Genomic DNA, 123,597 nt, shown 5'->3' on the forward strand with positions numbered 1-123,597 from the left:
AATCAAGCTATCCATTCAGGGCATGACTGTTTTCTTTTTATGATTTCTTTGTCCTTTTTTATGCTGTCGAAGTTCTCACTAAATTCCTTGAGCATCCTTGTACCCATTGCTTTGAACTCTGTATCTGGTTACTTGCTTCCATTTCATTTAATTCTTTTTTGGGGGAAATTTCTCCTGTCCTTTCATTTAGGATCTGTGTATTTGTCTCTGCATTTCGGCTGCTTCCCTGTGTTTGTTTCTATGTATCAGGTAGAGCTGCAATGTTTCCTGGACTTGGTAAAGTGACCTTGTGTAGTAGGTATCTTGTAGGGCCCAGTGGTGCAGCTTCCCCAGTCATTGGAGCTGAGTACTCCATGTGTGCCCCTTTGTGGGCTATGTGCACTGTCCTGTTATAGTTGAGCCTTAATCGCTGTTGACCTCACTGGGAGGGGTTGTCCCCCAGGCCAGTCACCTGCAAGGACCAGCTGTGACTATCATGGAGGATCTGCTGTGCAGCGGTTGACCTTACAGAGCAGAACTTGTTTCAGTGGGGCTTTGATGCTCACCAAGACCACACCTTGAGTGAGTTGCTTGTGGAGGTGGTAGGGCTATAACCTTGCATAGTCTAAAGCTATCTAGCAGGTGCACTGGTTCTGGGGTTCCCATGAGGTGCAAAGTCAGCTGCTGCCTCTGTCCTGCATGGGGCCACCTGGCACCAGCTACAGAGTGACCTGCAGATGGCTGCTACTTGTGCTGGGCTTGGAGGTACCCAGGAGAGGCTAAGCTGTGAACCAAAGTGGACTGCTGCCAGTACCGGGCCTGTGGCCACTTAGCAGGAGATACTGGGTATGCAGAGGCCAGCTGCTGCTGATTTGAGAGACTGTAGGAAGGTCCAAAGCAAGGTCCAATTTTAGGAAGGTCCAAATTAGGCGAGAGGCCAAGTTGTATGGAAAAGCCACTGGAAATAGCTTGGCTGGGGCAGGGTTTCAGGGAATCACCAGGGTGGGGCGGACAGTGTTAGGTAGGTTGATGGAGATTCAGATAAGGTGCCCACCTTTTGTCTCTGTGGGGGAATTGCTCAGCAAAGAGTGCCCTTTCCCACTGCTGCCCCAGCACTGGAGCTCAGAGGGAAGGAGTCTGTTCTGCTTGGGACTCCAGCAGCCCTCTGTCTCCCTCAGCTGCAATCCCCACTGGTTTTCACAGCCAGAAGTTACAGGGACTTCTCTTTCTGGTATTGGAACTACATCTTTACACTACCAGCCTCAATGTGTCTTCTTCTTTAAATCTCTATTTTTAGGACTTCCATTCAGCTAGATTTCAGGGAGTTCTGAATGATGGTTTTCTGTAATTTAGTTGTAATTTTGAAGTGGTTGTGAAAGTATTCCAGTACTGCATTTACCTATGCTGCCATCGTGACTGGAAGTGTGTGTGTATACATTAAGGATTTTTATTCAAGGATATAGCATTTCTTTTTCATTTCATAAGGGTTTTTTTTTTTTGTGTGTGTGTGTGCCTTTCAGTAGTGTTAAACATTTATTTGTTTATTACTTTTTTAATGAGAGAGAGAGAGGGGAGAGACAGAAACAGGAAGGGAGAAAGATGAGGAGTGTCAACTCATAGTTGAGTCACATTAGTTGTTTATTTATTTATTTACTTAACAGAGACAGAAAGAGAGTCAGAGAGAGGGATACATAAGGACAGACAGACAGGAACGGAGAGAGATGAGAAGCATCAATCATTAGTTTTTCGTGGCCACACCTTAGTTGTTCATTGATTGCTTTCTCATATGTACCTTGACGCGGGCCTTCAGCAGACCGAGTAACCCCTTGGTTGAGCTAGCGACCTTGGGTCTAAGCTGGTGAGCTTCTGCTCAAACCAGATGAGCCCACACTCAAGCTGGCAACCTCGGGGTCTCGAACCTGGGTCCTTCTGCATCCCAGTCTGACGCTCTATCCACTGCGCCACCGCCTGGTCAGGCATTAGTTGTTCATTAATTGCTTCTCACATGTGCCCTGACTGGGGGCTTCAGCTGAGCTAGTGACCCCTGGCTCAAGCCAGCAACCATGGGGTCATGTCTATGAGCCCACACTCAAGCCCACAATCCCATACTCAAGCCAGCGACCTCGGGGTTTTGAACCTGAGTCCTCAGCGTCCCAGGTCAACACGCTATCCACTGTGCCACCGCCTGGTCAGGCTTGCTAAGATTATTCTTTTTTTTTCTTTTTTTGTATTTTTCTGAAGTGAGAAGCGGGGGAGGCAGACAGACAGACTCCCGCATGTGCCCAACCGAGATCTACACGGCATGCCCACCAGGGGGCGATGCTGGGCCCCTCTGGGGCGTTGCTCTGCTGCAATCAGAGCCATTCTAGTGCCTGAGGCGGAGGCAATGGAGTCATCCTCAGCACCTGGGTCAGCTTTTCTCCAGTGGAGCCTTGGCTGCAGGAGGGGAAGAGAGAGACAGAGAGAAAGAGAGGGAGAAAGGTGGAGAAGCAGACGGGCACTTCTCCTGTGTGCCCTGGCGGGGAATCAAACCCAGGATTTCCACATGCCAGGCCCACGCTCTATTGCTGAGCCAACTGGCCAGGGCCCTAAGATTATTCTTAAGCATTTAATCCTGTTGCAAGGTTTTGTTTGTATATATTTATATTAAGTTTATTTGCACGAATTTTATACCTACTACAGGGGATCCTCAGGTTACGACACATTTCCTTACCTATGACAGTGATGTAACCCAAATTTTGGTGTAAGTTGAGATGTGTTTTGCTTACACATTAGTATTGTATCTAGGACTATGTGGGAGAACTAGTTTAGTTGTGCATAGCAGACATCCTAGCCTAAGTCACTTACCTGTCCCTAACACAGTTGTAAAATCATAATTAGAACATAAAAACACAACTAAGCCCCAGAAAAAGGAAAAGGGCATAAATATACTGCACTGTACTGTAGTAACAGAAAAACACTTGCACTTTTAACCATCCAAATGGCACAGGTAAGCATATTGTGGGGATGCCAACTCCCTCACTCATATGCCACATTACTGCATATCCTTCCGCTGTGCGCAACCAAACTAGTTCTCCCACAAAGTCCTAGGTACAATGCTAACGTGTAAGCCAAAACACTCACATCTCAATTTTTTAAAGTTTTTATGGGAGTGTCATAAACTTGAAGCGTCATATGTTGAGACAGTCATAACCTGAGGACCTCCTGTACTTTACTTTCTCTATTTATTTAAAATTATGTTAAAAGTAACTGCAATAAAATATTTGGAGAAAACATCTTTGCAGTTAGAAAAAAAAATTTATTTTTATACCTAACAAAATCCATCTGGCCTGGAGTAACCAGAGGGAATTAGTAAACCAGTTGATCTGAAGTCTCCTTGAGGAGCTTCAAACTTACATTCCTTGATCTCTGTAAGCCATGTGGTTTTTTTTCTTTCTTAAAATATGGGCTAATACTGCCTAACGGGCTTCTCTACTATTTGAAGTAGTTGACACTACTCTTCAAACTTCCAAGTTATTTCTTAGTTTAGGACTTTACAAATCAGCTCCCTTAGACCTTAGACTTAATATCCCCTGCCTACACATACACCCTCCCCCGCAGGACTGGAAAAGAACGTAAGATTGAAAAGCTATGTATGTCTTCAGGGTCTGAGCTCTAAGAGCAAGCATCCCATTATTAAAAGTTCCTTTGAAATTAGCTTTATTTTTTTAAAAAATATTTTATTTATTGATTCTAGAGAGATAAGGAGAGAGAGAAAAAGCAGAGCAGGAGGCGTCAACTCATAGTAACTGCTTTTTGTATGTGCCTTGACCTAGCAAGCTCAGGGTTTCTTTTTTTTTTTTTTTTTTTTTTTTTTTTTTTTTAGCGAGATTCAGAGAGAGGGATAGATAGGGACAGACAGACAGGAAGGGAGAGATGAGAAGCATCAATCATCAGGTTTTTATCGCGATACCTTAGTTGTTCATTGATTGCTTTGTCATACGTGCCTTGACCGTGGGGCTACAGCAGACCGAGTAACCCATTGCTCAAGCCAGCGACCTTGGGTCCAAGCTGGTGAGCTTTGCTCAAACCAGATGAGCCTGCGCTCAAGCTGGTGACCTCAGGGTCTCGAACCCGGGTCCTCCACATCCCAGTCCGACGCTCCATCCACTGCGCCACCGCCTGGTCAGGCAGAAGCTCAGGGTTTCAAACCAGCTACCTCGCATTCCAAGTGGATACTCTATCCACTACATCACCACAGGTCAGGCCAAATTGGCTTTCTTTCTATTTTCTTTTTTTATTAATTATTTTTATTTATTTATTCATTTTAGAGAAGAGAGAGAGAGAGAGAGAAGGGGGAAGGAGCAGGAAGCATCAACTCCCATTTGTGCCTTGACCACTGGGCAAGCCCACAGTTTTGAACCGGCGACCTCAGTGTTCCAGGTCAACGCTTGATCCACTGCGCCACCACAGGTCAGGCATGGCTTTCTTTTTAAAGAAAATAAAACTTTATAGTTCTATTCCATAATAGATGCTTCTGGTTTTACATAAAAGTCAAGCTTTAAGTCATTAGCTCAATTATGTAACCTTTTCTCCCATCAAATCTTCAACAACAAAATGATTCTTCAGGAAGAGCTGAGATTCCTCTCCAAAATACAATCCCAGGGATATCTACAGTGATATCAAACTTTCAATTACACACATACAAAATCCTGAATCCAGTTTCTCTCTCTACGGCCCCCCAACACCCTGTCACATACACCCCGACTTTCAATTACTTTTTTCCTATAACTGGCTGCCTCCCTTACAATCACAGACCCGGACAATCACACAAAAGTCCATAGCTCAGAACACCAGCCTCTGTCGCAAATTCGGAAACTCCTCTCCTTTTGCCTCCCCTACCTGGTTGCCTTTCCACCAACCTACCCAATCCTTTCGCAGATTCCAAGTCTCCTCCCTTTCAGCCTCCCTGACCGGCTCCGGGGCTCAGAAGCTCAAGTCCCACAACTCCTTCGCACTGAAGAACTCCAAGCCAAAGTCACACTGGAACAATGGTCAAAACGGCGACTCCACCGCTGCAGTCCCTCGGCGCAGTGACTCTCCCAGACATTTCCGAGCGAGGCCAGGCGCAGGCTGTCTAGACTCAGAGAAACTTTCAAACGGTGCGTCCACCGCGTTCCCGCCCGGAGCTACATTTCCTAGCAGGGTTGGCGATGCGTATTATCTTCCCTTGCAGACTAGTTCTTTCTGAGCCTGCCCAACTGCTGGGGATAGTACGGCGGATGAGGGAAACAAGCCATCTTAAGCGCGTCGGAGTGGCCTTTTTCTGGAGCCACGGCCGGAGGCTGAGCCGGGCTTTACGAAGCCCCTGGTGCGTGGTTCGATGAGGGAACGCAACCTTTTCGGCTGGGTGGCAGCTGAACTCTGACAGGAATCCTGACGCTCCAGAGCCATCTTGCTCGCCCCAGGTACGTCTCTGACTGCATTTCCCAGAAGACTCCTGGGCATAAAGCGATTCTCGCGTTAATTCAGTCTCAAAGTCACGCGCTGGCGGGACCCTCAGATCTACGGCGGTAACAGTTCACTGTGTTGTGCAGGAAGGTTCTGGTCCTTTGAAAGAAGCTCGGTGAGGCTGAGGTGAGGAACCGGAGGAGGGCTCGGTGCCGGAGCCAGGGTCTCGGCCTTGTACCGAGAAGGTCATATTCAAATTGTGTGATTATGTCTATCCGATGGTATGTAGTAGCTGACTGTGTGGTTGTGACCTGCTGTTCCAATGATTACCGTGTGCAGCACAGTCTGGGAGCTTATGACTATGTGTGTGGTTGGTTGGGGCCACGTTCGGCTTTGTATGTTGCGGGTGTGGGAAGCTTTTGATTCCGTGGATGTGATAGCGTTTGTCCCCGTAGGGGTCTGTGATTGTGTGACGGTCACCGTGTACTGTGGAGTGCAGGTGTGAATTCTATGTGGTTTTATCTGTGGTTAGTGTGATTGTGAGTTTGCGACTACGTACAGGGGTGCGATGTGTGTGACTGTGAGGTCCAGAGTTTGCGGCCCTGTTTCTTTGGTTGTGAGTTACCTCCTCTAGCTTTACATTCCCATAGTGGTTGTGTGATTTGTGTGATTGGATAAATGTATGAGGTGTTTTGGGTTTTTTTTTTTTTTTCCATTTTGTATACTTCTCTAGGAATTATATCCATACTTTAGTTTTCCCTGGTTTCAAAACTTTTATAAATGCTGTCCTTTATCTTTCATGTTTGCTTATTTGTACTACTTTTTCTTGAGTTTTTCCATGTTAGATATAGTAGTGGTTCATTTTCCTTTGCTATATTGTATTTCTCCTTTGGTTCACTATTACTCATCCTTTCTAGTAATGATGGACATTTGAGTTCGTTAGTTCGTTTGTTTTACTTTAATAACAGTGCTGCCACAAGTATTCTTTTACATAAAGTACATGTTCATGAGTTTATCTACCAGTGTAATTGCTAGGTCGTACATCTTCCAGTCTACTAAATAATGCTGAAATGTTTACTAAAGTGGATGTACAAATTTATACTTGTGCAGCATTGTTTGAAACATTTCATTGTTCTATATCCATACTAAGACATGGTTCTGATAGTTTTTAAAACATTATGATATATACCATATATACATACCATATATATGTATATGGTAAAGTGCACAAAAGTTAGGTATATAGCTGTATAACAATTTCCTAGATTATTATAAAGAACTTTACCAGCACATCCAGAAGTTTCCCTCATACCCCTTCCCAGTTATTTCTCTCCTGGAATCACTAATCAGAAACCTATCCCGATTAGTTTTACCCATTCTTGAACTTCATGTATAAGTGGAATTATATATATAGTGTGTGTTTTTTTATGCCTGGCTTCTTTTTTCCACACTATATCTGAGATCCATCCATGTTATTAAGCGTAATTGTACTTAGTTAAGCTCATTGCTTTTGGGGATATATTGCAATTTAGTAATTGATTGTGTTTTTGATGGACATTTGATAGTTTCCAATTTGAAGCTATTACAGATTAATTGGTGGCGGGTACCAGGTTTCTCCTATGTAAAATTACTATTTTTTCATTTTTAATTAGTATCTTGTGGGGAGATGCTTTTGAGACTATGCACAAATAATATTATCATACTTTCACCCACTAAATTTAATATTTATTTGTAATTCTTGTCTGTAATAATTATTACTGTGATATTTGCCTAGTGGTGATTTTCTCTTTCCGTCATTCCTTCTGCATTTATTAATTTAAATTCTATTGTAAGGAAGAACTGTTTCTTATTTCTCATGTATTTATCCCATTATTTTTTATGAACTCGTTGACATTCTATGAGTTTTAATTTATTATTATTATTGTTATATGTTTTATTGGTAAATTGTCCCAGACTTAGCCATTTAGGAACTCCTTCAGGTTGGTTCCTGTGTCCTTTTGACATACCATCATTTTTCTGAGTAGTTTCTTACTTTCTAGCACCAAGATGTTCCAGGCTTATCTTGTATTTTTACCTACTCCAGCCCTGGCATTAGCAATTTGCCAAGGAGCCCTGGTTTTTTTTTATTTGAGAGTGGATTTATAAAACAAAGTTTGAGTACCTCGTATGCTCCTTGCTACCTGGGTATACTTGCTCTAGTTTTTGTCAGTGGACAGAGCTAGAAAATATACCTAAATAGATATACACATCTATATCTATTTATCAATCGACCTATGTATTTGTATACATTAAAAAAAATCACTGGTTCGTACTCATATTTTCAGTTCCTATCTAGTACCACAGGATTCTGTCAAGAACTGTGAAGTGTCTGAGAATTTTACCCTACTTGTAAGTTAACAAATTAGCTTGCCACAGTTTCAGAGATGTTTGCAGAAGACATGAGACTTCCAGGTCAGATGAAGAGTTTATTGCTCATAGCAATAGCTAAAGCAACATTTTCTTGCACTGGCTTACCTTCACCCATAGGGTGATGCAAATACACAGGTATTTATGTGCTCTCATGAATTTAGGGAGTCTGAATCTCATATACTGGGTTATAAACATGCCTGCTCTTTGCTCTGGACAGAGAATATCTGTCTCTGCCTTTCAAGGCTGCTCACTAAATAAATATCTTGGAGAAATAGTACAAAATAATAGCACTTAGTGCTTCCAATGAAAAGATGTGCAAGACCCAAGAATTGTTTTTAATCTGGTTTGACCATTTCCTTATTTGTAATTCCTTTCTCCAACAATGAGAAACCTGTTTCTAGTGTCAAAATTTTTTTGTTTTTTACTTAAATGCTAAAGTACATGTGAAGTAGTTTCAGAATTGCTAACACATATAAAAACACACAACTAACTACAGTACAGTATTGATGTTTAACTTTTTTCTTTACCCTTACAGTATATAGTCAAAAACTGTTTTCCAGTTTAGTTCTTTTCTTTGCCAACCTCCTCTTCAATGTAGTTCTTTATTTTTAGTTTTTTTTTAAACAAGCACGCTTAAAAAAAATTATTGATTGATTTTAGAGAGAAAGGGAGAGAGAGAGAAAGAGAATCATTCATTTGTTGTTCCATTTAGTTGTACATTCATTGGTTACTTCCAGTATGTGCCCTGTCCGAGATCAAACCCACAACCCACAAAACGACAGTTATGTCGTTTTGGGACATAACTGACTGAACTAACGGGCCAGGGCTTCAGTGTAGTTTTGTTACTCGTTTTTCATGCATTTATTTAGCTTTGTGCGTTGCACTTCCTGGTTGATTGTCACTTATCACAGTATTCTGGGTATGGGCTCTGGCCAGTTGCTCAGTGGTTGAGTGTTGGCCCCGCGTGTGGATGTCCTGGGTTTGATTCCTGGTCAGGACACACAGGAGAGGCGCCCATCTGCTTTTCCATTCCTCCCTCTTTCTTCTCTCTCTCTCTCTCTCTCTCTCTCTCCCTCTCTCTCTCTCTTCCCCTCCTTCAGCCATGGCTTGATTAGAGTGAGTTGGCCCTGGGCGCTGAGGATGGCTCCATGGCCTCCCCCTCAAAGAAGAGGGGTCGCTGAGCAGTGAAGCAATGCCCCTGATGGGCAGAGCAGTGCCTCCTGGTTGATTGCCGAGTGGATCCCAGTCGGAGTGCATGCTGGAGTCTGTCTGTCTTCCTCCCCTCCCCTCACTGAATGGAAAAAAAAATTTTGGATATGAAAACATTAATGTGGTTCCTGCCTACTCCTTGTAGATAATCAACCTCATTAGTTTCTGCTTTATCCTTCTATTTATTTTGCACAAATGGGCAGATGCTTGTATTCTTTTGAATGACTTCTATTTTGCATTAAATATAATGTACTGTTTTGAACATTGCTTTTTTGACTTAATGATACATCCTGGACATTACTCCATCACAATTCAAAGAGATATTCATAGCTTTTGTTTTTATAGTTGCATAATAAATATTCCAGTACAGTGGGTGGATTTGACTTAGTTTATTCAGTTACTCTCCTATTATGGCTATTTAGGTCATTTACAATATTTTGCTACTAGAAACAGTGCTGCAATAAATAACTTTTTAAAAAATTTTTTTTATTATTTATTCATTTTAGAGAGGAGAGAGAGAGAGTCAGAGAGAGAGAGAGGAGAGAGAGACAGGGGGGAGGAGCTGGAAGCATCAACTCCCATATGTGCCTTGACCAGGTAAGCCCAGGGTTTCGAACTGGCGACCTCAGCATTTCTAGGTCAACGCTTTATCCACTGCGCCACCACAGGTCAGGCAATAAATAACTGTATATATGTATTTTTGTATTGCTTGGAGGCATATTTTCAGGGTAGATTTCTAGAAGTGGGATTGCTGGATTGAAGGTAAGTAGAATACATATGCAGTTTTGTTGGGTATTACTGAATTCCCCTCTGGAACTTTTGTTTCATTTTTCATTCCCACTTGTAATGTGTCAGAGTGCCCATTGCCCCACTCCCCATAGCCTAGCCAACAGAATGTGTTGTCATGCTTTTTAGTTGTAACCATTAGAAATGGTATGTCAGTGTTGTTCTTTTATTTCTTTAAATATGAATGTGCTTGAGCCTGACCAGGTGGTGGCGCAGTAGATAGAGCTTCGGACTGGGATGCCAAGGACCCAAGTTCGAGACCCCGAGGTCGCCAGTTTGAGTGCGGGCTCATCTGGTTTGAACAGAGCTCACCAGCTTGGACCCAAGGTCGCTGGCACGAGCAAGGGGTCACTTGGTCTGCTGAATACCTGCGGTCAGGGCACATTTGAGAAAGCAATCAATGAACAACTAAGGTGTCGCAATGCGCTATGAAAAACTAATAATTGATGCTTCTCATCTCTCCGTTCCTGTCTGTCCCTATCTATCCCTCTCTCTGACTCACTCTCTGTCTCTGTAAAAAAAAAAAAAAAAAAACTATTAAAAATATGAATGTGCTTGAACATTTTTAGTCATTTTTTTTTTTTTTTTTTTTTACTTTTCTGAAGCCGGAAACGGGGAGAGACAGTCAGACAGACTCCCGCATGCGCCCAACCGGGATCCACCCGGCACGCCCACCAGGGGCGACGCTCTGCCCACCAGGGGGCGATGCTCTGCCCCTCTGGGGGGTCGCTCCGCCGCGACCAGAGCCACTCCAGCGCCTGGGGCAGAGGCCAAGGAGCCATCCCCAGCGCCCGGGCCATCCCCGCTCCAATGGAGGGGAAGAGAGAGACAGAGAGGAAGGAGGGGGTAGGGGTGGAGAAGCAAATGGGCGCTTCTCCTATGTGCCCTGGCCGGGAATCAAACCCGGGTCCCCCGCACGCCAGGCCGATGCTCTACCGCTGAGCCAACCGGCCAGGGCCCCCTCTTTTTTTCATCATTGCTCTTGGTAATGTTTTTTCTTCCTCTGGGTACTTTCGAGATTTTTTTTCTCTTTGGTATTCAACAATTTGACTATGCTTGGTTGTGGATTTGCTTTTTGTTCTGTGTGTTTTACCTTCTATTTTTTTAAATAGTCTTCAGGTTTGCTGAGCTTCTTAAACTCTAGTTGAAGCTTTTGATTAGTTAATTTATTCAATATTAATTTCTCTCGAATCTATTCTCCTTCTAATATGCCACTTACATGTACTGTAGCTCTTTTGACTGTGTATCATGTGTCTTTTATAGCGAATTCTGTTCTTTTGGGGTTTCTTTTGTCCCCTTCATGTGGATAATTTTTTTTTTACTTGTCTTTGAGTTCACTCATCCTCTCTTCTTGTCTGGTCTCATGTTAAATCTGTGCCATGACTTTTTACTTTCTTAATTTGCTAATCTAGATTGTCTATTTGTATTTTGTCTTTTTTTTTTATAGTTTTCAATTCTACTTAATTTCTTCATCTTATCCATTTGCCTCTTTTTTCCTTGATTGTCTTTAACATTTAATTATAGCTATTTTAAGTTATTATTATATCTTTGAGCTGTTCATATTTAATTCCATTAAATTGTATCATGAAGCCTGTCCATCATGAAGTACTGAAAATCTGATGGAAAGAATCACGAATGGAGAAGCCTCTCACTGGGAAATGCTGTTAACGAGAGAGGTTGTGAGAATGTGGTCCTTTGAGTCCTCAGACTTGGGTGTGAATTTGTTTGCCAACTCCAATATGAATTGTTTGTGGTTCTGCACCTATATTCTGTTTTTAATAAATCTTCTTGCATATCTGGTAATGACAGATATTGTATCTAAAACAACTGTGGGGCCAAGGCCAGCTACTATCTGCTACTAGCCTTCTCATTGTAAATGAAAAATTAAACTGTTTTTCAGATCTCTAATAGACAGGAAATTCCTAGTAGACAGGAAATTTCCAGAATGTGTTGTCACGCTTTTTAGTTTTAACCAAGTAATTTAAAACATTCTGTAAGTGAGGTAATAATCTTCTATTATGATAGCTTTTTTATTTAGAAGAGTGTAAAATACTAAGACAATGTAAGTTACTTGGTTTTAAAGAATTTTCTTCTCTAGTAATATCCTTTTGCAGCGTTCCATCCATCAGGTGTGGTCATTTTGTAAGCATACCATATAGTCTTGGCTACAGAGATGTTTGGCTTTAAAAAGAAGGAGCAGATCCCCCAGATGCAAGAATTCATCCTGTGAAGCTACCTCATAGGGCAGATGGAGAGGTTTGGGAATGTGACAAAGGTAGAAGGAGGTATTGAAGTTAGAATGTTCCCTGCTCAGTCTACTTGGAAGGTGCAACTCTTGAGATGTCCCATTAATTAGGGAAAGGCCAGGAGGAGAGACTAAAAAGGGAGATACGAAGTGATGAAAAATATGGGAGAAGCAATTTTGTTTTCAAGTCCTTCTGGATTACTATTGATTTTTTAGTATTTAGTACAATGCCTGGTACATAGGTTATGTCATTGGTAAAAGAATGCTAGAGCTTAATAAATAGTAATAATAATATTAAAAAGAATGCTTTCAGGTTTTAAGGAAGAGATACATAGATTATTTTGGTTTTAATTTCCTGGAATCTCTATACACCTGGGGAAATGCAATGAGTCACCATTAAATAATTAGTAACATGGTGCTGCTTCTTGAGTATTTAGTTTTACATGAAATTATTAATAAATTGTTTAATGATCAAGGAACTTTGTGCATACAGAGGACTGCTCACTGCCTTTTGTACTTTTATAATGCTGTTTATTATATTCTTATATCTAATAAAAAAATTTTTCTTAAAAGTTTAAACAAATCACAAATCAGTTACTCTCCTTAAGCAATTTAGACTTCTGTTAGTATTTTAGTATAATTTATTCTTTTGGACATTTTAAATGTTTTGGGAAACACATAAAATATACATAATTATTAAAATTTTGGTTACTTTACTTACATGAAGTCAAAAGCTATTCTAAAACATCAGTGATGTGGGTATAGTTAATTTCTATAATCTTAATTGCTTCCTATTATGCTCATTTTAATCTTACTAAAGTTTCAGAAATAGTACTTTGTTTGCTTTTCTGGATTTATTTTCTTAACGCAAGACTCTTAAGGCAGGTTTAGATCAGTTGTTTCTTGTTTAGGACTTGGTTTATCAATCAGTTGTTTCTTGCTCAGGACTTGGGACCAGATTATAAAATCCAAGATCACTGAAAACTGGTTTGACCATTGTATGTCTAGATCAAAATGATTATGATCAATTTTTAGGAATTACTCAAAATTCATGTGCTGGTAAAATGATATGTTCAAAGATCTTTACTACAACATTGTTACAGTGAAAGACTGCAAACAACCCAAATGATCATTGCAACAGATTGGTTCAATAAAGTATATCTGTTTAATGATACACAGTTTAGCTAAGAGAATTTTGTAATTCTGTATGTACTAGTAGGGATCCAGTCCACGATACATTAAGTTAGAATAGCAAATATGTATAACAGTATGTATAATATGCTACAATTTATGTTAAAAATTATATATTTGGATGTATGTGTGCAAACTATATTCTCCAAGCCATATCAGATTATTCAAATCTATCCTGCTCTAGTCAAAGCCTGAGGTTTCTGGAGTTGGGGATAATAAGATATTTGCCCATTCTTCTCACTAATAACTCAGGTGTTTGTGGGGAGTGAACATAGGGGAAGCGATCATTTGTAGAGCTATAATGCAAGTGGAATCTAATGTAGCTTCTGTTGTCTCCCCCAGTTCTGTCATTTTCCAAAAGAGGAGCCCAGACGAGGACTAGTCTTTTTCTGCAGATATGAAAGCCATGGCTCAGGTGAGGTGCTGTTTTCTTCTGTTCAAATGGAGTCATTTATATTCCTAGTTCATGTAAACATTTGCTTTCCTCATCATGATGCCTTTTGGTGTTTAAAAAACAAAAAAACATTCAGACAGTTTAGTTAGAAACAATGCCAAACTTCTCTTACCTTTGCTCTTTTGAAAAAGGTCTCTAATAAGCCAATTTAAGTAGTTCTCTGTTTATGGAGATAGTTATAGAAAAAAGAAGTGGTTCAATAATGATTCTTGGGAAAAAGAAAAGACTATCTGGTTAAAAATCTTTATATACACTTTTAACTTGCAATAACTGTTAGAGGGTCAGGTGGTTGGATGGCAAGTTTCTCTGAAGAGGTATTGATCAGATTAAAGAAAATTCTTTATGCATTTTATTAAGAGGCCTTATGTGTTTCCACAAAGAGATTATGAATTACATGATGTAAATAAAAATGGTCTGGCTGAGACCAGGTTTGGGAAAAATTTTTTTTACACTGGTTACCATGGTGCCCCTTCAGGAACTGACCCCGTTTTCTCCAAAACAACCCAGTGCCCTCCCACCCAGTTCTCCCCTCTTCTTTTAAACAATGTTTACAAACTCATTTTGTAGTACTTCAGCATCTTCTGTCTTAGACTTCTGCTAGCAATCTTAATTCATTTGTTAATGAATATAATTTGCTTGGACAGTGATTTGATAGGATGAAAATGAGTACTTAAGTTACCTCATATAGAAAAGCCCTGATCATCTCTACAGACCTCGGTTTTCCAGTGAGAAAAATGTGTTGTTTGAGTTCAGTCTTAATAATGGAATGATCTCCATCAATTTCCTATAGCTCAGGAACAAAGGGAATTTATAGTTGAACAATGGTTAGGATTATAAGTAAAACTGGGCTATTGGGGAGGTCTTTAAAGATCACTTATAGCCTCAATGTCTGAAAGCAAAAGAAAAGTTTCCATTTATATCCACATAATAAAATATTATTTGGTGAAAAATATGCTTATGGAAAGAATTTGTTGTAATAAGGATTAACGTATTACATAATAATGTGACATTAGAATTGTTCAGTCTTCAATCGTACACAAACTTGATTTTCTAAGATAAAATATTTTTAAAAGTCATTTTACACATGTGTACAAGTGAAGTAGTACTATTCCAGTTTTATCACCAGTCCCATTCCCAAAAGGTGGCTATCCTCAACTCTTTCTTTTAATTTACATTTTTAATTACAGTTGATTTTCAGTATTATTTTATATTAGTTTCAGGTATAAACCATAGTGGTTAGACAATCGTATAATTCACAAAGCGATTCCCCCCTGATATTTCAAGTACCAGCCTGGCACCATGCATACTTATTATGATATTATAATATTAATATTATTGACTATAATTCCTATACTGTAATTTACATCCGTGACTATTTTGTAACTGTACTTCTTAATCCCTTCACCTTTTCACCCAGACCCCAAACTCTTTTCTCCTTCAACTCTTGAATGTGGTGTAATTGCTCTTTTTTTCCAAGAGAGAGACAGAGAGAGGGGGGCAGACAGGAAGGGAGAGAGATGAGAAGCATAAACTCATAGATTGCCTTCTCCTATGTGCCTTGACTGGGGGGTCTTCAGCTGAGCCAGTGACCCTTTGCTCATGCCAGCGACCATGGGATCTTGTCTATGATCCCAGGGGCAAGCTGATGACCCAGCGCTCAAGCCAGATGAGCCCGTGGTCAAGCTGGCAACCTCAAGGTTTCAAACTTGGGTTCTCAGTGGCCCAGGTCGATGCTCTATTCACTGTGCCACCGCCTGGTCAGGCTAATTGCTATCTTTTGATTAATCAATTTTACTCATTATCTCTTGACTTACTACAGAGTGGAAGGGACATTGTACTCCTGTGTTATATCCTTCATTTCCTCTGATTCTGTTATTAATTATATTATATTTTTTGGTTAAATCATTAGCGTACGGAATATTAGGATTGTAGATACCACTCACTGCTGAGCTATCTTGGCTTTAATCTATTACAACTTTTCATTTTTCCTGAGCTTAATTTATTCCCCCACATTTGCTTAGTTGTCTGTGTATTTTTATCTAAAATCTCCAGAATCACAGTCACATGCCAGTTAATATGTTTTCCATCTGGTCAAACACGTCCTTTCTTTTGAACATGGAGATTTCCATCTCCCTTCCCTGCTTACCATCTCCATTCCCTGCTTACCCCTGCTCCCTTCTAGTCTCGTTGATCTGTAGCTTATTGTAGTTGTCATGAGACTTCTCTTTTTTATTTCCTGGGATATTCCTTCACTGTTTTCCTGTGTTGATTTACCTATTTCTTGACTCACATGTCTTCCTCTTTTCTGGCTTACTCCCCCATTTTGGTGGAGCACATCCCTGGTAGTTTCCTAAGAAATTGTGCTTGTGTCCTTTTATGTCTAGGAATGTTTTTTTCCAATCATTACAAAAGAATGATAGAATTCTGTTATAGCATTCTTGGTAAGAATATCTTTTTTTTTTCCATAAGAAGATTGAATTGTTCTTCTTTTTTAATTTTAGCAGTGTTGTTAAGAATCCTGTTGCCTCTCTAATTTCCAATGTCTTTGATACGATCTACTCTTGTCTGGATGTTTTTAATGTCTTCTCTTTATCCCTTCTCAAATTTTACTTTTAGTACTTGGGAAAAAAGATGAGAGAAAGAAGCACATATGTATTATATGACAAGTATTGTGTTAGGCATTTGTATATACTATTTCATTTAATTAGGAATCTCCTCTTAGTAGACTTTGGACCTTCCCAGACTTATGCAGATAGTGGAAGTGTCCAACTATACACAGGTAGTTTTGTGTGGAGGAAATGCAATGTCATGGAAGCACATTGATTCCATTTTGCTTATTTGTTTACGGTCCTCTGCTTGCATCCCAAGCATTCAGCCTCTCTCTATAAGCTTGCTATTTTTCAGTTCTTCTACCTTTATTTTTTTCCCTTCTCTCTTTGCTTCACAAAACCATTTTTAAGAAAATTAATCGTCATATACATGATTGTTGTTCCAGGAGTCAGTGATGTTCAGTGATGTGTCCATAGATTTCTCTCAGGAGGAGTGGGAATGCCTGAATGATGATCAGAGAGCTTTATACAGAGATGTGATGTTGGAGAATTACAACCACCTGGTTTCAATGGGTAAGGACATCTGTCCATATTAATCAGATTCTGCCCTCAAAAGGTCTACTTCCTCCAGGGTGAAATACTCACCTACCTTTCAAATAACCAGTTAGGTTTCTAATCCAGTTCCCAGAGAAATGTTTTAATATTATAGAGTGAGAAGGAAGAAGCTGCATTGAGTTATGGGGGAAGTTTCAAGTCCTCATTATGTCTCATAAATCTGTTAAACCTTTTTTTGACTTTTATTTTTTTAATGAAGGGACTGGATTTGAATTCTGGGACATTCTTATCATAAACATATCTCATTACTTTTTTATAAGCAGGACATTCTATTTCTAAACCAGATGTGATCTCCTTCTTGGAGCAGGGGAAGGAGCCCTGGTTGGTTGGCAGAGAAGGAGCAGGAGGCCAGTGTCCAGGTAAGTGAGGTATGGCAGTAACGACCCAGTTGTTCAGTGGAGAGACTGCACCTTTGAGATGCTATCTGGGAAGCTCCCCCTAGCTTTCGATCTTTCATGCAAAAGTAACTCTTCTCAGCATAAGCTTTCAAATGACCTCTGGCAGTGTTCTTTTCCTCTTACACTTTTCTCCTAATTCTAATTAGTTGGTGCTCTCTTCAATCCTCTTCAATGATACTCCCTTCTATTCCTATTTGGATGTACAGTTTCTTACCAGCTTCTCATCCTCTTATTAGCCTTAAAAAAAGCATCATTGTCTCCTGAAATACATCCTTTTCTACACTGTCAAAGATTTAGTTCCTTTAGAGTTTTTTTAGATAGAGTAGTTCACATATTTATTGGTTCAGTCATATATATTTTTTTTTTAATTTTTTTTTTTTTAATGAGAGAGACACACAGAAATAGAGAGAGACAGACAGGAAGGGAGAGAGATAAGAAGCATCAACTCATAGTTGTGGCATTTTAGTTGTTTATTGATTGCTTTCTTATATGTGCCTTGATGAGGGGGGGCTCCAGCTGAACCAGCGACCCCTTGCTCAAGCCAGTGACCATGGGGTCATGTCTATGATCCCACACTCAAGCTGGCAACCCCATGCTCAAGTAGAATGAGCCTGCGCTCAAGCCGACAACTTCTGGTTTTCTGATCTGGGTCCTCAGCATCCCAAATCGATGCTCTATCCACTGCGCCACCACCTGGTCAGGCCAGTCATACTTTTAATGAACATTTACCATTTCCTAATGTTTGTAAGATACCTTCTAGGTGCTGAGGATATTGAAAAAGAAATAAGTAGTTATAGAATGTGTAGCTTTGTAGGGTTACTAGGACATGTCTATATATAACTTCTACAAAGTGGAACTACCGTAAAAGAAGTTAAAATAGGGAGCTCAGCAGAAAATGAGGACTAAAGATGTAGAAAAGGCGCTGATCCACAAAGAGGCCAGAGGAGAATAGTTGAGCATGCATGTCATTGACTTGACATAGAATATGGGAATTAAAGGCTCTGTGCTTCCATTGAGAACTTAGAGCTGGTAAAGATAAAGAGATTTGGTATAAAGGAGGAAAAACAGAACACATTCAGTATAGGTTTATTGAGTACCCATTGTACACCCAGCACTAGTGTTAACACTGAAGTTACAGTAGTGAACAGATCGTGAAAAAACTATTCTTAAACTTGCCCTCCAGTGCAGGGATAGATACACAACTAAATGAATATATAACAATCGGGTAGTAGTAAATGCTAAAAAGAAAAGCAAAGTAGAAAGAGGGGATAGACAGTGCTATTTTATGTGACATGGTAAAAGAAAGTTTTTCCATTATGATGACATCTGTGCAGGTACCTGAAGAAGTATAGCAGTACTTCTGGTATATTTTTCAACCTGAGGACTTATATTTTTTTGATGATAGAAAGTCCTTGGCAGTCATATCGTTAAATACTACCTTGCTACCATTTCCTCTTTTCTCTCTTAAGCTCTTATTAAACGGACATTAGAACATCTGGATTATTTCCAATGTCTTTTAATCTTCATCTGTTTTCCTATTATATGCTGCTTTTACATAGAATTCCTTAGTTTGATTTCTGTTGAGTCACTTATATATTCAGCTATGAGCTTTTGGCTCTTCAACTTATCCATTAAGTTTGTTATTTAAAAAGATAGTATAGTTATAAAATATAATTATAAACACAGTAGGGTATATATAACATAATAACATAAAAATATAACATGTAAATCTCTAGATTTGCATGTATAGGAGATTTGCTAGGAAATGTACCTGGGAATATAGTTTCTGGGTCTTGGCCTGCATACTTACTCAGCTTTACTAAGTAAAACTAAACTATTTTTCAAGTGTTTATGTCATTTTCTCTCCCCATAATTGATATTGTAAGATTTTTTTCAATATCTTAACAATCTGATTAATGAGTATAAAGTCTTATTTCACTGTTTTAAATTAAATTTTTCTAGTCATCACTGAAGATGATTACCTTTCCATAAGTTCTTTGGCCATTAGACATTAGTGTTTCTTCTGTGTGATACCACTTTGATCACTTTTGTATTAGGCTATTTGTCTTTTTCTAAGATTTGTAGGAATTTCTTATATATTTTCTGGATACTAATTTTTAGTAACATGTATTATAGACATCTTTTCCAGTTGAAGCTTCTTTATTTGCTTTTTTATGATATGTTTTGATGAACAGTAATTCTCTGTGTTAGTATGGTTAAATTATATGTTTAGTAGTTACATAATATATAGCTTATAAAAAATTCTACCTTTTTCCTGTATGCTTCAAACCTTTGGGGTTCTTAAGAAACCTTTCCCTAGTGCAGTTTTCTTATATTTTTTATGTTCAGACTTTCTTATTCAAGTCCTATTAATGTAACTGGAATTGATTTTTATGAAAGGCGTGAAATAGAGATCAGTTGTAATTGTTTCTCATATAAAAAACAAATTATCTTTGCCCCACTGAATAAAAAGTATATCTGTTTTCTACTGATCCACAATGCTTTTTCTTTCATATATTAAAATTTCATTTATACATAGTTCTCTCTTGTTCCATGAACTTTTAAAATCTATCCCTGGCTTAATTCTCTTGCTTTCATAAAACATTCTGATCTCTGATACAACAGATCCCTCCACTTTTCTCTTCAAAATGTTGTAGTTTTATTTGTCTTTATGGTCTTCCATATGAACTTTAAATTATATTAAGTAAAGTTTCATTTAAAATGTTGAATTTTAAAAACATCCATTTATGATTAAAAACTCAACAGAGTGAGTATAGAGGGAACATAACTTGAACATAATAAAGGCCATATATGGCAAGTACACAGCTAACATTATACTCAGTGACAAAAGCTGGAAGCTTTTTCTCAGGAACAAGACAAGATTCTTGCCAATTTTATTTAACATAGTACTGGAAATCTTAGCCAGAGCAATTAGGCAATAAAAAGAAATGAAAGCAGATGACATGGTATTGTATACCGAAAACCCTAAAGACCTGCACCAAAAAAAAAAACAAAACAAAAATCACTGTTAGAAGTAATAAATGAGTTTAGTAAAATTGCAAGACTCGAAATCAATATACAAAAACTAGTTGCATTTTTGTACACTCATAACAAGCACTCAGGAAGAGAAATTTAAAACAAATTCATTTACAATTGCATCAAAAGGAATAAAATACCTAGGAATAAATATAACCACTGAAAAGTATAAGACACTGATGAAAGAAATTGAAGAAGACACAAAGAAATGAAAAGCTATTCTGTGCCTATGGATTGAAAGGGTTAGTATTGTTAGTTCTTTGGGTATACTACTACACTAAGGAATTACACATTCAGTGCAATCCCTGGCAAGATTCCAGTGGCAACTTTCAGAGAAATAGAAACAGTCCTAAAATTTGTATGGTACTACAAAAGACTCCAAATTGCCAAAGCAGTTTTGAGAAAGAAGAAGGAGGCATCTGGAGGTATCATGCTTTCTGATTTCAAGCTATAGTGGACTTTTGAACAATGCAAGTTTGAACTGGGTGGGTTCATTTAAACATTTAAGGCAGGGGGCAGGAACTTAGGGCTTGCGAGCCAGATGTGGCTCTTTTGATGGCTGCATCTGGCTCGCAGACAAATCTTTAATTAAAAAATAATGTTATAAATATAAAACATTCTCATGTATTACAATCTATTCATTTCCTACCGATCATGTTCATGGTTGCGGGTGGCTGGAGCCAATCACAGCTGTCCTCTGGGACAACATCAAATTTTTATTGGATAATGCCTAACGTACATGGGTTGTTGTGAGGTCAGAAAGTAAAGTTCCCTCCTTTTAATCAAGTCAGTTAGCTAATTGCAGAAACCCTTTTGATGAAGAAGATGGCTAAAAGAAAAAAAGATAAGGAGTATCGTACTTTTCAGCAGGAATGGACAGAGGAATTCACCTTTGTGGAGAAAGCAGGTTCTGCAGTGTGTCTAATATGCAACAATAAAATTGCATCAATGAAAGGGTCAAATATAAAGCGGCAGTCCGACACACGCCATACTACATTTGCATTGAAATATCCAGCAGGGAACAGCAGGAAGAAAGCACGTCAAGAGCTACTGTGCAGAGTGCAAGCCAGTCAGCAGCAACTCCATATTTGGACCCAACAAGGTGACTGGAATTCGGCTAGTTTTGCTAGTGCTTTAGCAATTGTGAGAAATGGAAAGCCATTAACAGATGGGGAGTATGCCAAAACATTCATGCTTGATGTTGCCAATGAACTTTTTGACGACTTTTTGGATAAAGACAAGATAATCAAATGAATAAAAGACACGCCTCTATCTGTAAGGACTGTTCACGATCGCACCATCATGATGGCAAATCAAATTGAGGCAGCACAAGTGAAGGACATAAATGCAGCACCATTCTTTTCTCTCGCTTTGGATGAGTCAACAGACGTAGCCATTTATCCCAGTTCAGCGTGATTGCAAGGTATGCTGTCGGTGACACAGTACATGAGGAAAGTCTTGCTGTTTTGCCTATGAAAGAGACAACAAGAGGGGAGGCTCAGATGTGTGGCGAGCAGCTTGGTGAGGTGATGTCGCTGGTCATTCGGGTGGTCAACTTTATTGTTGCCTGAGCTTTAAATGATTGCCAGTTTAAAACACTGCTGGAAGAAGTTGGAAATAATTATCCTGATCTGCTTCTGCACAGCAGTGTGCATTGATTGTCAAGAGGGAAGGTGCTCAGCTGTTTCACAGCTTGTCTGAGTGAAATCTGTACTTTTCTTGAAATGGAAAACGTCAAGCATCCTGAGTTAGCTAACACTGAGTGGCTCCTGAAGTTCTACTATCTCATGTACATTTGAGCTCTTCATCGCCGACATTGAAACAGGTCGTTTACTACACTTTGAAAAACTGGGAGAGTTTAAAGATGCATGCACAGCAAGTGACCCTGCTCAACTTCTTGATCTCCAGCAGCTAGCGGGCTTCACATCTAACCTGCAGTCATTCAAAGCATGCTTTGGAGAATTTCGTGAGCTCACTCGTCTTTTTAAGTTCATCACCCATCCACATGAGTGTGCAGTGGACAGCGCCAACCTGAGTTACATCCCCAGTGTCTCCATCAGAGATTTTGAGCTACAAGCTGCTGACCTGAAGGCCTCAGACATGTGGGTGGATAAGTTCAAGTCACTGAATGAAGATTTGGAAAGACTTGCACGACAGCAAGCAGAGTTGGTGAGCAAACACAAGTAGGGAGAAATGAAAACTTCAACCCACAGAACAGCTGATTGTCAAAACTTAGAATGCGCTTCCTGTCACATACCACACACTGCAGCGTGTGAGTATTGCTGTACTGACAATGTTTGGCTCTACGTATGCTTGTGAGCAGTCTTTCTCACATCTAAAGAACTTTAAGACCAACCTATGATTATGTTTAATGGATGGAAGTCTCAACGCCTGCATGAAGCTTAACCTCACCATGTATCAACCAGACTACAAAGCCATCAGCAAAACCATGCAGCACCAGAAGTCGCATTAATGGTAAGAAGTACTTTATTCATCATTGGTTAGCAACAGCATAACAGTGTTATTAAAAAGAATTCCGAGATTTATTATACTTTAAAAGTGTTGGTCTTACATAAAATGCACACATTTACTTGTATTTAGTGTTCAACATATTGTATGGCTCTCATGGAATTACATTTTAAAATATGTGGTATTCATGGCTCTCTCAGCCAAAAAGGTTCCCGACCCCTGATTTAAGGGCACCTGTGGAGTTCAGATCCGTGTTGTTCAAGTATCAGCTTTATTTTCATACCATGGTTGGAAATTTGTGTAAGTGGAGGGCTGACTTAAATTATTTGCAGATTTGTAACTTTTCGGGTGGTCAGCGCCCCTTACCCGTGTTGTTCAGGGGTCACCTGTATATTCCAAACTGTGTAATCAAAACTCTATGGTATTGGTATAAAAACACACATAGATGGTTAATAAATTTATTAAAAAGGAGCTAAGAATATACAATGGGGAAAGGACAGTTTCCCTAATAAAGATGTTGGGAAAACTTGACTAACATGCAGAAGAATGAAACTGGACCACAATCTTATACACAGAAAATCAACTCAAAATGGATTAAATACTTGAACAAAAGACCTGAAACCATAAAATTCCTAGAAGGAAACAGGTAGTAAGCTCCATGACACCAACCTTAGGGTTTTTGGATTGGACACAAAAGCAAAGGCAGCAAAAGCCAAAGTAAACAAGTATTACTAAAATGCACACTAAAAAGCGTCTGCACAGCAAAGGAAATCATCAAGAAAATGAAAGGCATCCTATGGAATAGGAGACAGTATTTGGTTTAATGCCTAAAAAATAGATATAGAATTTATATAATCTAACCAAACTACACTTAAAAGATAGAAGACAGTTTGATCGGTGGTGGTACAGTAGATGGAACATAGACCTGGAATGCTGAGGTTGCTGGTTTGAAACCCTGAGCTTGCCTGGTCAAGGCACATATAAGAAGAAACTAATACAAGCTGATGCTTCCTGTTCCTCTCCCCACCCCCATCCACTCTTAAAATTCAATAAATAAAATCTTAGGGAAAAAAAAGTTTGGCATGTGGTGGTGCAGTGGATAGATTGTTGACCTGGAATGCTGAGGTCACTGGTTCAAGACCCTAGGCTTGCCTGGATCAAGGCACGTACAACAAGCAACCAATGAACAACTAAAGTGAAACAACTTTGAGTTGATACTTCTTGCTCCCCCTGCCCTCTGTAAAATCCTTAAATTTAAAAAAAAAAGAAGATATTCAAAAGCAAATGGAAGCTTCAGAACTGAAAAATACAATGGCCAATTTTTTGAAAACCCACTGGATAGTCTCAATATGAGAATGCAGGTAATGGAGGAAAATTAGTGAACTTGAAGGTGGGTCAAAATTAATTAGACAATATGAATAACAGAAAAAAATACCCAAAACAAAAAGAATTCAACTTCAGGGACATGTTGGATAACAACTAAGGTCTAATATTTTTGTCATTAAAGTCCCAGGACAAGAGAAAGTCAGGACTGAAAAAACTGTTTAAAGAAATAATGGCTTACCAAAATTGGTGTATGATACCCCAATTCAAGAAGCTAAGCCACCTCCCAGAAAGGATAAACTTAAAGGAATCCATACCTGGACATATAATCAAATGGCTGAAAATCGATGATAAATGTATTGAAAGAACCATAAAAGAATAATGCATTACTTGTAGGGAAACTGATTTTTAATGAATGGATTTCACTTCATAAACTGCATAGGCCAGAAGAAAGTGGAACAGGGTTATATTTTACAGAAGAACTGTCAACCCAGAATTCTATATCCAGCAAAAACTCTTTAGGAATGAAAGTGAAAACAAGAAAGCAATGTCACTGATGTACAAGGCAACTGACTGACCTAAGTTACCATGTGGGATTAGGAAGTAGTAGGGGCAGTGGCTAATGAGAAAGGCTATACTGTCTTCTCAAAGGGATAAGAACTTGTTAAGGCCAGGAGGCAGCTGTCATGTGATAATGTAAGTCCAGGGATGCCAGTCTTTTAGGAAAGCCAGAAGTCCATATTTCTTTATTAAATCCGATATCTCAAGGCTGGTAACTTCAGACCTTTAGAGAATTGTTGAGGGGATCACCAGACACAAACCTGTGAGTAGGATACAACCTGCTGCTTCTAGGTTTTTAGTTCTAAGTTTCCTTTCACTTTTTCTTTTTGAACCTCAGAAATTCTACCAAGATATATCTAGTAGCTAAAATCTTTCTTCATAAATCCTACTCAGCACAGAAGGGAACCACTGGTTACTAAAAATTTTCTTCAGCTCTGGAAATCTGTTTTATTTTTGGTTCTGTATCATTGCCATACTTTCCTTCTGGGACTCATATTTTATGTTTATTTTCCAGATACTTTTCCCATTACTTTGTCTTTTTTTTTTTTTTTGGTCACCATTTCTATCCTTTCTCATCTGAGAATTTTTAAAAATTCTAGTTTTAGTGATTGACTTTTCACTGTGGAATTTGAAGATAATAGTTTACTTTTACATCCTGTTTCATCTTCCAAATATAATTATATCACAGTTTTAAAATTAAATCATTATTCACTTCTCTTTATTAAGTAAATCATTTTTATTGCTGAGCTCTGTTTATTTTCATGCTATTAATCTTTGTTTTCATTGAGACAGCCTTATTTTTCTGTTTATCTGTTACTAATACAGTTCTTCAGATGTATCAGGTAACTAACTGGTTTATTTTTTAACAGATATCTCTCCAACCCTCTGTTCTTCTGCCCCAGTTGAGACAGGGCATAGTATGAGATTTGGTTAAAGAGGCAGGCAGGAACCAGATCATCCAGATCTTTGTAGACCATGTTTAGGAGTTTGGCTTTTATTGTAAGAAAAATATCATGGGAATCCATTGAAGAATTTTAAGCACACCAGTGGCAGGCAGTGCCATTTTAGTGATGTGGGTTCAAAATTGTAAACCTTAAGTGAGAACACTAGGTAGAAGGCTATTCCATAGTCAGTGGGAGAGAGATTTGATATTGGGTAGTAAAGACAGAAGGAAGAGTTTCAAACTATATTTTGGAGCAAGATTAGAGAGTATTTGCTGAATCATTATATGAGGGAAAGAGGAAGATGATGGTGCTAAAATGATTTCCACTTCACTGGCTTGAGGTTTCCCTCTGGGTCCATAGTATGCTTTTCAAAGTACTCCACTTGCCTAACATTCTCATGTTTGTGTAGAAATTCTTTCATAATACTATATCAAATCCAAAACAATTATTTTATACCAAATACTTTTCATATATTATTCCCAATCCTCACAGTGATTGTGCTAGTTATCATTCTTATTGTATAGGCAGAGAATTGGGGACTCAGAAAGATGAACTAATTTGCACAAAGAAAAATGCTTGTAATTAACTGAGTTTGAATTAAAAGCCCATATAACTGACTCTTGTACCCCTGATTTTTCAGTATCAATACATACCTTCCATTATATTCTCTTTTCTTGTCTTTGAGCCTTTCAATGCCTTTCCTTTCAGTCAGTCAGCACCACCATAGTACTTACGTGTATGTTAAGTCCTTTTCTGGTAAGGTCAGCACCACAGAATTCCAAGGCCCCAGACATATATCTAGCCTCAAAAGAACCCTCCCTATCTACGGCTCATGGTAGATTCATTCAACATTTGACTTTTCTTAAGCTATTCCTCCATTTGGATTGCTACCCTTTATTTCTTTTATCATTTGTTAAAGAGACTGTGGATCTACAATTACTGAATCTAGACAGATGCTGTTGAATAGTCTTTCAGCAGTGATGGAAATATTCTATATCTGTGACTCCAGTATGGTAGCCACTAGCCACTTTTGGTTATTGAACACCAGGAATATGAATAGTGCCAATTAAATTTGAATTTTTAGTTAATTTTAATTGTTCAGTTTAAATAGATAATATGGTAGTGACTACTGTAATGGACAACACAGATCTAACCAGGGGCTAGCAAACTTTTTTTTTTTTTTTTCTGAAGCTGGAAACGGGGAGAGACAGACTGACTCCCGCATGCGCCCAACCGGGATCCACCCGGCACGCCCACCAGGGGGCGGCGCTCTGCCCACCAGGGGGCGATGCTCTGCCCCTCCCGGCCGTCGCTCTGTCGCGACCAGAGCCACTCTAGTGCCTGGGGCAGAGGCCAAGGAGCCATCCCCAGCGCACGGGCCATCTTTGCTCCAATGGAGCCTTGGCTGCGGGAGAGGAAGAGAGAGACAGAGAGGAAGGAGAGGGGGAGGGGTGGAGAAGCAGATGGGCGCTTCTCCTGTGTGCCCTGGCCGGGAATCGAACCCGGGACTTCTGCACGCCAGGCCGACGCTCTACCACTGAGCCAACCGGCCAGGGCTGCAAACATTTTTTATTAAGGGTCACATTGTAGTCAATGTGGTCTCTCTTGCAACTATTTACATCTGCCATTGTAGCTTAGAAGCAGTCATAGACAATGCATAAATGAATAAGTGTGGCTGTGTTTCAATAAAACTTCACTTATAAAAATACTTGTAGTTCTGCAGGCATAGTCAACCCCTTAGAATTTTTCCTTTGACATAATCATTTCATCCTGTCAACTCTGTTAAGTAGGTATTATCATTTCCTTTACATTTTATGCTGTGGCATGCTGTTATATGTATATGTATGTGTATGTGTGTTTATGATTAGAATTATCCTATAACAAAGGAGATAAGACTACGTTATCTGTTTATTTAGCACGCTCTCCTAAGTAGCTCTGGTCTTTAGGAATGTTTGTAAACTAATGGCTTAATTTCTACCCTCCTCTTACTATATGATCTCTCCTCACTCTTCTAGTTCATTTTTTAAAAATATGGTTCAATTCTTCCATTTTAATTGAAGTTTTATGTCTGTCAAATAAGAAAAATGTGAGTGATTACTTTCATATTTTCTTTCAGTCCTGAGATCAAGATATGAGACCAAGAAATTATTTCTGAAGAAGGAAATTTATGAAATAGAGTCAGCCCAGTGGGAGATAATGGGAAGACTTACAAGACATGACCTTCAGTGCTGTAGTTTCAGAGATGATTGGGAATGTAATGACCAGTTTGAGAAACCACATGGCTCTCAGAAGGGACATTTCAGTCAATCAGTATACGCCAATGAAGACACGCCCACTTTTAGTCAACATCCATCCTTTACATTACAGCAAATCATACATAATGAAAAGAAATTTGGTGCCACTAAGGAATATAGGAAAACCTTTAGACATGACTCACAGCTTGCTACACATCAGATAATTCATACCATTGAGAAACCCTATGAATGTAAAGAATGTGGAAAGGCCTTTAGACATCCCTCAAGACTCAGTCATCATCAGAAAATTCACACTGGCAAGAAACCCTTTGAATGTAAAGAATGTGGAAAAACCTTTATTTGTGGCTCAGACCTTACTCGACATCAGAGAATTCACACTGGTGAGAAGCCCTATGAATGTAAGGAATGTGGGAAGGCCTTTAGTAGCGGCTCAAACTTTACTCGACATCAGAGAATTCACACTGGTGAGAAGCCCTATGAATGCAAGGAATGTGGGAAGGCCTTTAGTAGTGGCTCAAACTTTACTCAACATCAGAGAATTCATACAGGAGAGAAACCCTATGAATGTAAGGAATGTGGCAATGCCTTTAGTCAGAGCTCACAACTTATTAAACATCAGAGAATCCATACAGGTGAGAAACCCTATGAATGTAAAGAATGTGAAAAGGCTTTTCGTTCTGGTTCAGACCTTACTCGACACCAGAGAATTCATACTGGTGAGAGACCCTATGAATGTAAAATATGTGGGAAAGCCTATTCCCAGAGTTCACAACTTATTAGTCATCACAGAATTCATACTGGTGAGAAACCCTACGAATATAGGGAATGTGGGAAGACCTTTAATTATGGCTCACAACTTATTCAACATCAAAATTTGTACTGGTAATAAACCATAGAATATATAAAATGTATGAGAAGGCTTTTAATTATAGCTCAAAACTATTCAACATCAGAGAATTATCTTGATAATAATCCTTCTAAATAGAGTAATGAAGAAACATGTCATTTGTTGACTACAGCTTATTCAGCCCAAGAAAAATGTAGGAAAAACACTCCATAAGTAAAATACATTAATAAAATTTGTATTTCGGCCCTGGCCGGTTGGCTCAGCGGTAGAGCGTCGGCCTAGTGTGCGGAGGACCCGGGTTCGATTCCCGGCCAGGGCACACAGGAGAAGCACCCATTTGCTTCTCCACCCCTCCGCCGCACTTTCCTCTCTGTCTCTCTCTTCCCCTCCCGCAGCCAAGGCTCCATTGGAGCAAAGATGGCCCGGGCGCTGGGGATGGCTCTGTGGCCTCTGCCTCAGGCGCTAGATAGAGTGGCTCTGGTCGCAATATGGCGACGCCCAGGATGGGCAGAGCATCGCCCCCTGGTGGGCAGAGCGTAGCCCCATGGTGGGCGTGCCGGGTGGATCCCGGTCGGGCGCATGCGGGAGTCTGTCTGACTGTCTCTCCCTGTTTCCAGCTTCAGAAAAAAATGAAAAAAAATAAAAAATAAAAAAATAAAATTTGTATTTCTCTTGACATCAGATAACTCAGCGTAGCAAATATTGAAAATGACAACTTTTAATACCTTTATAACCTTAAACATTAGAGAATTCATGCTGAAATGTAGTCCTGTGTTTTTTATTTTCCTCCTAATTTGTCTATATTCTTTTTTAAATTAAATTTATTGGGGTGACACTGATTAACATAATTATACAGGTTTCAGGTGCCCAGTTCTACAACACATCTCTACACTATGTTGCGTGTTTATCCCCCAAATCAAGTATTGTTATATTCTTAATTGTTTAATTCATCTTAAATTTATATGACTGTAAAGTCCATCTGTTTACATCATGGTTTGTAAAATACTTTATTTTTAAAATATCTTTAATAACAGAGAAGTGATCCCTCTATTTTTGAAGATGACTTACATTTGCTCTTTATAAAATTTAGGCTTTCTTATTGTAAAAACTGTCATGAAAAGCTTTGCACTCAGTAAACAGCCCTTGATGGCTTCATGGTGTTTCCTGTGTTGCTGTAATACCATTTTCTCAAATCCCTATTGATAGACATTGTAGTTTCTTCCAGAGTGTTTGCTGTTATACACAGTACTCTGATGGACTTTCTCCCTTGGCATATTTTTTTTTATCATGTCTTTATTTTTAATTGTAGAAATAATGCATGAATATATTTTCCTTATAAAAGATTTAAACATTATAAATAAGACAGACATAGCCCTTGACTACTATCCTTGTACCCATTTTCCTTCCTGAAGGGTAGTTGTTATCTGTTAATATTTATCCTTTCTGAGAATTTTTTTTATACATGTGTGCCTCAATAGAAATTATAAAATGGGGTTAATTATAATATCTACCTCATAATTTTGTGTGAGGATCAGGTAATACAAAGTGTTTAGAATTGTGTATGTCATAATAAATAGATACTCACCGAATGCTAGTCATTGTTATATTCATTGTTGTCATTAGTATTTGTTTAAAGAGAATTGTTTCTGCAGACCTTACTCAACATCAGGCAAGATATGTAATTGAAGAATGACCCGTTGAGGGTAATGTATTAAGAAAATTTTCTTTCATAACTTCTTTTTTTATGAAACATGAAATAATCTTGGGATTTGGTGGGGAAAGTAATGTGTGTAATGTGTGGGAAGAAACTTATTCACATTGATACCTTTTGACTACTTATAATACCTAATATAAAAACAAACAGTACAGACAAAACACTTGACACTTCTGAAGAAAAAGTATGAAAATACGAACAACATTAGGCTTGAAAAATGGATAAATATAAATATATTTTCATATAGATAGAGAAACCTTAGAGTTACTGATTTAAAATGCTGTACTGATTATTATGCTTCTTTCTGATACATTCAGAAACATAAAATTATTTTTTAGGAAGATGAAAATTACCAGTATTGACTCAAAGAAATTCAGAGCTCTTAGAAGACTCTCTTACACAGGAAAAGGGTAAATTTTACGTGCGTATACTAGCTATTGACAAAGCATCAGACACCTTTTTTTGGAGGGGGCAAAACATTACCAGATGTTCAAGGAATTTTTTTTTTTTTTTAACAGAGACAGAGAGTGAGTCAGAGAGAGGGATAGAGACAGACAGACAGGAATGGAGAGAGATGAGAAGCATCAATCATTACTTTTTCGTTGCACATTGCGACACCTTAGTTGTTCATTGATTGCTTTCTCATATGTGCCTTGACCGCGGGCCTTCAGTAGACCGAGTAACCCCTTGCTGGAGCCAGCGACCTTGGGTTCAAGCTGGTGGGCTTTTTGCTCTAACCAGATGAGCCCCGGGCTCAAGCTGGCGACCTCGGGGTCTCGAACCTGGGTCCCCTGCATCACAGTCCGATGCTCTATTCACTGTGCCACCACCTGGTCAGGCCAAGGAATTCTTATATAGAAATAGACATGTCATAACAAACTTGAACAATCTTTTTTTGTTTGTTTGTTTTTTGTATTTTTCCGAAGTTGGAAACGGGGAGGCAGTCAGACAGACTCCCGCATGCACCCAACCAGGATCCACCCGGCATGCCCTCCAGGGGGCGATGCTCTGCTGCAACCAGAGCCACTCTAGCGCCTGAGGCAGAGGCCACAGAGCCATCCTCAGCGCCCGGGCAAACTTTGCTCCAATGGAGCCTTGGCTGCGAGAGGGGAAGAGAGAGACAGAGAGGAAGGAGAGGGGGAGAGGTAGAGAAGCAGATGGGCACTTCTTCTGTGTGCCCTGGCCGGGAAAAGAATCCGGGACTCCTGCACGCCAGGCCGACGCTCTACCACTGAGCCAACCGGCCAGGGCAACTTTAACAATCCTGATGTTAGTAGTGTATTGGGAGGACACACAAAAATTGCTATTTTTCAGTATGATTCATGAAATTGTTGCAAGCATACTAAAGAAATGAACAAACTAGGTATCAAAAAAAAGAAAAAAGCAAATGAATCTGGTTGGGACAGCTAAAATGGATGCCCAGTGGCCAGCTAATTGATGCTGTGAGGAAATTCAAGCTCCATTTGCTACCTCTTCTGACTTTCGGAGAATCAGAAATGTACATTTTTTAAGTATGTGATAGCTCTTGATTTTTAAATGGCAGCCCAGATTTAAAATAAACTATGAGAACCAACAAAGATATATTGACTGCAAGTAGCAAATGGCCCAGGGCTTACTTTTGTGCTGGACATTAGAGCACTGAGTGTGCAAAAGGCTTTCAGGAGGAGTTTTTAATAGTGCAAATCCCTTGGTACCAAGGAAGTTTAAGGGGGGAGTACAACAAAAGATAATTAAGAATTTCTTAGATTTGAAGTTTTAGATTAAAAATACTTGGAGATGAAGTAGTTAATCCAAGTTATTTTTTAAAACATTTGATTCAGCCCCAATATTTTCTACATGTTTTTAAAATTTATCCTAAGCATCATGTCAGTTAAATAGGATACAGAGTCATGCACCACTTAACGATGATGTGTTCTGAGAAATGCCTCGTTAGACGATTTTATTGCTGAGTAAACATAGGGTCTACTTACACAAACCTAGATGATGTTGCCTACCACACATCTAGGCTACATATGGTATAACCATATTGTATATGCAGTCGGTCATTGACTGAAACATTATGCAGGGCATGGCTGTATTTTATGTTTTATATCCCTTTATTAAGCTATATATGTAACACACATGCAACTGATAAAAATAGATAAACTCTGAAGAGAAAAAACAGCCAGACCTTTACAATTTTGCACTCGCAGCAAGTGTATCACTAGAATTATGTTTTGTCAGCAAACTTTCCATTTGTGGACCATACTACTTCCGTTGCAACTACTCAATTCTGCCATCACAGTGTACAAGCCTATTAAATTAAAGGTCCTGTTTTAAGAACTTTTGAAATTAGCCTGACCTGTGGTGGTGCAGGGGAGAAAGCATTGACCTGGAATGCTGAGGTCACCAGTTCGAAACCCCAGGCTTGCCCAGTGGAGGCACATATGAAAAGCAACTACTATGAGTTGATACTTTCTGCTCCTCCCTGCTTTCTTTCTCATTCTTCCCTCTCTTTAAAATCAATAAAATCTTAAGAAAAAACATTTGAAATTTGAAAAAAATCCCACAGGTTAGCCTTGTTTTAGGTTAGTGCTTTGAGATGGATCTTTCTTTCCTGTGCCTGTATTTTCAGGCATACCATTCTGTGGAAGAAATTGCATTCAAAGTTACTATAGATCTGTCCTTTCATCTCCTGCTCCCTTTTTTCTTAGATACTATGTTAAAAAGTTTTATTTGCTAGTTTGTTTTAACATTGAGTTACTTTATTTACAGGCATATTTCAAAGTTACTATAGATCTGTCCTCTCATTCCCTGCTCCCTTTTTTCTTAGATACTATGTTAAAAAGTTTTGTTTGCTAGTTTGTTTTAACATTGAGTTAATTTATTTACAGGCATATTTCATAATCAATTCGAGAAAAGAGGGAGCAAAATATCTGCAAATGGGAGAATTATTAAAGACAGGCTGTTTCATTCTAAAGTTTTGCATTACTATCAAAGTGAGAATTTCTAAAGGAAATTATATATTTGTTAGTGTATTTTAAGTCATTTATTAAGTTCCTTATCTAAAATTACAGTTGCACCCAAACCAATAAAACAATTCCAATAAATTTTAAAAATATCTCCATTCCTGCCACTCTCCACTGTCTTCCTCTCTTGTCCTTTTCCTTTGAGTAATGTGTAAACCTTGTGTATATCCCCCATATATATTTTTGTCCTTAAACATGAACAATTACTTAATTTTTTGCAAAAATAAAGTGATACATTATACATTTTTCTGTAATTTTCTTTCTTTTTTCTTTTTTTGTATTTTTCTGAAGCTGGAAACAGGGAGGCAGTCAGACTCCCGCACACGCCGTACCGGGATCCACCCGGCACGCCCACCAGGGGGCAATGCTCTGCCCATCCGGGGCCTCGCTCTGTCGAGACCAGAGCCACTCTAGCGCCTGGGGCAGAGGCCAAGGAGCCATCCCGAGCGCCCGGGCCATCTTTTGCTCCAGTGGAGCCTGGGCTGCGGGAGGGGAAGGGAGAGAGAGAGGAAGAAGAGGGGGAGGGGTGAAGAAGCAGATGGGTGCCTCTCATGTGTGCCCTGGCCGGGAATCGAACCCGGGACTTCCACACGCCAGGCCGATGCTCTACCACTGAGCCAACCGGCCAGGGCCTTGTAATTTACTTTTTAATATTCACCTGTACATTTTGGATTTTCCTTCCAGGCAATCCATGAGTTCGATGGTTATAGTCTATTTCCAGTGTGCTGGTACCAGTACCTGTTCTATTCCCCAGTGGTGATATTTCAGTTTGTTTCCTCTTTGAGATTTAAAAGTAGTGCTACAATAAACATTCTGTAATTTTGTCGATTAATTTTACTTCTATGAAATAGGTTTCCTAAACCATTTCCAGTTTTCTATTTCTTAGGAAGGTCTTGCTCAAAGTTTAGAGGACAAGAGGATAAAGGAAATGAATGTGCAGTTTTTCATGTATGCACATGTGTGTGTGTATACGTACACATACAGATTTAACAATTTTACTCCATTTGGAATTACTGTATATGGTGTTATACAGGATGTCAGCTTTGTTTATATCCAGAAACAAAGCAATGATGTTACTTGGAAATAAAATCATGCATATTATTAATATACAATGTTTATTTCTAAATAAAGACATGTTTCTTCATTAGAGTTTTATAATGATTCTGTCCAGTTTTAATAAAAAGCTAGTTGGGATTATATTTTGAATGTTATTCATTTTAAATATAGGATATCCCAAAATAAATTCACAGTTGACATTGAGTTAGATATTCATTGATACATGTATGTTCTGAAATTTCTTTGACAACTCTTCCTCTTCCCTACTTTCTAATATCTTTATAATGTAATGTTTCATAATACTAAAAATATGCTAGTAAATTCTGAAAATTTAGTATCTTATTAGAGTACTGATTATAATGTGGTAGATTCCTTTGATCTGTTATAATCTGCAGATGAAGTCATATGGCTCTATGACAATATTTAAACCTATTTAACTTTCTTGACCTCATGTTGCAGACCTAATGACGGTGGGTGTTGGGCAGGACTTTTTAGCATTTTCCCCATTTTTACAGACTGACGGGTTGGATTTTGAGTATAATTTTAATTTTTATTCTCTTGTTTGTATGTCATAAGAGAAATGATATAATGCCTTGGTGAAATGCGTTCAGATACATAAATTATCTCCTTTTATTTGACCCTGAATTCCTCGTGTTCCCTGGGGCAGGTTGTGATTCTCCACGCCTACCCTGCAGGCTCAGTCCTGTCCTCCGCTTATATGTATTTCAGTTTGTGAAGTTTAAGTGAAATATTAGGGTGTGCATTTTTAGATTCAAGCTGCCTCTTTTTTTTTTTTTTTTGTATTTTTCTGAAGCTGGAAACGGGGAGAGACAGTCAGACAGACTCCCGCATGCGCCCGACCGGGATCCACCCAGCACGCCCACCAGGGGCGACGCTCTGCCGCGACCAGAGCCACTCTAGCGCCTGGGGCAGAGGCCAAGGAGCCATCCCCAGCGCCCGGGCCATCCTTGCTCCAATGGAGCCTAGCTGCGGGAGGGGAAGAGAGAGACAGAGAGGAAGGAGGGGGTGGGGGTGGAGAAGCAAATGGGTGCTTCTCCTATGTGCCCTGGCCGGGAATCGAACCCGGGTCCCCCGCATGCCAGGCTGACTCTGCCGCTGAGCCAACCGGCCAGGGCCCTCAAGCTGCCTCTTTCACCTGAAGTGTTACTAAAGAAATGCTCTGATTTCTGCTCTGTTGTGCAGAAATCAGGAAGAGTTGTGATTAATTATTACTATAGAAATTTCTACTACGGCCACCTTTGTTTTATTTCTATTTTTAATGGAAACACATTGGTTACGGTTGTTATGGACTACTTTTGCTTATTTGTGTAGATAAAGAATTCAAAGAATATTGAGTTGCGCAAACAAAATCTTAAGAGTGCTAAAAAATAAAGATACAGTTCTCCGTGTGATGACACAGAACTGGTGTGGTGAAGTCACCACTGCAACTGCTGAACATGGAGTCCTCAGCTTAAACTACTGAGATCATTGGTGCTGGACTCTTGTGTTCCTGCTACTGCTACCCAGGGTTACACAGATTCCATCACCCAGATCGGATCCCCACAGTCTTTGTTATCTTTGTGTCGTTACTTTGCTGTTCTGAGATGGGTGTTTTTGAGCGTCAGTCAAAATGTAGGTTCCATCCTTGTGCATTAGTTTTTGGGAAGACTAGTATATACACACACAATTATTTTTTTGAGAGTATGTTTATTAAAGCTGGGGACAGTGAAACGAGGAAGGGCTTAGGATAGAAAAAGCAACAGGAGAGACCCTAGGTGGGGCTGCTTTAGCTCTGTCGAGATGTTAGACTAAAGAGGCGAGTCAAAGCAGGGCTGCTGTTGGCTCACCTGAGAAGTCCCAGGAAAGGAGGCCTTGGACACAGGTTCAGGGAATAAGCCCAGAATGAGCTACCGCTACCTGTTCCTCCCCTGAGAGAAAAGTCATATGCCTGAGAAAGAAACGAGGAAGAAAATTGTGGGGATGCTCCCGAAGAAGCCCTCGTGGAATGCAGTTTTAGTTTAATAAGAATCAACTTCTTAAAGATGGGTGTTTCTAAACGTAGCATTTTGGTGAAAATTCCAGTAGCCATAGTCAAAATTTATTATCTCATTAATCATCACTATTCTATCTTGGCTTCAAACTACCTCAGAAAATTAAGGGAGAGAAATTAACATTGAAATTCAAATGGCAGTTTTTACAAATTTTATGACTTATAACATTGTGCTTAGGTAAGTGGGCATTATAAAGAATCCATAATAAGGAATACAAGAAACTTAATTTTATTGTTTCACACTGGCATGCAGTTAAAGTTTCCTTTGGGAAAAAAGGTGTCATGTATTTCAGTTTATCAGTTGTATATGGAATCTACATTTATAAATTATAAGTTTAAATTCTTAAAATTGTTATTTTAAAAGAATTTAAATTTGGAAACTAAAGAACTCTGAGATAAGATTACTTTTTATCTTAGTCATATTTAACTTTATGAAATGGGTTTCGTGCTACATAAAATCTTAAACTCAGGTTTTTCAACATTAAACCACCAAAATTCATCCATATTGTTCAATATAATCCATTAAATTTTACCTCTTCTATAGTGTGAGCATATCAAAGTTCACCCACCCACTTCTTTTGAGACTTCAAAACACAATCCTTAATTGGGATTGTTTTCCCCCTACCTTCCAACACTAGGCAACCACTAATCTACGTCCTGTCTTTATGTATTTAATATAAACACAGTCATATACTATGTTATCTTTGTATCTGGCATATTTCACATTACATGTCTTCAAGGTTCATATATGCTGTGGTATATGTCACTACTGTATTATTTTATTGACTGAATAAGTATCCTGTTGTATGGATATACCACATTTAATTCATCCCTTAGTTGCTGGTCATCTCAGTTGTTTCCAGCTTTTGGTCATGATTATGAACATTTATGAAATTTTTCTGTGGCCTTATATATTTTTATTTCTCTTGGTTACATATGAGTGGAATTGTTGGGTTATATGGTTATATACAGCTTGTGAATCTCCCAGACTGTTTTCTAAACCAGCTGAACCATTTTATATTTCCACCAACAGTGTATGAGAATTCAGATTTCCTCAAATCTTTGCCAACACTACACCTATTTTGTCTTTTTTTTATTACAACCATCCTAATGGGTATGAAATAGTATATCATTATGGTTTTGATTTGTATTTCCCTAGTGACTAGTGATATTTAGCATATGCTTAGTGGCTATATATATATATATATCTCCTCTTTATGGAAATATTTATTCAGATACTTTATTCATTTTTAAACTGGAGTTTAAACTATTGAGTTGTGTTCTTTACACAAGTCTGTCACTGGAGAAATTCTCTTTATCAGATTTGTGATTTGTCAAAGTTTTCTCTTGTTCTGTGGGATGTCTTTTCACTTCCTTCATATTGTTTGAAATACAAGATTTGTTTTTATAAATTATGGTGAAGTCCAATTCATCTATTTTTTTATTTTATTTTTTGTGCTTTTGGTGTCATATCTAAGGAACCATTGCCTAATTCAATGTTTCAAATATTCATAGCCATATTTTCTTTTAGGTGTTTTATACTTTTTAGTTCTTATTAAATTTAAGTATTTGATAAATTTTGAGTTACTTAATGGTTTGAGGTAGGGTGTGAGTTCCAACTTTATTCATTTGCATGTGAATATGGTCTACCAACATTATTTGTTGAAAAACTATTACTTTTCTCATTGAATTGTTTTGATCCTACTGGAAAGTCAGTTGATTGTAAGTCTAGGAGTTTATTTCTGAATTTTCAATTTTATCCACTCATCTTTATGTCTATACCACTACAACACTATCTTAACTATTGCAGAATAATAAATTTTGGATTTTTTTTTCAGAGACAAAGCAAGATTCAGAGAGAGGGATAGATAGGGACAGACAGGAACGCAGAGCGATGAGAAGCATCAATCATCTTTTTCGTTGCAACACTTTAGTTCATTGATTGTTTTCTCATATGTGCCTTGACCATGGGGCTACAGCAAACCGAGTAATCCCTTGCTCAAGCCAGCGACCTTGGGTCCAAGCTGGTGAACCTTGCTCAAACCAGATGAGCCCACACTCAAGCTGGCAACCTCAGGGTCTTGAACCTGGGTCCTCTGCATCCCAGTCTGACGCTCTATCCACTGTGCCACCGCCTGGTCAGGCTGAATTTTGGATTTAAGAAATGGGAGTCCTCCATCTTTGTTCTTTTTAAAGATTATTTTAGCTATTATAGGTCTCTTGTATTCCCATATGAATGTTCAGGTCATCTTGTCAATTTGCCAAGAAAGTCAGGTGGGATTTTTTTTTCTTTTAACAGATTGTACTGAATTTGTAGATCAATTGGGGAAGTAGTGTCATGTTTACAATATTAAGTATTCTGACCAATGCAGCTGGCATGTCTTTTATTTGGATTTACTTTAATTTCTTTCAACAATGCTTTATAGTTTAAAGAGTATAGTTTTGCACTTATTTTGTTGGTTTTATTCATAAATACTTTTTGATGTTATTGTAAATGTATTTTTATTTCTTATTTTCTATTTTAATTGTTCATTGCAACTGTGAAAATACAATTGATTTTTGTATATTTAGCATGTATCCTGCAACATTAAAGAACTCATTTATTCTAGTAGTTTTTTAATAGATATCTTACAATTATATATCTACAAGAGCATGTGATTTCAAACAGTTTTACTTCCTTCTTTTTAATCTTGAAGTTTTTAATTTCATATTTATTTTTTTTTTAATTTTTTTTTTCATTTTTCTGAAGCTGGAAACAGGGAGAGACAGTCAGACAGACTCCCGCATGCGCCCGACCGGGATCCACCCGGCACGCCCACCAGGGGGCGACGCTCTGCCCACCAGGGGGCGATGCTCTGCCCATCCTGGGCGTCGCCATGTTGCGACCAGAGCCACTCTAGCACCTGGGGCAGCGGCCAAGGAGCCATCCCCAGCGCCCGGGCCATCTTTGCTCCAATGGAGCCTTGGCTGCGGGAGGGGAAGAGAGAGACAGAGAGGAAAGCGCGGCGGAGGGGTGGAGAAGCAAATGGGCGCTTCTCCTGTGTGCCCTGGCCGGGAATCGAACCCGGGTCCTCCGCACGCTAGGCCGACGCTCTACCGCTGAGCCAACCGGCCAGGGCCAATTTCATATTTTTTTACATGATTTCTGTGCCTTCCAGTACAATGTCAAATAAAATTGGTGAGTAGACATTCTCATATTGTTCTTGATTTTAGGAGAAAAGCATCCAGTCTTACGGAATTAACTATTATGTTATCTGTATATCTGTAGATTTTTATAGATTACTGTAATTAGGTTGAGAAAGTTTCTTTCTATTCTGTTTTTTGTAAGTGGTTATTTTTGATGAGCCTGAACTCAAGCCGGCGACCTCAGAATTTTGAACCTGGATCCTCAGCATCCCAGGCCCATACTTATCCACTGCACCATTGAATCTGGAGAGCTGAGGGTACAATGGACTTTTGGAATGTGCAAACAAGCCTATGAATGCTCTAGCCTTCCAGAAAATTAAGCTAAATGGAACACTAAAGCTTCTCACTGAAGCAGGCTTTCCAGTTTTATATAATGTCCAACTCCCTTTGTTCTTTTTCGCGATTACTATCTAGCTAGCTACATACATTAACAGTATGAAGGAAAAATCGGTGAACTTTAAAGACACCTCATTTGAAGTTATCCAGTCATAGGAAAAATAAAAGAGAGGAAAGAAAGCCTGTGTACTTATGGAACACCATCAAAAATCCATAGACATTGAAAATACATCAGTGGTTGCCAGCAGCGGAAAGGAAGCAAGGATGGGAAATGTACATGTGATAATGAGTACATGGGATTTTGTTTGTTGGGATGGGGTCGGTGATGAAATGCTCTGAAACTAAATATTGGTGATAGAACCACAACTTTGTGAATGTACTCAATGTCACTAAATGGTGCACTTTAAAATAGTTAAGACGGTTAATCTTATGTTACATACACTGCTCACAAATATTAGGGGATATTTTAAAATGAATATGAAGCGATAAAAAATTTTGATTTTTTAAAATTAAACAAGAACATCAGAAAAGCAAACAAGTCAAAGAAAGTTCAATTATGCAAACTCAATTATCATAATTGAATATAGCAAGTGACATATTGGTGGGGGTGAACAGAAGCATGTCAAACAGGACGAGAGTGCCACACATTGACTGTTCAGTAGGATGTATGGGTCACCCAAGATTGCCAAAACGCACTGACCGCGATATGGCATGGACAGGATCAGACTGTCCAGCAGTTCTTGTGGGATCCTCTGCTATTCTTGCTCCAGGGCAACTTGTAGCAGCACAAGAAGTGTTGTGGGAGGCATAGGACAGTTTGCCAGATGTCTTCTCAGTGCATCCCAAGCATGTTCAATGGGATTCAGGTCTGGAGAACGTGAAGGCAAGTCCATGCATTCAATTCCTGCTTCCTTGTTGATGAAATGTGCATGATGGGGCTTTGCATTATCATTCATGAAAGTTATTTCCAACTGCTCCAGCATAAGGTACCACTATAGGGTGCAGGACCTCATCTTGATATCTGACAGCACTCAGCAATCCATTTCTGTTGACATGAAGGTTGGTACAACTACCAATGCTGATGCCAGCCCACACTATGATTCCACCACCACCAAAGGAGTCCCTTGCTTGCATGAAACGTGGATTCTCCTGTGTTCCTCATTCATGCCAGATCAGAACAGGATGATTGTTAGGCTGCAGACTGAACTCATCAGCAAAGAGGACAGTTGACCACTCATCACAGGTTCAATGAAGATGCTCATCAGCCCACCTTCTATGGGTTCTGTGATGTTCAGCAGATAACAGCATGCATACCATTGGTCACTGGGCACGCAGTCCAACATGATGGAGTTGATTTTGTATGGTCTGGGTGCATATCTGTCGACTAGTGGCAGTAAGAAACTGTCCCCTCAGCTCTGTTGCATTGCTGTGCCTGTTTCTTTTTGCTAATAAGATCAAGTAGCAGTCATCTCTTGCTGTGTGGCAGATGGGCAAGCCTGCCCTCGTCTTCTTTATACTGTGCCAGTCTTTTGAAAGTGATTCCACAGTCTGCTAATCACACTTTGGGATGTTCCAAGTGCTGTTGCCACTGTTGCCTGTGTTTGACCAGCTTCAAGGCGTCCTATGGCTCTCCAGGCTTTACATTTGGGCAAATCGTGTTGCAGGGGCATTGCAAGGGCTGGGAGATTGTAGGGTGTGCACTTTTAGGATCAGGGAATATGCAGATAACTCCAGGACTTTCAGCCTTTTGTATAGTGCATTTTCACTAATGAAATAAAAGTTGATTAGCTTGATCTGTGGTGGCACAGTGGATAGGGCGTCAACATGGAAATGCTGAGGTCACCGGTTCGAAACCCTGGGCTTGCCTGGTCAAGGCGCATATGGGAGTTGATGCTTCTAGCTCCTCCCCCGCTTCTCTCTCTCTGTCTCTCCTCTCTCTCTCTCTCTCTCTCTCTCTCCCCCTCTCCTCTCTAAAGTGAGTAAATTTAAAAAAAATTTTTAAAAAAAGAAATAAAAGTTGATTATTTTGTGTATCATTACATAATCAAACAACTTTCTTTGACTTGTCATTTGCTTTTCTGGTGTTCTTTTTAATAATTTTTTTTTTTTGTATTCCTCTGAAGCTGGAAACAGGGAGAGACAGTCAGACAGACTCCCGCATGCGCCCGACAGGGATCCACCCGGCACACCCACCAGGGGGTGACGCTCTGCCCACCAGGGGGCGATGCTCTGCCCCTCTGGGGCTTCGCTCTGCTGCGACCAGAGCCACTCTAGCGCCTGGGGCAGAGGCCAAGGAGCCATCCCCAGCGCCCGGGCCATCTTTGCTCCAATGGAGTCTTGGCTGCGGGAGGGGAAGAGAGAGACAGAGAGGAAGGGGGGGTGGAGAAGCAAGTGGGCGCTTCTCCCATGTGCCCTGGCCGGGAATCAAACCCGGGTCCCCCGCACGCCAGGCCGATGCTCCACCGCTGAGCCAACCGGCCAGGGCCTAAAATCTTTTTTTTTTATCACTTCATATTTCTTTTGAAAAATTCCCTAATTTTAGTGAGCAGTATATATTGCTACAATTAAAAAAAACTGTCTTCCTGGTTCTTTTCTTTCTTTCTTTTTAAAAACATTCTCATGCTTATAATGGTTTTTATTCCCTTCCATCACCCCCTCACTTTTGGCAACCATCAGCTTGTTCTCTATATCTACAGTTCTGTTTCTATTTTGTTTGTTTATTCATTTGTCTTATTTTATTTTTTAGAGTCCACATATAAGTGAAATCACGCAGCATTTGTCTTTATCTGTCCAACTTATTTCATGCAGCATAATATTCTCTAGGTTCATACTTCTCTCAAATGGCAAGATTTCATTCTTTTTATTGCTGTATAATTTTTCATTATTAAACTATCAACAGACAACAAGGTTGCTTTTGTATCTTGGATATTGTAAATAATTCTGCAACGAACATAAGGGTGCATATACATTTTCAAATTGGAGTTTTCATTTTCTTCCGATAAATACCCAGAAGTGAAATTGTTCGTTTGTATGGTAGATACTGTTTCACATAGTGGTGTTACTAATTTACAATCCCACAACAGTGTACAAGGGTTCCCTTTTTCCACATCTTTGTTAACATTTTCTGTTTGTTGATATTTATTGATGCTAGTTATTCTGACAGGTGTGAGGTGGTATCTCATTGTGGTTTTGATTTGCATTTCTCTAATGATTAGTGATGCTATCTTTTCATATGTCTATTGAATATCTATATGTCCTTATTGAAAAAGTATCTATTCAAGTACTCTGCCCATTTTTAAATCATATTGCTTGGGGTTTTTTTTTGTTTTGTGGCAGAGACAGAGTCAGAGAGAGGGACAGATAGGGACAGACAGGAAGGGAGAGAGATAAGAAACATCAATTCTTGGTTGCGGCTCCTTAGTTGTTCATTGATTGATTTCTCTTATGTGCCTTGACCATGGGGCTACAGCAGACCAAGTGACCCCTTGCTCGAGCCAGCGACCTTGGGCTCAAGCTGGTAAGCCTTGCTCAAACCAGATGAGCCCACGCTCAAGCTGGCAACCTCGGGGTCTCAAACCTTGGTCCTCGGCATCCCAGTTTGACACTATCCACTGCACCACCGCCTGGTCAGGCACTTGGTTTTTTGTTGTATGAGTTTCTTATATATTTTGAATATTAATTATTGAATCTATCATTGGCAAACATCTTCTCCCACTCAATAGGTTGTCTTTTCATTTTGTTGTTGGTTTCTTTTGTTGTGCAAAAATTTTTTAGTGTGATGTAGTTGCATATGTTTATTTTATTTTTTTATCTTTCTTGCCTGAATTGACATATCAAAAAATATATACAACTTAGAGTGAAGTCAGAGAATTTACTGCCTGTTTTATTCGATTCTCTTCAGTTATTATGGCTTTGATTTGGTCATCATCAACTTCAGTAGGTCAACCTACTGATTTTTCATCTTTGAGTGAAAAATCTCCAGAACGGAATTTTTTAAATCAATTCCGACACATGTGCTCTGTTATGCAATCAACACCATACACTTCACATATCTTTCTGTGAGCCTCAGTAGCTTTCTTTCCTTTACTGAAATAAAAAAGTAAAACATGCCAAAAATATTCATTTCTGCACTCCCTGTTAAAATTGATCGTAAACTAACAGCTACAAACAAAATTACACACAACTTCTAAAGTTACCTAAATGTGATATCAAATGTCAAAAGGAAAAAAACCATAACACTGACAGAAGTCCTTTAAAATAATTACAACGCTGTGTGACAACCAAAAATACTTTGTCAACATTTTTGCTGCTTCCCTGTGTTTCTATGTATTAGGGAGAGCTGCTATGTCTCACAGACTTGATGGAGTGGCCTCGTGTAGTATGTGTCCTGTAGCACCCTGTTGCACAGCCTCCCCAGTCAGAGTTGGACATTCCAGGTGCTTCCCTGTGTGGGCTGTGTGCACTGTACTGATGTAGTTCAGACTTTACTGCTGTTGGTGGCACTGGGAGGGATCGACCGCCCGGCCAGTCATCTGCAAGGACCATCTGTGACAACAGCAGGGGAGTTGCTGTGCAGGAGTCAACACTGCAGAGCAGGATTTGCTTCAGTGGGCCTTTGGTGCTCAGGGAGTCCACCCCTTGAGTGTGTCACTTGTGGAGATGGTAGGGTTCAAATCTGTAGATTTATTATTATTTTTAGAAGGTTTTTATAAGAGTTTCAGGACAGGTCCAGAGGCAACACTTCAGTAGAGGAAGAAAAAATGCCTCCCAAAATGACAGTTTGTAGTTTCTTTTATTCATTTGGAATTAACAAGGGAACATAAGGAAGATTACCTGAATGTGGGAGAAAGCAAGGCAGGGAAATCTCTATGATTGGATACAGGATAGTTAACAAAGTATGTTCTTTCTTGAGGGTGGTTACACTTCTGAAAAAGGCATTTCAAACCTAGATACATAGAAATAATGGACAGGGCTTGTTTAAGGCAAAAATAAACCTTTTGTTGAAAAAGTTAATGCCTGAGGCATAACTACCCACCATGACCTGCCCAGTGAGGAGTTTATGATTGAATCACCCTGTGAGATTGCTCTTGGTCACTGGACTGGTCAGATTTATTATAGTGCCCCATTTTTATCTACAGTATCTTTATTTATTTATTTTTTGAGTGAGAGGATAGATAATGAGATAGGCTCCTGGAGGTACCCCGACTGTGATCCACCCAGCAACCCCCATCTGGGACTGATGCTCGAATCAGTAGAGCTACTGGTTGCAAGACGGGAAGAGAGAGAGATGAGGGAGGGAGAGGGGAAGAGAAGCAGATGGTCACTTCTCATGTGTGTCCCGACCGTGATCAATCTGGGATGTCTGCATGCCAGGCTGATGCTCTATCCACTGAGTCAACTGGCCAGGACCTACTCTTGCTATTTTAATGAGGTGACTTTTGGAATACCTCAAGATGGGTGTTGGTTGCCAGGAAAATTAACCACATGATTAGAAAGTTGGCACTTTTGATCACACCTGCCTGACCTTCAGGGAGGGAAGAGGAGCTGGAAGTTAGTTCAATCACTTATGGCCAATGATTTGATCAATCATGCCTACATACTGAAATCTCCATAATAACCCAAAAGGACAAGGGTCTAAGCTTCTGGGTTAGTGAACATGTGGAGATTCGGAGAGAGAGTGAACACTTGCAGAGGGCGTGGAAGCCCCATGCCCTTCTCCCATGCCTTTCCCTATGCATCTTCCATGTGGCTGCTCCTGAGTGACAGCCTTTTATAATAAACCAGTAATCCAGGAAGTAAAATGTGCTAAATAACAACGATTTGATAGTAAATGTGGAGATCTAATTGGCTTTACTCAATAATTCGTGAATTAGGCAGCATTCAATCTAGCAAATAGAAAGGAGGTCAAAGGAGCTATATAAATTGGAAGATTTTCTTTTTTTTTTTTTAATTTTACTTATTGATTTTAGAAAGAGAGGAAGGGGGAAAGAGAAACATCAGTTTGTTGTTCCACTTATTTATGCATTCATTGGTTGATTCTTGTATGTGGCCTGATCAGGGATCAAACCCACAACCTTGGTTTACTGGGACAATGCTCTAACCAACTGAGTTACCCAGCCAGTGCCAAAATGGGAGATTTTTAAAGTGGGGTGGGGGCAGGATGGAACAGGTAAGTCATAAATGAAAAAAGAAATGATTTCAGGCAACAGTTCACCTCCCTCTGGGGGACAAAAGGGTCTATTTAGGCAGATTATCTTACTGGTGCTGAGCAGAAAATTCTAGACTGAGTGGTAAAGATTACATTCCTGGGGAAGCTTGAAACTGCTATTAAACAAAAAATGTAACTTCCACCGCTGAAAAGTTTTTTAAAAGAATGGGTTTGTTAGGTTGTTGCTAGTGGGAAGAAAAAAACACTGGTTTAGGGCTGTGGTTTTCAACCGCCAGTCTGCGGACCAACCAGTCCACCAGAAATTTTGTGCCAGTGCACAAAAATGTTAGTCACCCTGATGTTATATGACGATTACAGACCCAATGATCTTAGTCAAATTTGCTTATGCACAGGGTGATTTCTGCCTTAGCAGCCCTGGAAAATTTCTCCTATTTTCACTGGGCCCCAAGTATAAAAAAATGTTGAAAACCACTGGTTCAGGGCACAGAGTATAACCAACAGCAGCATGGGTAGGTAGAAAAGACAAATATGTCCATTGTCCCAGAGTTTTGCAAGTGTTTTTGTACATCAAGTACGTGGGGAGAAAAGTGTAAGCCATTCTGAAAAATTTACATTAGACAAAGGGGGTGGGAGAAGGCTTAAGCAGGGTTGGTTCTAGGAGAGGTCCAGCAGAGCCCACAAGGCTCAAGTGTAAAGAAGCAGCAAGGGGTTCTGGGGTTCCACAGCACCTGGCTATTCTCTTCTTAGATAATCTCAGAAATGGCCACCTGGAAGTTAATTTTAAAATTCCAACATACAGTTAGGAGCGTGGGCAGTCTTTTGTCAGAGCTGGTCCATAGCAATTAACAGACCATCTGTTCTCTTTCACTCTCCAGTCACTGTAGTTTTACGCAGAACATCTCAGAAGTTTTTTCTTTTTTTTTGTATTTTTCTGAAGTTGGAAATGGGGAGGCAGTCAGACAGACTCCCGCATGCGTCCCACCGGGATCCACCCGGCATGCCCACCAGGGGGCGATGCCCTGCCCATCTGGGGCTTCGCTCTGTCGCAACCAGAGCCATTCTAGCGCCTGAGGCAGAGGCCATAGAGCCATCCTTAGCGCCCGGGCCATCTTTGCTCCAATGGAGCCTTGGCTGTGGGAGGGGAAGAGAGAGACAGAGAGGAAGGAGAGGGGGAAGGGTGCAGAAGCAGATGGGCGCTTCTCCTGTGTGCCCTGGCCGGGAATTGAACCTGGGACTCCCACACTCCAGGCCAACGCTCTACCGAGTCAACTGGCCAGGGCCAGAAGTTTTTTTCTTGTCACTGCAATTAGATTAGGTATTAAATCTTGGTTTGGTAACATGGGCTTAGTACAAGTGACTTCATTTGAGGCCTGTTATTTCTTTTTTTTTTTTTTTTTCATTTTTCTGAAGCTGGAAACAGGGAGAGACAGTCAGACAGACTCCCGCATGCGCCCGACCGGGATCCACCCAGCACGCCCACCAGGGGCGACGCTCTGCCCACCAGGGGGGTGATGCTCTGCCCATCCTGGGCGTCACCATGTTGCGACCAGAGCCACTCTAGCGCCTGGGGCAGAGGCCACAGAGCCATCCCCAGCGCCCAGGCCATCTTTGCTCCAATGGAGCCTTGGCTGCGGGAGGGGAAGAGAGAGACAGAGAGGAAAGCGTGGCGGAGGGGTGGAGAAGCAAATGGGCGCTTCTCCTGTGTGCCCTGGCCGGGAATTGAACCCGGGTCCCCCGCACGCTAGGCCGACGCTCTACCGCTGAGCCAACCGGCCAGGGCCGAGGCCTGTTATTTCTTTTTGACAAATGTTTCTATGAGTTCTGTGAGCTGCTCCAGCAAATTAATCAAACTCTAGAAGGGGGTTGTTGGAACCTCCAAGCTATAGCTGGACGGTCAGAAGCAGAGCAACTGGCATGTGAAATGTGTGTGTTGGGTACTCTCAGAGAACTGAGCCCTTAACCTGTGGGGTTTGGCGCTATCTCCAGGTAGATAGTATGAGAGTTGAGTTGAATTGTAAAGTACCCAGCTAGTGTCAGAGAATTGCTTGTTGGTGTGGGGAACCCCCACCCAACAAACATGAGAAGTGAGTGCAGTACCCTTTAAGCAAATATGAAGTTTGGTCCAGGCAATCTACATCTAAGAAATAACCATTATCCTCTCTCCCTGAACAGGGACCCAGCAACCATATAGACTTAAGCTGGCACCCCCGTAGTAATGCACTTGAGGATGCACACAAGCTGCCAGCACTGCTTCCATAATTAGAATTCATCTGCCCAACTATTGCCCAGGTACCTTGTTTTCACCAATGAGAGTGGCACTGTGAGTGTCAAGAGTGTGGAAAGAAGCAGAAGAGCTGATTATTAGCAGGCATGTCAAACATGAAGCACTGGCAGAAATCAGAGACTGACTTCAAAGAAAACTCAGTATTACCTGATAAATTGTGTGATATTACACCAATGGCTAACCTTCATGCCATGAAGATATATCCATTCCAACAATGTCACTCTTACTGAACTGTAGGTGATAGCGGGCATGAGAGGAGTCAACCGAAATGACCTTGAACTTAAAACACCACACTGTACAAAATCCTCATCAAAACTAAATATAATAAGTGTATTTGAAGCAGAGTTCACAAACTATGTAAAATCAAAATCAAACTTATTAGCTAGCATTCCATAGGAAGAGCTTTCCTTTTTCTTCTTCCTTTTCTCATGTTTATGTATTTTTACTTATTTAATGGGTTATAATCAATTATAGAAATTATTGATGGCACAGGAAAAGCAATTACTTCAAATAGTTTTTAAACACTCTGCATTTAAAAGGGTTCTATTCTAAATCAGGCTGGCACACTTTTTCTGTAACGGACCAGACAGTAAAGAATCTCAACCCTCATCATTTGTGGATTTCCACACTTACAATCTTACCACTTGTTAAAATGTATTTGTAATCACAGAGCCAATACTCATAGCACTTTGTTTCAGTGGAGATGAAAAATGAGTCCCCTGACACACGTTCTCAGCTGAACTCTGACAAGGCAACCCTCTGCCTTCTTTAGGCTCTTATACTATAAACAAGAATCTTTTCATTTTCAGTCTATTTAGCACCACGTTTTCTCATTTTCATGCCTTTTTTTGGTTTTGTTATTTAAAATGCCCCCCAAACATAGTACTAAAGTGATGTCTAGTGTTCCTAAGCACAAGAAGGCTGTGATGTGCCTTATAGAGAAGATGTATGACAGATAAGCTTCATTCAGGCATGAGTTATAGTGCTATTTAATGTTAAAAAAAATCAGTTACCTATAAAAAGCACCTTTAAATAGAAACACATACAACTAGGTTATATATTGATTGGTTGATGAAAATGTTGTGACTAGGTGCTGGCAGGAAACTAACACTATATTTCCCCTAGGAGCAATGGTTTGCTAATTGAGTGTTTGCAACAACTTTATAAAATCCAACTACTGTGAATAATGAGAAACAAATGTATTTAAGGCTCCGCAGGCCATTCAGTCTACTAACTACTTAATTCTGCCCTTGTAGCTCAAATGCAGCCACAGACAATACATAAATGAGCATAGCTATGTTCCAATAAAACTTTAGACACAGAAATTTGAAATACATGATTTTTATACCTCACGAATTATTATCCTCCTTTTTATTTTATTTTTTTATTTTTTTTTATTTTTTATTTTTTGTATTTTTCTGAAGCTGGAAACAGGGAGAGACAGTCAGACTCCCGCATGCGCCCAACCGGGATCCACCCGGCATGCCCACCAGGGGGCGATGCTCTGCCCCTCCCGGGCGTGGCTCTACAGCGACCAGAGCCACTCTAGCGCCTGGGGCAGAGGCCAAGGAGCCATCCCCAGCGCCTGGGCCATCTTTGCTCCAATGGAGCCTTGGCTGCGGGAGGGGAAGAGAGAGACAGAGAGGAAGGAGAGGAGAGGGTGGAGAAGCAAATGGGCGCTTCTCCTATGTGCCCTGGCCGGGAATCGAACCTGGGTCCCCCCACACACCAGGCCGACGCTCTACCGCTAAGCCAACCGGCCAGGGCCTTTATTATTTTTTTTTAACAACGTAGATATCATTCTTTACTCACTAGCTGTACAACAGGTGGCAGGCCAAATTTGGCCTATAGGCTGTACTTTGCCAACCCTGGTTTAGAACTATAATCTAAATTGTTATTCACTAGCATTATTGTTAGTAATAATATTGGTATTGCAATTTAAAAATACCTTATGGCTACTCTACTTTAGGTTTATCCAGAGGAATTGCACAAGGCCAACGGAGGTAAAACAATGGACTGACTTAGTGCATCTGGGCTGAGGCCGAAAAAGGCATCACCCCTTTAGGAGAAAATCTTGGGGGTTTTATAGGGTTTGAAAGTTCTTGCCTGCTCCTTGGAATTCAGGTGGGTCAGTGTGCGGTTAGTCAGTTCCAGGAACACCTAAAAGGTGTTTACAGCCTTTGAGTCTCTCGACCATGTCTGTTCCTCTTGGGTTAGACTGTGGTCACTGAGATCTGCAAAGTCCTAGTGAAAATGGCAGTGAGGAGGGGCAAAATAGATCTATCTTTTGTTCTACCTAACACTATTGAATAGTGCAAATAAATGTTTATATTACTAAGAACCTGGATTTATAAGAAAAATTGTTAAAGAGGCAGAAACAGAAAAGGTTATAATAAAACCCAATAATGTTAGCATGAACCCATGCTTTGAATCTTCAACAAGTTTCTTGCCCTCCTTTAACAAAGAAAAAAGTGTGCTGGCTCTACAGCCCAAAATACTTGACTCCCTTAATCCTGTGTTGTCTACTCTCACCATACTGCTTCTTTTTATGTAAAGATTTTTTTCTCTCTCTTTGTCTAGGGCTTCTTAAATCTTCCCAACAAAATCCCTTAATTCTAAGAAAGGTAGTTCATTCATGGGAATCTAGGACAGAAGCAAATCAACTATTCCATAGCAGGAATTCCCTTTGAAAACTTATTTTTAAAGTTATGCATATTTACATTCTTCTCCACAATAAACCTGTGATTAAATGGAAAACAAATACACAATTATCCAGAAAAATCAGTTTTTTCACCAAATCCTTCAGTCAAGTTTATGCTTCTAGATGCAACATTTTATTTCAGAGTTGAGGGCAGTGAGGCTCTAGGTAACATCACTCATCCAGTAGCTACCTTGTCAGGGTCCCGCAAGAACACATCAGAAGTACACATACTTGCCACACAATCAAGTGGGCTGTTTGTTTGTTTGTTTCTTTTTTTTTTTTTAACATTTCTATTTATTTATTTTAGGGGGTGGTAGATAGAGAAAGAGAGAAGGGGGGAGAAACAAGAAGCATCAACTCCCACATGTGCCTTGACCAGGCAAGCCCAGGGGTCTGAGCCAGTGACCTCTGGGGTCTAGGCCCACGCTTTAATCCACTGCACCACCACAGGTCAGGGGACTGTTTCTCAAACACACACTATGACTAAGGGCTTCACATACATGTTTTCCAGGGTAAAACAAATCTCTCAAATCAGGCCACATAAATGTGCTGAGTCAACCACACCTTCACAGAAACAATCCCAGGCACTCACAGTCAATCCCATGATCTCACAGGCCCCCAGAACATTTTGCCCTACATCGCCGGACACACAATTTCAGTAATTAAAATCTCCTTCATAAACCTCATTCCGTTCCCCGCAGCCGCAACCTCTCAAATACAAACCAGCTGCATATGTGAGGGGAAAAAAATCAACACTTAGAACCACCGCAAAGACACAGACACAGCGCTGTCCCCGGTCACTCACAGAACTCCCCAGGGGCCCTACTTAAAGTCAAGCCTTCGACGGACCGACCCTACTTAATGCGCCTGGGATGCTTGAGACAAAGAGCGCGCTGGGGCGCAGGGGCGCTGGGGCGCTAGAGAATTCCGGCTCACTCAACCAGCGGCAGGGCGGACGCTCCACCCCTGAGGCTGGCCACTCCTGCGCACTCAGTGCGCACAGCCGGAGCTCCCAGCAACCCCTGCGTGCAGTCCCTTAGGTCCGTGGGTCGGTCGCCCCCTCGCTTCTCCTGGGCGTCACTGTGAAATGGGTTGGAAGCCGCAGGTGAGCAGTCCTGGCACTTGTGTAGGTTCCGGCCATCCGTAAGAAAGGCGCTGTGGCCCGAGGATGAGGAAAGGAAAAGCTCTGCCCCACCGCCGAGGGTTGGGGAGCTCCGCACGTCGGGACGGGGTGCGCGTGGGAACAGCGGTGTTATAAACGGGTGAATGGGAGGGCGGGGGCGGGACCAGGTGTGGCTTCTGGACTGTCCCGTGCTGAGGCCGGGACTAGTAGGTGATTGTGTTTGTGTGACTGGATTGCGTTTAGAGCCTCTCCTGTGCCAGAAAGTGACCCTGGCCTGTGTGATTACGACCCCTAGCGTCAGAGCTGAATCTCAGCCCTCTAGCGGTAGGAGCGCAGCCGCGGAGGAATTGCCCCGCCAATCAGATACCTGAGCGCCAGTGAAAAGGTTTCCAGCACAAAGACCCGATCTGGGGCCCTGGGTGTACGTAATCCTGCCGCACTTCATCCATGGCGTGTGTGCGTGCGTGCGTGCGGACCCACACGTTCACTTGCAGCTCTGGGGGGTCCGACAGCAGGTGCCAGAAACGGAGTTCTCTCCCGGAAACTGCCAAAGTTTCCAGTTCCGCACGTCCGTGACCTCGCCCTTTTCTAAGGGTCAGGAATGCTCACCCTCTTCCTTCACTCTGAATTTGTGTGGGTGGTGATTAGTGGATATAGGTGTTGTGCCCTGATTTAGCTAGGGTGGGCCGGGCTCCAAGAAAAGCCTATTACATCTTAAGATTCCCTACTTCTCCAGTCCTATCAGATTCTGCTGAAAGGGCTCTGAGAAGGAGAAATGAATTTCTATTGTCCATTTAAAAGTCAAGGTCAAAGCTAGTGGGTATTGCCTCGTGTTCTGTGAAATGCGTTTTTGTTTTTTAGGCCACGGGAACATTTGCTTCCTTCTCCTTAAATCACCTGTCCATTGAATTGATACCTAGGCCACTCCCTAGTGCCTGTATGCACATATTCATTTGACAAATAATTCCCATTACTTTCTTTTTATAACTCTTTGTAAAGTTCTTAGGACAGTGCCTGGTACTTCATAAGTACTTAATAAACACTAGCTATTTGTTATGTGGTAATTTTGGGCAATAACCTATCTGCTCCAGTAGATCAGGGAAAATGAAAAGATCAAGCTAATTGTGTTGAATATTTCCTAGTTTTTTTTTTGTTTTTTTTTTTTAATTTTTTTTAATTTTTTTATTTTTTTTTATTTCCTAGTTTTAAAGAAAGAGATGCTCTTGGCTCTGGGGGCGGGGGGCACATGTAGGAGTCTGTCTCACTGTCTCCCCTTCTCTCATTTGAGAAAAAAAAAGATGCTCAAATGCTCTAGACTGGAACAAATTCTTAACCAGACATAAATTAAATCTATTTCAGACTTTCAGGGAACTAGAAACACCTTGTAATTATATGTAAAATTGTTGTATATATTTGTTAATGTGCATTTTTCTGGAAGTCCATAATTTAATGAGGTCATCAAACATGACCCAGAAGGTTCCAGATCCACTGGCCTAGAATTAAAGACTAATAACATCTGAGGATGTTCTTTGAGATAAACTTATGTAAATTAGTCCTAACAGTGGGCAATTATTAAATAAATCACACTCCGTTCATGTCACAGGCCTACAGACTCACATTTCTCTTAATAACTAGAAGGTACCCCCTCTCCCCAGCTCATTTTCTTATTTTATTTGTGTGGAATTAGTTTAATTTTTGTTTCTGATAAAATTTATGCAGGTTTATTCTAGAAAGAAAAAATACAGAGACCTAAGAACTTATAGAGAACATTAAATTGCCCATAGTCCAATCATGCAGAGTTAATGAATATTACTATTTCATTTATTTAGTTAGTTATTTTTAGAAAGGGGGAGAGAGAGATTTGTCCTGTTTGTTTATGCATTTATTGGTTGGTTCTTGTCTGTGCACTAACCGGATTGAACCTGCAACTTGAGCATATTGGGATGATGCTCTAACCACTTGAGCTATCACACCAGGACTTTATTACTATTTGATTTTCCAAATATTTTTCTGTGCACTTGTGTACATGTGTACTTTCCAAAATAGAATCACAAAAATTGATTATTTAAAGATACTTTCCAACACTTTGAAAAAGGAATACAGTGCAGTCATAAAATTTAACATATTTCTATGCCTGTACAGAGTAAAAGGGAGTGCAGTGGTTCCCCTCTAATTTGAAAAGTCTTTCAAGAATTACACCTTTTAGGGTTATGGAGACATTGATTAAAATAATTACTAGGACAACAAATTATCAAGTAAGATGTCCCTTTGTTGCAGGGGAGGGAGGAGAGAAAGAATTCAATCAAGAGACAAAATGCATCATGTAAAGAAAGAATTGATTGGATATATAGGAAGAAAGTTAAAGGAAAGGGGACTTTGGGGACAGGTTCAGGGGATGAGCCCCAGATGAGCTGCTGCTGCTCACTGCTCCCCTGCTTGCAAGTCTCACGGGGTCCCTTAGAGCTTAGGGGCGTGGGGTACTAAGGAGTACATGCTTGGGGGAAGAAGAGGGGAAGTGGGAAGGAAAGGCACTGGGACCTCTGTCCTAAGGGATTTTTAAGGGTGGGGATTTTAGCAGAGGTCCCAGGGGAGGATCTTAATGGAATATTCATCAGGTTTCCAGGTGTGTTCTGCACTGATTGGTGGGTGCCAGAGCAGGGGGTCATTAGTCAGTGCATCTGGTCCTAAGGTCCGCCATAGCTTTTCTTTGTTTTGCTGCTTTTCTGAGCCTGGAGCTGAAATACAACTGAGGCCTAGTTGTTATTTCTAGGGGTTAATGCTTAAGTTCTGTTTTCAGGGTTTCTTGTTTGTTTCTCCTCTAAGGGTCCTGAAACTACATGACCAGCAATATGCCCGGGGAAGAAAGGTTAGAGGAGGTCTGAATGCCAGGACCAGTGGTATGAAATCAGGGGGTCTAAACCGCATGACCAGTTAAGAGAGGAAAGGTCACCCTGGGTGGTGAGGTCTTTATTTTCCCAGTTTTGCAGCTTGGTAGGCAGTCAGGACTTTCTGCCCAGGTGGCCTTCTGTGCCTGGCCTATAGTCGCTCCTCTGCTTGTCTAACTGCCTACCACACCTTCAGAATTAGAGACTTCTTTTTAGTGGTTCAAGTTTACTTCTAAGTACAGGTTTATAATAATGGGGGGAGGGGTAGTAGTTGTTGCAGGGACAAAGGAAGTGATCCCAGAGGACAAAGATGCCCAGACAACATGCTAGAGGAAGAGGATTTATTAGCCAGCGGAGCAGTGTGGCCAAATAGGCACCAAGACACAACCTCCCCAAAGTTAGCTTCTTTGAGTCACATATACCTTTGCAGCTTCAGCTCTCACGTGAAAGGCGCCTGATCTCTCAGACCTCGGTGTCCTTCATGTCTCCCGGAGAGGGGGTGTGTGAAGGGGAGGTTCGCACCGTTTGTCCTTGACTATTCACATATTCCCGTTTTCCTTGCTTCTGTTGCAAGTTGCTTCAGGAAGCCGGGAGGCCCTGGCTGGATAGCTCGGCTTCATCCCGAAGCACAGAGGTTGCCGATTTGATCCCAGATCAGGGCTCATACAGGAACAGATCGATGTTCCTGACTCTCTTCTCTCTCTCCCTGCCTCTCTCACACACACACACAAAAAAAGTACACAAATTTGTAGTCATGAGGATGTAAAGTGCAACATAGGGAATATATGTATTGTATGTCGTAATAAGTATGCATGGTGTCAGGTAGGTACTAGGCTAACTGGAGGGATAACTTTTTGTAAGTTATATAAATGTCTAACAACTATTTTGTACATCTGAAACTAATGTAAAATATTGAATGGCAACTGTAGTTGAAAATAAAATACAATAATTTCCATACCTGTCCTCCAGAAAACAAACAAAGAAACACCCCATGGGATTTCTGTGGAGGTAAATGGATTTTATACAATAAGCTTTATGCCTCACAGTTTTTCTTTTTATGATGTTGATGCAAAGTGAAAACAACAGAACAGGATGATGCAGTAGCTCTTTGGAAGGTATTATGGCTAAAATTAATAGTTTAGAAGCAAGGTCAAGAAGTTATGAGAGGCAAAAGCAGTGAAAAAAGGCATTAGTTGGGGATGTTCAAACATTTCTAGGCAAAATCCAACATACATGAACCAACTCACAGATAGAAAGTTGGTTCACATATTGAGTGGTGAAATAAAAACACTGCAGCTTTTTTCCCTCCAAGTTCAAGGGATTTTTAAAACGTGAGTTTCTCACCTATTTGAAGAAAAGTTTCCTATTGGCAAAATTTAAAAAACTATACTACTCACAAAAATTAGGGGATATTTTATCACTTCATATTCATTTTGAAAATATCCCCTAATTTTTGTGATTGTATATATTTCAAGAGTATATATGGCCATGTAAAATGGAATAAAGAGAGCAAAAAGAAAATTAAGATTATGATGTAGAAATAAGCAATTTTTGCAGATTTTTTCTTATCTGTTGATGCCTGTTAGTGTTTCTTTAGACTAATACATATGGACACTTTACAAATATAGTCATCATGTCTATTTTATCTTTATAAAGACTACATATCTTAAGTAGTTTCTAAAGTTTAGCATTTAGTGATAATTATGTACATACACGTGTGTGTCTGTCCTGCCATACAGGATCACACCACCCACACTGTTGTTACCAACGTTCTTCTCTCAACAACAAATAAACGTATGTAAATATTCCCAATTAAAGATCTACGTAATTTTTAAGTGGCAAGTGTTTTCATCCTAGGGATGCTTTATAATTTATTTCCTACTAAAGGACATTTAGGTTCTTTCCAGCTTTTTCCCATTGTGAATAATGTCTATCAGCAGTCTTACATCTTTGTGCACATTTAGTTATTTTCTTTAATCCCCAAAGTAGAATTTTTGAATCAGCGAGTTTACATGGTTTAAATATTTCTTGTCCATACTTTTTGATTTACAGCCTCTGCAGCTTAGAATGTTCATTTTCTCATAAACTTGCTAATATGAACATCAATATTCTTTTTTTCTTTTTTAAGAGAGAGAGAGAGAGGGACAGTCAGGGATAGACAGACAGGAAGGGAGAAAGATGAGAAGCATCAATTCTTTGTTGCATCACCTTAGTTGTTCATTGATTACTTTCTCATATGTGCCTTGACCGGGAGGTTCCAGCCAAGCTAGTGACCCCCTTGCTTCAGCCAGTGACCTTGGGCTTCAGGCCAGCAACCATGGGGTCATATCTATGATCCCCCATGCTCAAGCCAGTGACCCCACCTTCAAGCTGGTGAGCCCAGGCTCAATCAAGCTGGTGACCTCAGCATTTCAAACCTGGGTCCTCAGGATCCCAGGCCAACGCTCTATCCACTTCAACGCTGTCTGCTCAGGATGAACATCAATAGTCTTAAAGTGAGATTTAATATCTTTTGGTGATTTGATGTATATTTGTTTTTTACTGAGTCATGCATACTCATGTTACTCTCATTGGACCTAGAGATTCTAGGTTTCAGAGGCAAGTGCTACCATTAAGTGAGAGCTGACTTAGAAAAATAAGGATTTCAAATGCAGCTTTAAAATTTTGTAACTCAATTTCTATAAGTGATTTCACTTCTTTTAGTGTGAATTTTCTGATCGCTGCGTACTTAGGACAGTTATTATACTGCATAGTAATCCTGCGGATAGCTAATGTATACAAAAACGCAGTTACATGAAAGTTCTTGATATAGATATACTATTATCTATCTGCGGAGAGTATGAATCCATACCTCTTTAACCTAGGTTGTAAGAAAGAGAATGGCAAATGAAGTCATGCAGGAAAGCAATGTGGATGATTCTGATTGAAAATAGTGAGGAATCCAGACAATTCTGGAAGTTAATGTTCTAGCAGCAGGCAGGCAGGCAGGCTGCCAGCACAGCTGTGTGACAGCAGTAATGGCTGCTGGGGTTGGCCCTATGCATTTCTCTCTTTGTGTGGAATGAATCCAAGCAGTCCTGCTAGGCTTTGGAAGAGATTCTGCTTTAGATGATGTTATTAGCCTTATTAATAATAATAATTAGATTAATAATCTAATCCCTTATAAACCTAGAATTTATAAGGGATTAGATTTGTTCAGACTCCCTCAAATCCCCCTGTGTGTATGTGTTTGTGGTAGGAAGGTTAAAAGAGGGGAAAGGACATACTAACTTGAATCATTAAGGGAGTTCTGAGGTTTATCTGATATCATGCCCCCCTTTTCATCCACCTAGCTCTGATTTCTGTGAACTGTGGTTCTCCAGGCAAGTAAACCCCAAGGAGTACTGACCAGTGCTGGAATTTCTGAGCCATGGCCCATGTAAGTTACTTTTATCTTTCTGAAAATACTGTTATGTTAAGGTTTTATGACATTTCTTTATCCAGAAACTTCCTACTTATCTATGAACATTCTCCCAGTTCCTCTAAATCCAGTGAGGGATGAGACTAAATAGTGAAATGCCTGGGTCCTCTTTTTTTTCAGTCATTGTTCATATATTCATTGACCAGATCATTCAGCCTCACCTATCCTACTAGAGATGCAGTGGAGTAGAAGAGAAATCCCTTGAGGGAGATGTTTGACCATCTCTGTTAAGTTGATGAGAGAAGATGGGCCAATTTGACTACTCGTGAGAAAACTGAACTTTTCTCTACTTGAGTATTCCAAGTATATAAGATAAGATTTGCTATTGGTTGGCCTCAGCTTCAGTATATGGTGAGCTCTTATACTTTGTGAGGCTATTAGAACTGGGTAGGAATGTGGTTGGGTCTTGTGTGCAGAGATCAGGCATCTTCTCTGGGAGTTTCTAAGAGTTCTACACTAGCAACAGGATTCCATTTGTAGTTGAACAGGATGTGCTCATCTAGAATGACATCTTTGTGATTCTGGATTACCAGTACCCAGAATCGACTTCAGTTTCCTCTAACTCAGGGACAAAGAATGCATACAATAAGGGATGGAAAATGATAGCAACTAAAAAGATCATGTAGGCCCTGGCTGTTGGCTCAGTGGTAGAGTGTCTTCTAGCCCAGCATGTGGGTATCCCAGGTTTGATTCCTGGTCAGAGTACACAGGAGAAGTGCCCATCTGCTTTTCCACCCTTCCCAATCTTGCCCCCCCCCCTCTCTCTCGCTCTTTCTCTCTTTCTCTCTCTCTCTCTCCCTCTCCTGCTGCCATGGCTCAATTGGAGTGAGTTGGCCCCAGGTGCTGAGGATGGCTCCATGGCCTCCACCTCAGGTGCTAAGAAGAGCTCAGTTGCCGAGCAACAGAGTGATGCCCCAGATGGGCAGAACATTGTCCCCTAGTGGGCTTGCCAGGTGGATCCCAGTTGGGTCACATGCAGGAATCTGTCTCTGCATCCCCTCCTCTCACTGAATAAAAACAAACTAATAAATAAAAAGATCATATAAATAGTTGTTGACCCTCAAAGTTGAGGAAGACCTTCAATATTTCTGTAGACCAGAATATTTGAGTAGGGAAAAATGATTAAGCCTCATATATCCATTGCATAGACAGTTACACAGCCAATTTTTTAAAGTATATTAAAGAATCTATCATTAATAGGAAATGCTTATGATATGATCAGATTCAACCAAGAACTTTGAAGGAATTCTTTAATTGTGTTTAGATTCTTTTCTAACAGATATTATAGGTACACTTTCTTTTTAAAGTCTGTTCTTAGGGAGAAAGGGTAGAAGAACTCAGATTTCTTGAGAATTTGTGAGTGAGACACATAACTGGCAAAAGGCTTATATACAATATTTCATTTAATTGGAAAACTGTTTTTTTTTTCTTTGCCAGATATGTTTGAATAAGATATTCCAGAGCATATAAGAAGTTATATCTGTAGCAATAGGATCCTTTGCAAACACACAGTCGTGCTGCTTCAGACAGAATCATTTTCTAACTCACTGTGTTACAGGCTTCCAGCCCAAGCCTGTTTGCTTGCTTGGTCCATTTCCTGCGGTATCTCTTCCATCTTTTCTCCTTCCATCTTAAAAAACAAATTTTCTTTCATTGTATTATGTGGTTTGTCATTTCAGGGATCAGTGATATTCAGTGACGTGTCCATAGTCTTCTCTCAGGAGGAGTGGGAATGCCTGGACTGGCAACAGAGGGACCTGTACAGAGAGGTGATGTTGGAGAACTATAGCAACTTGGTCTCACTGGGTAAGGTTGTCTGTCGCTAGTAATACAGACTCTGCTCTCTGTAATGTCAGCTTTCTTCTCTGCAAATTTCAGCAATATCTTTTAAGACATTACCTAAATTTCTGCTCCCTGTTCTCAAAGGAATAGTTTGAACTTCACTTGTCTGGAAGTGGGCACCTTCATTAAGCACACTCTTCTTTCCCATCCGTAAGTGACCTTCAGGCCTTCCTTAATGATGGAAGGCCTGGATTTGACATCTGGGTGATTTTATAGCCTTACTGTTGTCGAAGTAATCAGGTTTCACTTTGTGTTTGAACTTAGATTGCTATAGATATTTTGTTATTTGTTGGTATATGTGTCAGGAAAATAGCTATGCCTTGATTCTTAGTTTTTTTTTTTGTTTTGTTTTTTTTCTATCAAAATAACATAATTTTTGCAGTGGTAAGTTGGATTAATTTTCCGTTTTAACAGTTTGAGAGATTGCATTTCATTTTTTATTAAACAAACATAATTTACTGTTATCTACTTTTATGACTGAAAGTTAAAACTCCAAGAACTTTACATTTACTATTATGTGACTATCCTAAGAAAGGACTAGAAATGCTTTAGGAAGCTTCTTGTTCTTCTCTTAGCAAAATAGCAATAACAATAAATAATAGCTAATAAAATATATATAGTGATTTGTGCATACATATATATTGTAGGCAATGTTTAGATATAGATGTAAATTAATATAACCTTCACAACATTGTGTAAGATAGATATTATTTCTATTATATAGATGAGGAAAATGAAGTATAGAAGTAAGTTGTCTAAGTTTACAAAACTTGGATGTGGCAAAAGCAGGCTTGAACGCAACACACTGTACTCTCAAATACTGTAGACTCTCAAGAAGTACTTATATGAAATAGGAATTAAAATAAGACCTTTCTTTCTGTTTATTATGTAACCTTAATATGAAAGTTTTAAAACCATCTTGCCCTTTGTTCTAGTCTTTATCAATTACCATTTAACTTACAAATTATTTTAGATGAGATATTTCTTTTCTTTTTAATTTGAGAGAGAGAAAGAGAGAGAGAGAGAGAGAGAGAGAGAGAAGGAGTGGGGGAGAAGCAGGAACTATCAACTCATAGTTGATGTGCCTTGACCAGGCAAGGCTGGGGTTTTAAACTGGCAACCTCAGTATTCCAGATTGATGTTTTATCCACTATACCACCACAGGCAACTTGTCAAATTTAACCAACACTAAATTAAAGTAATTTTGAATTTTTTATTTTCATTTTACCTTACATTTTTTTTCTTTCTAACCAGGACGCTTCATTTCTAAACCAGATGTGATTTCCTTATTGGAGCAAGGAAAAGAGCCCTGGAAATTTGTGAGGAAAGGAAGAACACTATATTCAGGTGAGTAAGAACCAATAGAGACTTACTTGTGGTGGCACAGTGGATAAGGCATCAACCTGGAATACTGAGGTTGCCGGTTCGAAACCGTGGGCTTGTCTTGTCAAGGCACATACGAGAAGCAAATACTATGAGTTGATGCTTCCCATTCCCCCCCCCACTTCCCCCTCCCCCTAAAATCAATAAATCTTTAAAAAAAAAAAAGAAAAGGAAAGAAAGGAAAAAGAAAACTAATTAGGCGGGGGAAGTCATCACCAGAGGAAACTACTCAACTAGGGAAGAGGCACCCCCTTCTTATGTTGTTTAGAAAATCCTTTTTAAAGGTCCATGGTCTGGACATTTAGCTCTGTTGGGAGCATCATCCCGAAGCATATAGGTTGGCAGTTTGATCCATGGTCAGGATACATACAGGAACAGACTGATGTTTTTTTTTTTCTCTCTCTCTCTCTCTCTCTCCCTCTTTCACTCTTTTCCTCCCTCTCCCCACTCTGCTCTCTCTCTTTCTCTCTCCCCCTTTCTTCTTCTTGCTAAAAATTAATAAATAAATGTTTTAAAAAGGGTACATGGCATGAAGAGAAAAGGGTCTGAGACCTGGGGAACAAATTAAGGTCTTAGTTGGGGATACAGATAGAATTATTTCTTTATCTGATTTAGCACCTTTTGGGGGGGGGTTGAGTTTTTTGTTGTCCCCAATTTTTCTTCCTTTTGAAAAGGGGTAAAAGAGAGGTGCTCTCTGTGTTTTCTTTGACAACCATTCTATCTATATTTTGATTTAGTTGCTTTCTTCTTTTGCATTGATAGATATGTGGAATGTTAAAGCTGGGCAAAATAACCTTTGGATTGGGCCTAAAGCAGCATTGTATTCCAAATAACTGTTTGCAAAGCTAACAAAGAAACACATTATGACTATGGGACTGAAAATTAAAGACATTCTAGATATTTAGCATCTCTATGTTAGCATATGTGTACCTATACATTCCTTCCTTCCATTTTTTTTTTTTTTTTTTTTTTTTTACAGGGACAGAGAGAGAGAGTCAGACAGAGGGATAGATAGAGACAAACAGACGGGAATGGAGAGAGATGAGAAGTATCAATCAGTTTTTCGTTGTGACACCTTAGTTGTTCATTGATTGCTTTCTCATATGTGCCTTGACCATGGGCCTTCAGCAGACTGAGTAACCCCTTGCTCGAGCCAATGACCTTGGGTCCAAGCTAGTGAGCTTTTTGTTCAAGCCAGATGAGCCCACGCTCAAGCTGGCGAGCTCAGGGTCTCAAACCTGGGTCCTCCGCATCCCAGTCCAGTGCTCCATCCACTGCGCCACTGCCCAGTCAGGCTTCCTTCCTTCTATTAATGTAATTGTTCCCTTCCCTTTTTTATAAATACCCCTTGCCTTCAAACTATTAGGATTTCTGCCTGAATCAGTACATCTCAAATAGCTGTTCTTTTGGATCTTAAATGCTTGTTGCTTTTTACTTTGACCTTTTATTTTTAGGTTAACACTCTAGAGCAGTGGTTCTCAACCTGTGGGTCGCGACATATGTATTTTCCGATGGCTTTAGGCGACCCCTGTGTTTTGGTCGTTTGACCCCCGCCGGGGTCGCGACCCACAGGTTGAGAACCGCTGCAGTAGGGACACATGTGGGAGTCTGTCTCTCTGCCTCCCCTGCTCTCACTTAATTAAAAAAAAATTTTATCTTTGTGTGTGTGTATGTATTTTTCTGAAGTGAGAAGTGGGGAGGCAGAGAGACAGACTCCCAAATGCATCCAACCAGGATCCACCCGGCATGCCCACTAGGGGGCTGTGCTCTGCCCATCTGGGGCATTGCTCCATTGCAACCAGAGCCATTCTAGCACCTGAGGCATAGGCCATGGAGCCATCCTCAGTGCCCAGGCCAACTTTGCTCCAGTGGAGCCTTGGCTGTGGGAGGGAAAGAGAGTGATAAAGGAGTGGGGGAAGAGTGGAGAAGCAGATGGGCGCTTCTCTTGTGTGCCGTGGCCGGGAATCATGCCTGGGACTTCCATACACCAGGCCAATGCTCTACCACTGAGCCAAATGGCCAGGGCAAAAAAATTATCTTAATAAAGTTCTCCATATTGGACCAGTTCTTTAAATAAACAACAGTGGGTCTTTCAGTGTGCTGTTTTATTAGATATTTAGAATTTTTGCAGTAGTTTTCAGAAAAATCACATGTAGTTTTCTTTTCATGAATGGCCTTTTTTTAGTACGATATCACTTCACGAAAATAGTTCAGAAGTCCTTCTTTTTCTTGGTTCTAAGTATAAATAGAATTTGGATGACCTATTTTTTAAAGTGTTAGTAACCTTTTTTAAAGCTTTTTTCCTAGGAGAAGGAAATGGTAAGTCTGACCATATTCTCTATTTGCTCTATAAAAATTAATCTATGGTCAGTTTTGGTAGATTATATTTTTCTAGAAATATTATTCATTTTAGGTATAGTTTAAAATTTATTGACGAAATAACCCTTGTTTCAGATACCCTCTGTGTTTGTGATTATTTTCACTTTGCCATTTCTGATTTCAATGTCTGTGCTCTCTTGCTGTTTTCATTTTATTTACTAGTGGTTTAGCTATTTTGCTGATTTGGTTTTGCTTTAAGTATTGTTTTTTTTTTCTGTTTTCTAACTAATTCTGCTTTTATCTACTTAATGCCTTTTTAGCTTTGCTGCTATTCTTTTTCTAATTTTTTTTGAGGATTTTTAATAATTTTTAAATTTTTATTGCTATAAGTATTTAAGTGTTTGAATTTCCTTATAAGCACTATGGTTATATTTTATAGAGACAAAGCTAATGTAGGATTTTTTTCTTATTATTACCATTGTTCTTTAAAGACAAAAATACTATTTTGGATCTTTCCTTATAGATCTAAGAGTCATTTAATATAGATTTCTAAAATTTCAAGTGGATTTACTTTTTGAAATTTTGTTACTAATTTTTTGTTTTAGTAGAGAATGTCTATATGATTTCAACTTTTTTATATAGACTATATTATAATGGAAAATGGCATCCTTTTTCTTTTATTCACAACTCATTCAGTTTTTCTTGGCTTTTTCTCCTGTTGGCTGAGTAGATAGATACTGCTTTATAGCTAACATGACCTTTGTTAGCAAGTTCTTTACACTGCTGTCACTGCAATACCCTTTGTCCCTATTAGTGAGTTCCTGACATATCATATCTTCTTTTTTTCTTTTGATAAAGAATTTATAAGAACTTTGATAGGGCATTGATATTTTTCTCTATCTGAAAAATCATTGGTACACATTTCTAGGGAATGTAGGAAGGGCCTGACTTCTGAGGGAATGTAAGGGAGAAGACCTGAGCAGGGGGATGAAGGAACAAAACCGTCTGAACATTTGTAAATTGATAAGTAATAGAATAGGCTTAAAGGAGGATTAAGTAAGTGGAACTCCTCAGGACCTCTTTTGTGCATGGAGACAAAGAAAAAGTAACTCATAGCTATGTGACGGAGGGCATAGGCATTGCAGAGAATACTGCGTAGTTCAGGGGATAAGCAGTGGGAGGATGTATGGGAGTATACAACCACCACTTTCATTTATATATTTAGCTGAACTAGTTTGGGTGAGTGAAGGGAAAACTTGGGTAAGGTATATACTAAGGAGAGACTAGAGGCAGAGAAATGTATGGGAATTAATTGACTGAAACTTACTATGTGTTATAAATTTATTATTTAATGGAGAGTAGAGATTTTTTTTGCCCTTAAGGAAGTTTAGGGGTAAGAAAATAAGCAGAATAACAATTTTAAAACTTAATACATATATAATTTCAACATAGATATATAATATAGATATATACATAACAGTACAGATATATAACAACAACATAGATTTAGATACTCTCAGTAGAGCTAGTCCTGAAGGAAGTAACTTCATCTAATAGCTCAAGATGAGAAGGAGCCAGCCATACAAAGAGCCCAGTCAAAAGATTTGTGGGAGATAGACCAAACTGAAAAGTTCTAAGAGATGAAAATAAGTTAAGATCGTTCTATGATCTGAATAGGTTTCTTCAAATAGCAGTAAAGAGGACAGTGTTGAGATAATGTGTTATGAACAGACGCATTTTAACTACAGTGAATTTGATTTTATTCTAAGAATAAAGGGAAATTGTTGGAAAAGTTAAGTATGAATTTTTCTTTCATCTTCATCAGAATCATGTGGAGAATATTAAAGTGGGACTGCCCAGGGCTATAGAATCCAATCCAAGAGGTTTAGGTGGTATTTAAAACTCAATATTTACAATAAGTTCCCCGGTGATTCTTATCCACATCTCAGTTTTAGAACCACTGATTTAAAATGGTTATAGGCATATCTCAGAGATCCGGGGGGTTTGGTTTCAGACCACTGTAAGAAAGTGAGTATTGCAATAAATAAACTTACACATTTTTTTTGTTTTCCAGAGCATATTAAGTTATGTGTACACTGCAGTGTAATCTATTAAGTGTACAATAGCATGTCTAAAAAAATCAATGTACATATCTTAATTTAAAGTTACTTTATTGCTAAAAATATGCAAACCATCATCCGGATGTTTAGTGTATTGTGAGCTCTTTGCTGGTAAGGGTAACATCAAATATCACTGATCACAGATCACCATAACAAATATAATAATAATGAAAAAGTTTGAAATATTGCAAGAACTACCAGAATTAGACACAGGAACATGCAGTGAACAAATGCTGTTGGAAAAATGGCGATGGTAGACTTTCTCAGTGCAAGGTTGCCACCAACCTTCGATCTGTGGCCTGACCTGTGGTGGCACAGTGGATAGAGTGGCAACCTGGAATGCTGAGGTTGCCAGTTCAAATTCCTGGGCTTGCCAGGTCAAGGCACATACAGGAAGCATCTCTCTCTCTCCCCCCTTTTCATTCTGTCTCTCTCCTATCTCTAAAAATTAATAAAATCTAAAAAAAATAATCAAAAACCAATTTGTTTTAATATTTGTTAGCAATATTAAGCTTTATTGCTAATAAAACCGTAATATCCCTGAATGCACAATGAAATGAGGTATACTTGTACTTAGTCCCCGGTCTTACTTTTTTACATGAACTCTCATTCTTCATGGTGTTCCTTTATGCCTCCCCCCCCCAATTCTATAATAGTTTTAGAATTTCATTGGCATGACTTTGGTTATCTTTTATTCCCACTGTAGAAATTTTACTACTTTAAAAAAAAGGTAACTACATGTTTGCTGTTTTGTTTTGTTTCAGATTTGGAGACCAGGTATGAAACTAAAAGATTATCATCAAAAAATGACATTTATGAAATAAATTTATCCCAGAGGAAGGTAATGGAAAGAATTAACAACCGTAGCCTTGAGAACCTTATTTTAAAAAGTAATTGGGAGTCCAAAAGAAAATTTGAAGGACAAGACGGATATTTTGAGCAAGGGATAATTACATTTCAAAAAGTATCCTCTTACCAGAAACCTGCGTCTCTTACTCCACATCAGAGAATTCATTTTGTTAAGAAACCTTACGAATGTAAAGAATGTGGGAAGGCCTTTAAAGTACACCGGCAACTTATTTTTCATCACAGAATTCATACTGGTGAGAAACCCTATGAATGTAAGGAATGTGGGGTGGCCTTTAGACAGACTGTCCACCTTACTCGACATCAGAGACTTCATTCAGCTGAAAAACTCTATGAATGTAAGCAATGTGGAGAATCTTTCCTGTGTGGCCCAGACCTTAGAGTACATCAGAAAAGTCATGTTGGTAAGAAGCGCTATGAGTGTAAGGAATGTGGGAAGGCTTTTAGAGTGCGTGGACAACTTACTCTCCATCAGAGAATTCATACTGGTGAGAAACCCTATGTATGTACAGAATGTGGAAAGGCCTTTAGACAGTATGCACACCTTAGTCGACATCAGAAGCTTAATATTGCTAGCAATATTTATGATTGTAAAGAATGTGGGAAGGTCTTTTTGTGTGGCTCTGGTCTTAGAGTACATCACAAACTTCATACAGGTGAGAAACCTTATGAATGTAAGGAATGTGGAAAGGCCTTTAGAGTGCGACAACAACTAACACTCCACCAGAGAATTCACACTGGTGAGAAACCTTATGAATGTAAAGAATGTGGAAAGACCTTCAGTCGTGGTTATCATCTTATTCTTCATCACAGAATTCATACTGGTGAGAAACCTTATGAATGTAAAGAATGTTGGAAGGCGTTTAGTCGTTACTCTCAACTCATGTCACATCAGAGCATTCATATTGGTGTTAAACCTTATGACTGTAAGGAATGTGGAAAGGCCTTTAGACTACACTCACAGCTTACACAACATCAGAGTATTCATATTGGTGAGAAACCATATAAGTGTAAGGAATGTGGGAAGTCCTTTAGATTGCGCCAAAAACTCACTTTACACCAGAGCATTCATACTGGGGAAAAACCCTTTGAATGTAAGGAATGTAGGAAAACCTTTAGACTTAATTCATCCCTTATTCAACATCTTAGAATTCATTCTGGTGAGAAACCCTATGAGTGCAAGGAATGTAAGAAGGCCTTTAGACAACATTCACACCTTACCCATCATCTGAAAATTCATAATGTAAAACTATAAAGTCTTTTCAGTCCTGTTTTGTAGAACACTATGAATGTAGTAATTAATTCTTTTGGCTTCATACGTACAACTGACTTGGCATAAGCAGTTTTATATAATTAAAAGAATGTATTCTGCCATCACTCAAATCTGACAAACTTCACATTCATTCTAAAAACTAATCTTATTAATATAACAAATGTGGGAAAGACACTTATCTCTAGCCCATCACTTTCCTACTTGTGTTATATTGACAAAGTGTTTAACTGTTTTGTGTTATAATTTATGCATTTGTAAAACAGTGATAATACTGTGTCAAAGTGAAATTGCTGAAAATTCACTGATACTCTTCTCGTCAAAAGGTGGAATTTACAACCTTTCCCCTTGAAACCTGAAAGACTTGACTTTGACCAGTAGAATCTGTATTAGTAGTACACAGTAGCACTGCTGTGCCAGTTTCTAGACCCAGACTTAGCTGGTATTTACTTCATCTCTCGAAATATTCTCTCAAGTTCAGACCCTGAACTGTTATGTTAAAAAGTCTGGCTACTTTTCTGAAGAGACCACATGGAGGAGTCCTGTGAATACATAGAAAGGAAGAGGTCGGCTCTGGCCGGTTGGCTCAGCGGTAGAGCGTCGGCCTGATGTGTGGGGGACCCAGGTTCGATTCCCTGCCAGGGCACACAGGAGAAGTGCCCATTTGCTTCTCCACCCCCCACCCCCTCCTTCCTCTCTGTCTCTCTCTTCCCCTCCCGCAGCCAAGGCTCCATTGGAGCAAAGATGGCCCGGGCGCTGGGGTGGCTCCTTGGCCTCTGCCCCAGGCGCTAGAGTGGCTCTGGTCGCCGCAGAGCAACGCCCCGGAGGGGCAGAGCATCGCCCCCTGGTGGGCAGAGCTTCGCCCCTGGTGGGCATGCCGGGTGGATCCCGGTCGGGCGCATGCGGGAGTCTGTCTGTCTCTCCCCGTTTCCAGCTTCAGAAGGAAAAAAAAAAAAAAAAAAAAAGGAAGGAAGAGGTCCCCAGTTTTCCAGAAATGCCCGCCAAGACACCAGACAGTTGAGTGAAATAGTTTTGGGTCCTCTAGATCAGTCACCAGCAGAATGCCATTGAGTGACCTAAGTTAATGATATATAGAACAGAAGATTTGACCAACTGAGTCTCTACCCATATTCCTTGACCCACAAAATCATGAGATAAAGCCTGACCTGTGGTGGCGCAGTGGATAAAGCGTTAACCTGGAAACACTGAGGTTGCCGGTTCAAAACCCTGGGCTTGCCTGGTCAAGGCGCATATGGGAGTTGATGCTTCCTGCTCCTCCCGCCTTCTCTCTCTCTCTCTCTCTCTCCTCTCTATAATGAATAAATAAAATCTAAAAAAAAATCAAAAAAAAAAATCATGAGATAAAGTAAAATGGTTATTGTTTTAAGCCTAAATAATCAAAGTTGACTCAGGAGACTATAAAAGAATCTAAACATCTATAAATAAATGATAAATTTTAATGTAGTTATGATCTTGTGTTTTTGAAAATAAGAATCAGTTTTGCAGGCAATAGGAAGTTTTAAAGAAGAGATAACCCCTGACAAAACTTTGCCTGATTATTCCATAATGTGATATCTTAAATATAGATGAAGATATCCCCTAAAAAGCAAAATGTGGACTAGCATCAAGATACATGTGAACATTCCAAATAGAGTTCAGTAAATTGAACTCAGTAGTCTATTAAAATGATTATAAAATATAAAATGATTTACCAGGAATATCCAGAGGCCTGAAGTGTGTGATTTAACTAGTTACTTAGATTTTAGTTTTTCTAACTAGAGCAATGTAACAATGTTGGGAAAAGTGACCTGATTTAGCCCCAATATCTTATAGATTGTTACTCTTCTTATTTTTGTTTGTCTTCATCAGCTTTAAAAAAAGCAAAGAAGGATATGAAAACAGGTATTCAACACTTAAAAACCTATAATTAAAAGAGTATTGCCACACTATTTTGAACCAAACCTCTAATGTTCTTGTGCTGAGACTTGTTCCTACAAGTCCATTTTGCTCAGAATGGGCAGATTGAGCAGATGTCATTGAATAATCACCATCTACTAATATATATTTCCTATTCATGATTTCAAGTTGTTTTTTATTTGTAAACAGTACACACAATGTTTACATAAATTAAATGCCAAAAAGAGTGTTGTAAGTACTATAATAAAATTAATTTTTGCTAATAGGTCAGTGTGTTTCTTCATGGTTACATTTTTATGTCAGAGTTCTTCTGGAGACTATATATTAACTCAGAATTTCTGAAAGTTATGTTCCACAAAACAATAGTGTTTAATGGTACATGAAAATGATGTTGTGGTCAAACGAGTGTGGGAGCTCTATATGCTATATTTTCTGGGGAAAATTCACATTGTCTACCACAAGACTATCAAAAATGTTTCATTTTATTTAACGCACTGTATCTCAGACTTCACTATGGAACTCCCATCCCAACACCTTTGCGGATGTGATCTCACTTTGGTAGATGTTAACGAACCAAAGAGGGTGGCCTCAAGGATGGAGATGTCAGCATTATGACAGGTGTATGGTTTTTTGTATGATGAGGAAAGCAACTTGTAATGCTATCCAACTGTCTAATTATTTTTAAAATTTTTTTCTTTTTATTAATTTTTTTTTTAGAGAGGAGAGAGAGTGAGAGAGAGAGGAGGGGGGAGGGAGGAGCAGGAAGCATCAACTCCCATATGTGCCTTGACCAGGCAAGCCCAGGGTTTTGAACCGGCGACCTCAGCGTTCCAGGTCGAGGCTTTATCCACTGCGCCACCACAGGTCAGGCTGTCTAATTATTTTTAAAAAGTTTTTTTTTTTAAAATAGTGCTTTTCAATAGAATAGAAAACCCCTAGCCCTATTATTTATATAAGTACACTATATATATATAGGCCTTTTATTGATAATTTTTAGGTTATAAACAATTTATCACTGAAAAATATCTTATTGAATATTTATATGGTTTTTGCTACACATAAGCAAGAGTTTCTCTGAGGTATTTATCAAAAAATAGAATTGCTCAGTCATAGGTTATATTTGCTTTCAACCTCACTAAATATTCCTGGAGAAGTGGAGAACATTGTGGTGCCAATTTACAGCTCTCTCAACATGATGAAATATTATTTCTTTATATCCCCATTCCTGGCATGTACTTTTAATATGTTCCTGGTTAATAGTGAGTTGGGTATCTTTTCACATCTCTTTTTTGGTAAACACTGTAATTTGTTAATTCATGTTTTTTGCCCATATTTCTTTTTTAAGGAACATTCTCATATAAGAATTGTGGGATTCTTAAAAATAACATTCTAGATAGTAATCCTTTACCTAGTGTTATAAATGATAAACTTACTTTTCCCAGATTCTGGCTTTGATATTATCATTAAAATTTTTAATATGGATATAGTTGTAGCTTTCATTATTACCCAATAATCTTTCTAATTTACTTTTTATTGGACTGTTGATTTCCTAGGCAATTGGTGTGTCAAGTTCAAATAGATACAATTTTGTTCTTTTCTGAATATTTACAGTTATTGTTAATCTTATTTGTTATAGAATTTCCAGAATAAGATTTAGAATTAGTGGTGATAGCAGACATCTAATTGCTTTTCCCAATTTAATGGAAATTATTTAGTGTAACGTTTGCTCTAGATTTGAGGTAAATAGACTTTGTGTGACTCAGTTGTTTCCTTCAGTCCCTAATTAACTTTTTTATTAGAAATGCCTGCTGAATCAATATTTCTATTTTAGCACATTGATAATGTTTTTATTGAATGTGTTAATGTGATAAGTTGTACTTGGGTCATTAAGGCAGTATGGTATTTGTACTAGGATGAACAGATAGAACAATGAAATAAAGAGCCCCACAACAGACCTATACATATGTGGTCACTTGACTCATGGCAAAGGTTCCTTTGCAATGTGGTTGGGAAATGGTGGTCTTTTCAGTAAGTAGAACTGGGTCAGTTGCATATCCGTATTGGTAAATAAATCTTGGCTTTTGCCCTACATTACACTCAAATTAATTCCAGATACATTAGCGATATAATTATAAAAAACATAGGCCTTAGAAGAAAACATAAAATATCTTTCTAGCCTTAGGGTAGCAACGATTTATTAGAACACAAAAAGCACTAGCCATTTGGAGAAAAAACGGTAAATTTTACTGTATTTTTAAAAATGTGTATAAAGTGTTTGTGCACAATGCATCCCTACACTAGAGTGCACTAGCCTTCAAAAATATGTTGGTGAATATCAGATATCCCCAGTCTCAAGAAAAATCTGGAGAATAGACAACCAGTATGTACCTAAGAAAACTTCAAATACTGATCAAGGCCATGAAGAGAAAAGGTGTTGGGAAGGAGAATTACTGGAGGGGAATGATTCAGTCATTTTATCCATAATAGTAACAGTACAGATTTTACACAAGAATAGCCAGGCTAACACTGATAAAGAAAAACCACAAAGGGATACTAAACGTACCAGATATTTAAAATACTAAAAGGTCCCTATAATCAAAATTATTTTCTCATGCATGAAGAGACCAGTGGAATAGAACAGGAAGTCCAAAAATAGACCCAAATATACAGGGAATTTTAGTACAAGGACAAGGGAAAGTGACACCAAAGTATATCTTTTTGTGTACTTTTATACTTTGGAGATTATGTTAATGTTTTACATAGTTACGTATTTTACAAAGAAAGGAGAGACCTTAAATTAGAGTGTAAGCATAAATATTTCCCCTGCACAAAAGGAGAAAAATTGAACTAATTCTTATAACTTTTGAAGACAATGTGACTATATTCCCTAGGCTAGACAGAGAAAAATCACTGTAAATAAATAACTCCAATGAGTAGAATTGATTTACACAGTGATATATTGTAGATTAGCAGATCTGAAACTACTTCTTCATGTATTCTAGAACCAAAAATATATATATATATCTGTGGGAGTAAGTGCATATAATGGGAGCCAAGTTTATTGCTGAAGTAGCAAGTTGCAATATGGAAAGGCAGAGGCTAGAATGAACCCTGTGATCTTGGATTGCAAAAAGTCATGGTTTTTAAAAAACAATTTGGGCCTGACCAGGCAGTGGTGCAGTGAATACAGCGTGGGACTGGGATGCAGAGGACCAAGGTTTGAAACCCCATGGTCGCTGGCTTGAGCGCTGGGTCGCTGGCTTGAGCAAGGGGTCACTCGCTCTGCTACAGCCCCCGCCCCCCATCAAGGCACATATGAGAAAGCAATCAATGAACAACTAAGGAGACTAAGTAGCCGCAACAAAGAATTGATGCTTCTTATCTCCCTTCCTGTCTGTCCCCCCACCTCTTTCTCTCTCCCTCTCTCTCTCTCTCTGTCACATACAAAAAAAGAAAAAAGATTTGGGAACAGAATATTACTTCTATTTATTTTTGTATAGTTCTTAAAATCATGTTTCTTCCTATTCTTGATATAGCCATTAATTTACTTATGTAGGTTCTCATTGGTTTTGTTTTTATATTTTTAGCTTAACACAAAGAAAGCTATATTATTATTAATAAAAAAAAAAGCTGGAAGTGATTAAAAATATATAGATAAACAGAAATACAGAGTTGTGAGCTATATACATAGATAGAAATCCACAGGTATATATGTTGCCTAGTTGAGAGGGCATAGAAGCCATGACATCCCAGTAGCAATGAGACTACCCAGTACTCATATCCAAAGAAACAGGGTTACATATACCAGTGTTGAGCAGGGAAAACACAAATGGGGTTGGAACATGATGTGGGAGCAGAAAGTGAGGAAATGGTCAAAAAATTATTGAAACATGTCAAAAGGTCACAGTGTTACTATGAAGGAAGTCCCACTGGCCAAATATGGAACAATATGAGCATCAAAATACTCCATAAGGGCCCTGGCTGGTAGGCTCAGTGGTAGAGTGTTGACCTGGCATTTGTACATCCAAGTTCGATTCTCAGAGCACAGAGGAGAAGTAACCATCTGCTTCTCCACCCCTTCCAATCTCCCTTCTCTCTTTTTTTTTTTTTCTGAAGTTGGAAACAGGGAGGCAGTCAGACAGACTCCCGCATGCACCCGACCGGGATCCACCCGGCATGCCCACCAGGGGTTGATGCTCTGCCCATCTAGGGCATTGCTCTGTTATGACCAGAGCCATTCTAGCGCCTGAGGCAGAGGCCACAGAGCCATCCTCAGCGCCCGGGCCAACTTTGCTCCAATAGAGCCTTGGCTGCGGGAGGGGAAGAGAGAGACAGAGAGGAAGGAGAGGGAGAGGGGTGGAGAAGCAGATGGGCACTTGTCCTGTGTGCCCTGGCCGGGAATCGAACCCAGGACTCCTGCACACCAGACCGATGCTCTACCACTGAGCCAACCGGCCAGGGCTCCCTTCTCTCTTTTTATTTCTCTCTTCTTCTCCCCTAGCCATGGCTTGGTTTGAGTAAGTTGGCCCCAGGTGCTGTGGATTGCTCCATGGCAGCCTTACATCAGATGCTAAATAGCCTAGTTGCCCAGCAATGGAGCAACAGCCTCAGTTTGGCAGAGCATTGGTAAGGGCATTTCCAGGTGGATTCCAGTCAGGGCTCATGCAGGAGTCTGTCTCTCTGCTTCTCACTTGAGAAAAAATAAAATTCCGATCACAAAGATGGATGTCAGAGAAATGTCCACATGAGAGATAACTCCTGGTCTCTCCCCTTGAAATTTCAACAGATTAGACAACTATAAGGAAAAGAAGAAACCCCAGCTGGATTTGCAGGTGTATGTGAAATATTCACGCCAAATGGACAAAGCTTGATTGGGTGAAAAGAAGGGCAGAAGATATGATCCGCTCATGGAAGACAAAAGCCAGAGGGCTGAGTTTTTCTTTTTCCTCACTGATCTGAGGGAGACAGGCACTTTTAGCATGGCTTTTGTGTCAGAGCCTGGAGAAGTGGAGAGACGGGCAGAGGGAAAGAGCTGTATTAAGGCAGGCAGGCAACCAAGAGCAGCGACACAGCCAGTTTGTGGTCTACCAGCATCGCTGGGCTCCACTTATGATGGTAGGGGCAGGGCATGCACACAGCCTGCTGTGCACCCTGATCCATGTGTGAATAGCCCATGGAGATCAGCCTGCAGGGTGCTGAGGTGTGCTCAGTCTGCCCAGTGTGGTGCAGAGGCGCGCTTGATCTGCGATCTGCCCCACGCTGCCTCACTCCCAAAGCTCAGGCACCTGGCTGACATTGGCTGGCGGCACACAGGCCCTTCCCAGCCAATGGGGCACACTTTGAAGGGTCTTGGAAGGAGAGCCAGGCTGTGTCCCCCAGGTCCCACATTGCTGCCCTCGCTGTGCAGACAGTGGCGGTGGTGGATCCTTCACAGCTGAGTCTCCAGGCCACACTCTTCCTGTGAGAGGCAGGGGTGCCCAGCGGCCGTGTGATCTCCTGCTCTGTTGAGCTGTGGGTAGAGACACAGGGAGACCTGAGACCGCCATTGCTAGAGCCATAAAATTGCAAAGCCCTAAAGACAAGCCCCTCCCACCAATGCGATTGTGGTTTTTCTGCCTATATCATTAGGACAGTGACACCTCAGTGGAACTGTGCTCACAGAGGCAAAACTTGTAGTACAGTACCACCTGCCAGAAAAAGGAAAAGGTAACCTCTCAAAACAGAAAAAAATACATTTTTTTTGCTTTTTCTAATTTTTTCTTCTATCCTTTTACTTCTTTCTCTTTTTCCCATTTGAATTTCAATTATCCTTAGTTGTTATATTTTTTATTCTTGTATTTTGTGAGGGCTTAATTTCTGACACTTTCTCTTTTACCCTTTTTTTTTCACTTTTCCCTTTCTTCTTCCTCCCTCCCCCATATGAACTTCAATTTTTTTCATATTATTATATTTTGGACTCATACTTTTTTGTGGTGTTTTGTTTCTTATTTCATTTTTTCTTTTTTTTATTTTTCCTTAGTTCCTGCTTCTTGTTTTCTGTAGTTTTTGTTCCACTTATCATTATTTATAGAATTTTCATTTTTTCAATTTTTATTTTTTAGTTTTCTCTTGTTAGTGTTATTAACAATACTGGTCAGTTGTTTTATAGAATGCCCCTGGAGTTGAGGTTGTCTAAAGACTTTCTCCTAGCTAGACTGGGTTTAGATTGCTTTGGGACAATGACCACATTAACTGCCACTCTTACCATAGAATATTAAAGGTACATACTACCAACATAACATCACTGACATTAGCCTTGAACACCTAGCTGAGGTAGTGTTTGCCATTTTTCTTCACTGTACAGCTACTTTATCCCTCTTCCCTTACTATACTCTTTGGGAGGAAGACAATAAGCACAGTCAACACTTAAGGAGTGGGGGAGTAATGCTCCAATTACAGGAGAAGGGGAAATCCACACTAATTATTTAGACTCCATCTGTAGGAAAATGGCCAGAGATTGGGATGCTGCCCTGACACAAGTCTTTGGTGCGGACTTGGGAACGCCACGTCCTGCGGGGGCAGAATGCTGCCCCAGCAAGCACTAGTAAGATTGTTTAAAGGAAACATCTGATCCCTATAGCCATTTTCGGTATACCTGAAAGGTTTCAATTAATTATCCTTCTCAGTACCTGAGCCCATGCTCTGCTAATTTGTTTGATGATTATAGAAACAAATACAATGAGGCTGCAGAGATCTGGGCTCTCAGCCCTAGAGGCTGGAAGTCCCCTGTACCCATCTTTTGTGTGTGTGTGTGTGTGTGTGTGTGTGTGTGAGACAAAGAGAGAGACAGAGAGAGGGACATATAGGGACAGACAGACAGGAAGGGAGAGAGATGTGAAGCATCAATTCTTTGTTGTGGCACCTTAGTTGTTTATTGATTGCTTTCTCATATGTGCCTTGACTGGAGGGCTACAGCAGACTGAATGACACCTTGCTCAAGCCAGCAACCTTAGGCTCAAGCTGGTGAGCCTTGCTCAAGCCAGATGAGCCTGCACTCAAGCTGGCGACCTTGGGGTTTCGAACCTGGGTCTTCTGCATCCTTGTCCAATGCTCTATCCACTGCGCCACCGCCTTCTCAAGCCCATCTTTTATTTATGTTGTGTCTTGCGCGTTTTTTCTTAAGTCTTGCAGCGCCTCCCTCTTGTGCACACCCATTGCAGAGCTGGTCTCTGCAATGTATGGAACTAATTCTGCAGAGATCTGGGCTAATAAAAAGTATGGAACTAATTCTCCTTTCACTTACAGCCTGATTCAGGGTCTTGCTAAAGGTTCTCGCTTAATTCCTGTTGATTTGAACACTTTGGCTCAAACTGTGTTAAGTTCTGGGGAATTTCTGCAATTTAAGCCCTGGTGGTATGACCATGCTAAAACTCAAGCTGCACATAGCAGAACCCATTACATTCCTATTTCACTGGAACAATTGATGGGCTCAGAAGCATGGGCAGGAGTCCCAAATCAACTTCCTATGAATGATCAGGCCATTGCCCAAATTAGGAAATGTTGCTTGCAAACTTGGGAGAAAATTGAACCTAAGGGCCAACCAGCTGTCTCTTTTCAAAAGGTATTGCAAGGACCAAAGGGGCCCTGAATTCATTGCCCGGCTCCAAGAGGCTATTAAAAAACAAATTACCAATATTGAAACTGCTGATACTCCACCTTTTAGCTTTTGAAAACACTAATCAAGATTGCCAAAAGGCTATTGGCCCAATGAAAGGCAAATTAGACTTAACTGGATACATTAAAATATGCCAAGGAGTTGACACTGAGAGCTACAGGGCTATGATGGCTCAAGCTATGGCAGGATTAAAGTTAAACTCAAAATTTCCCGGAAAATGCTATAACTGTGGCAAGTTAGGTCATACTAAAAAGGATTGTAATAAAAAAAAAGTCAATAGTATAATTCCTCAGCAAAAATGAGAGAATGAGGGAAGAAAGCCGCCTGGAATATGCCCACATTGTAGGAAAGGTAACCATTGGTCTAGCCAGTGCCATTCTCAATATCATAAAAATGGAACACTGCTTCAGGGAAACCACCAGCAGGGCAAAGGGAGCATACTCAGTGCAGCAGGAAGCTTCCAGGCTTCCTCAGGAGCAATACTCTGCAATGTCCTGGAATTATCCCAGCAACAGCAGGGAGTTCAGCAGTAGATGTTACTACCAGAGAAGGTATTCTTTTAACCCTCAGACAGAACCCTGTAAAAGTTAAGACCAGTGTATGTGGACTACTACCTCTAAATACAGTGGGACTTTTGTTAGGACATTCCATCAAAAGGAGTCTGAGTTCATACTGGAGTTATTGACAGTGATTATACTAGGGAAATTATAGTCCTGATGTCTTCCTCAATCTCATGGAAGGCAGATCCTAAAGAATAAATTACTTGCCTGACCAGGCAGTGGCACAGTGGATAGAGCATCGGACTGGGATGCTCGAGGACCCAGGTTCGAGACCCCGAGGTCACCAGCTTGAGTGCGGGCTCATCTGGTTTGAGCAAAAGCTCACCAGCTTGGACCCAAGGTCGCTGGCTCAAGCAAGGGGTTACTCAGTCTGCTGAAGGCCCGCAGTCAAGGCACATATGAGAAAGCAATCAATGAACAACTAAGGTGTTACAATGCACAATGAAAAACTAATGATTGATGCTTCTCATCTCTCCGTTCCTGTCTATCTGTCCCTGTCTATCCCTCTCTCTGACTCTCTCTCTGTCTCTGTTAAAAAAAAAAAAAAAAAGAATAAATCACTCAATTTTTATTGTTGTCCTATGTTCCAACTGGATCAAGTCAGAAGGTCCACGGCTCGCAAGGATTTGGGAGCTCTGAACAAGCAGGGGTCTTCTTAACAGAAAAAATTTTAGACAAACGTCCCATCTGTTAAATTACTATACAAAATAAAAAATTTAAGGATCTAATTGATACAGGGGCAGATATATCCATTATCAGTATTCTTGGCCTCACAATTGGCCTCTTCAAGAGACAGATATTTCTATAGTTGGCCTAGGTACTGTAAGAGGTTTAAAGCAAAGTATTAACATACACTTTTGCTCTGGACCTGATGGTCAGCCCACGACATTACAGCCCTATGTTGCAGAATTTCCAGTCAGTCTTTGGGGAAGAGATATTTTAGAACAATGGCAAGCAGAAATTCATATTCCCACTCTCCCACAGCACAGCAAACAAAGCCAAAAAATTATGAAGCAGCAAGAATATATTCTGAGGAGTGGCATTAGTAAAATCAACAAGGCATTACAGTGCCCTTATAGCAGGGGTCGGGAAACTTTTTGGCTGAGAGAGCCATGAACGCCACATATTTTAAAATGTAATTCTGTGAGAGCCATACAACGACCCGTGTACGTTATGCGTTATCCAATGAAAATTTGGTGTTGTCCCAGAGGACAGCTGTGATTGGCTGTAGCCACCCGCAACCATGAACATGAGCAGTAGGAAATGAATGGATTGTAATACATGAGAATGTTTTATATATATATATATATATATATATATATATATATATATATATATATATATATTTTAGAATTTATTTTTATTTATTCATTTTAGAGAGGAGGGAGGGAGAGGAAGAGAGAGATAGAGAGAGAGAGAGAGAAAGGGGGGAGGAGCAGGAAGCATCAACTCCCATATATGCCTTGACCAGACAAGTGCAGAGTTTTGAACCGGCAACCTCAATGTTCCCAGGTCGACGCTTTATCCACTGCGCCACCAGAGGTCAGGCGAGAATGTTTTATATTTTAACGTTATTTTTTTTTTTTATTAAAGATTTGTCTGTGAGCCAGATGCAGCCATCAAAAGAGCCACATCTGGCTCGCGAGCCATAGGTTCTCGACCCCTGCCTTATAGCCTAAAATAAGAGGCTAGAGAAAAAAAAAACCAAAACCATTGCATTTTCCTCTAGCGGCTACTGTTCACAAAAGCCTCCTCTCTAAACCCCAAGCAGTGCCTTTAAAATGGACAACAGATAAGCTTGTTTGGATTGAACAGTGGCCACTAACTAAAGAAAAATTGGAGGCTCTTCAAGAATTAGCACTAGAGCCCTAGCCAGTTGGCTCAGCGGTAGAGCATCAGCCCAAAATGTGGAAGTCCTGGGTTCGATTCCCAGCCAGGGCACACAGGAGAAGCGCCCATCTGCTTCTCCACCCTTCTCCTTCTCCTTCCTCTCTCTGTCTTGTCCTCCCACAGCCAAGGCTCCATTGGAGCAAAGTTGGCCCAGGCGCTGAGGATGGCTCCATGGCCTCTGCCTCAGGTGCTAGAATGGCTACAGCCACAATGGAGCTACACCCCAGATGGGCAGCGCATCACCTCCTGGTGGGTATACCGGGTGGATCCCGGTTGGGCGCATGCAGGAGTCTGTCTGACTGCCTCCCTGCTTCTAAATTCGGAAAAATACAAAAAAGAAAAAGAAAAAAAGAATTAATATTAGAGCAATTAGAAAAAGGACATATAGTGGAATCATTTAGCCCATGAAATTCTCTAGTGGAATTCTACAGGGTTTGTGATTAAGAAAAAATCGGGAAAGTGGAGATTTTTTTACAGATTTACATGCAGTAAATGCAGTAGTTCAACCTATGGGAGCTTTACAACCAGGGTTACCAAATCCATCTTTAATACCTAAGGAATGGCTATTAATAGTGATTGATTTAAAATAATCATTTTTCACTACACCTTTGGGACAGGAAGATCAAGAAAAATTTGCCTTTTCTGTACCTTCCCTTAATGCTAAAGAGCCAATGAAAATATTTCAGTAGAAGGTATTGCCACAAGGCATGCTTAACAGCCCTACTATTTGTCAAAACTTTGTAGCTAAAGCCCTGGAACCTGTTCAGTCACAATTCCCTCAGTGCTACATCATCCATTATTATATGGATGATATTCTTGTAGCAGCAAGAAATCAAGAAGAATAAAGTCTATTCTGCTTCAGAAAAACAGATGCAAATTGCTGGCTTAAAAATAGCACCTGAAAAGATTCAATAGGTCTCTTATTTAGGCACTATCATAGACTGCACTATAATGTGACTCCAAAAAGTACAAATATGCAGAGATAGCATTAAGACTTTAAATGATTTATAGAAATTATTAGGAGATATTAATTGGCTTTACCCAAAAGTGGGAATTATGACACATGAGCTCTCTTCTTTATTTTCTCTTTTGCGTGGAGACCCTAGTCTGAATAGTCCTAGAATTTTAACCAAAGAAGCAGAAAAGGAGCTTAAAGTAATGGAAGAAAAAAATCCATCAGGCTCAATTATATCATGTTTAGGATAAAGAACCACTTCAGTTGTTGATTTTTCATTCACCACATTCTCCTACAGATATTATTGTTCAGCATGATAAATTAGTTGAATGTCTATTCTTTTTTTTTTTTTTTTCTGAAGCTGGAAACGGGGAGAGACAGACTCCCGCATGCGCCCGACCGGGATCCACCCGGCACGCCCACCAGGGGCGACGCTCTGCCCACCAAGGGGCGATGCTCTGCCCCTCCGGGGGGTCGCTTTGCCGCAACCAGAGCCACTCCAGCGCCTGGGGCAGAGGCCAAGGAGCCATCCCCAGCGCCCGGGCCATCTTTGCTCCAATGGAGCCTTGGCTGCGGGAGGGGAAGAGACAGACAGAGAGGAAGGAGGGGGTGGGAGGTGGAGAAGCAAATGGGCGCTTCTCCTATGTGCCCTGGCCGGGAATCGAACCAGGGTTCCCCGCACGCCAGGCCGACGCTCTACCTCTGAGCCAACCGGCTAGGGCCAAATGTCTATTCTTACCTAATTCTACTATAAAATAAAATCTCTCTTTCCCTATCTTGATCTCATGTCTTCACTTATTCTCAAAGGAAGAGAATGGATTCAACAACTTGTGGAATGTGATCCGTCTACTATCATCCTTCTCTTAAGAGCTGACATTTCTTTTTGTTTTTAGAGTCATTTACACTGACAGCTTTTGCTGATTTCCTAGAGATTATTGATAATCATTATCCAAAAAATCCTCTTTTCCAGTTCCTGAGGCACACTCAATGGATTTTACCTCATATTAGCTGGCTGGAACCTTTATATAATAACCCCACCATCTTTACTGATGGCTCTGGTAATAGACATGCTGGCTATACCGGGATGATACAGAAACGGATTTCCACCCCAGGTTTTTCTGCTCACCAAGCTGAATTATATGCTATTATTTCTGCTTTGCAGGATTTTCCCAATCCAGTTAACATTGTTAGTGATTCTGCTTATGTAGTACAAATCACAAAGGTGATCAAAACAGTTTTGTTAAAACCTTCTTTATCACAACCTCTTACTAATCTGTTTTCTCAATTACAACAAACTGTCCAACAACACCGCTTCCCTTTCTATATCACTCATATTCATTCACATACTAATCTACCAGGACCCTTAGCTGCAGGCGATGCTACAGCTGACAAACTGGTTATGCCTGCTGTTAATGCTACAGGACTCCATGCTAGATTTCAATTGTTTTGGAAGCAAGCTAAAGACATTGTACACACGTGTCCTAAATGTCAAATCATTAACAATCCCAAACAATTGCCACATTTGGCAGATGGATGTGATGCACATTCCATCTTTTCGGTGAACAATCATGTTCCAGAAGGTTTACTGGAATGCTAATCACTGCTATCCTGGGCATTATAGCTCTTACTACTGTTGCAGCCTATCAGGAGTAGACTTACATCAAAGTATCCGAACTACTGAATTTGTTCAACAATGGCATGAAAATGCTAGGTTAGCATAGGGAAGTCAAATTCACATTGATCAAGAAATCAACACACGCCTGATTTAGATTTAGAAAATGCAGTGTTGCTGCTAGGTGAAGAACTACTAACTGTAAAGATATAGCTTAAACTTCATTGTGACTGGAATCACACCTCCTTTTGCGTGACCCCACATAGTTATAATGAGACTCTTCTTGGAATAGTGTTTGACATCATAATCTTAATTTAGACATCACACAGCTTCGAGCTGATGTTTTTAACACGGAAAATGCATGGTTACAACTTTTACCAGCTACTAACACTGTGCGTGGCATTGCTGATGGTCTGCAATCCCTTAATCCTATTTCTTGGGTAGAACATTGGGGTACTGGGTTATTGGGAGGTCTCATTGGGATATATATTATTTTAACATGCTTTTCATTAGTCCTCAGATGCTTGCAATAAACCCTCTGACAATTAGTACAGAAAGAGGCTATAAAAACTGTCTATGCGGCTATACAAAAACAAAGGGGGGCATGTAGGAAAATGGCCGGAGATTGGAATGCTGCCCTGACACAAGTCTTTGCAATGCCAAGTCCTGTGACCGCTGCCCCTACAAGGACTGATAAGATTGTTTAAGGAAGCATCTGATCCCTAGAGCCATTTCCTGCATTCCTGAAAGGTTTTAGTTAATCATCCTTCTCAGCACCTGAGTACACGCTCTGCTAATTTGTTTGATGATTAAAGAAACAAATATGATAAGGCTGCAGAGATCTGTGCTCTCAGTCCTAGAGGCTGGGAGTTCCCTGTACCCATCTTTTCTTTATGTTGTGTCTTGTGTGTTTTTTCCTTAAGTCCTGCACTGCCTTCCTCTCATGCACACCCATTGCCGAGCTGGTCTCTGCATCCTTCTATATGGGAGATTTTTTCATTGTTCCCCATTTATTTATTCAACCATTTCTTTTTATAAGGATGGACTCATGGATATATAAATATATATTTTATACATAGATTATAATTTAATACTATCTTATCTATCATCTGTCACTCAAATTGCTCTACTAGGCCATTGTAAACTCTTTCAGTTGGCTCCTGTGCCCCTTTGACATAACCCCATCATTTAAAAAATTCTTTTATTTTTAGTTTTTAAAGGTTTTATTTCTTGATTTTAAAGATGAGAGAAAGAGCGAGAGAGAGAGAGAGAGAGAGAGAGAGAGAGAGAGAGGGTAGTGGTGGTGGGAAGCAGGAAGCCTCAACTCGTAGCTGCTTCTTGTATGTGCCTTGACTGGAAAACCTGGGCCTTGAACCCATGAGCTCAATATTCCAGGTTGACACCTTATCCACTGCACCACCACAGGTCAGGCTTAGAATTCTTTAAAAAATTTTTATTGATTGATTGATTTTAGAGAGAGAGAGAGAGAGAGAGAGAAACATAGATTTGTTGTTCCACTTATTTATGCATTCATTGGTCGATTTTTTTATGTACCCTGACCAGGGATTGAAACCCCAATCTTTGCACATATTGGGATAATGCTCTAACCAACTGAGCTACCTGGCCAGGTCTCATTTTGTCTTTGAGCACTTTCTTTACTTTCTGGTACTACAAGATATTCCAGGCTTATTTTTGTATATTCTCTATTGTTTTGTATATTCTCAGCCCTAGAACCAGCCATTTTTCCAAGGATCTCTGGTTTCTTTCCCTGTAGAATATTAGAAATCAATATCAAGGCCCAGAGATTGCTCATTTTTCTTGTAATGTCATTAATTCTGGGCCCTTTCAGCAAACAGAGCTAGAAATTATATTTGTGTGTACTAAGCCAAGTATATACACATATTTATCATTATTTATAAATGTTTGTGTTATATAATATAAGTTAATTTTTTTTACAGGTCATACTTTTGGTGTTATATCTAAAAACACATTCACAAACATACGGCCACACAGATTTTTCTCCATAAGTTTTATAGTTGTGTATTCTATATCTAGGGTTATGATTTATTTTGAGTTAATTCTGGTTTAAGGTGTAAGGTCTGTGTACTGAAACTAAGATTTTTTAAACCCTGGTAGGGCTTCCTCAGCGACAAACACAATCCTGAGGTTACTAAGGGTACCTAGTTCAGCCTGGTGCAGCCTTAAACCCCTCCCCAACCAGCTCATCTTCCAGCTCCCTGCGCTCCGCTCCGCCTTTGCGCGCTCCCAGCAACCCTTTGCAGAGGATCCAGGCCCTCCTACTGCAGACTACATTTCCCACAGGCCTCTACGGCGTAGTTTGCTAACGGCTTCCTTGCTGGTATCGGCTGGAGAGGTGAGTTGCTGAGGGACATCGAAGAAATGGGCGCGGGGGTGGCGCGGGCCTAGATGTGAACAACGTTGCAGTCACTGTGGAGTTTGTGATGGTAACTGGGCTCTGGGTGGCTTGATGCGTCCTCTGCCCTTTTTTTGCTTCAGGGCCGCACAGATCCAGCGGCCCAGAGTGGCTCCGAGTTAAATGTATGGCCGTCAACAAAAATGTGCAATCCTGAGAACCGCTGCAGATCACAGAACCACAGTTTCACCCGTTATCCCTGCCAAGAAAGTGCCATGAACTAGGAAGCAGATTCCAGCCCTGGCCTATGTACTCCGGCCTTTCTCTCTGATGCCGGGAAGGGTTGGCAGCGCTACCCCAGGCTCCCAGATGTCCGTAGGGGTAATGAGTGTGGTGGGTAGGGGGAGCGAGACAGGGAGTGAGGGTGTAACTTGAGTTGGCCAGCCTGGCCGAGCTCCAAGCAAGGCTTAATGTTTCAAAACTTTTTTTTTTTTTTTTTGTATTTTTCTGAAGCTGGAAACAGGGAGAGACAGTCAGACTCCTGCATGCACCAGACCGGGATCCACCCCGCACGCCCACCAGGGGCGAAGCTCTGCCCACCAGGGGGCGATGCTCTGCCCCTCCGGGGGCGTCGCTCTGTTGCGACCAGAGCCACTCTAGCGCCTGGGGCAGAGGCCAAGGAGCCATCCCCAGCGCCCAGGCCATCTTTGCTCCAATGGAGCCTCGGCCGCAGGAGGGGAAGAGAGAGACAGAGAGGAAGGAGGGGGAGGGGTGGAGAAGCAAATGGGCGCTTCTCCTGTGTGCCCTGGCCGGGAATCGAACCCGGGACTTCTGCACGCCAGGCCGACGCTCTACCGCTGAGCCAACCGGCCAGGGCGCAAGGCTTAATGTTTCAAGATTCCTGTCTCCTTCCCCAAACCTGCTGAACTTCATGAAAGGAAAGAGAAAGGATATATATTATACATAACTTTTATATATCTATCAATATATAATCAATTGATATGTGTGGATAGATACATACTTATCTCAAGATGAGTCTCTGTTTCTCTTTTGTTCGATGAAATGTAATTTTTATTTTTCCAGAAATGGGAATATTTGCTTTTGTGAAAGAGGGAAAATCAGGCGGGACTCAAAAGAGGAAAAGCAGTCTTATCATTCATTAATCAAGCTGGAAGAGAAGAGGCAGATAAAGCGAGGTGCAAAATTAGAATGGCACCAGGTGTTAGACCCCGGGAGTTGGACCTGATCTTGGTTCAGCAACATGGGTACTTGAGTTCTGGCTAAGAAAGAATTCAGAAGCAAGACTCAAAACTATAAGAGGAAGTTATTTAGAAAGTCACAGAAGTAGACATGAGCTATAGAAGAAATGGGCTCAGGAATCAAGTTACAGGGGCAAAATAAGGGCCTTTGGAGCTTAGGAGAAAGAACAGGCAAGGAAAATGTGCCTGGGTGAAGGGGATGGGGAAAGACATGGGCTTGCTCCACAGAGAGAGCCACAGTGGGCCCTCCATCTTGAGGGTATTTATCTGGAGGTCTCAGGGAAGGGTCCCAAGCAGGCATCCCCAAACTACGGCCCGCGGGCCCCATGTGGCCCCCTGAAACCATTTATACAGCTCCCGCCGCACTTCTGGAAAGGGGCACCTCTTTCACTGGTGGTCAGTGAGAGGAGCACTGTATGTGGCGGCCCTCCAACGATCTGAGGGACAGTGAACTGGCCCCCTGTGTAAAAAGTTTGGGGACCCCTGCTAGTAGAGTATTCATCAGCTTTCTAGTTGTGTCCTTTCAGGGTTGTGGTCTCTACTGATTGGTTGGTCAGCCATAGCTTTGCTTGTCTAGTTTTGCTGCTTTTCTGGGCCTGGAGCTGTAACACAACTGAGACCTATGTGTATTTGATGTCAGTCAGAGCTTCATTGTTCTGGAGGTTTAATAACATGAAAAAGTCTAACATGCATGAAGGTCAAGGGAGGGTCTGAACCACATGACCAGTAATATGAAAAGGCAGAGGTTCTAAATCTCATGACCAGTGATATGCTAGGGGAGTAAAGGTTATCCTGGGGGCGAGGTCCCTGTTTTCTCAGTTTTGCTCATTGTTAGGTACCTGGGGCTTTCCGCCCTGGTGTTCCTTCTATACCTGGCTCGTTGTTCTTGCTTTGCTCATGTCTGTTTAACTGCCTACCATATCCTCAGGTCATGCAGCAATTGTAAAACGCTGTAATGACTTTCTCTTTGAGAGATTACAGCTTTCTTACCAAGAAAGTGCTCCAGACCCACTTTGCTATTTTTATTTTATTCCTGGGGATACCCAATTGCTAAACTACTCACATTATCATAGCTCAACCTCTAATTAATCCCTGCATTCTACTCTCAATAGCAAACATTCCAGAATTGTTCCCCCTTCCTCAGAAACCTTCAGTTGATACTCAACCCTTTATGAGAGAGCCTCTTTCTCTCTTCCATCAAATTCTAGCTGTTTCTGAGGAATTTCCTTCCTGTCTTGAGTAAATCAGTCTGACTGTATAGGCTTGTTCCCTGTAGCTTTAGCTGGTAAGGCTTTAACACCTGAAGTATCTATTGGCCTGGGTCTTTGCCCTCCCTTCCCAGTGAAAGATGGAGATGATGTAGATAGGCATCCCTCTCCTTCCACAAGTGGGTATTTACAGGAACATTTGGCAATTAATGTTTCATCTGTGAGCTGCTTCTTTCTAAACCCCTGGTCTACAATGAAGTGTATCTGCAGAGTTTTAGTTTAGGCTGTGATTTGTTGAGATTAGTTTAGTTGTATTCACACTAGGTGGCTTGATCTTCTCTACTGCCCTGAGGTCAAAGCAGGGAAAGGTGGTTTGATCCCTGAAAGGGTCTTTTGCTTGAGGCTTTAAAGGAGTGGTAATGTGGTAGGGTTTTTAACCTAGTTCTCTGTTACAAAGGAAGGGATTATTAATAGCAAAGACATTAGTAGAAATTTGAGAAGAGGTTTGAAGTTTTTGACAGCATGAGTTTGTTTCGGGCCACATATTTATGTGTTTTTAAGAGAGGCAGTTTAGTATAGTGGCAATATTATGGGCTATAGAACTAAATTACCAGGGTTCTAACCCTAAATCTGTCACTTAAAACTGGGTGAAATTGGGACAGTTTATCTCTGTGCTAGAGTTTCTTCATCTGTAAAAAGACAGTTATAGAATATACTATATAGTATTGCTATGAATAAATGAAGTAATATATGTAAAATTCTTAGATAATGTTTGAGACATGTAAGTGATCAGCAGATTTAGTTGTTACTATTATGTTGTAATTCCATGTTTTTTCTTATAACTCAGATCCAAAAATTGTGAGAATTTCACCACATTTATTTCATTCACGTACCCCTCCCTTTTGTAAATTGTTGTTAATCAGGAGGAATTACTTGTCAACACAAAGCTTTGAAACTTAATAGTTAGCATTATAAGAAAGAGCAGAGCTGAAAAGCTCATTTTTTTTTATAGAAAAAATATTCTTTAATAATTACAGGAAGAAGAGTATATATATTCTTCATCTATAGCTGCTTTTAATTAGATTTTTATTTCCTTCTTTAAGTGCTTTATATGTAGTGCCTTATAACAACACTTTGATGTAGAGCTATAATTATCACCATTTTACATAGAAAGGAACTAAAACTGAAAAATTAATTAACATGCCCAAGATTACACAGTTAATAACTATCAGAGCTGAGATTTATATCCTGTAAATCTGACAGCAAAGCCTATATTAGTAATTACAACAGTATACTAAGTCTAATCATTATGTATACTTAAAAATTTATCCTGCCTTAGTAATCTTATCATGATGGAGGAAGGAGATATCAATTTGATGTCAGCAAGCATTGTCGAGTTATGTTCAGGTTATTCTGAGGCTATGGGATTTCTATGGGTTTCATACAGTAAGATTTATGCCTTACAATTTTCACTTTGTGATATTGTATGTAAAAGGAGAATAGTAGGACAAGATCCAGCATCTGCTGTAGGGCTTCATAGGCATCTTACCCCAAAGGATTGGTCAGAAGCAATCTATACTGATTTGCCAGGCAGATGTGAAGGGAGGAAGCCATTAGACTGCAATCAGTGCTTAAAAGACATCAGTTACGAACTTTTTGCCATTCTTTTCTACATAGTACTTCAATATATATGAGCAAATTAAATCATAGAGTTGGTTCATAAATTAGAAGCTGAAGTTAGAAAGTCACTCAGGAAGAATAGCAGCTGTTTTTAGAATATGCTAAGCTCTCTTCTTAGTTTAATTGAAGACAGGAAGAAAATCTTGACCTGAGAAAGTCTTTTCTTTCTTTGGAGTATTTGTGTACTTTAGTTCACACTATATTTGATACTGTGATTAGTATCACAGGCTGTCATTGTAAACATTTTAACTGGTCCTTCTAGGCATACATGTGATTTCTTTTTTCTGTCAAAATAGTTTAATGTGAAACATGTTGGCTTTTTCCCTTCCCTTCCCTTCCCTTCCCTTCCCTTCCCTTCCCTTCCCTTCCCTTCCCTTCCCTTCCCTTCCCTTCCCTTCCCTTCCCTTCCCTTCCCTTCCCTTCCCTTCCCTTCCCTTCCCTTCCCTCCTTTCCCCTCCTCTCCCCTCCCCTCCCCTCCCCTTCCGTTTTTCCTTTCCTTTTGTCTTCCTTTCTCCTTCCTTCATTACTTCCTTCCTCCCTCCCTCCCTTCCTTCCTTTTTTTGTAACAGTGCTGGCTCATCAAAACTGTCGCAACATCATCACTTTTTAATATTTGCATGATTTTTAGTTGTTTAACCATTTATCCAATTAGATGCATTTCAGCTTTTATTCATTATAAACCATATCTGTCAGAATATATTTTATTGGGGTGACACTTTAACATAATTATACAGGTTGCAGGTGCCCAGTTGTACAACAAATACCTGTACACAGTATTGTGTTCACTTCCAAGTTAAGCCTTTGTCCAACACCATTAATGCCCCCTATAATCTCTTCCACCTCCCTCTCTGCCTCTGAAAATCATCACACTGTTGTGTCCAAGAGTTTTGTTTTCTGTCTGAGAGCTGTCAGCTAGCTCTGTGTGTTTAAGTCCATCTCTATTTTCCTTGTTGGTTCACTTTGTTGATTAGATTCCACATATGAGTGAAATCATATGATATTTGTCTTTCTCTGACTGGGTTATTTCACTTAACATAATTTTCTCCAGGTCCATCCATGCTGTCACAAAACGTAACATTTTCTTCTTTTTCATGGACGTGTATTATCCATTGTGAAAATGTACCATAGCTTTTTATTCACTTATCTACTGATGGGCACTTGGGCTGTTTCCACATCTTGGCTATTGTAAATAATGCTGCAGTGAACATAGAGGTGCATATATTCTTTCTAATTAGAGTTTCACAATTCTTAAATATATTCCCAGAAGTGAGACAGCTGTGTCTAAAAACAGTTCCATGTTTAATTTTTTTGAGATGACTCCATACTGCTTTCCACAGTGGCTACACCAATCTGCATTCCCACCAACAGTGCACAAGGGTTCCATTTTCTCCACACTCTCACCAACACTTATTGTTTGTTGATTTATTGATGATAGCCATTTTGACAGGTGTGAGATGATATCTCATTGTGGCTATAATTTGTATTTTCTGATGATTAGTGACATTGAGCATCTTTTATATGTCTATTGGCCATCTGTATGTCTTTTTTAGAAAAGTGTATTCAGATACTCTACCCACTTTTTAATTGGATTTTTTGATGTTGACTTGTATAAGTTCTTTATAAATTTTGTATATTAAATCCTATTAGATATATCAGTGAATATGTTCTTTCATTCAGTGCATTGTCTTTTCATTTTGTTCATGATGGGCCAATCGCGGCGCCATTTGGTTGCTCTGCTATTGCCCACCATGAAAGCTGAAACGCCCACTAGTGGGCAGTAGGGACTAGGTTGACCAGTACTGCAAAAGTGGGTAGTTTTTATAAAAAGTTTGACTATCCCTGGATAGACTGTCTTTACCTCACTGTATGTTCTTGCCTCATATATAAAATATTAATTGACTGTTAGGCATGGATTGATTTCTGGGCTCTGTTTTGTTTCGTTGATTTATATGTCTGTTTTTATGCAGTACCAAGCTGTTTTGGTTACTATGGCCTTGCAGTACAATTTGATAACAGGGTAGTGTGATTCCTCAAACTTTGTTTTTCTTTCTCAAGATTGCTGTGGCTATATGGGGTCTTCTGTGATTCCATATAAATTTTTGGAATATTTGTTCTAGTTCTGTGAAATAAACCATTGGTATCTTGATAGGAATTATGTTTGATCTCTAGATTGTTTTGGGTAATATGGACATTTTAATGATGTTAATTCTTCCTATTCATGAACATGGTATATGCTTCCACTTCTTTGTACTTTTTCAGTTTCTTTCTTTAGTGTCTTATAATTTTCAGAGGACAGGTCTTTTACAACCTTGGTTAACTTTATTCCTAGGTAGTTTATTCTTTCTGGAGCAATTGTGAATGAGATTGTTTTCTTCTGATAGATCTTTATTAGTGCATAAAAATACAACTGATTTCTGGACATTTATTTTGTATCCTGCTACTTTATTGAATTTATTATCAGTTCTAATAGTTTTTGGTGGAATCTTTAGGGTTCTCTGTATACAATATCATGTCTTCTGCAAATAAAGAAAATGAATTTTTAAAAAAATCTATGCGCCTAATAATATAGGAACACCTAAATATATAAAGCAGATTTTGATGGACATAAAGGGCGAGATCAACAGCAATACTATAATAGTAGGGGATTTTTTTTTTTTTGTATCTTTCTGAAGCTGGAAACGGGGACACAGTCAGACAGACTCCCGCATGCGCCCGACCGGGATCCACCCGGCACGCCCCCCAGGGGGCGATGCTCTGCCCATCCGGGGCGTCGCTCTATCGTGACCAGAGCCACTCTAGCACCTGGGGCAGAGGCCAAGGAGCCATCCCCAGTGCCTGGGCCATCTTTTTGCTCCAATGGAGCCTCAGCTGCGGGAGGGGAAGAGAGAGACAGAGAGGAAGGAGAGGGGGAGGGGTGGAGAAGCAGATGGGCGCCTCTCCTGTGTGCCCTGGCCGGAAATCGAACCTGGGACTTCCGCACACCAGGCCGACGCTCTACCACTGAGCCAACCGGCCAGGGCCAATAGTAGGGGATTTTAATACCCCACTAACATCAATGGATAGATCCTCAAGAAAGAAAATTAACAAAGAAACAGCAGCCTTAAAGGACACATTAGATCAACGGGATTTAATAGATATCTTCAGAACCTTTCACCCTAAAGCTCATGTTAGTATAACTAATTTTGAGAGCTCTGAGGCACATTTCATGGCTTCTTTTTCTTCTTCCAGATCTGTTTTATCTGGACTTTGCAGTTCTTCAACAGAAATCTTGAGAAAGACTGACCAGTTCAAAACCATGGCCCAGGTAAGTTGATTTTTTTTCCTCTTTTTTGTCAATTTCTAGGTCATGTGTATATGCTCATTCCTTATCCTGAAATGTGCTATTAACAGAATTCTTTCCATGAACCTGCTCTAGTTTCTCTTATTCCCACGAGGGTTAGGGACAAATAGCTGAGTATCCTCTCCATGGACTCTCCCTTTTTTTTTCCCCCACTAATGTGGACCATCTTCTATCCACAAAATATGTCAAAAGCTATGAGGAAACAAAAGCTTGATAAAAGTGCAGGCATTCTCTGTAGAATATTCCCTTTAATTACATTTTCCTTAATTAAGTAGTAAAGAGCAGGCTTTTGATAGTAATATTTAGATGATGTCAGAGTAATGGTGGCATGAGAGATACTTCTGATCTTTCCCCTTGAAATTTCAACAAATTGAACAACTATAATGCAGGGAAGCAACTCCAGCTGAGCTTGCAGGCTTGCCTGAAAGATCTGTGCACTGAATGGGCTAAAAGTGGGAAGGGTTGAGAAAGGGGGTGGAAGATAAGATGTATTTGCAGTCAGCTCTGGAGAAGAGATAGGCCTGGATTTTGTCCACTGGGGCTCCAGAGAGTGGAGTGACTGGGTTTTTTTTTTTTCTCCTCTGGGACTAAGGAAGGGAAGGAAGCTTAGATGGTCAGAGTTTTATCTGCCGTGGCTATCGAGAGGGAAGCCTGGAGTGACTGGGTCTCCTTATGCCAGGAATGGTGAGATTGAGGGGCACGGGAGCTGATGCTAAACCAGGGGTCAGGAACCTTTTTGGCTGAGAGAGCCAGGAACACCACATATTTTAAAATGTAATTCCATGAGAGCCATACAACAACCCGTGTACATTACGCATTATCCAATAAAAATTTGGTGTTGTCCCGGAGGACAGCTGTGATTGGCTTCAGCCACCCGCAACCATGAACATGAGCGGTAGGAAATGAATGGATTGTAATACATGAGAATGTTTTATATTTTTAACGTTATTTTTTTTTATTAAAGATTTGTCTGCCAGCCAGGTGCAGCCATCAAAAGAGCCACATCTGGCTCACGAGCCATAGGTTCCCGACCCCTGTGCTAAACCAAAGCTACAGCGCAGGAGGCCTGTGCTAGCTCAGAAGGTACATGCGAGGCTTTAAGCAAGCCAGTCCCCCCCTCCTCCCACTGGTTTGTACTGCCATTGGAATGGGGTGGGGGGCTGATCTCCTAGAGGACTGCTATCAGAAGATAGCGCCTCTGGGCCTGTAGGTAGACTTTTTTTTTTTATTCATTTTTTTAGAGAGGAGAGAGAGAGACAGAGAGAGAGCAGGGGGGAGGAGCTGGGAGCATCAACTCCTATATGTGCCTTGACCAGACAAGCCCAGGGTTTTAAACCGATGACCTCAGCATTTCCAGATCAACGGTTTATCCACTGTGCCACCACAGGTCAGGCAACTTTTTTTTTTTTTTTTTTTTTTTTTTTTGTATTTTTCTGAAGCTGGAAACGGGGAGAGACAGTCAGACAGACTCCCGCATGCACTTGACCGGGATCCACCCGGCACGCCCACCAGGGGCAAAGCTCTGCCCACCAGGGGGCGATGCTCTGCCCCTCCGGGGCGTCGCTCTGCCGTGACCAGAGCCACTCTAGCGCCTGGGGCAGAGGCCAAGGAGCCATCCCCAGTGCCTGGGCCATCTCTGCTCCAATGGAGCCTTGGCTGCGGGAGGGGAAGAGAGAGACAGAGAGGAAGGGGGGGGGAGGGGTGGAGAAGCAAATGGGCGCTTCTCCTATGTGCCCTGGCCAGGAATCGAACCCGGATCCCCCGCACGCTAGGCCGACGCTCCAGCTCCACCGCTGAGCCAACCGGCCAGGGCCAGGTCAGGCAACTTTTATTGTAATTTAAACTCCTCTAATTGTAAGGTCCTTTCTCAATGTAAGCTTTTCCTGACTTTTGCAAAGATAAACTTTTTGCTGCATTTCAAAGTGAAGGCCAAGAAGCCATTAAGTGAGAGAATAGCAAGCCAATTAACTATAGCCTCACGGTGGGGGAGGAAAATGTTCTGCATTGAGCCTGGGTAAGAAATTGTGTGAGGGGAATTTTAGTTTTAAAGGGGGCTCTGGCTTTTTTTGTTGTTTGTTTTTGTCAGAGGCAGAGTCAGAGAGAGGGACAGACAGGAACAGACAGGAAGGGAGAGAGAAGCATCAATTCATTGTTGTGGCTCCTTAGTCTCCTTAGTTGTTCATTGTTACTTTCTCATATGTGCCCTGACTGGGGGGGCTGCAGCAGAGTGAGTGACCCCTTGCTCAAGCCAGTGACCTTGTGCTTCAAGTCAGTGACCTTTGGCTCAAGCCAGCAACCATGGATTCATGTGTATGATCCCACACTCAAGCCAGTGACCCCGTGCTCAAGGCAGATGAGCCCACGCTCAAGCCGGAGACCTTGGAATTTCAAACCTGGATTTTCTGCATCCCAGTCTGACACTATTCACTGCACCACTGCCTGGTCAGGCAGGGGGCTCTGGTTTTAAAAGTGCCCTGAACCTAAACCTTATACTAAATTCATGGGCCTTGGCCATATAGAACAATTTATGAATTTGACCCCAAAGACAAGGGAATTAAAGGCAACAATAAATGAATGGGTTGTATCAAACTAAAAAGCTTTTGTACAGCAGAAGAAACCAATAACAAAACAAATAGGCAGCCAACCAAAAGAATGGGAGATGATATCTGCAAACAACAGCTCCAATAAGGGGTTAATATCCACAATATATATATAAAGAACTCACAAAACTTAATAACAAAGAAGTAAACAATCAATTAAAAAATGGGAAGAGCCTGACCAGGCGGTGGCGCAGTGGATAGAGCGTTGGACTGGGATGCAGAGGACCCAGGTTCGAAACCCCGAGGTAGCCAGTTTGAGTACGGGCTCATCTGGTTTGAGGAAAAGCCCACCAGCTTGAATCCAAGGTCACTGGCTCCAGCAAGGGGTTACTCGGTCTGCTGAGGGGTTACACTGTCAAGGCACATATGAGAAAGCAATCAATGAACAACTAAGGTGTTGCAACGTGCAATGAAAAACTAATGATTGATGCTTCTCATCTCTCTTCGTTCCTGTCTGTCTGTCCCTGTTTACCCCTCTCTCTGACTCACTCTCTGTCTCTGTAAAAAATATATAAATAAATAAAAATTAAAAACAAAAAACTTATTAAAAAATGGGAAGAGGACCTTAACAGACACTTCTCCCAAGAAGACATACAAATGGCTAACATATATATGAAAAGATGCTCATCCTCACTATCTATTAGAGAAATGCAAATCAAAACTACAATAGGATACTACTTCACACCTGTTATATTGGCTATTATCAACAAGATAGATAATAACAAATGTTGGAGAGGCTGTGGAGAAAAAGGAACCCTCATTCACTGCTGGTGGGAATGCAAATTAGTACAACCATTATGGAAGAAAGTATGGTGGTTCCTCAAAAAATTAAGAATAGAACTATCATATGACCCAGCAATTTCTCTACTAGGTATCTACCCCAAAAACTTCAGAACATTTGACTTTGTGTAATGGATACTGTTGGGCAGATAAAGTTTTTTTTTTCACCATTATTGTTAAAGATGGTGCTGCCCACGTGGATGGCTGTTGCCTAGGTGATAATATTGCTTTCATGCTTGGGAAGAGGCGTGGTTATGGTAATATGTGTTGGGGGAGGGCTTTTGTGCTAAATGGTTTTAAAAGGAGGAACCAGGAGGCCATTTTGGGGAGAGAGAGATCATGTTCTTATAAAAGGAAGAACCCATGGTGTAGCAGGGCAGGGAAGCCACGTGGAGTAGACAGCCAAAATGGCGGAGTGGGGGAAGGAGAAGCCAGTTCGTGGAGGAGAAGGAGATGGGAACAGAGGTGAATAAGACTGATGAGGTGGAAACCTTTGATTCTAGGAAAACTCAGATGAGTCAGTAGCTTTGTGAGTGCCAAATGAGTGAGTTTTGGAGTCCAGTGTGTTTGGGTTTTTATTTATTTATGTATTTATTTATTTACTTATTCATTTTAGAGAGGAGAGGGAGAGACAGAGAGAGAGAAGGGGGGAGGAGCTGGAAGCATCAACTCCCATATGTGCCTTGACCAGGCAAGCCCAGGGTTTCGAACCGGCGACCTCAGTGTTTCCAGGTCGACGCTTTATCCACTGCGCCACCACAGCTCAGGCCAGTGTGTTTGTTTTTACTCACTTGGCGAGTGCGAGTCTAGAATAAAGAAAAATGGGCCACCAGTTTTCAGCTCTGTTTATTCCGTACAGTCTGTCCAAAACAAACCTAAACCTGCGTTGGCCAGGTGGCTTTGATGTTGGCCGCAGTTACTGGCTTTATAGGTACACAACATAATCAATAGTTCAAAAGCTATAGAAATGTTTACCTTTTACCTGAAACTTATGTACTGTTACTGATCAATGTCACCCTTTTAAGTTTAATTTTCTAAATAAAATAGTAAAAAATAAGACTTAGATTTCAGAGAACATATATTTCTCTGAGTACCATAATTTTTAGTCTAGTTTTATGTAGGGAAAATTTATGTCCCCAACACACAATTTGACATTTAAAAAAAAAAGGTTTTTAAACTTTATTTTGACATATAATTTACATATAGAAAAGTACATAAGTTGTAAGTGTAGAGCTAAATGACTTTTTATGAATTGAGTACATTTATGCTACCAGCCCACAGGTCATGACAGAAACTATTACTAGCACTTTTGAGGTCCCCATGGTCACCCAGTCTAAATGTAACCTATCCTGATGTACAATACCATAAATTAATTTTGCCTATATTTAGAACTTTATATAAAAGAAATTGTATAGTTTAATGCAACATTTTTAAACAAACAAAATCTGCAGCTAGAGTCTTGTTTTATTCCAAGTTCAATTGATAGACTGTTGGAACCATCTACAGATGTTTGAAATATATGCAAGAATCATTAAAGGAAATGTTTATATCTGGTGCCACTATTAATAAAGGATGCATCAGAGCATCATGTGAATGTGAGCCATTCCTGCCAGTATGGACTTGTTGGAAATGCGTTTTCATAGTGTACTTCACATGTAGCCCTTGTTTTTTGCCTAGTATAAAATGAGTTCCTAAAAAGTTGGAAAAGTTTTGGAAAAAACTGTGGAGAAAGAAGCAAATCAAGTAAGAAAAGTGAGTTTAGCAAAAAAGACAATGAAAATACTGAAGCCACTGACTCCTATGTACTATATAATTCTATACGGGGGGGGGGGTATGAAACTAGGTGAGGAGTCGAATTGATGTATAGTGGAATGTAATTCTTTGATTTACAGTGATGGGAAAATAGGCACATATTCAATGATTTAGTGTTAGAATGTCTGGTTTGGGGGAATGGATTCTTGATATTAAGCAGGAGATCCCAGTTTTGAACTTTCCTTGAAGATCTATAGTTTGATGAAAGTGAGAATTCTATTTGACTGCTGTAGGGAAAACTCCAAACTTCTCCACAGACCTTAGACTCGCAAGTACATGAGATAAAATTTAATGTTCTCTGGTCTCAGTCTCTGTATTCATTGAGATCTTATGATAGATAAGGCTTTTATGATTGGGTGGATTTGGTAGGGATGTGATTGGAGCATTATATTATAAAGTCTAAAGCTTCATGTACAGCCTTGATGTCTTTATCAAGTCTCCAAAGCCTTAACCATGTATTCCGCTGCTCTCACTAAATATGCCTGCTATCCAGCAGAAAAGACTCCCTACCTGGTTTGTTCCACCAGCCAGACCAGTACCCCTCCTGATTCTTAATGTACTGAATTTTACTTCCCTGCCAGCCTGCAGAATTATTCAAATAAGCCCATCGCATCTTCCCACAGGGACCAGGAACATATCATTTTTACTACAAAGCCTGCCTCTCACAGACCCTGCTTTTTCACTCTATTCCTGAGTGCAACCCCTATATGGCCTTGCCTGACATTTGGTCATCCTCCCCTTGGCTGTGAGTGTATGTGACTAACAAACTACTGGCAATCTCATCTGTTTGGTGTCAGGTATTCAGCCATCTCATGCTCTCTAGGGTAAGGGATTCCTCCCTCCCATGGCTTAATAGGAGGTGATCAGAATCGGACTGCAAATAGAAAGATCAAGAATCATCTCTGGGGAACAAAACAGAAACAGAAGCAGCGCCACAGGGGATAGAATAGACGGACAGCATCAGGGGGAAGGGGAAGAGGGGATAAAATCAAAGAAGGTGAAGGGATTAGCCAAATTATATATACATAACATATAGATATAGACAACAGGGTAGCAATTCCCAGAGGGAAAGGGGGATAGAAATGGGAATGGAAAGAGACTTTGCATGGGGCATGGGGGGCATGATGTGGGGGGTAGAGGGTGTCATATTGAGTGGGACACTTGAAACCATGTCAACACAATAAATAAAAAATAAAAACATCATCTCTGGGAAATCCTGAGAAGAATACCAGGAGCAAGTCCATTGTGTAATTTTGTGGGATGTGCTGGTCTAGCTCAGAGTTTCTCAACATTGGAACTATTCATATTTTGAGCCAGAAAATTGCTTATTGTAGGGAACTATCCTCTGCATTGTAGGATGTCTAAAGGTATTCCTGGCTTCTATCAATTTGATTCCTGTAACACACACCTCCTCCCCCACTTGTGACAATCAAAATTGTCTCCAGACATGGCCAGCTGCCTTCTAGGGAATAAAATCACTCCTAATTGAAAACCACTGGTCTAGAATGATATCTTCACAATTCAGTATACTGTAACTCAGGAATGAGGAAAGGTGTTCATTGAGGGGTAATGGATGATAAAGAGTAAGAAGGTCAGTCCTGGTCGGCTAGCTGGGTTAGTTAGAGCACTGTCCCAAGTGTAGAGGTTGCCGGTTTGATCCCTGGTTAGTGCACATTCCTCTTCTGCTCTCTCCCTTCCTCTCTTTAAAAAAATCAATAAAATAAACATTTTAAATAGGAGTAATCCTCTTTAAAAAAAACTTAAGAAGGTCATCCAGATGCATAAGTATTAGATAATATAGATTGTGAGATTTGAGGAAGACAGATTATGTTGAATTAAAACATCCAAGTAGAGAAAAAGGATTGAATGTTATGTATTTAAATTGTGAACTACCATGTAGCAGATTTTTGAAAGTTTATTAAAAAATTGATCATAATAGGGAAAATGTTTATAATAAAATAGGACTTTCTGATGAACTTGAGTCTATTTTCTTAGAGATTTTATAGTATATTCAGGAGAAATTATCAATTGTTTTCATGGTTATTCAAAGAAAAGAAGGTAAAAAGGCCTCATATTTCTTGAGAATTTGTGGTAGAAATAGCTTACAGAGGCTATGTGCATTGTTTCATTTTATTAGGATCTTTTTGGGTTATTTTATTCATTTCCAGATATGTGTAGGTAAAATTTAATCTTATCTGCAGCTACAGGACTGTTGAAGAGTTGTAGCACCCTGCTTCAGGGATACTAATTTTATTATCCCCTGTGCGTGTCATAAGTATTCAGCTCTACTCTTTGCTACTATGTGGTTCATTCTCTGCAGAGCAATCCTTGATCTCTTATCTTTCCATTAAAAAAATATGTATTTCATTTATTTTCACAAGTAATATATGATTTTTTTTTTTCAGAGTTCAGTGACATTCTGGGATGTGGCCATAGACTTCTCACAGGAAGAATGGGAATTCCTAGACTCAGCTCAGAGGGACTTATATAGGGATGTTATGTGGGAGAATTATAGCAACTACATTTCACTAGGTAAGGCTATTTATTCTAAATTATATTGCCTTTTCTATTGTCAATTTCAGGGCTATGTTTTGAGGAACTATATAAATTTTGTCTCTCTGTTCCAAAGGAATGATCCAAGCTTTGTTAGGTTGGAAATAGGCCCCTCCATTTTGCACATTGTCACTCCTGTCCTGCTAGGTCCTTCAGACTTTTTTAGGCTCTGTACTTCTCCTTGTTTCCTTAATATCCAAGGGGCTATATTGTTTAAGAAACCAGACTTCACACTGTATTTGAGCTCAGAACTGGTGTAGATGCTTAACATTGGTTTTCTAATCCACCTGCAGGGAGAATACCTAGCCACGGGGGTTCTGAGTCTCTCTAAAAATTAGAGCCTATAGAATTTATATAAAATGGGATGGATCCACAAAATTCATTTAAAACTCAGTTAAATGTTTAAATGCATTCTGTTTCCTGTAACAGACATTTCTACCTACTTTGTAGTTGAGTTAAAAAGCTAAGGGCTTAGCCTGTAACATTGAATGAAGGATATGAGAATGTTACAGGGAGCCTCTTATTCTCCTCTCAGCAAAATTATAATAAAAGTTAATATCTAGTACACACATGTGTGTATGTACATGTATAACTATTCTAAGCATTGAACATTATTAATTAATCCTCACAACAACTCTATGAGAAATATACTATTTTTATCCTCATTTCAGATGAGAAAACTTAGGCCCAAGAGTTAACACAGCACCAAAGGCAGTTTTTGAACCCAGGCAGTCTGGATCCAGATTTTGTTTTCTCAACCACTACACAAGACTGCCTCTCAACAGAGCTTGTGTGAGTTTAAATTATGTTAAGGCCTGTTCTTAACTATCTGGTGTATATTCCTTGTCCTAAGTTTACCATAATATGAGTGTTCTTCAACTCCTTGCATTTCTTTGCTCTTAGACTTTATAAAATACTGTTTTGATCTAGTAATTATAAATTTAACCACATCTGAATCTAAGGACTTCTGGCCTTATAATTTCATGTCACATTTTTCTACTAAGCTGGACCTTCCATTTCTAAATCAGATGTGATTACCTTATTGGATGAAAGGAAAGAACCGTGGATGGTTGTGAGGGAAAGGACACGAAGACACTACCCTGGTGAGTGAGCTAGTAGGCATCGGGAAGTCATTACTGCAGGTAATAGCAAAGCTGACGAGGGTAAAGGCACAAACACTAGATACTGTTGAAGATTGGCGCAGTGGATAAAGTGTCAACCTGGAATGCTGAGGTCACTGGTTCGAAACCCTGGGTTTGCTGATCAAAGCACATACAAGAAGCAACTACAATGAGTTGATGCTTCCTGCTCCCCAACCCCTCTCTAAAATCAGTATATAAAATCTAAGAAAAAAATAATTTAAGGAGAGAAACTCAGACATTGGTTAACATAAGAATCATTTATTTGCTGGAGAATAATTAAGAACAAAGAAAAAACATGCCCAGGACCTAGTTCTCTAGCTTTTGTTTCAGTCAGTTACAAATACCTCTATATAGGAAAGCTATGCTATGTTTTTTTTAATTTTTATATACAATTGGCAATTAACACATTGTAAGAATATAAATCTTTACTTTTTAAAGTGTATTTTTACTTCTTATCACCGTTTATCATATCATCATTGGTTTCATAATGTAAATACTATATATTGAACTAATTAAAGCTTTATTACCATATTTCATGTTAATAATAGAGATTTCAGGTGTCTAGAGATTTTTTTGGTTAATACTCAGTGCAAAAGTAGCAGATGGTATATAACTCTAGAGTTGTGTTTTAAGGGGTTCCCTAATATGTATACTACCTTTTTATCTAAAGTAATAAATAAACTATGATCTTAAAAGTGCCTGAACCAGAGCCTGACCAGGCGGTAGCGCAGTGGATAGGGCGTCGGACTGGAATGCCGAGGACCCAGGTTCGAGACCCTGAGGTCGCCAGCTTGAGCTTGAGCGCGGGCTCATCTGGTTTGAGCAAAAGCTCACCAGTTTGGACCCAAGGTCACTGACTTAAGCAAGGGGTTACTCTGTCTGCTGAAGGCCCACAGTCAAGGTACATATGAGAAAGCAATCAATGAACAACTAAGGTGTCACAATGCACAACGAATAACTAATGATTGATGCTTCTCATCTCTCCATTCCTGTCTGTCTGTCCCTGTCTATCCCTCTCTCTGACTCTTTCTCTGTCTCTGTAAAAAAAAAAAAAAAAAAAAAGTGCCTGAACCAGAAAAAAATTTTAAATGAATAAAAATAAAAGTACCCCTGTATGGTTTCTAACAAATCTTCAGGTGATTCTTATCCACGCTTAAATCAGGCCTTCACTGATTTAACTTGTTTCCCCAATCACCAAGTTCCCCTCCTTCCTTGGACTTTTCTTACTCTGTTTCCTTTGCCTTTATTTGAAATGTTTGAGAATATAGTCTGTTTCATAATGTAATTAATAATTCATAAAATAAATTATCTTAATAATGATGTGAAATAGGGAGTGATATCAGTATTATGTGGAAGTTAGTTGGTTCACAGGTAATTTTCTCAGTTGAATGAAGCCAGAATAGTATTATAACATTTAAAAGGAAAAGCAAATGCCTTCAATTTGATGTTTTGTTAGCAGCCCTTCCACCTCTGTATTAAGGAAATTAATAATAAATGCTTGCACCTAGGATTCCCTCCTCAGAGATGTATATAGTCAACCTTGCATGGCTTCTGGCTAGACACATTGCACATCAGTTGATTCTCAACTTAATGGCAGCTTCACTGGCTAAGGGCTTTATTTTTATGTGCAGTGTTTCAGCACTCGAAATCCAGCATTTCCACTTAATTTTTGTGCATTTTAAAACCCTCCAGCCATGCTACACTGCCTTTTGGGTTCCTTGAGACCTTTATTATTATAGGAGTTAGTGCTCTGCTAATACAGTTGCATAGATTTGAGTGGTCTTCTCCAGCTCTACTTTATAAACCCTAATTTTTGGTGTGTAATTTTGCACGTGTGATATTGCAGCAGAAATGCCTATGTTTTAGAGCTGTCCAATTCATTCACTTGTAATAGGCATTATTTTAGGTGCCTTTTACATATTTCTCTATAGAAATGTTCTTTCTTCTGGACAGAAAAACAACATAAGTTTGATTTCTTGTTTTCTTTCAGATTTGGAGTCCAGAACCAATATTTTATCTCCAGAAAAGGATATTTATGAAATATATTCATTCCAATGGGAAATAATGGAAAGAATTAAAAGCTGTTGCCTTCAGGACTCCATTTTTAGAAATGATTGGGAATGCAAGAGTAAGATTGAGGGGCAGATGGAACCACGAGAAGGATATTTGGAGCAGCTGAAAATTACTTCTGAAAAAGGGGCCACTTACAAAAAGCATAATTTTCTTGCTGAATATCAGAGAGTTCATAATGGAGACAAGTTATATGAATGTAAGGAATGTAGGAAAACCTTTATTCGTCGTTCAACACTTAGTCAACACCTGAGAATTCATACTGGTGAGAAACCTTATAAATGTAAGGAATGTGGGCAGGCTTTTAGACAGCGTGCTCACCTTATTAGACATCACAAACTTCATACTGGTGAGAAACCCTATGAATGTAAGGAGTGTGGGAAGGCCTTTACAGTGCTCCAAGAACTTACTCAACATCAGAGACTTCATACTGGGGAGAAGCCCTATGAATGTAAGGAATGTGGAAAGGCGTTTAGAGTGCATCAGCAACTTGCTCGACATCAGAGAATTCACACTGGTGAAAAACCCTATGAATGTAAGGCATGTGGAAAGACCTTTAGGCAGTGTACACACCTTACTCGACATCAGAGACTTCATACTGCTGAGAAGCTCTATGAATGTAAGGAATGTGGGAAGGCCTTTGTATGTAGTCCAGACCTTAGAGTACACCAGAAAATTCATTTTGGTGAGAAGCCCTATGAATGTAAAGAATGTGGAAAGGCTTTTAGAATATGCCAACAACTTACTGTCCATCAAAGTATTCATACTGGTGAGAAACCCTATGAATGTAAGGAATGTGGGAAGACTTTTAGATTAAGACAACAACTTGTTCGCCACCAGAGAATTCATACTCGTGAGAAACCCTATGAATGTATGGAATGTTGGAAGACCTTTAGTAGTTACTCACAACTTATTTCACATCAGAGCATTCATATTGGTGAGAGACCTTATGAATGTGAAGAATGTGGGAAGGCCTTTAGACTGCTCTCACAGCTTACTCAACATCAGAGTATTCATACTGGTGAGAAACCCTATGAATGTAAGGAATGTAGAAAACCCTTTCGACTGCTCTCACAACTTACTCAACATCAGAGTATTCACACTGGTGAGAAGCCTTATGAATGTAAGGAATGTGGTAAGGCATTTAGACTTTATTCATTTCTTACTCAACACCAGAGAATTCATACAGGTGAGAAACCCTACAAATGTAAGGAATGTAAGAAGGCCTTTAGACAGCATTCACACCTTACTCAACATCAGAAAATTCATAATGGAATTTAAAGAAAACCTTGAAATGTACATTATGTCACAGTACATCAAAAAATTCACTTATTTTTTTCATGCTCACATCTAAGCATGAGAAATTTGTTATTACAGAAAAAAATGTTGCTTTAAAAGCCTTCCTTTGCCATTCAAACATTGTCTTTCGCAAATTTTTGTCCAAGAATCATACAATGCATGTAGGAAAATCTTTAGCTTTATCTTCTCAATTTTACCTATTTGTTACCAGTGTGTTACTGGACAATTTATTTGAACTTTCATATCTCATCTTGTTCACTTTTAAAATGGTGATAATAGTACCTGTGTATATTATTTATTGTTGTATAATAAATCACTACAATTTAATAGCTTAAAATAATACACATATATTTCACAATTTATGGATCAGAAGTCTGGGTATAAGTTAGTTGGGTCTTCTGCTTTAGGACCTCTCAGAAGGCTAAAATCAAAGGTTTTAACTGGGGCTGGGTCTTATCCGAAGGCTCAACTTGGTAAGGGATCCACTTCCAACTTCAAATGGTTGTTGGCTGAATTCATTTTCTTGAGGGCTATTGCACCAAGGTTCTCAATTTCTGACTGTTGGCTAATGGTTGACCTTAGTTCCTTGCCACATGGGCCTCTTCAAAATGACTGCTTACTTCACCAAAATATGCAAGCCAAGAAGGCAGAGAGTCTCCTATAATCCTAAAAGTTACAATCTTGTGTAGTCTATTTACTGAAGTAGTATTTCATCACTTCTGGTGTCTTCTACTAGCTAGGAGCAAATTTCTAGGTTGCCCACACTCAAGGGAAGAGGATTGCATGAGAGTATAAATAGTAGAGGAGTTAGGGACCATTGGGGCCAGTTCAGAGTCAGCCTGCACACACTGTGTTAATAGAATTGTAAGGATGAAGTATCAATAGTTAACACTTGGAAAAATAGCCACAGAGCATGTTTTCTGTAAATGTCATCTGTAATTGTTATCAGTATTAGTATTGATGAATTCATATGAAAGGAATATTCTATAGAAGTAATAAAGAAATGCTTCCCAACACTGCTCAGCACTATTTAATTTATTCTGGATAAAATCTAGGAGGTGATAGTGAAAGTGTGAAGTTCTCAATCACTTAAGCTGCATCAGAAATTCATGCTTAAAAGAAAGCTTTAAGAATTTCATGAATATGAGGTTGTTAAGAGTACAACCATTGAAGAATCAAAGAGAAAATGAAATTATTTTCCCATAATAAATTGCCAAAAGTAAATGTTTGGTAATCTCTATTGTCTGAGCACCATTCTAGATTAATTAGAAACTATCAAAAAGATGGCAAAAAGGAAACTAACCCCTTTGTACTCAGATTGTCTCATCTTCAACCAATGGAAGTTGGGTCTTTTGACATGACTCAACTAGTAGTTTACTTGTTTATGGCTGCACGATTTGGTCAGCAATGGATGATGCTTGGGAACCAACTCATCATTTTGAAAATTGATAAAGGGAGAAAATAAGTTATTTTGCTTTTCCTGTGTCAATCAAGTTTTACAGCCATCAAAAGCTCATCAGATTAAAGTGTTTTCTTTTGTGTGTGGGGGGGGCGTGGCAACCCTTTTTTTATTATTATTAATTTTAATGGGATGACATTGATAAATCAGGTACATATGTTCAGAGAAAACATTTCCAGGTTGTTTTGACATTTGATTATGTTGTATTCCCATCACTCAAAGTCAAATTGTCTTCCGTCACCTTCTATCTGGTTTTCTTTGTGCCCCTCCCCTCCACCCCCAAACCCCAGTAACCACCACACTCTTGTCCATGTCTCTGAGTCTCATATGGAATCATATAGTTCTTAGTTTTTTCTGATTTACTTATCTCACTCAGTAGATTGTTATCAAGGTCCAACCATGTTGTTATAAATGATCTGATGTCGTCATTTCTTATGGCTGAGTAGTATTCCATAGTATATATGTACCAAAGCTTTTTAATCCACTCGTCCTCTGATGGACACTTGGGCTGTTTCCAGATCTTTGCTATTGTGAACAATGCTGCCACAAACATGGGGGTGCATTTCTTCTTTTGAAACAGGGCTATGGTGTTCTTGGGGTATATTCCTAAAAGTGGGACAAAAAGCAGTTCGATTTTTAATTTTTTGAGGAATTTCCATACTGTTTTCCACAGTGGCTGCACCAGTCTGCATTCCCACCAGCAGTGCAGGAGGGTTCCCTTTTCTCCACATCCTCGCCAGCACTTATTCTGTGTTGTTTTGTTGATGAGCGCCATCGTGACTGGTGTGAGGTGATATTTCATTGTGGTTTTAATCTGCATTTCTCTAATGATTAGTGATGTTGAGCATTTTTTCATATGCTTATTGGCTATCTGTATGTCCTCTTTGGAGAAGTGTCTATTCATTTCTTTTGCCTATTTTTCGATTGGATTATTGTTGTGTAGTTTGTCTTTTTATTCTGTTCTTATTGTCTTTAGCTGTGCAAAAGCTTTTTGGTTTGATATAGTCCCATTTGTTTATCCTGTCTTTTATTTCACTTCCCCGTGGAGATAAATCGGCAAATATATTTCTGGGAGAGATGTCGGAGAGCTTACTGCCTATGTTTTCTTCTAAGATGCTTATGGTTTCAAGGCTTACATTTAAGTCTTTTATCCATTTTGAGTTTATTTTTGTGAATGGTGTAAGTTGGTCTAATTTCATTTTTTTTTGCAGGTAGATGTCCAATTTTCCCAACACCATTTGTTAAAGAGGCTGTCTTTACTCCATTGTATTTTCTTACCTCCTTTGTCAAATATCAGTTGTTCATAAAGGTGTGGGTTTATTTCTGGGTCCTCTGTTCTGTTCCATTGATCTATATGCCTGTTCTTATGCCAGTATCAGGTTGTTTTGAGTACAGTGGCCTTGTAGTATAACTTGATAGCAGGAAATGTGATACCACCCACTTTATACTTCCTTTTCAAGATTGCTGAGGCTATTCACGTTCTTTTTTGGTTCCATATAAATTTTTGGAATATGTGTTCTATATTTTTGAAGTATGTCATTGGTATTTTAATTGGCATTGTATTGAATTTATAAATTGCTTTGGGTAATATAGACATTTTAATGATGTTTATTCTTCCTAACCATGAGCACGGTATATGCTTGCACTTGTTTATATCTTCCTTGATTTCTTTTATCAATGTTTTATAATTTTCTGAGTACAAGTTTTTAATCTCCTTGGTAAAATTTACTCCTAGGTACTTTATTTTTTTGGTTGCAATAGTGAAGTGGATTGTTTCCTTAATTTCTCTTTCTGACAGTTCATTGTTGGTGTATAAAAATTTCTCCGATTTCTGAGTATTAATTTTATATCCTGCCACCTTGCTGAATTCATTTATCAGGTCCAGTAGTTTTTTTACTGAGACTTTAGGGTTTTCTATATACAATATCATGTCATCTGCAAATAATGATAGTTTTACTTCTTCCTTTCCAATTTGGATGTCTTTTATTTCTTCTTCTTGTCTGATTACTGTGCCTAGGACTTCCAGGACTATGTTGAATAAGAGTGGTGAAAGGGGGCACCCTTGCCTTGTTCCTGATCTTAAGGGGATTGCTTTTAATTTTTGCCCATTGAGTATGATGTTGGCTGTGGGTTTCTCATAGATGGCTTTTATCATGTTGAGGTATGTTCCCTGTATTCCCACTTTGCTGAGAGTTTTGATCATGAATGGGTGCTGGATTTTATCAAATACTTTTTCTGCGTCTATTGAAATTATCATGTGGTTTTTTTCCTTTCCTTTGTTTATGTGATGAATCACATTGATTGATTTGTGAATATTGTACAGCCTTGCCTCCCAAGAATAAATCCCACTTGATCATGATGCATGGTCCCCTCCATATATTGCTGGATCCGGTTTGCTAATATTTTGTCGAGGATTTTAGCATCTAAATTCATCAGGGATATTGGCCTATAATTTTCTTTCTTTGTGTTGTCTTTGCCTAGTTTTGGAATCAGAATTATGCTCGCCTCATAAAAGGAGCTTGGAAGTCTTTCTTCCTCTTGAATTTTTTGGAATAGCTTGAGAAGGATAGGAGTTAGTTCTTCTTTGAATATTTGGTAGAATTCACTTGTGAAGCCATCAGGCCCAAGTCTTTTCTTTATTGGGATTTTTTTGATAACTGTTTCAATCTCATTTGTTGTAATCAGTCTGTTTAGGTTTTCTGATTCTTCCAGATTAATTTTTGGAAGATTATCTGTTTCAAGGAATTTGTCCATTTTATCTAGGTTGTCTAATTTTTTGGCATACAGTTCTTCATAGTATTTTCTTACAATATTTTGTATTTCTGTTGTGTCAGTTATTTCTCTACTCTCATTTCTAATTTTATTTATTTGAGTCCTCTTTCTCTTTTTTTTTTTTTGGTGAGTCTGATTAAAGGTTCATCGATCTTGTTTACCTTTTCAAAGAACCAGCTCCTGGTTTCATTGATCCTCTGTATTAGCCTCTATGTCATTTATTTCTGCTCTGATCTTTATAATTTCCTTCCTTCTACTACCTCTGGGATTTACTTGCTGTTCTTTTCCTAGTTCTTTTAGATGCAGGGTCAAGTTGTTTATTTTAAAGTGTTTTCTAAATCTATTAAATATAGAAAGATTGATAGAATTAGAAAAATCACCATTTCCTAGTTTCCTAATGGACTAAAGGGTCCAGTAAATGATCAGTGCATATAAAACTATTAGGTGATAGATTTTATAGTGAGAATGTTAAAATGAATTTATCAAGCTGACTGCCTCCAAACCCTTTGATCAATTTAACCTCTATAAAAGTGGGACTATCGGACTGTTCACCTCCTGAAATAATGCAATAAGAAGTACACACCACTATTTATAAAATCCTTATTGCCAAAATCATAAACTGAAGGAATTAAACCTTTAAGTGAAATTATTTTAGATTAAGAATTTGGGGAATAGGCCCTGGCCGGTTGGCTCAGCGGTAGAGCGTCGGCCTGGCGTGCGGGGGACCTGGGTTCGATTCCCGGCCAGGGCACATAGGAGAGGCGCCCATTTGCTTCTCCACCCCCGCCCCCCTCCTTCCTCTCTGTCTCTCTCTTCCCCTCCCGCAGCCGAGGCTCCATTGGAGCAAAGATGGCTTGGGCGCTGGGGATGGCTCCTTGGCCTCTGCCCCAGGCACTAGAGTGGCTCTGGTCGCAGCGGAGCGACGCCCAGGAGGGGCAGAGTATCGCCCCCTGGTGGGTGCATGCGGGAGTCTGTCTGACTGTCCCCGTTTCCAGTTTCAGAAAAATACAAAAAAAAAAGAAAAAAAAAAAAGAATTTGGGGAATAGACGAACAAAGAAATTGACAACACAGGGAAGCAGCCAAACAGATCCAGAAGGTGTAAAGTTCTACAAAACAACCTGATTTCTTAAAGTAATGAGTGGAGTAAAAAAAAGAAAAGAAAGGCAACTGTTAACAGATTAAAAGAGACAGATAAATTAACAATTCAGCACGTGAGTATTACTTGGACCTACTTTGAACAAAATATAAAAAGATTCTGGAGACAGGAGAGATTATGTGGACTTGCACTGAATATTAGATGATATTTAGAAATAATTTTGTTAGGGATGATACTGTCAATGTGGTTACTGAGAAATAAGAGCAGTCCTGGCTGGGTGGCTCTGTGGACAGTGTCCTCCAGGTGCACCGCAGTTGCAGGTTCATCTCTGGCCAGGGCGTACAGGAAATGTGATCAGTGAATACGTAACTAAGTGGAACAATGAGTTGATGCTTTTCTCTCTCGCCTTTCCCCCCTCCCTTCCTCTCTCAAATCAATGGAAAAATTAATAAAAGAAGAGCTCCTGTGTGTTAGAGATATATCCTTGCCTGACCTGTGGTGGTGCAGTGGATAAAGCATCGACCTGGAACACTGAGGTTGCTGGTTCGAAACCCTGGGCTTGCCAAGTCAAGGCACATATAGGAAGCAACTATGAATTGATGCTTTCTGCTCCCCCCCCACACACACTTTCTCTCTCTTTCTCCTCTCTCTGAAATGAATAAATTTTAAGAAATTAGAGATACATGCTTACAAGTTTATGAAATGAATGACAAGACACCCAGATTTACATTAAAATTCTCCAGCAATAGAAAAAAATTGGCTAAGACAACTGGAAAGTAGATTGACAAAATATTGATAATTATTAAAGCGGAGTGATTTGTATATAGGAGTTTATAATAATATTTCTACTGTTTATGTGTTTGAAAGTTTCCATTAAAATGTTTACTATCAGACCCTGGCCAATGGGTCAGTGGTAGAGCGTCAACCTGGCATGTGGAAGTTCTGGGTTTGATTCCTGGTCAGGGCACACAGGATAGGCAACCATCTGCTTCTCCACCCTCTCCTTCTCTCTCTTTCCCTCTACCTCCCGCAGCCATGGCTTGATTGATTTGAATGTGTCCACCCTGGGCATTGAGAATGGCTCCATTGAGCCTCTGCCTCAGGCACAAAAAATAACTTGGTTGCCAGTGGCCCCAGATGGACAAAGCATCAGTACCAGATGGGGGTTGCTGGGTCGATCCCAGTTGGGGCACATGTGGGAGTCTGTCTCACTCTCTCCCCTGCTCTCACTTAAAAGAAAAGAGTTATCTGGGGAGGATGGCAGGGTTTTGCTCCAAACTGGTAAGAACCTGCACTCTAATTCACTTATAGGGGACCACCAAAGGCTCCAGACAACATCCTTATCTCCATTGAGACTTCAAGCATCTTTGGATCTGCTGGATCATATGGTCCAAGTGGCAGGGCAGCTTGCATGGCACCTGAACCCATTGTAAAGCCTTCTCTAGTTCTGGGCCCCACTCAAAATTAACAACTTTTTAAGTTACTTGGTAAATGGCCCATGATAGCATACCCAAATGAGGAGTATGTTGCCTCCAAAGTCCAGAGAGACTTTTTAGGCATCATGCTTTTTTATTGTTGTTGTTCTAGAAGGGGTCACATGCAAAAACTTACCCTTAGAAAGAATATCTTGACATGCTCCTCACCACTGGACCCCTAGAAATTTCACTGAGTAGACCTCTGAATTTTAATCATTTATTTCCTGCCTTATGACAAGCACATATTTTTCATACAGGTCTAGAGTAGTTTCTGTTTTTTATTCACTAGATCCAGTCAATGGTAATATTATTAATGTAATGGACCAGTGTGAAATCTCATGGAAAAGAAAGGCAATCAAGATCCCTATAAGTTAAATTATGACAAGGCTGGAGAATTGATACACCCTTGAGGTAGGACAGTGATGGAATATTGCTGACCTTGCCAGCTCAAAGCTATTTTTTTTTCTGGCGGTGTTTCTCAACAGGGATGGAGAAAAACAATCATTTTGCAAGATTAATAGTTGCATACCAGGATCAGGGATGTATTAATTCACTTAAGCAATGAAACCACATCTGGGAATGGAACTGCAATTGAAGTCACCACCTGGTTGAGCTTAAGATAACTCCAAGATCTGTCTTCTGCACAGGTCAAATAACCAAGTTGAATGGGAATTTGGTGGAAATTACCAACCCTGCATTTTTCAAGTCCTTAATTGTGGTATTACTGCAGTTACTCCAAGAATGTGATAAAGCTTTTGGTTTACTATTTTACAAGGTGGGGGCAGCTCTAGTGGCTTCTACTTGACCTTTTTTTTTTTTTTTTACCATAATCACCCTTACTCCACAGATCGGAGAGCCAATATGGAGATTCTGCTTCTTCTTTCTTCTCCTCTTTCTCTTCTTCCTTCTCTTCCTTCTCCTCCCCTCCCCCTCCCCCTCCTCCTCCCGCTCCTCCTCCTCCTCTTCCTCTTCCTTCTTCTTATGAGAGAGAGGAAGAGGGAGGGAGATAGATAGGAGGAGAAAGAGATGAGAAGCATCAACTCAGTTGCAGCACCTTAGTTGTTCATTGATTGCTTTCTCATATGTGCCTTGACCAAGGACTCCAACTGAACCAGTGACCCCTTGCTCAAGCCAGCGACCATGGGTTCATGGCTATGATCCCACGTTCAAGCTGGCCAACCCACACTTAAGCAGTGACCTTGGGGTTTCAAACCTGGGTCCTCAGCATCCCAGGCTGATGCTTGATCCACTGAGCCACTGCCTGGTAAGGCTCTGCCAGTTTATTCCAACTATGAATTATAAAACAGGATAAAACTACAAGGGTGGGTTTAGGAACTCATTCAGCCCACAGTGAAGTAAACCTGACCTAAAACTCTATTAATCTGATCTACATCACCCCCTAAATGCAATTTGTGGACTAAGATGTTTTGGGTCTCTGGAAGTAGTGTCAGTTCAGTGAGTGTCCAGTAATTTAGGCAATGCCTGATTTTTTTCTTTTTCCCAATTCACAGTCACTCTAACAAAAAAGATTATTGATGATCTTTTATAAGTGCCGTATTTCCTCATGTATAAGACGCACAGTTTTTTGAAAAATTTGGGGTTTAAAAACTGGGTGTGTCTTTTTTTTTAAAGTTATTTTAATTATTTATTTACTTTTTTTTAGATTTTATTTATTCATTTTTATTAGAGAGAGAGGGGGGAGAGAGAGAGAGGGAGAGATAGAGAGAGAACAGGGGGAGGAGCAGGAAGCATCAACTCCCATATGTGCCTTGACCAGGCAAGCCCAGAGATTTGAACCGGTGACCTCAGCATTCCAGGTTGACGCTTTATCCACTGCGCCACCACAGGTCAGGCAACTGGGTGTGTCTTATACAGTGGTTGTAGATTTCTTAAACTTGCATTTCCTGCTTTTTTGCACTCATTGTTGAAAATAGTAATTCGTCATCAGACAAGGTAAGAACAAACTTTGGGAGTTTTGACAGTGATGAGTTGTATGAATTTTATGATGAATAAAACTTGAGTTCAATAACTTTATATATTTTTTTTCAAATTTTGGACCCCAAAATTAAGGTACATCTTATACATGGGAGTGTCTTATACATGGGTATGTTTCCATCTGCATATATTCTTCGAGAATTTTGCCCATTTTTAAATTGGGTGGGGTTTTTTTTGTCTTCTTTTTGTTGAGTTTTAAGTGTTCTTTTTGTATACAATTCCTTGTCAGATATGTGTTCTACAAATATTTAACTCTGTAACTTACCTTTTCATTCTCTTTAAAGTATATTTCACCCAGCAGACATTTTTAATTTTAACTAAGTCCAATTATCAATGCTTTCTTTTGTGGATCTTACTAATTGGTGCTGTATTTAAAACTTCATCACTAGGTAATTCCAAGGTGATTATGGAGTAGGCGAATGTTCTCACTGTGGCCTCCCAGGATCGAAAGGGAGTTATAACTAAATTTAAGAACAATCATCTTCCTAGCTGGTTTGCTAAGTGGATAGCGTGTCGGCCTGGTGTGCAGACATCGTGGTTTGATCCCCAGTCATTGCACACGAGAAGTGACCATCTGCTTGTCTTTCTCTCCCTCTTCCTTCTCTCCTTCTCCCTCTCCCTCTTTTCTCTGTCTTCCCCTCGTGCAGCCAGTGGCTTAAATGGTTCGAGCATTGCCCCTGGGCACTGAAAATAGTTGGTCTGAGCGTCAGCCTCAGATACTGAGAATAGATCAGTTGATTCAAGCATTGGCCCCAGAGAAAGGTTGTTAAGTGAATCCCTGTTGGGACACATGAGGTAGTCTGTCTCTCTTCTCTCACTTAAAAAAAATTACCTTGAAAAGCCAACATCTGACTAAATGAAGAGGAGTGCATAATCAAGGACTCACAGAAGCCACATCAAGCCTGACCAGGCAGTGGTGCAGTAGCTACAGCACTAGCTTGGAACAAAGAGGACCCAGGTTCAAAACTTCAAGGTTGCCAGCTTGAGCACTAGTTCATCTGGCTTGAGCACAGGCTCACCAACTTGAGTACAGGGTCTCTGGCTTGAGCATGGAATCATAGACATGACCACATGGTATTTGGCTTGAGCCCAAAGGTCACTAACTTAAAGCTCAAGTTTGCTGGCTTGAACCCAAGGTCGCTGGCTTGAGCAAGGGGTCACTGGCTCAGCTGGAGCGCCCCCCCCCCCCCCCCCCGTAAAGGCACACATGAGAAAGCAATGAACAACTAAGGTGCTGCAAAACTATGAGTTGATGCTTCTCATCTTTCTCCCTTCCTGTCTGTCTACTCCTGTCTGTCCCCCCGCCCATTGTAAGAAAAAAAAAAAAGCCACATTGAGACTGGTAAGAAAAGTGGAGATGCGAAAAAAGGCTTCCTCTGCTCCCAGGAAAGAGCAGTGGCTGAGTGTCCAGAGGGACTCTGAGCTGCAGGGAGGTTTCCCATGAGGATCCTGCAGGGGTGTTTACCCTGAGTGTCCTAAGCTCCAGGCTGGGCATCCCAGCCTAAAACACCAGAGTATAGAAGAGGTACTCACATAGCATTTGGTGGTGAAAAGAAGTGAGTTTCCATCTGCAAGAAAGAGACAGGAGTTCTCAGAGATGCAGGCACCCTTTTAAATAACCAACGCAGAAAATCTCATTCACAGCCACTTAGGGTTCTGGTGGAAAGAAGGCTGAGAGGACTAGAATTGTGTGAGGAGAGTGTGAAATTGGCAGCCCATGGAGACTCACTGTGGGGGATGGTCACTGAAACCCCTGTGCTGAGTCATTCTCCAATACTGCAGTCTCCATCTTTTTTTTTTTTTTTACAGAGACAGAGAGAGAGTCAGAGAGAGGGATAGACAAGGACAGACAGACAGGAACGGAGAGAGATGAGAAGCATCAATCATCAGTTTTTTCGTTGCGATACCTTCACTGTTCCTTGATTACCCTCTCATGTGCATTGACCGCGGGCCTTTAGGAGACCAAGTAACCCCCTGCCTGAGCCAGCGACCCTGGGTCCAAGCTGGCGAGCTTCGCTCAAACCAGATGATCCCGTGCTCAAGCTCTATCCACTGCGCCACCGCCTGGTCAGGCCAGTCTCCATCTTTGTTGGGTGGAGCAGTCCTCTCCAGGCAGCATCAGCCTGGGGGAGAGCAACTGCTCCACCTTTGGGAATCTCCCTTGAACCACCCCATAGAGATTGGGCCCTGCTGAGAAGCAAGCAGCCTTGGTCAGGAAGCAGAGGGTATGTCAGTGACTCAGTGTTCTGGCACTGAGGCCAGAGCTTTTCCCCACACTCTCCCAAGAATATGACTGGTGTTTTCACCTCATGAAAGATTCAGTAGAAACTGTCAAAACTGTGGGCAAACCAAATCTCTGGATTTCAGAGACCACTGGACTCCTAGTGGCTACATCCTACTGAGGTTTGTGAGAAAAGTCTGGACAGACTAACACCTGGGGCCAATGGGTGGAGCCATACCCACCACTCTTCCTAATCCTTGAATCACCCCAAGCTCTAGACTTTACCAGAGGTTTTTTCAGTGGCTGAGCCCAACAAGCAGCAGCAGAGGTAAGAGGACACAGATATTGGGAAACTTTGAGCCTATTGCTGATTTTCCCTAGGCCAAGTGTGGGTAAAAGCCAACCTAGAGGTGTGTGGCTTGGTATTTCCATGTGTATGTGGGCCCAGCAGAGGCAGCCACAAACTCTGTTGTTTTTTTTGTTTGTTTGTTTGTATTTTTTCTGAAGTTGGAAACGGGGAGGTGGTCAGACAGACTCCCGCATGCGCCCAACCGGGATCCACCCGGCATGCCCACCAGAGGGCGATGCTCTGCCCATCTTGGGGCGTCGCTCTGTTGCAACCAGAGCCATTCTAGCGCCTGAGGCAGAGGCCACAGAGCCATCCTCAGCGCCTGGGCCAACTTTGCTCCAATGGAACCTTGGCTGCGGGAGGGGAAGAGAGAGACAGAGAGGAAGGAGAGGGGGAGGGGTGGAGAAGCAGATGGGCACTTCTCCTGTGTGCCCTGGCCAGGAATCGAACCTGGGACTCCTGCACGCCAGGCTGATGCTCTACCACCAAGCCAACCAGCCAGGGCCTGGGTTTTTGTTTTTGTTTTTTGTTTTGTTTTTTGTAGCTCCAAAAAGGTTGTTGAGGGCCAGCCATGGGCAGTGTCCTGCACTGGTCTGCACTGAGTTCCTTTCTGGGAGGACCTGGCCAGCACAGTCAGTGTCTAGCTGCAGAGAGCATTACAGCAGGACCCAACTACCCTTAAGGGTAGCATGTCCATAAAGAGGACTTGATGGACACAGGGCTCAGCTGAGGCGAGTACCACTTTCTGTGGTCAGCACCAACACAGAGGTTTACACATGCATTGGACAAGGTGGAGCTTTACAGTTGACCAACCTGGGTCCGGGATATCCTGCTACATGGGCTAGGTTAAACAGGGAAAAAAAGAGAGGCTTGGAACACATTCAAAGTGTGGGTTCCATGGAGCCTATTGTTGGTACTGGTTGAGGGGCTTAGCCACTCTCTGAAGAGGGGCATAGTCAGCCCCAGTGGAGGACTCTCTCAGTCTTCTTCCCTGAGAGTAGGGGTTCCCCTGTTGGAAGAACTTCTGAGAGGGGACTCTGCCCAACCCAATCTCAACCTGATGCTTGCCTCACTGGGGAGAAATAGACTTGAAATACCCAGCGGTGGCTGAGGGATTAGGCTCTGGAGTAGAGGCCGCTTTTCCTGTATTGAGCCCCTGACCAAGAGACCCTCTAAGTAGGGAGTCCCACTAACATTGTCATCCCAACCTCAGCTGCTTTAAACTACCAAGCTTACAGCCTGTAGAGGGCTTGGTGGGGTGAGGCCAGTCTGAGCCCACACTACAGTCTTTCTACAAAAGACTCTGTGAGAATACCAGGCAGCTGGGGGGGGGGGGAAGGTAGAGCAGCTGAAAACTGGTGGAAAATCTTACAGAACTTTTGCCTTTTTATGAACCTACTGTCAGTTTTAAGCAGAAGGAAGCTAATCCTTATACACAGGTTGGCCCTTCCTCCACACATCCAGGCACAGAAAACAAAGATATACACAGTGAACAAAGCGGCAGCTCCAGACAGGTTGCCCACAGCATGTTCCAAACAACAGCTGATGTCAACTCATACCTGAACACCTCTCAAGAGGACCCAGAAACAACACAACCAGTAGTGAGTGGCAGACAGCACTAATGCTGGACTCAACTAGCTACACAAGTGGCACACACAAAGGAGGAGTCCAGCAAGTACCAGACACTGTGGAGAAGAAATAAGCCCAATAGGACAGACACTGCACAGCATCTAAAACATGTGATAAGGGTTGATCTTTAGAGCCAGCCAGCCTGAAGGGATAACTGCACCCATGAAAGGGTCAACTGCATTCAAGACTCACATACAACAGGAGGGTAAATATAACCCTCTAGAAACATTCCTAAAGCAAAGAGCTCACGTGACCTTGAGGTTAGTACTACTAAGACCATCTTCCTCATAAAGATGTCACAACAAATTTGGAAAACAGAGCTGAGCTACCTAATAAAAAGACAAAATGAACAGATAAAGAAATAAAACCAAAAAAAAAAAAAAAAAAAAGAAATATAACCCAAATGAATCAGAAGAGAAATCCCCAGAAAAAAAAAAAGAAATGAAATGGAAGTAACCAAACTATCAGACACAGAGTTTAAATAATAGTTACTAGGATTCTCAAGGATTTTAGAGTTAGAGTAAGAATGGATGGTCAGAGTGAGAAGTTAGTAAGCATTATAAAGGAAATTAAAACAAAGAACCAAGAAACAATCAGAAATGGCAAATAAAATAATTGAAATGAAGACTGCAGTAGAAGGAATCAAAAGCAGGTTGGATGAAGCAGAGAATTGAATCAGCAATTTAGAAGACAAGATAAATATAAGCACAGAAGCAGAACAGCAAAAAATAAAAGATGCCCCCCCAAACTGAGGAAACTCTGAGATTTTTGTGACAACATGAATACAAACAACTTTCACATCATAAGGGTTCCTGAAGGAGAATAGAAAAAGGGATAAAGAACTTGTTTAAAGACATCATAGCTGAAAACTTCCCTAATTTGAAAAAGGAAATAGCCACACAAGTTCAAGAAGCACAGTGTCCCATTAAAGATTAACTTAAAGAGGCCCACACCAAGACACATACATTATGATTAAAACGCCAAAGTTAAGAGACAAAAACAAGCCCTGGAGGGATAGCTCAAATAGAGCATTGTCCCAAAGTGCAGAGGTTGCCAGTTCAATCCTTTGGTCAGGACACATACTGGAATAGATTGTTGTCCTTGTCTCTCTCTCTCTCTCTCTCTCTCTTCCCCTTCCACTCCAGCTAAACTAAAATTTTTTAAAAAAATTAAAAAGAGACAAAGAAAGAATAATAAAAGCTGCAAGAGAAAAGCACTTAATTACTTACAAAGGAGTCCCCATATGGCTGACATCTGAGTTATCAAAAGAAACACTTCAGGCCATAAGGAATTGGCAAGAAATATTCAAAGTGTCACAAAACAAGAACCTACCATCAATACTACTTTATCGAGCAAATCTATCATTTAAAATTGCAGGAGAAATAAAAACAATAAACGGCTCAAGGAGTTCATTACCACCACACCAGTACTGCAAAAAATGTCAATAGACCTGCTATAAGAAGAGGAAAGAAAAAAAAGAAATCAAGAGAAAGAGGATTATAGGTTTAAAGAATAAAATTGCAATAAATAAGTACATATTAATAATAACCTTAAATGCAAATGGATTATATTTGCAAAAGACATAGGGTAGCTGCATGGATAAGAAAACAAGACCTGTGTATATGCTATCTACAAGAGACCCACCTCAGAACAAAAGATATAGACTGAAAATAAAGGGATAGAAAAAATATTTAATGCAAATGGAAAATTTTAAAAATCTGGGGTAGCAATACTTATATCTGACAAAATAGCCTTTAAAGTAAAGGTAATAGTAAGGGACAAAGAAGGCTCCCTGTCATTACGTAATGACAAAGGGAGTAATCTAACAAGAGGATATAACTATTGTAAATATTTATGCACCCAATATAGAAGCACTTAATATACTAAGCAGATTTTGAAGGACATAAAGGGTGAGATCGACACGATACAATAATAGTAGGGAATTGCAATACCTCACTAACATCAATGATTAGATCCTCCAGAAAAAAAATGAGCCATCCCACTTTTAGAAATATATTTTAAGACACCCAAAACACTAATTCAAAAGAAAATATGCACCCCTGTGTTTATTGCAGCATTCTTTGCAATAGCCAAGATCTGGAAACAACTCAAGTGTCCATCAATAGACAGGTGGATAAAAAAGCTTTGATATATTTACACAATGGAATACTACACAGCTGTGAAAAAGAAGGAACTCTTACCTTTTGTGATGGCATGGATGGACCTGGAGATTACTATGCTAAGTGAAATAAGCCAGGCAGAGAAAGACAGATATTAGATGATCTTATTTATATGTGGAATCTAATGAACACAATAAACTGAGGAATGAAATAGAAACAAAGGCAGGGTCACAGGGAACAGATAGCAGTCAGAAGGAAGGGGAAGGGGACTGGAAAAGAAGATGAGGGGATTATACAAATTATATATATATATGACAAATTATATATATATATATGATATATATAATGATATATATACAGTGTGTCTGTAAAGTCATGGTGCACTTTTGACCAGTCACAGGAAAGCAACAAAAGACGATAGAAATGTGAAATCTGCACCAAATAAAAGGAAAACTCTCCCAGTTTCATACTTATTCAGTGCAGTTCGATGTGGGTTCACGCACAGATTTTTGAGGGCTCCTTAGGTAGCTATCCCGTATAGCCTCTACAGACTCGTCACTGACTGATGGCCTACCAGAACGGGGTTTCTCCACCAAACTGCCGGTTTCCTTCAACTGCTTTTCCCACGGACTAATGTTATTCCTATGTGGTGGCGCTTCGTTATAAACGCACCGATATTCACACATTGCACTTTGGTCACAGATTCAAATTTAGCAAGCCACAGAACACACTGAACTTTCCTCTGTACCATCCACATCTCAACTGGCATGGCTGTGGGCTGCTCCACTGTATACACGGTGTTACATCATCATCTGCACATGCCACATCATCCTACAGAAACTGGGAGGGTTTTCCTTTTATTTGGTGCAGATTTCACATTTCTATCGTCTTTTGTTGCTTTCCTGTGACTGGTCAAAAGTGCAACATGACTTTACGGACACACTGTATATATGACACATATATACAGACAACAGAGTAGCAAGTCCCAGAGGAAAAGAGGGGATAAAGGTAGGGGAAGGGGGCAAAGGGAGTAAAATGGGAATAGAAAGAGACATTATATGAAATATGAGTGGCACAACGCAGAGGGTTGAGAATGCTCTATTGAGTGGGACACTTTTAATATAATCAACACAATATATTAAAAATTAAAAAATTCATCACCAAACATGTTATGTATATTTTTTTCTTTTTTCCTTTAATATATTTTAAAGTTTAAAATTTTATATTTAGTCTATAATGATTTGGAGTTATTTTTTCTGTAAAATATCAGGTCTGTGTTTCATTTTTATATGTAAAGTTGTTTCAGCTCTATTTGTTAAAGAGACTATTTTTGTTGTTAAATTGCCTTTGCTGATTTGTCAAAGATCTGTTGTCTGTATTTGTATGGGTTCATTTCTGGGTTTTCTATTCTATTCAATTGATGTATCTGTCTATTCTTTTTCTAATACCATATGGCCTTCATAACTGTAACTTTATATTAACTCTTAAGAATATGCAATGTGTACCATACAAATTGTTTTTCTTTAGTATTGTATTGGCTATTCTAGGGATTTTACTTTTCCACATAAACTTTAGAATACCTTTGCTGGTATCTGCAAACTATATATTTTTTATTTTGATTGGAATTGTGTTGAATCTACAAATTAATTTTGAAACAATTGAATTTTTCACAGTATTGGATGTTTCAATTTATTAACTTGGATTATCTCTCCATTTATTTAATTAAGTATTTGATTTCATTCATCATGTTTCATAGTTTTTCAAATATAGATACTGCAGATTTTTTTTAGATTTTGTTATAAATTTGTCAAATTAATACTTGTTAAATAGAGCATAGGTGTCAGACAGTGAGCCATGTTTCCAAAGCAGAGTATAAGAGAAATTAAAATAGAGGTTACCACTCACAGATTCTTAAGAAATTACCCAGCACACCTCAAGGGGTCATACTGGAAAGTAAAGGCAGAATGTGGGGAGAGAGAGAGAGGGAGAGAACGAGAGCTTGGGGGTCCATGTCATTATTAGGAGGTCCATGGTAGAGTGCTTTGGGGTCAAATCTTTCTCTTAGGGTCTGTAGAGGCTCTGGATAGGAACATAAAACAGAAAAGCATAGCAGGAAATGGATTACAAAGTACATTTACCAAGGGAATTGTAAAGGCTCTATACGGGCAGGATATGAAATGACCCCATGGGACTGGAAGGGGTTAGTGAAAGCAGTGACCACCACTGCTCAGTACAGTGTCTGGGTACAAGAATACCAGGATGCAGCTCAGACACAAGCTGTAGAGAATCTGAATTTGGGAGTTCCAACTGGTGTTGACTTACTTCCTGTCTGTCCCTATCTGTCTCTGTCTCTTCACACACACACACACACACACACACACACACACACACACACACACACAAAATGTACGTACTGAATTACATCAAGCCCAGATACTTGCTGCCAAATTGAGGCCCCAAACTTGTTAAAACTGTAGCACAGGACATTTTCAGAAGGATTGTAGTCAGAACCTAATGGCAAACCCAGAGGCCCTGAGTAAGAACATAAAATAGGGACAGAGATCAGTGCTCTGAGAAAAAACCCTGAGTAAAAAGGAGCTTGGCTTTTGTGTGCTAACTAAAGCTCAATCTGAAAATTCCTAATAAAGTTCCAGCAAAACAGATTGTAAAAAGCCAATATACTCAATTGGTGTTTTTGCAAATTACCAGGCCAAGTTAAAACTGAACTTAATACTGTAACTAGGTTATCAATTTTGGATAGCCAAGATGTGGCTCTTTTGAGGCTTAAATTAAGTTCTTGCATGCAAAAATTAGAAATACCAGCTCTAATGTTGAAGTAAAATAGTTTCATTCCCGTATTCAAATGTTCTAGGCATTGTTACTTGGAAATTGAAATATGTAAGGAGCACTCATTTAAACTGAAATAGAATGGAGTTTTGGATCCTAAATTTATTTCTTGGTTTTGTACTCTGTAAGGTCTTGCCATACTTACTGTTGTGCTCTGTGTTCATTGGCTTCAGAGTTAAGGGTCAAGTAGCAACTTTGTTATTAGGTTTAATCAAGTTTTATTTATGTGTCATGCCTGTGTCTTGTTTGTATGTCAAATAGTACTCAGGTTTGTAAAACTGAAGTCAATTTCAGTTTGAAAGCTCTTGTCTATCTCATCTATCTGTCTGTCTGTCTGAAATTTTTACTATTCTATGTGTACTAGAAATCCTCTGCTTCCACCATTTGGCTTTTGTCCCACCTAGACCTTGTAAAGGTCATTTACAGTACTAGTTAAAGTGAAATAGGTTTAAAGA

The 123,597-nt window shown here is 40.1% G+C and overlaps 1 protein-coding gene across 1 annotated transcript; it reads left to right on the forward strand.

Annotated features, from left to right (window-relative positions):
• Nucleotides 1-3,246: 3,246 nt before the first annotated feature.
• On the forward strand, nucleotides 3,247-106,179 carry LOC136313615 (zinc finger protein 850-like). Its single transcript, XM_066244133.1, has 13 exons — nucleotides 3,247-5,426; nucleotides 13,592-13,664; nucleotides 16,699-16,825; nucleotides 17,128-17,226; nucleotides 27,715-28,737; nucleotides 58,620-58,630; nucleotides 60,352-60,478; nucleotides 61,769-61,861; nucleotides 67,101-68,451; nucleotides 92,811-92,886; nucleotides 100,520-100,646; nucleotides 101,672-101,770; nucleotides 103,800-106,179. Exons 2-13 carry the CDS (start codon nucleotides 13,647-13,649, stop codon nucleotides 105,158-105,160), a joined length of 4,512 nt encoding a protein of 1,503 aa, XP_066100230.1. The 5' UTR covers nucleotides 3,247-5,426; nucleotides 13,592-13,646; the 3' UTR covers nucleotides 105,161-106,179.
• Nucleotides 106,180-123,597: the final 17,418 nt, after the last annotated feature.

This window comes from Saccopteryx bilineata, chromosome 9 (assembly GCF_036850765.1).
Source record: "Saccopteryx bilineata isolate mSacBil1 chromosome 9, mSacBil1_pri_phased_curated, whole genome shotgun sequence".
NCBI lineage: Eukaryota > Metazoa > Chordata > Mammalia > Chiroptera > Emballonuridae > Saccopteryx > Saccopteryx bilineata.

Bases quoted from the DNA above. Each gene is read 5' to 3' on its own strand.
- LOC136313615 (XM_066244133.1), top strand. The intron at 92,887-100,519 runs GTAAGTTGATTT...TTTTTTTTTCAG, and splicing joins AGTTCAAAACCATGGCCCAG to AGTTCAGTGACATTCTGGGA. The intron at 100,647-101,671 runs GTAAGGCTATTT...TTTTCTACTAAG, and splicing joins TAGCAACTACATTTCACTAG to CTGGACCTTCCATTTCTAAA.